We start from the raw sequence: 144,179 nt of genomic DNA on the forward strand, positions 1-144,179 counted from the left end.
AGCTCTTTTGTATGCATTTCGTATTTAACTTGTCTATTTTCTCCTCCTCTTGCTGACTAAGATTCAGAAATGGTGTTGCGTATGCAATCCTACTCACTATGAATGCTTGTACTAATCTCAGGAGACAGTGCTCTCGCAGGCTTTTGTTTTTGAGGGAGATCCGCCTAAAGATACCTATAACTTGGGCGACATAGGTGCTAAGCTTCTTGATAGTGATTGTGCTACGTCCGTTCGTCTGGAGAAAGTATCCTAGGGCTCTTATAGTGTCAACTCTAGGTACTAACCTACCCCCAACGACAACCTCTATCGGGCAGTATAGGTTAGGGAAGTGAGTCTCTTTCTTCATCTGGTCTTTGGTATTAAGCGAGAATATCTCAGATTTTTGAGGGGAGCGGGAAAGCCCTGTCTCCAGAGCATAGTAACTACCTCTGCCGCTGCCTGCAGTCAGTATGAGATGTCAGCGTTCGTTCCCCCTGCTGTCCAAATGGTTATGTCATCGGCATAAATGCTGTGCTTTAGTCCCTCAATTTTATTTAGACTGTGAGACAGTCCTCTCATGGCAAAATTGAAGAGCATTGGAGAGAGGACTGAACCTTGAGGGGTCCCCTTATTGCCGTGCCCAATCTGCTTTGAGGAGAGCCCTACAAAGCTTATAGTGGTCTTTCGATTACATAAGAATATTTTGACATAGTTAAAGCACTTGATGCCTACTCCGGACTCACTGAGGCCTTCAAGAACCACTCTATGCTCAACATTATCGAAGGCTTTCGTAAGATCCAGCCCCAAGATTGCTATGCCGCCTTAGTTCCGTCGGGATCGTCAAGTATATCATGTTTAAGCCTTAACATAACGTCTTGTGCGCTAAGACGCGGTCTATAACCTACCATTTCAAAAGCCCAGAGTCCCTCGCTCTCCATGTAGCGCGAGACTCTTGTCTGCACCACATTTTCCATGAGCCTGCCCAAGCAAGACGTCAGAGAGATGGGTCGCATGTTGCCAGATCAAGACTTTTGCCTAGTTTAGGGATAAGTACTAATTTAAAGATTTTCCATTCCTCCGGTAAGTCTTCCCCGTCCCATATCTTGTTCATTAGCTCAGTTAGAAAAGAGATACAATTATCATCCAAGTTCTTCAGAGTGGTGTTGGTGACCCCGTCAGGACCTGGAGCCTATTTCTTTTTCAGGTCCGGTAACGCTGCCCACACCTCTGCATCCTCTAACGAAGAATCAATGCTTCTATTTTCCCCGCCTTCATATTCCGGTAGTTGAGAGCCTGGGTCCAGACAAACATAGGTTTTGCGAATCTTATATAGCAGGTCCTCATTACTCCCTTTAAAGTTATGCTTGATTTTGGTTTGATTTAGCCTGGTCTCCCTCTTGGGTTTGATTGGATTAATCATATACCTGAGAATGGCCGAGGTTTTGAATTGACACATCTTAGATCGAAGTTAATCACACATCTCCCTCCAGTGCCTTTCGCACCGATCAGCGGCATGTCTTTCTATGTTTTTGGTAGTCTCACAATTTCTCTCCTAATATTGCGATTACATCGTTGGCTTTTCAGTTCCCTTTCCAGATCCACTTTCTTTCTCAGGAGATTGGCTAGTTGACTGTCTAGTCGAGGCACCGCTAGAGTGTCTTGAATAGTATCTGTTTTTACTTCCCTTAGGTCTTTATTAAGTGCCTTCTGCCATGCCTTGAGAGTAGGCCGTTTTAACTTTCACGGATTGCCTAATTTCTCGGAATTGATCCCAGTCAGTCCTTTTTCTGCTGATTTTGGGAGCTCTTCCGTTGAAGACAATTGTAATATCCAGCACATAATGATCACTCCCGAAGTTCTCTCCAGTGTTCCTCCATTCCACATTGTCACGTTTATGTGCTCGAGTAAGATCTGGGGACGTGTCATTATTGGTGTTGTTCCCAGATCTAGTGGGAGCTGTCGGGTCCGGTAAGATAGACATCCCATTGATTAGGATGGCCTCTAGGAGTCTTTTCCTTTCGGTGCAGTGAGTGTTATAGCCCCATTCAGGATGCCTTGCATTAAAATACCCGCATATGAGGAGCTTGCTATTTCCCGCAATTTTAAGTGCCTTTTTGAAGAGGAGGGTGAAGGATGCCTCCCTCTACCTAGGGGAGCTAAAGATGTTAAGTACCAAAAGGTTCTCTCTTTCCTGGTTGCCGGAGTGGATTTCAGTTGGAACCGCCTCTATCTCCACGTCTGTAGGATGTTGCGTGACAACAGAATTATGCTCGACCAGAGTGACAACTCTGGCTTTCGCCCCTTTGGAACTCGGGAAGCATCTGTAGGCTTTGAGACCAGCCTTTTGCGTGTTGGTCTCCTGGAGAGCAATCACTAATGGGGGAGCTGCATGTGAAGTAACGATTTGTTGCAAGACCCCCCTCTTGACCGGGTATCCCCGACAGTTCCACTGCCAGACGACGCCGCCGGCAGCTTTCCCGCTCTTATTTCTGTTCGCCATTGTGCCTACCCCTAGCTGCTCCAATGACACCCTCCTCGTGAAGCGTGAGCACGAGCAAGCCTGGGCTACCCTCAATACTTCGTATTTTAGTTTGCAATTTTTCTTGCCTTTCTCCATTCTTATCTACCGATTCCTTCAGGGCCCTAATGTCTGCCCTGAGCCTGTCCGAGCCCGCTGAGCATATCATATTAGCCCTCCTCTTACTAGGAGGGCCTCGCTCTCTGCTCTCCTCTTCCTCACTTGCCGACGGGAGCGGTCCCCTTGAATTTAGCTCTTCTAAATGTTTAACCCCCAGCCTTAGCTCTGCATTCTCCTTTTCAATGTCTTCCACTTTCATCAGTGGCATATAATTTTCTCTGGTCAATGGATCTAGTTTTCCTCTAGGCTTTGCCCTGCCACCTGGGAGAGCTTAGCGTCATGCTTGGTTGTCTGCGCTGCATTCTTCAGTCCCCAGGGGTCGTTCGGGTCTCTACTCGCTGCACCTTGCCCAACGTTCGTCCTCGAAGGGGTCTTGTGTAGCCTAGGCTTGGGCTCTCAGGCTTTAAAACCTATTACGTAGGGGGATATGTCCTGCTTTGGGTAGGCTATTTTGTTTTCGTAGCTCCTTTCATTGTTTGCATCGCACAAGGTACGGAGTCCTGTAGATTTTTGGACAAGTGTTGTCCCCGAGTTGATGTTGTCCCGGGCACAGTGCGCACCTGTGAGTGCATTTGTGATCGCTCAGAGGATTAACCATGCCACATCCCCTGCATTTTCGTGTGTCCAGGTTGGGGCACACATCTGCCCTATGCCCGAAACATCAGCAGGTTGTGCACACTTCATATTTTTTCTTAAAGAGGCGGCACTTCAGCGGAGTTGACTTGAAGTTTACAGTCCACGGCACTTGCTCCTCCAGAAAATTCAGAATAATTGTTCCATATTCTTCTCCAAGACGCCTGGCTGATGAAATAGTCGGGTTACCTGAGCAATGTAGTATTCTGAGCACCCGTTAGGCCGACGTTATGCCGACACCATGAATTATACCTCGGCCGAAGGTCTCTGGAGTGGCCAGGTACGATACCGCCTTAGCCTCTCCTCCGTGTACTTGAGAACCTGTATGGCCTGATATCTTCTCGCTCTCTCTTCACTTTCGGTGGCTACCATAATGGTATGATTCTTGGAATTGACTGTTATTTGGTCTCCGCGCATTGCTTTGTCTGTCAGAGTAGCGGCGGCTGCTATAACATCCGTGAGCTCGGTGAGCCAAATACCTGAGTGATTTTATCGATGCCGCCTTGAGGGCGGATTACTACTTTGGCCCATCTCTTCGGTGTAGGTTGAGCCTTTTGGGCCGAGGTGCGAGCTTCTTTGAGTGTTTTCTTGACCAGCAGTTCCGCTTCTCGCTCTTCGCTAGCTTTCTTTTGTCTCTCAGTTTCTTGGTCAGAAACATACTTGCGTCTAAATTTTATCTTCCATTATTCTCCCTCCGGAGCGTGCAAGCCTTTCTCGTCGTCCATATTATCTTCACTTAGTTGCATTTCGGTGCTGAGATCCACTCCATTCTTCGGAGCAGACGCCATGTCTGCGCCCGAACGCCGATTCCCTGGAGCAGACGCCCTGTCGACACCCGAACGCAACCACGTGCACAGTGGTTGCGTGTGGGACCGGCGCACAGACGATCACAGACGAATCTTGAAAGTCACTAATAATAAGTCACAAAAATCTTGATGCAGTCCTGTCCGCGTAAACCCTCGGATCCTCACAGCCAAATTTCAGCACATAAAAACCTCTTGGTGCACAGATGGCAGCCGATTTCGCCGGAGCCCCATGCTGAATATTCAAACAACTCCATGATGCATGCAGGCCACAAAATGGCTTATTCAAATTGAATTCTGTTTGGCAGCAGTCTCAAGACCGACGGAGGATGTCAATCCAGCATGACAAACGCGATATGGGCCTTCATTGAAATCCAGGACGATAGCGTGTTCAGATTTCATTCGTGAGAGACTTTTAAGCAAATAGAAACGCACTGAAATTCCGAACGAGGTAAACACTTCTGGTTAGCAGACGATTCGCGCACGCATCCACACTAAGGAGGGGGTCGCCCCAGCGCCGCAAGGTGGCGACTCTGCTCAGCCTCGCGGCTTCGCTTCCAATAGGACGGTCGGGGTAAAACGCGCGTGATCTGAAGCCCAGCTACAGTATTCTAGTTCACTATTGCACTACGGTATACGGTGGGCGCTGCTGGCGAAGGACAAGGTTAATTGTAAGAACATGCGAGAGGTCTTTGCCCTGCAGTGGGCGTAGTCAGGCTGATGATGATGATGATGATACACGACGCCCACAGCACGCTTCCCAAACGGAAGTGCGTGTTTTTTTACATTGTTTTCTTTGTCTTGATGGGGGCCTGTTTTACAGCACAAGGAAGCCAGTTTTTTAAGGGCGGAAAGCAATGACAGGTACTTTGTACTTCGCTGCGACGTACTTCGCTGCAAATTATGCGCTATTGCGCATCATTTGAAGCACATTGCAGCGAAGTACAAGGCACATGCGCTTTTTTTCCTATATGTACAAGGGATCACGTCCGGTCTACTCTTCTGTTTGGTAAATTCGCCTCTAGTGCCTTTTCTTTCTTTTCTTTCTCCAGCTTTTTCAGTAAGACTTTAGCGACTTTGGCAATAATCGAAGTCGGATAACCAGCTTGTTCTAACTTTCGAATCTGTGCCTGAAACATGCAGAAGTCCACCATGTATGCACATGTTGGACTTCTGCATGTTTGGCGGTCATTTAATGTTTCTTTAAAGAACAATCTTTTTATACAGGGTGTCCCAGCCAACTTCAGCCAAAGGTTTAAATATATTACGCTGCACTCTAAGACAACGCACCCAAATGCATGTTGCTGGCTATTGTATGGAACAAGTCACACTACTTTTTTATAGTGCTTAATTGCATAATTAGTCGAGATTAATTAACCAACTTGGCAAGCAAGGAAGATAAGCGAAAAATTTCAATTCCGGAATTGTATAACGGTCCGCAAAAGGCCCGACTGAACCATTTATAACTTTCCATCTGTTGCGTATTAGCTTCTCTCTTACTACAGATGCCCGCGAAATACAGAAAAAAATAAGCACGTGTCATGCCCGCTTGCGAGCCGTGATTGCAGAGCTCTCAACGGTCCTCTTAGAAGTGAACAGATATCTCATTTAGCCCCATGTGTTGCCGCTATAATGGTCACAGGGAAGCCATTCACGCCAGCGGTATGCTTCCTTCGCGTCGGTTCATGGTAGCGATAAGAACGCAGCCCTTATCGCTTGCTCCGGCGTAAATCGCGCAGCCAGCGCCTGTGTCGCAGCCCTGTAGCCTTTCCAGCTGTGCACACCCGGCCGAATGAACTGTTCGTACGCAGGTATTTACTAAGGTAATCGCTAATAGAGTCAGGGCAACGTTAGACTTTAATCAACCAAATGATCAGGCAGGCTTTCGTAAAGGATATTCCACAATAGATCATATTCACACTATCAATCAGGTGATAGAGAAATGCGCAAAATATAACCAACCTCTATATATAGCTTTCATTGATTACGAGAAAGCATTCGACTCAGTGGAAACCTCAGCAGTCATACAGGCATTGCGTAATCAGGGGGTAGAAGAGCCTTATGTCAAAATACTGGAAGATATATATAGCAACTGCACAGCTACTATAGTCCTCCATAATGTCAGCAATAAAATTCCAATAGGGAAGGGCGTCAGGCAAGGAGACACGATCTCGCCAATGCTGTTCACCGCATGTTTGCAGGAGGTATTTCGAGGCCTGAATTGGGAACAGTTGGGAATAAGAATAAATGGAGAATACCTAAATAATCTGAGATTTGCTGATGACATTGCCTTGCTGAGTCACTCAGGAGGTGAACTGCAAATCATGATCAACGAGTTAGACAGGCAAAGCAGATCGATGGGTCTAAAAATTAACATGCAGAAAACCAAGGTAATGTTCAACAGTCTAGCAAGGGAACAACAGTTCACAATTGGCAGCGAGAGCCTAGAAATTGTGCCGGAATACGTCTACTTAGGGCAGGTAGTGACAGCTGATCCGGATCATGAGAGGGAGATAACTAGAAGGATAAGAATGGGGTGGAGCGCATATGGCAAATTCTCGCAGATCATGAGTGGCAGTTTACCAATTTCCCTCAAGAGGAAAGTGTACAACAGCATAATCTTACCGGTACTCACCTACGGGGCAGAAACGTGGAGGCTAACGAAAATAGTTCAGCTTATGTTAAGGACAACGCAGCGAGCCATGGAAAGAAAAATTATAGGTGTAACGTTAAGAGATCGGAAGCGGGCAGAGTGGGTGAGGGAACAAACACGGGTTAATGACATCCTAGTCGAAATCAAGAAAAAGAAATGGGCTTGGCCAGGGCATGTAATGCGAAGGCAAGATAAACGCTGGTCTTTAAGGGTAACGGAGTGGGTTCCAAGAGAAAGTAAGCGTAGCAGGGGGCGGCAGAAGGTTAGATGGGCGGATGAGATTAAGAAGTTTGCAGGCAAAGGGTGGATGCAGCTGGCAAAGGATAGGGTTAATTGGAGAGACATGGGAGAGGCCTTTGCCCTGCAGTGGGTGTAGTAAGGCTGATGACGATGGCGACGACGACGACGATGACGACGCAGGTGAAACGTTTGAGAGCACTGCAATCACGGCGCGAAAGTGGACATGTCGCGTGTTTTTTTTTCTTTTTTTTTTGTAATTCGCGGGCACCTGCAGTGAGTGAAAAAAGCTATTACGTCAAGATGGAAAGTTATAAATTGTTAAAATCGGACGTCTTCCGGACCGTTCTACAACTTTGTCATTGGAATTTTTCGCCTATCTTCGTTGCTTGCGAAGTTGGTGACTTATTCTTAATTAATTATTCTCTTTCATCCTAAAAACAAACCATTAGATCATCGCATCAAACTAGCTTTTAATGACTTGACCATCTAGCAAGTTTATAGTTGCCGCTTTCTAGGTGTGTATTTTCGCAGTGATATGGGGTGGACAGATCATGCAAACTGCATCAGACAAAAGATGGCCAGGTCTATTTGTGTTATCTCTCGCATTAGGCATATACTTCCACTACAGGTTAGAAGACAATTATACTTTGCCCTTGTTCATTCCCATCTTTTATACTGCAATCTGGTGTGGGAACTTGCAACAAAACCGATTCGCATAAATTGCTTTCTCTTCAGAAAAGAGCTCTACGCTCATTATGTTCAAGCCCAGTTGTTGAAAATAATCTTTTCGAAACATTTCATGTTCGCAATTTCTTTCATTCCTACAATTTGAGTTTGGCTGTTCACATTTTTTATAAAGTAAAGCATAATTTCGGGTCTTTCCGAAATGCTTATAATTCAAGAAATGTTACGTATAGTTTACGTGCGGTCGCCTTATCCACTGAAAGACCTAGAACAAACTATGGAAAACAAACTATAGATAATCAAATTGTAACATTGTGTAATACTTATCAGTCTCTAATAAATTTCGCCGTAGAAAGTCATAGAGTATTTGGTTTTAAGAAAAACTGAAGATTCTTTTTCCTGTGTAAATTCAGCTAACTTTGTATATTTTCTCTTTTGCGTTGCTTCCTTTACCGCCGAGTAATGGTGGTGGTAGTGGTTTTATTAAAAATAATAGTAAAAAGGAAGGAAAAGATTTTTGCTAGCCCCGGCATCTGCCATCGATACTGAAGCACCTGAGCTGGGGCAGCGGAAATAAAGGATAGCAGGCAGAATGGAAAAATGAAGTGAAAGTGGTGAGGGGACAGGAAAAGAGGATGGGGGTGCATATCGTGTTTTCTGCCAATTGCTGTTTATTATCTTTGCATCTTTTTTCAGTGTTTGCTATTTCTATCTTATAACTTTTGTTCCTTGTTTTGAAAGTGTCTTTTTTTTTTTGCCACGCGGCCACTGTTCGATGTATTATTCGGGGTGTAGGCCTCGTCAGGAGGTTTGCCTCGTCTTCCTCCTTTTGCCTCACCTCGAGGGCATATTGTATTATATGGCCAAATAAATATACTACTGCTACTACTACTACTACTACTACTACTACTACTATTACTACTACTACTACTACTATTACTACTACTACTACTACTACTACTACTACTACTACTACTACTACTACTACTACTACTACTATTACTACTACTACTACTATTACTACTACTACTACTATTACTACTACTACTTAATTACGCAATTAAGCACAATACAAAAAATAGTGTGACTTGCTTCATACAATAACCAGCAACATGCATTTGGTCCTGTCGTCTTAGAGCGCAGCGGCATACTTTTAAACCCTGGCTAAAGTCTTGTATACCGCAGCATGTAGCTGCAGGTTGAATTTCAAAAATATGCATGCTATGAAAACCATCTTTTTTTTTTTGCTCTGTATCTCCTTGCAAGGTATTCGGGTACGGACTTAGTCAAGCCTTGTCTGGCTTTTTGTTCGAGCTGCAAACGTCATTGAGGTGTGAACAATGACGACACAAAAGTACCGGGCTGTGCCCCGCGCGACATAGAGCATGACGTCTTCACATTTTACGCCATCTATCTCCATTGTTGCTTTGAATCTTCACAGGGCTTTGGCCAAATCCATAGAGCTCCAGGTTGTCTTCTTCGAATCAAAAGCAACAGCGCATGACGTCAGATGCCCTGTTCGTACAGACTTAGCTTGTGGTGTCGGCGAGCCCATCGTAGCTCTTCTGGTTGATCACCGCAGTCTTCACTTTCTGATGTTAGGTTGCTCGCCCCTCCATGTCGCGGACACGTATTGTGATGGCTGTCCAGACCCTGACTTCATGGTTGTGTCATTGCTGCGGTGAACAGACATCAGACAATCGACGTGTCCGTAATTACGGCATCGGTAAAATTTCGGCCTTGCGGCCCTTTCAGCGCTATACCGTGCTCGATCTTCCTCCGTTTCCTTTCAACTTCTGCTGGTGTGGCTGAAACACGCTTGCTGGGTGGCCGGTGACTTCCTTAGGCGCTATGGTAGGCTGCCTCTCCTGCTTCGAAGCTTTTTGCCGCCTCAAGCATCTCCAAGGATGTAGTGACGCTTGCTGCTTTCAGCCGCAATATATCGCAGCGTGGTTTGCATTCTGCAAGCCCGCAGTAATCAAGTTCTTCCACTGCGGTGAATCCTCCTTGATATCGCATTTTGTGCAGAAGTAACTCTTGTCGAACGAATAATCGACTACGGACTCGCGCGGACCTTGAGTACGGCGGATCATCCTTTCGTTGAGGACAAGCGGGTTGCTCTCCATTGTCGTGGGGAAAGGCCTTCTGAAACTCCTCCACCCATTTCTAACCGGTGTACAGCGGCTTCCCCCTTGCTCTGTGCCACTTCAAGGCAGCCCCGCTGAGCTTCGGCGCTCCTGCAGCGAAAATGACGCCGTCCCTCCACCCAGCTTTCCCCACCACCATCTTTATATTAGATACCTCCTGCCTTGCGTTCTCACTCGCTCCAGCCTTACCAACGGTGGTGCCCAAGAAAACCGGAATGGAATCCCAGCATAGTTGCTGCGAGTGCGTTGCCTTGGTTTTAGGCTGCCAACAGCTGTACATGGGCGAGTTGTTTATAAGCGTAGCGAGCGACTTGATTTCTCTATCACGAGACACGGCAATACTTTAGGCGTAGCTGCTAGCTGACCGCTTCGCTTCCAGGAGTTAGGGTCGAAAAGGAGGCGCATCGCTGCCGTCTTGCAGTCGCGTAGTCGGCGTCGCCGCTGTTGCTTCTTCCGTTGCTGCAGGCTTTCGGTGGCGGTTATTCGACTTCTGATCTGTAGACTTTAATGAAGGGGTCTCCCAGCCTATCTCTACTGTTGGGACTGGGGCATCTCAGCCTGCTACCACTGTTGCGCAGAGCTGAGCGATGAATCGGTCACGGCGACGGTGAGTCAACGAAACATTTATGTACCTTATAAACAATGGCTCTACATTATCGGCACCGGGGCCGAGAGTACAACGGCTCACACAGAGGGGCATGGTGATGCGCCGGGAGAGCGTCTCTCTCAGGTCTCCGTCTGCTCGTCTGCGGCTCCCGTCAGGCGCGGCTCGGTTTCTATAGCCTCCGGTAACCGTTGGCGCAGCCAGCCGTTCAAACCCTCCAATCAGGTCAAGGCACTAGTGACCGTGTGATTTTGACGAATGGACGAGAGGAGCTCGGCCGTTCGAAGTTTGCAGCCGGGAAAGGGTTGCCGGCGAAGCGTCCGTTGCGACTCGAGTCGGCGCTTGCGAGGCGGGAGGGGGGAGGATTCCGGAGGGCGAGCCTGGATTAATCATGCTGCAAGCCGCAACATGTCCGAGAGTCCGGGCTTGCTTTGCACAACAGCGGACGCACGACGCTGGCTTCCACGGAGGCCAGCGGAAATCATGCTCGGGCACAACAGCACCCTCGTCACCAGAAATGCGCCACGAAGACGAGCTGCTTCCACGTGGCTCTGATGCGGGGCGCGCTCGTACGCCTGGCGCCTCCAAGTTCTTGTCCGGTCTTCAGCCGCAGGTGGCTCCACGCTCCCTTCCGTGAACAAGTCCCGCTCGTCCGGCCAGGATCACTGCTCCTATGCCTTGTCGCCCAGGTGTCTCGACCCGCCTCGCTTGGTTCTTCTGACGGTCTTGCTTTTCAGCATCGGTATTTGATCGTTCTGCATCTCGCTAAGAACCGGCCGGCAACAGGCAACCCCAACGCGAGCAAGTACCCTCTGTCACCCGCCAGAACACCGGACTTCAAGGTCATGAAAACTCTCCTCGCAGTAATTTTGTCCCCCTTTTTGCTCCCTCTTCCACAAGAGACACATGTCGCACACAAAACTGTTAAAATGAGAACTCAGTGTCAAACGCTTGTAACACACGGAATGAAATGAATACAAATTAAGTTTGGTCTCTTGAAATCACTTGGGTCGAAAAACACTCAGCTGGGGCCGCCGATGAGGACATCAATTTTGCCGCGATCTACGAGCAAACTTGATAACTGTTCGCGAAGTGACAAAATGTAAATCACGAGGAGATCGAAGGTAACCTTGCTCAGAACGCACGGCTTAGTGCGTATGCGGTCGTGTTTAACTCGCTCCCAATGAAAGTTAAGCGACATATGCTACAACGGGAGCTAATGTCTCTATCACCTTCACTGTAGCTGCACTTTTCCCTCTCTCTGTGCTTGTCCATCCAGTTTCTACGGGAGGAACAAGACGAGAACGATTTGTTTTCTCTGACTGACGACTTGTCCCTTTCCTTACGGTTCAGGCGCCAGTCGCGACTTTCCTTTTCGATAGCGTAACTCTTCCGATGGGACCGTCCTTTCTTTTTCTTTGTTAGTGGTGGCAAGTGACACCTTCCACAAGTGTTTAATTACTTGTGCACCCATTTTCAATTTCGCTCGATGTGAGGTTCGCCTCTATCCGGGCTTTTGATTTTGCTCCTCCTGAAAGCATTATCTCGACTTGCACCTTTCTATCGCGATATCTATGCTTGGCCGAGTGCTTAGACGATTTCTTCTTCCCAGCTATCTTATTGCCCCTTTTACTACGGCTCCGCACAATCTCGCGGTTTATGCGCCATGCACGTGTTTTCTCTGCGCGTGCGTTCAGCTTTCGTTTGGACCGCGGTTTCTTTCATGCTCGCGGTGGAAAGTGAGAACCTGGGTGAGAGTAGGTGCCAATGCGAGACATTCTTTCAGTGGACTCGGGACAAGATTTACGCTTGTCATGCTTCTTGATTTTGAGCTTCCAGGACAGCGCTCTCCTCCATCTCGGTTTGTTGCTTTGATGCTCTTTCCCGCGCGAATGCTTGCATGTTTTTTTGTTTTTTTTTGCAGTTAATCTTACTGCCCGGATCGGTCTGCTTCGGCGCGCTTATGTGCTTCACACTTTTTTCCGACAGCGATGCCTCGTACATGTGTTTAGCCTCGAATCTAACGCCAGTGTCGGGACTGACAAAGTGATTGACGTTACTGCTGACATTTTGCAGGTGACGCTGATGCTTCCGATGGTGGCAACTCTTTTTCGTGCACTTGTCCTTCCTCTCTTTTCGGCGGCACCACTCATTCTTATGCTTGCCTTTCATCTTTCGGTGGCAATACTGTTGCGCTAGCTGCTTCTTCTTTGAGACCACATACTGCTTCCCTAGCCTAGGCCGCCAATGTTCCTGCTCTCTGAGAGTATCACTCGTATTGTCAGCCAATTCACCTGTGTGATGTGACTCAGGCCCACCTTTGGTGGCTTTACTAACCTCATCTAGCCTGCATTCTTTCTCCTCAGAGTCTCTGAGTGCACTTTCGTCCCCTATGCCATCTGGAAGGTTCTATACTCCACTGTCGTCCAACACCTTAGCTTCTTCAGGCACTGACAAACCAGTGTTCTCTCCTGATGTGAGTGCTGGTAGGCAGCTTTCGTCGCACTCCTGACGCGTTTCAGCCGATATCGGGTGGCGGTCGGCCTTGCATTCGGTTGCAGCGTTCCCGCTACTGCAGCTACTTTCTGGACTGTGGCCGAGCTTGCAGCGATGCGAAAGCACCAGACTCGTTTTGCATCGCTCGCAATAAACAGTAGCGTACAACTCAGCGTCCGCAAACTCTGTACGCGCCTGCTTCAGTTGACTGAAAATGTCAGGTTTTTGCATTTCTGTTGAATGCGATGTACAAAAGGGTGTGTCGTTCTCTTCGACTTCTCTTGCGTCGGCACCGGCCTTTTCATCGATGTTCAGCCGGTATTCCTCACCGCTACGCTCTGCAACTCCGCCTGCTTCTGACGCGCTAGGATACGATCGACTTTCTGATGGCTCCACTCCGATTTCAAGGGGCGAGACCGCCGTTACAGCATCTTCCGATGCTGTGGCTACGTTATATGAAGGTGTACAGATATTTCCTCAGTTGGTGAATGCGGGACGTCTTCCACCGTTAGAGCAGCAGTTACACCTGCAGAGTGCGAACTACCTTCCTCTGTGCCGCACTGGCAGGGCTGTTCTACACCTATGCACTCTACCTAGTTGTCACGATTGTCCGAACCTTCCGCATTTTCGAGCCATTCTAAAATGTCGGCTCTCAACTGGCACGCAAACTCCAAGTACCACTTGCTATCTTCATTGTACTCGTACTTTTTCAGGAGCTCCAGCGGTGACCGCTAATACTTAGTCTGTAAAATATTTCTGAGCTCACCGTAGCTTTCTACGCCACCGTCTAACGATTCTTTGATCACGCGGGACGTTTCGTTGCAATGATGGGCTAACAGAATCTGTGTCCAGCCATCCCGCGCAACGCGCTTTCTCTCACAAACCCGCTCGAAATCTGCTAGGTACTTCGCCAAATCCTCCGCGATCACGAATGGCCGGAGCCTGTCTCTCGAGCACCGACCTTTAATCTCTTGAAGTACAGATAATGTTTTATTCCTCTCCAAACTCATCCGAAGTGCTTCAGGTTCCAAGTGCATCAGTTTCGTTACTCGAGCGTGCTGTTTTTCTGCTTATCCAGTGTTCTGTGATCTCAGCGAAGTCCTCACTGGCTTTCTCAGCTGTTACACCCTCCTTCCGCATGATCTCAAGAATTGCATGCTTTTATTTTGCGGCACCCAAATCGATGCCCAACTGTCCACAAATTTCAATGAGTTCAATCACTTTAAGGTTCTTCATCGTTCACGACAGCCCCTTGCCGTCTGCCCTTTCTTATAATTCCCTTGCCGCTCACTACTATCCAGCTCCTAGTATGACACGCGCAAGCAGTTCTTTCCAACAACGCCTTGTTTACTCCATCAGCACCAGCTTTGGTTCCAGAACGCTCCTATTAGGCTTGAAAAAGCAAAGCTCTCTCTCCAGTGGTTCACACAGCCCTACTCTAGGCTACAATAACGTGTGCTAGAGCTGTCTCGTGAAGTAAGCATCTTGCTCTTTGTCCTTGTTAGCATTCAAGCCGCGACATGTCCGACAGTTCGGGCTTGCGTTACGCAATGACGGGCGCACCGCGCTGGCTTGCACGGAGGCCAGCGGCATATGGGCTCGGGCATCACAAGACGAACTTTCTGTACGGCGCGAATTAGCGACAGGAGCCCTTTTTTAAGTTTTGAAAACGTGCTTATTAGTAAGGTTAAGTGGCGATTACATGCGTGCGTACTGTACAGCCTCCATCTTGCCTCCGTGTTGCTTCATCTTCTTCCCCAGGGTTGCTGGTTGCCTTGCTCACCAGGCTTATCAGTCGACTGCGCAATTTCCGCTGCTCGCGCTAGCCGGGCATCTGGAGGCTACCGAACACAATAGTCATTGTTCGCTGATCAGATCTGCGCCACAAATTGAAATAAAACAATAGAAACATTCCCCTGTGCTTTCCTCGGTTTCAGTGACTGTTGACTTTCTTTACAATATAAAGAAAAGCCCGGTGTTGAGCGTTCACCAGTGACAGTGTCCATGGGAAATACATGGGAAATTTCAGAAGCTGTAGCGTGTCTAAAAATAGCTCGATTTTCATGAGGTCTGTGGCAGCGTTTTCTTATTTAGTGAATGGAGGGAATGTTGCTGACAGATATTATTTTTTAATTTTCATCTTTTTACAAATCAGAGGTAAATATCCACAAAAATTGCACCTTTAGATATGCCGGTCTTTCATGTCATCTCGTTAAAAAACTAAGCAAGATATCAGAATTTCGTCGGCAACATTTCCTCCCTTTTTGTTTGCTGATTGTCAAGCCGTAATTTTTATCCATATCGAGTCCAGTGTTTGCGTTTTACAGGCTCCGAAAGTTGTGTATGTATTTTCTGCGGGGATTTGAAATTCGCGCCAAATTTGACGCGCGACGTGGCTCCATCTGGTGTCAGAATATTTTTCCGCTACTACACACTACCACCCGCCTCTTTGTTGTCTGTGTTCGTCCGCGCAGGTTTTTACTCAGAACTTGGACGGACCTGAGCTCTTTCTTTCCTTTTTTCTTGCTTGGGCTGTATTCGGAAAGGATTTCTGCGTTTCTTTTTTGCTCGAGCTCTTGGTGCAGAAAGGAAGTGGAATGCAAGGCCACACGCCAAAGCCCCCCCCGCCCTTCCCCTCCCGGCAGCCACACAATAAGGCATTGTTAGTGCCAAAACACAGGAAGGGGGCTCCCTATTCAGGGCAGTGTGGAGAATAGCATTGTTCCTTGCCCAGCGCAGGGGCGCAGTAACCCAGGTGTCGAAGCAAGTCAAGAATGCAGCTGCAAATATTCCTCATAGGAGGTCGTCGGCCCAACAGCGGCGCTTAGATGAACTCAACAGGCCTGGTTGTTGAATTATCGGGCCGAAAACCGGTACTGGGTTCATGTTAACGCGCCGAGTCGGGAGTCGGCGGGTCGGGTCCAGTCAACTCCGCTGCAAGCGGTAGGTAACTCAACTCGACCCTGACTGATGTGCTTGTAAACGCTCTCGAGTCGAGAACTAGGGTTACTGAGAGGGAAGGGGAATAATGCGAACTTGCTTTTCACGTGCGCCGTCGCGCCTCCGATACAGCGATGGCGTGCCTCTATCTTAGAGGCTGCTGCTGCTTGCTCGACGCTAGGTGTCTACAGTTACCGGTCTCGAATCGCTAAAATCGAGTTCATGTAAGCACGCACTGGTTGAGTTGTATTGACCAGGCTCAACCCAACCCCGACTCAGCCTCACGCTATCAGGTTCATGTAAACAGGGCTAATGGCGTAGACTGATTGCTATGACGTAGCGATGAGCCTCCTTTTACTGAGGCACTTGCCAATCACCTGCGATTTCACGCTATACTCACGGGCAACTACTTGTCGCAGTGCAACAGCCTACATCAAGGGGAGAAAGGACCGTCTCCTTCCTTTTCCTACTCAGCCTCTGATGCACTGCAACTGCGACGTCATGAGAACCGGTCGAAGCCAACGTTCGCCTTTGGCTCCAAGTTAGTGAAACCAGATTGAGTCGGATCGGCATCCAAACATCGGTTCTCTAACGAATCTTTGGTCGAGTATCGCTCTTTTTCCTCTAATTCTCCTCCCGACAAGGCATATCTCTGCCAGAATGTTCGCGTTATCAGTGCAGGTGCTGCCCACTGGACGCGGGAAAAGCGCGGGTGCACCCTGTCTGCACAAAAGAGCTCGCGGATTTCCGAGCCCCCTACTCCCGAGTAGACATCTCCGTCGTGTAAATAGCGTGATATCAAACGTTCATTGCCTGGCTGGCAAAATCATCCAGTTTTGCTTCTGAACCGGTTTCGCATGTGTCAAGCGTTCCCCAACCGTCTTTGTTCTCCCGATTAGGTATACGCCTCGGTATGCGCCAAACCTAGTCGTACCTCCTGCACTACGCTTCCAAAAGTCGCACATTTCAATCATAAAAACGCTCGGAAGGGGTGCTATATAAATACATATATAAAATATATAATACATAAAAGTGTATAAAATATAAAATATATAAAAACAAAAAAGTAGGCCGCATAATGAGACTTCCGGAAATCATAGTAGGTGTGGAATTTTCGCTTTCAAACACGTGACGTCATGACAATTCAGGTGCGCTGCCATTTTTGTGTACAGAAAGAGCACACGTGGTTGACGTGGCTGCAGCGCCCATCTTTTCTTCTATTAAATAGCAATTTTTATTATTTTTAAAAATAAACCACTAATAGCAACTTCGCCCAGAACAGTTGGAATTCGCTTGTGCAATGACGAAATTTGCGTTCAATGTCACCACGAATAGCAACAGGGCGATCTTAGTGCTTTAGCAAACCACACATCTCACGCTTTTACCGAAGTTTGATTTGTTCTGTTGTGAAATTATAAGCAGTGATGGAGACATGAGACGAAGTATTTCAGCAGTAATTTAGTTACTGAAGTGACTATCGCCCATAAATAAACTGAAGAATTCGGCGACGCCGATAGCAACAAACGTGCTCGGTGGTCATCGAAGAGGAACCTTCAAGATAAGGCGCTAAAAACAACAAAAACCCCGAATAATGTCGAAATAGTTGCGCCTGGCTGCAATTCTTCCAGATAACGCTGATCGCATCTCGCATAACAAAGTTATAGTACCGCGCGCCAACGGTTCTGAACTCGAACAAACAAGTAGTACAACAGTTTGGCGGCACTCCTTTTGCCAAAGAAGCATTGGCCGGATGCTTAAACGAAAAGTAAGGTCGACAACAGCAAAGACAATGCAAAATAAACACTGGCAGCGCAAACAATGAGAGCGCGAAGAGCTTTTCAGTGATGCCTCGTCGTCGAATCGGCGTCCACACTCGTACCCGGTCACCAGGCTTGTATTGCGTGTGGCGATGGAGGAATACGCGGAATAAGGACTAGCCGGCCGAAGGGCCAAAGTGGAGGTGTTCCCAAGTTGTGTCAAAAGATGACTCATGCTTATTTTTTCTGGCTAGGCGAAACCAACACTGCTTCTAACTACACGCTGTATAGCTCACCCTACCATTGTAAATGTATTTTAGAAGAAAAGACGCGAGGGAGCTTAGGGGGACCCAAACCGAAAAACGTACTTTTCCTTGTGGCAGCTATGTGGTGGGTTACTGGAAAAAGGTCAAGTCTGTTACCACCACCCCTTCAGACTATTTATTCTTTTTTGCTTCCGTCCCCCAGCTTTCGCAGGATATACACAGAAAGTTCTCGGCCCTACTGTTTGTTCGCGGAAGAACTAATAATTTCGTGTCGCGGTCAAGGAGGGTTCGCGGTAGAATTTACACACTTGGAAGGGATATAGAAGTTTCCTCCTTTTTGTAGTACTTAAGTTCTTCCATCTATCGACAAAAAAGTTCAAATCAGGAGCCAGGTGGTCGGCGCCCTCTATAGCCCAGGGCTCCGCTGGCGGCAGTTGACTTGCGGACTAGCTGGATTATCCAGGCTTGCTGGTCCATGTTGTCGCTGGTCAGGGCCTCTTCCCGCTGCTCGTGTCTGGTGTGGCACTATTAATTTTTTATCCGGTTTGCCCTGGCACTTACTAGATGTATGGTAGAGCGTGGGGCTTACTCCGCACCAAGGACAGTAACTTGGGTATTGTGTGGGCCTGATCTTGTGTAAGATGTGAAGACTTGGATATGCTTTGGTTTGCATTCGAGGAGGACAGTTGTTTGTGTGGCGGTGAGAAACGCCTTCTTTCTAGCCTAAGCCGATCTAGCCTGTCTCTATACGGTCCTAAGAGAAGACGGGGATCCACCCGTTTTGTGAGAGCTCGGGATAGACCATTGGCTACCTCGTTTCCAGCTAGGCCTTCGTGACCAGGTGTCCACGTTAATCTCTGTGAGTGCGAGAGTGTACTTAATAGTGTGCTCGACCTTCCGTGAGGTTTTCCAGCAAGGTGGTCCCTGCAGGCTTCTCGGGAGTCCGTCACTACGTGCGTTGACTTCCCCTGTTGACTCGTGTCTTGATGGTGATGGCTATGGCCATTGATTCCACTTCCGCAGGATCCTTGGCATAGATTGAAGCCCTGATGATTGGCCTCTTCTGGTTGTCGACCGCTTCAATCGCGAAGCCGTCTGGCTCGGCATAGGCCCCGAGGTCCACATATACCACTTCCGGTTCATTTGATTGTTTTTCTCAGCGGATCAGTGCACCGGGCTCAATATTGAACCGCGCGCGTTACTGCAAGTTGTACGATTGTTCGCGTATTCGCGTATTTGTAAATGTCTGCCCCGCATTTGTATTGCGTGGACTGCAAGGAAGCCACGTCCGGCCGACACGGTAACCGTTACACAAGTGCCTTTATTCGAAATAAGGTCCGCGAAGTGCGCACGCCTAGCAGCCAAGTCCACACATACACAGCGGCGAGACACGCGCTGGAAGTTATGCGTTGCTCGCCCGCAAGGAGGTGCCGTAGGCATGGAGGAGCTCCTTCTGGATTTGGTGTGCGTCCACATGTATCACCCACATGCAGAGGAGTTATAACATTCATTCCAAGTCGAACTTGGTGTTAAAACCTGCTAAGCACTGAATAATAAGCCACACAGGCTCAGCAGCAAGTCAGCCGATCGAGAAGGCTTTCAGGAATTCCTTTCAGTAGATTTGCACTTTGTTGTAACAAGATATTAATGTTTCAGTGCCCGCATACTAGGGACATTCTGTACATAATGATGTGCCTGCATCCGGCATACTTCTCTTTGGATTACAGTCATGCCTCGTTAATATGGACACTTCGGCTGCCGAGCAAGTGTGTCGATAAAGTGAGTCGTCCGTAATAAGGAATCGTGAAGAAAAATATATAAAAAACAACTTTGTGATTAAGGACTGCTTTTGCGCTTAGAGGCGAGCAGTGAAGTGAAAACTGGCAATCTCAGAGGCACCAGATGCCATTTTCTGGTTGCCATTATCATGAAAAGTGCGTTTGAAACGGTCCATGAGATGTGTGATGGCCCCTCTTGACGTGATGAAGTACCTTCTGCTACGAATGTTCACATCCAAAAAAAAATATTTAGTCACTCCGCTGACAGCTGCTTTATTTGGCCTTCTATACGTAATGCACAAAGAACGTTTTTCCCAGCTACTCAAGCAATTTCGTTTGAAACAGGTCAGCGCTAAAGAAGACAAACACGGCGAGAGAACGACGACACACACTCGCCGTGTTTGTCTTTTTTAGCGCTGACCTGTTTCAAACGAAATGCTTAACCAACTAGCCCAGCACCAAGTTTTGCTATACTCAAGCAATGAGGGATATGGCAAGGCGCGTTGGCCTGGGCATCTTGCGACTACGAAGCATGGGACAGCACACGAAAAAGCCAAAGCTACGGGATTTGCACTTTCGCACAGCCTTTTTCTGGTGTTCTGTACTCAAAATACTAGAGGCGGAACATCTGGCCGAGGCACTCAGGATTTTCCTGTCAATGCTGTCCATATTGACGGGACTAAAATTCGGGGGGGGGGGGGGGGGGGGTACTTTGACGATCTAAACTGCGTGAGGCGAAAGCCTTTCCGTGCCACTTTGCCTGCCTGCTACTGTTGCTGCCGCTGTGAATTATCGTTAATTAATTACTAATTAGGTAAGTATGAATTAATATCATTTGTTAATTACTGATTTCTAAATCCGGCGTTTTTCCGTCTATTCTGTTTTTTTTTCACTGTGCTGTGGCGACATCCGGTGGATGTGACGTCACACCATTTTTCGACGCAATTTTTTTTTTCATTTTTGACTATAATTAATGAACTACTTTCTCTACAGTCATCAAATTTGTTTCCTAAGTTCAATTTGCCCTCCTCTATCTGATGCGACCACTCTTTTCCTCCTCTTTATTAGTTCCCGAGTTATATCACTATGATATGGCGACTTCCGGTGGATGTGACGCCTCACCATTCTCGTGGCTATATCGACATCCGCGCTATTTCGATGCAATTTTGACATTTTTGGCTATAATTAATTAACTGATTACACTGCAGTCATCAAACATTGTTTCTGGCGCCATTTTTTCCACCTTTGTCTGAAGCAACCATTGTTTCTCTCGTATCTTCATTAGTTCAAACTAAACGAAGCACCACGGACGGACAGACACGATCGTGGCCGCGAGCATGAGTTATTAAAGCCTTTCGCCTTAAAAATACACGTCTCCAGGTGCTCCGCATAGTTTCGCCCTGTCCATTGTGCGGCCAGCGAGATTCCATATTAAAGAGGCACAGATACATTGAGAAAGTTTGGTCCATAGAAAAATTGTCCATACTTCGAGTCTTCCATGTTAACCGGGGTCACAGGGCACGACTGTACTTCATTCACTAGTCTCACTTATTTAGTTTACTCTTCCCTAAGCCTTAGTAGACGACAGCAGCACATGCGGCAATGTTCGACTTGTGCAGAATAATAAAATGGTATGATCAAGAAAAAAAGACATAGGAACCGTGCGGCATAACTGACAAGCATGTGTTATGACTTGCCCTGCAGTGAAGCTTACATCATATGCAAAACTTGATCACACACACAGACAAGGCTATTAACGTAGCTACTGGCTGCTGTATACCCACATATTCTTTTCACTGCCACAGGAGCTGCGCTTGATGCATTATGCCTTCCCTTCGAGCTTACGTACACATCAATATTATTTTTGAATTTTCAATTTTTACAGCAGCGTTCTCCTGCCTCAACAACCACGGCATCATTATAATGAGTTTGCACTAAGAAGGAATTTTGTTGTTTTTCCATGAGTAAGCATACTCACGCAGACATTATGCATGGAATATATTTATTATAAACCACAGAAGAATTACACTGAAGTTTTCACTTCCAACAGCTGTGCCAAACACATCATCACCCTCTCCTGGTTTTCAGCACGGAGGGAACCGCACCATTCAGTATCAATGATGTCATTTGCACCAAACATTAGAGGAGGCAAACAAATTCTACTAGTGTTTAAGGTAAGTGCGAAGTTGCTTTTATTGTTGAAAAATGAGACTGCCGTCTTATGGCACCCACCTGCCTCCGGCACTACTTCACAGCAATAACACGGATTCACTTGCAAAACATTATCACCCGTATTAAAGCCCATTGTAGAAAATGCATACCGGTCTCCAAACTGCAGTATCCACGTAACACTGGTGAACATCCCCGCACAGTGAAACCTCAAGTGAATTAATTACAGAACACTAACACAAACATTATTCATGTGAATCCTTGATCATCTACAGAGTACACACAGCAAATAGTTTGAAAGCAATAAGCTGAATATGCAAATTCGATACAAAATGTGGGCGGCAGTAAAGCGATATGGGCTTTCATACAGCCGCAAAAAAGCCTTCTTGACAGCATAAGGCATTCTTAAATTATGAAACCAAAACGAAGCCCACCATATACAATGCGTGGTGGACATGAGGTTCCAGTAATTGTTTAACTGATAAACAGGCATTCAGTCTGGCGTTATTTCACTGTATACTGTACATTTAAATTTACCTTTTACGGGAAATGTAGCCTTAATTTACATTTTATGTACATTAGGGAAAATTTATGTAGTATTTACCGTTGTGGACGCAAACTATGCTATGCTGCAGGATGGTGAGTGACGATTTAATACTTTATGATTTACCTATGTGAAATCCAGTGTCAACTAGGAATGCCTATCACCTTACTTTCTGAAGGAACTGCGACATGACTTTTGCCATGTACATTTCATCAATTTTCCTTCAGTGCTTGAAGAGCAGTAGGCTCATAATGCTCACTAATACAGCAAAAGTAATCATAACTGCAAAATGCGAAGTGGCCTCTCTTATATGGTGTTAAGGCGAGCTGCGTCACCTGCCTGCCGTTCAAGTCATGCTTCATAATTTTTAAAAATGTTGTGTGGTTTCCTTGGGCACATGGTTTCTAAACCATCTGTCTCTCCCTACAGCACTTACATGAGAATGCCATGAGTAGAGCACCCTATTAAAGGGGACTGGTGTGAAGCGATGCCCGTCTTGCACGTCTCAATTCCTTGGCTCTATTTCTTGCCATTTGTGTGTGCAACCAACACACACACTTTCATCTTTTGCGGTTCAAGTAACAATGGATAGGGGGCAGATAGGTTTGTTTTTAGAATTTCAGTAAGGACTGTATAAATGTGTCATGTGAATTTTGCACGAGCAGCATTTTCACAGACTACATATGTATACGCCATACTCGTAGGGAAGGGGCCCTTTTGATATCTGAGCCACTCTAGAGAACGTTGCGTGTCATAGACTTTGTCTTTTATCACTGTTTGTGTGCTATATATTTCCCACACATGCTTCAGGATGCCTTCCAGCCTTCCGGGTGAGCTCTTTAGATTGGTGCCTAGCACCGCCAGCAAAGTACTTGAGCATGGCTGAGAGGCCTTTGCAGCTGTACTGTTGGAAAAAAAAAGAACAATCAAAACTTTAGCTGTAAACGAACAAGATCGATCACAGACAAATTTTGTCGGGCTGCTTCGGCGAAAATGCACTGTGAACGCTCTATCCACGCACAAGGTCGAATCAATTCGAAAGCATATTTATGTTCGTGCGATCGCGTTTTGAACCCACATCCCGACTTATTTTGCTGCACCTTCTCGACACAGATAGAGGCATGTTCTCAACTGAGAACACAACACACTTTCGACTCGATGTGTTCATTGCTGACTGCCACCAACGGCAACAAACGCAGCAGATAAAAAGAGCGACTAGCGGAGTCACCTCCGGCGAGCGCGGCGTTGCCGTGCCGCTAAATTGATGGCAAAGACGTGAAGGTCCTTACCTGGGGTAATGGATGAACCCGGTGCCAACACGTTTCCGTTTTCGCAGGCACCGGCGACACAGGAACACTTCGCCTTCTCCACGGCAGATTCCGCAAAGACGTTCGTCTGCTAGCGCGATTTTGCACGTATCGACAGCCACGCCGCCGCCCCAAATTCGGTCCCATAGTCTCTGGTGCCCTCAGAGAATATCAAAACTAAATGCTTAGCGTCAAACACGCGATTAAACCCGCTCCCTACCAGCCCCCCCCCCCCCCCCCCTCCAAAAAAAAAACAGCTACAACTTCGGCACAACTGAGCTACGCCCATACATTCATAAGCGACGAGCTATGCCTGGACCAACACTCATGCCATGTTGCCAGACTTGGCAGCGCCCCCTATAGTCTCCTTTTGCTCTCATATGGGCGTATTCGTGCTTGTAGTGTGCGGTGAGCTGTCGCGTTCAGTGGGGCCGCTGGTCGCGGCACGAATTGGAAGCGGTGACCGTTTGCGCAATGCGAAAGCGTCATGTACTGATGCACCAAATGGGCAGCCCTTTGGGTGCTCCTGGCGAGCACAATTTTAATTCAGCAATGAATTTAACGTTCCCTTCGTCCGCAGATTTTTGTACGTCCGTCTGTCCTACAGTCCACGCCAGGAGAAAATGGCGGTCTCCAACTGCACCACTACCACTGCCGCGTGCAGAGAGCAGTGAGGTCAAAGAAATGGAAACAGCGATCACTTACCGATTAGTTTCAAGGTTAGGTGCAAATTAACCACCTCCAAACGACAACAGCGCTCCTTCATAAATTACAGTTCCTTTAAAGACATCCTAAGATAAGCTCTTTCAGTCGCTTCATATACAAGTGCTTAGTGCAAGGCTACGTAATTATGTTCAATGTCGGAAAGAGCAAGGCCAAAGTATGATTTTTTGGTCAGGTAAGCAAGGGTGCATTCGCCAATAATTGGTTTAATGTTGAGTGCACGCGCGCATATAGAGGACGGGAAGCAGCCTGGAAGAAACTTCTCATAAATTTATGCCGAAAAAATTGCTTGTATAATAAGTTCGTTGCAGGTACATTACAGCACACTGTCTCCCAGACAAAGGAGGAGGATAAGAAAAGCCATTATATATTTCTTTCACAATGCGGAAATAGACGAGCTTTGTTTAATTTTATGAGGAGCAGAAAAGTGATTCCGCCGGCGGTCAACATTTAATTCCTCGTTCAGTCCCCTGCTGGCATCGCCAAGGTCTTAGGGGGCATTGCGTGTAGCCTAGAGAATACATTTACATCTGCGCTTCCTTCTACAGCTATATTCACATGCACATCAAGCAATTTTTTTGGTCTCTATGCCTGAGCTATCGCAAATTGTTCTGCGTTTACCACCTGCGGCTCCCGGCACTGATAAGGTTACTTCTATGATTAATATTTTGTATAACAAATCTCCTGGAGACCTATTGGCTCTAGTTAATCATTCTATTAAAGGTCCTTGGGTACTCATAAGTGGCTTCTTGCGAAAATAGCTACTGCCTTAAAACCAAGGGGAGAGTTTTACTTCAGAAAATATACACCGTATTTCATTAACATCGAGCCTAGTTAAATTGGTGGAAAGGGTCTTGCAAAGCCGTGTCATGTGTTCCATCTTTGCGAGTGATGTATAATTGAGTCTGTGTCAGACGGTTTCAGGCTGGGCTGCTCTGTTTGGTGTGCAGATACTGACCTCGAGAGTCGCATTAAGTTAGCTCGCAGCTGTAAACAGTTTGCCACGCTTGTCGCTCTGGATGTCAGTAAAGCCTAACTACAGTGTGGAGCACTCGACGCTGTCACACAGATTGCAAGACCTTAATTTACAAAACTATCTTGTAGCCTAAACTGCTGCTTTCTTTGAAGACAGAGAATTTTCTTGTTGCCAAAACGCAGTTACTTCTAGGAGATAAAGACAGACGACAGGCGTACCGCAAAGGTGCGTTTTATATCCCCTGTACTCTTATAACATCTTTCTTAGCTCCATTCCATGTATGAATATGTGAGCACTTAAGTGTACGCCGATGACGTCGCAATTTTTTCCTCGACGAGTGATATACACTCTGTATCAGACTTTACAGAAATACCTCAATCATCTTGACAGCTGGTTGAGAGGCATTGATCTGTCCCTCAATCTGAAAAAATGCGCATTGTTAATTTCCCCGGTTACTCACTCTGCAAATATCTGCGCGGGCTACAGAAATCATATAATTCATCGAATTAGAACTATAAAGTATCTCGGAGTAATATACGACACAACTCTATCATGGCGGGCCCACATTGAGCAGCTTCTGCATAAGGAGCTCGGGCCGTTGGCGCGGTTCGTAGCTTGGCAGCGCTAGGTGAGACATAAGGAGGCATACACCACTGTTGATTTATAAAATATGCCTAATATTATCATGCAAAAAACCAAACTAATGTTCAGCTGTCTAGCAAGGAAACAGCAGTTCACAATTCTTAGCGAGGTGCTGGAAGTTGAAAGGGAATACGTCGTTTTAGGGCAGGTAGTGACCGCTGATCCGGGTCATGAGAGGGAAATAACTAGAAGAAATGAAATGAGAAGGAGCGCATATGGCAGGTTCGCTCATGTCATGAACAGGAGTTTACCAACATCCCTCAAGGGAAAAGTGTACAAGAGCTGTATTTACCAGTACTCACCTACGGGGCAGAAATGTGGAGGCTAACGAAAAGGATTCAGCTTAAGTTAAGGACAGCGCAGGGAGCTGGGGAAAGAAAAGTGATAGGTGTAACGTTAAGAGGCCGGAAGCGGTCAGAGTGGGTGCAGGGACAAACGCGGGTTGATGACATCCTAGTCGATATCAAGAGGAAGAAATGGGCTTGGCCAGGGCATGTAATGCGAAGGCAAGATAACCGCTGCTTCTTAAGGGTAACGAAGGGGATTCCAACAGCAGGCGAGATTAAGAAGTTTGCGGGGAAAGGATGGCCGCAGATGGCAGAACAGAGGGTTAATTGGTTAACTGGAGACACATGAGAGACGCGTTTGCCCAGCAGTGGGCGTAGTCGGGTTGATGATGACGATGATGACGTCCGCCAAATTTTAGAGTTCGACTATGCTTTATTCTCTGGAGCTCCTTTCTGTAAACTCCAACTTGGGCTCTTGGAGCGTGAGGCGTTGCGCATCTGTCTGGGGCTTCCAAAATATATCGTTAATAACAACGCTGAAATGCACCTTGAGGCACGAATGTCACCGCTATCAGCTCGGTTTCGCCTCTTAACAGTTCAAACATATAAAGACACATTGCGACTCCTCTTCACACCTCGAGTATAATATTTTTGTCAGCCTGCAGCCTCTTCTAATGCCGTGCGGTGTCGTCTGCATACTCCAAAGGCGTTTTTAGCGCAGTCTCTCCTTGATCCCTTAAAGATTCGTTTTACACATGTTTTCCAAACGTATAACTCTCCTAACTGTCGGTCTTCTACTCTCCGCGGTTTGTTGCAGGACCACCCAAGGTCCTTTCCCTCTCATATTCTTATTGCAACCGATGCCTTGCAGTGTCATGAAAAAGCAAGTGTGGGCATTATTTCCCTTTCATTGGATTTATCCTTTCCCCTACGTCTTCTCGACTTCACTCCAATTTATCTGGCCAGATTATTAACAGCAATCTTAGCCTTACGTAAATTATAAAATGCCGTTTTCGAAAACACAGTTATGAAGGACTCCCTGTCAATTGTTCTTCGTATCTACACCAACAGAGTCTCGGGCATTACGCCTATTTAAGTCCCTGATTCTGCTCCACCTAAATTCTGCACCGTTGATTTGCGTACTGGAGCACAAGGCCTTCCCTTAACTGAGATTGCAAATTCCTTAGCAAAGGCCTCTCTCTGCGGCCCAATTATTGCTCTGCTGCCAACCTGCACATTACAGCTTCGGTGAGGTTTCGCAGCTACACAATACTTGAGGTATTTGCTGCCTCTGCACTTACATCATCCTTACAGCATCCTTGGTGTAACAAAAACGGACGCTCGCGCAGGCTTGAGGTCTCTTCCACGCGTTTGCGGTGCCGGGTTCTGCTGCTTAACTTCTACCTTCACAAATCTGGTGTGGTGCATGGTCTTCCCATTGCGCCCATTTTGTGCCAAACCTGAGAGTGTAGGTCACTACCTGCTGTCCCGCCGCCGCTTCTCTTCTTTGAGGAGCCGCCTATTACAAATTCCTTCTCACCAGTTGGGTCTGCCTGTGTCCCCTGCGGTTGTTCTTTCCGTTGGCGCTTCTTTGCCTGGACGAAGGAACAGGAGTGTGCGGTCTGCTGTGCAAAATTTCCTTCTGGAAACGCAGCGACTCGCATTCGGAGCTTTTTCTTTTTGTATTACAGCCCAGAGAATGCGAACTCGAAACATTACACTCCGAATTTGCACATAAAGCCATTGTTTCCTATTAAATCTCCAAGTTAACAGTAACAGGTCCCTATAGTTACGCCGTCCAATCTGTCAGGCAATTACCTATTATTACCTTTTTTTGCCCCAAAACGCTTCTGTCTCCTGTAATTCATCGCCTGTGTATTGGCCACTCCCCCGTAGTGGGTATGAGCCATGTTTATTTGAGACCGAAAGGAGCAACAAAAAGATGCGAAAGCTGATACTGAATGAGTTGCATCGTAGCAACCACCTCCGCTTAAGCGATCGCAGCAAAGACAGGTGGCCCCAATGCTCTGCTGTAAACTGCCATGCAGGTAATAGAAGATGATGCCAAGGGCACTAGCTCATATAATAGTTAGCTCGTAATAAGTGCGGCAATAACAACAACAGCGTTGCTAAAATCTGGCTCTAACTTCGCGCCCAGCGAATCACCGGTAGGAAAGCAAATACTTCTCTAAGAGATACCTTACGAGACATGTACGTTATCCGCTGATGAATCCGCCATACCCTCAAGAGGTGACCAAACAAAAACTGCTTTAAAACGTCGCAGAGCGTCTTCCTATGTCACGCGTTGTCGGTTTCGTTCCTAGCCTCCCATGGAAACGTTCTTGTCCGCGCTCGCACTTGCATGTAGTGTCCGTATTTGTTCTCTTCGAGCGTGATACTTTTTGCGCGTCTGGTCGGGTCGTCGCTCGCATAATATTGTTATAAATATGCTGAAACAGACAACAGCACGTATGCCTTCCTGCAGAGGGGTAATACAGGCGTACCACTCATTAGTCCACTAATTTTATAACAGACACGACGAACTGCGCGCCACTCGCCAACCCCTTCCAAAGGTGTCATAGCAACATCGCTTTCAAGCTCCATAGTCTCATCGACGAGGAGCCCGATGGACACTCGTCTTTTAAGTCCGGGCAACAAAAATGATTTATGCAAAAGCACTGCCATTTATATGTATAACTAGTGAGTTGCACCTTCCTTTCTTAATATCTCACAGGTGGAACAACACTCTTGCTGATTACGCTTCATTTCTGCACCATTTCCAATGCGCGCAACACGTCCCGACACGCCCCGACAGGCACGACCCGAGACGAGCACCGATCGAGCGTCGTCTGCTAGCCGTCTGCTGTGCACGGAGCCTCGCGCATGAAAAAGGGAACGGAAAGTGGCTTCTCATCTCGCCGATTCGCGCTGCGCTCCCGTCCCGCGAGATGTCGCGAGACTGCACCGCCGCGCGTGCGCGGAAGCAAGCGGCGCTGCTTCATTCACCGAGCCGTGCCGGGAGCCCGCACCGCGGCGTGGAGCCAGCCCCAGCTGATGGCCCGCGGGGGGAAACACTGGCTGCTGACCGTCGCGCCGTCAGCGTAAGTCCCTTCCTTCTCTTCCCGTTTCGCGCAAGCAGCAACACTCAGGGGCTCGTAGTTGCCGGGAGGAACACCGCTTCCCCCCGTTCCATGGTCGCGTGCGGGCGAAGCCGACCGCGCGCCCAGCTTGACAGCGGCGGCTTACATGCAGCTGAACCGACGCTGGTACCCTGTTCTGCTGCTGCAACCCCCAGCAACCGCGTGCCATGACACATCCTGCCCTCTGAGCGCCTGGCAACAGTTCGTCTACTGTTCCGGCCGCAGTCCAGAGCGTGCGAGGACTAACCCAAGCGCCCGTGTTCGTACAAACCGAGGCTCGAGCTGCGCTCTGCTGTGCCCGCTTCCCGTTTCGCAGACTGCACGGTTCCGCAGGCCAAGACGGTACTATCGACAGTGGCAGTGATCAATAGCGCCAGGCCGGCCGGGTTACCTGATCAGCTCGGTGCAATGCGACTCCTCCGCGAATAGCGCCGGTTGATTGCAATTTAACGACGCCTGCACTGCATTTGCGCCCGTGCAGAGTGGCGAGCGCGTGTGTTGCGCAATCGGCCGCAGCGGCGGCCCTGCCGGCGAAAGGAAAGACGGAGGTTTCGTAAGACAGCTCTTTCGTCGGGTACAGGGCAGCACCTGCGCTTCGGCACGAGGCTAGAATGCGGCTTTGCTGGTCCAGCGCCTTTAATGTCTAGTCATTTCATCGTCTGCGCTGAGTCTGCGAAATTGCCGCGCGTAATTACATACGCACCTCTAAATGTCCTTTATCCCGTGAGCTAGACTTCGCGCTATTCGTGCGGGATAGCTCAAAAGCTTGGAATATTCGTCACCAAGACTCTCACGTACTTCGGCGAGCTCCGCGTCATTGAAGATTGCAGTAGAGGTATGAGGGCGATTATTGCTTCATCGAGGTTAGTTGTGTGCGGATAGCAATTTTTGTCCAATACGAACCAAGCACGAATAGTTAACCTGGAACACCGAATAAATATTGAGTCGCTGGCGCATTAAACAACAATATCATTTTTGGTTTGCAGGAATATTAACCCCTTAATGCCTGAACAGGTCTCTAGGCGTCAGTTGGCCGCATGTTGAAACAATTGGTTGAGCAATATATATTTTTTCTTCAGACAAAACAGCGATGCATATGTTGCGATACAAAAGGCATTGTATGCCAGATTTGTATGCCAGACAAGCAGAGTACTTGGGACTAAAAGTGTTATTCCAGGAGCTATAGCGTTCCTTTATGTAGAAAAATGTAAAAAACGCGCTTAACGAACTAAACAAAAAAAAACGGGTCTGCTCAGCGAAGCAGATTTTGCAGCTCTTCCCTGCACGCATAACTCAAGAAAATGACCAGTTTTATTTCTTTCGAGTAACTACATGACGGTTTGGGAGAATTAATTTCTTTTCCGGTAGTGTACCGTCACTTTTGGGGCAACTTGTAACGAGGTTTTTTCGCCGCATGAGGCTTTCAGAAACCGCTGCTGGAATGGTGTTTAATGATGTGATAGCACAGTACTACAAATATTTGGCGCAAACACTTTGCATTCGTCTAAGTCAGCTGTTCATACTTGTTTATGCCTCATTGCAAGAGTGCACTCTAAACACAGTGCTCTAGGAGAACTTTCCAAAAAACAGGACCTGACCCCGATCCCTGACCGATTCTGCCGCGTGCTGTCGCCTCAGCGGCAGCAACTACGAACACCTGGCAGCATGCTCCTCACAAATTTCTGTGGTCCACCACTACAAAAACTTCTTTAGACAGTCTATAGACTGCGTATAGAATTTTGTCTGTAGAGTCTGTGAACTTTCTATAGATAAATCCTATATGCTAGACTATAGGCAATACAAACCATATAGACACTGTATACACGAACGATAGATCCACGGCTATGCACTTTTAGTGCACTTGTGTTTGCATACACTCTATGGACTATGAATAGAATAAAGGAAATATCCACAGGAAGGCAACAGAGTCTATAAGAAATCTGTAGAAAGTCTATACACCATATATAAAGGGACATTCACACACGCGGCGTCGCTTTTTACAGCTACAGCTATTGATGGAAAACTGAGGAAAAATCGACATTGGCCTGTGTCGATAGGCTACGGCACTTCAAGAAAAGACACGCGTAGTAGTGTCCGGCACAAAGTTAGGTGGGCGGATGAGATTAAGAAGTGTGCAGGCATAGGGTGGCCGCAGCTGGCAGGTTTAATTGGAGAGACACCGGAGAGGCCTTTGCCCTGCAGTGCCCTGCAGTGGCAGCGAGAGCCTAGAAATTGTGCCGGAATACGTCTACTTAGGGCAGGTAGTGACAGCTGATCCGGATCATGAGAGGGAGATAACTAGAAGGATAAGAATGGGGTGGAGCGCATATGGCAAATTCTCGCAGATCATGAGTGGCAGTTTACCAATTTCCCTCAAGAGGAAAGTGTACAACAGCATAATCTTACCGGTACTCACCTACGGGGCAGAAACGTGGAGGCTAACGAAAAGAGTTCAGCTTAAGTTAAGGACAACGCAGCGAGCCATGGAAAGAAAAATGATAGGTGTAACGTTAAGAGATCGGAAGCGGGCAGAGTGGGTGAGGGAACAAACACGGGTTAAAGACATCCTAGTCGAAATCAAGAGAAAGAAATGGGCTTGGGCAGGGCATGTGATGCGAAGGCAAGATAACCGCTGGTCTTTAAGGGTAACGGAGTGGGTTCCAAGAGAAAGTAAGCGTAGCAGGGGGCGGCAGAAGGTTAGATGGGCGGATGAGATTAAGAAGTTTGCAGGCAAAGGGTGGATGCAGCTGGCAAAGGATAGGGTTAATTGGAGAGACATGGGAGAGGCCTTTGCCCTGCAGTGGGTGTAGTAAGGCTGATGATGATGATGATGATGATGGTCGTAGTAAGGCCGATGATATTGATGATGTTGACTCTAACCACAAGCAGACGACCCTCACAGAAAACAGAGTTTTCGTAACCTGATCATCGTCATCATCAACCCGATTACGACAACAGCAGGGCAAAGAGCTCTCCCATGTCGCTCCAATTAACCTTGTCCTTTGCCAGCTGCGCCCACCCTATGCCTGCAAACTTCTTAATCTCATCCGCCCACCTAACCTTCTGCCGCCCCCTGCTACGCTTACTTTCTCTTGGAATCCACTCCGTTACCATTAAGGACCAGCGATTGTCTTGCCATTGCATCACATACCCTGCCCCAGCCCATTTCTTCCTCTTGATTTCGACTAGGATGTCATTATTCCGCTTTTCTTCCCTCACCCACTGTGCCCGCTTCCGGACTCTTAACATTACACCTATCACTTTCCATGGCTCGCTGCGTTGTCCTTAACTTGAGCTGAACCCTTCTCGTTAGCCTCCACGTTTCTGCCCCGTAGGTGAGTACTGGTAATATAAAGCTGTTGTACACTTTCAGAAGGTACAAAGAAAAACGAAACAAAGGGGTCGCCATCACCGGCCCATTTCACAAGTGGACGATTTGCGTCGGGACCCAGAGGCTGTAGCTTCCGTTCACTTCCTGTCCTTTTTGGTGGAGACGCCACGAGTGTGAATCTAGAAGCGAAAAATTTTTCAAGTCAGATTTGCTCCTGCATAAATGCATCGTTCGCTGCCACATTTACGAGGTTCCCGCGTCAACATCGATCCACTGGAATGTAATTTCAAGCCACAAGTGCCGAGAAATTTTTGAACTGCAAGAAATGAACCTGTAATGGAGAGAAATGGCGTTCTTTCGCGAGTTTACCCGCTCAAGGCGTTCACGACAGAGGCACGCACGAGAGCGCGTTTCGGCGGCGCAGCGTTTTTAATATCGAATAACTGCCGTGGGTTGTTGAACCGCCGTGTTCCGCAAATAGCTCCGTATATGTCAGTCGGTGAGTGTTTTTTTCTATGTATGTCATGAGCAGCTCCTGACAAAAAAAGATAAAGAAGGCAGTACACACGGCTTGACCAAAAGGAAACGGAAAGTAAGGCACGAGTCAGCTTCATCCCACACTCTTCTGTATAATCTCTGTGCAATTTCTAAATAAAGGAAAAAGTCGCCTGGTCACATCGAAGGGATTTCTTTTTTTTTTACAATAGCAGATTACACATTATTATTTCATTATTTTAGTAGATTAGTAGTATTGTAGCTTTTTACAGATTACACTGCAAAATCAACTGAGGTGGCTGATTTGTTTCAGGAGTTGTTTTTCAGTTGCGGAAAATTCCGCGTATTTTGTTTCGGGGAAACTTCTGACACTGCTCTGTGCATACCTTTCTGGTTAACGGCCCAAAACGAAAGCGTGCCTGCCCTGTACAGGAATGCCTCAGCCCCGGTTAGGCAAGCTTTGTTCCTTTCACGAACGCCCTCCAAGACTCTCTGCTTCCTCGTTCACGACTTCTCGATAAGCTGGTTCCAGGCCGTTCTTCCCCCGCAAGGACTTATGAAATGCCTCTTTGTGCCGGTACCTTCGGTCTCGATTCAATGCGGGCAAAGTTACCTGCGCGCCTTCATCCTCCTCGCTTGCATGACGACGGTGATGGAGACAAATTTCTTTCAAGTGGAGCCAAGATTCCTTTTGCGACGTCACGGCTGTTGCAAGCTGAGTATTCGATGCAAGCGCCCCATTGTTCATGTCCGACGACTGCTTGAAGCGAGCATGGCAACATTTGCTACACAAACGAGGAGACGCGACATCGGTGCGTTTCTAAAACTAATGCACATTTAAAAAAACTGGTCGGCCTGTGGGTTTTATAGACTAGCTGGGTGAAGTCCATGCGAATTTAGCACCAGCGCTGACGGAGTTTCAGATTTTTTTTTTGTCAAGAAATTTTATCGTATCCGACCATTTGGACACACGTTTGAGGTCGCCACCGGTACGCGTCGTGGAGAGTATTCGCAGCATCCGTATGGAGGGGGTCGCTATCCGTTCTGGAAAGCGCGCAAGATGGCTGATACTGCAGATATCTGGAGAGAACGGATGCACAAAGCCCTGCGAGGGAAAGGGAAGACAATGCGCCAGGTCAGCTCGTGTACTCCAGTGTCGCTTTCTGTAATTTACCGGAGGCCGCAGATAAGGCCGCGTATCCGTCATCGCTTGAAGAAGGCGCAGAGTCGTAATACGGAGGCTTTCAAGCCACTCCACTTTATCAGTATACCCTTACGCAAAAGAAAAACGCAACAAGAGCTGATCGAGCGAGTTGGTTACGCAAATAAGACGATAACGAGAAGAGACAGGACTGGCGCCAGTCGCCCCGTCTCTTCTTGAGATCGCGTTGCTCGGGCGACCGTTCTCATTCAATTGGGCGCGCAGCAGCCCTCTGCTTTTGCTTCTGCTTCAAAGGCATGGGAGCTTGGACACGGAAGGATGACAGTGCGCCGCGTTTCCTAATTATACGCAAAGCAGTGATTTCTGTTTGTGTGTGTACTACGTGTTTAACTTTGTATTCCACATTTACTGTGATTTTTTTCTGCCGTTGTTTTTTTTTTCTCGAATTTATAAATGCGTGTTTTTGTGGCTTAGCTTCTGCAACTATTCGGAATATTTCTTGGCGTTATGTTACATATTTCATGCGCCCGTTTTATTCACTGTCGTTTATGTTTTAACAAATGGGCCTAAACTAGCTTTGGCGATTTGTCCCGCAATTACCCGCAAGCATTTGTACATCTCTGATGAAATTAAATAATAGTTAGGACACATTTTAACTATCTGCCCCTCTTTCCCACTGGATGTTCCCGCCGCGTTGATAGCCCGGTGGCACGCCTGGTGCCAAATGAGCTAAACAATTTCGATCACCTGGGAATCTTCAAGTGTCCTTTTACCTGCACCCGTTTAGTACACTGGCGTTTTCGTACCCATTCTCAAACCTGGATATCAGCAAGGAGAATGTGGAACCCGACCTGACACATCATGGGGCCGATTTGCGCAGTAGCCGATGCAGTATGGCAATCATCATCATCATCATCATCAGCCTGACTACACCCACTGCAGGGCAAACGCCTCTCCCATGTCTCTGCAAGAAACCCTGTCCTTTGCCAGCTGCATCCACCCTATGCCTGCAAACTTCTTAATCTCATCCGCCCACCTAACCTTCTGCCGCCCCCTGCTACGCTTGGCTTCTCTTGGAGTCCACTCCGTTACCCTTAAGGACCAGCGGTTGCCTTGCCTTCGCATTACATGGCCTGGCGACGCCCATCTGATTAACCCGCGTTTCTTCGCTGACCCACTCCGTCCTTTTCGTTGCTAAAATTATCTCTGGAAAAGTGAGATGAAAGACACATCGGATTCGAATGTCACGCTGAGCGGGTGAAGTGGGTAGGCACTTTCTCGGCAGGAAGTGAGAATGGTTACTTGCGTAAATAAGTGGATTGCTGTCGGATGGAATGGTTTGTCGACGACTTCCCAGCAGATGCGTAATGGACGTAGAAGGAATGAAGGCTTAGGAGCGTCTCTAAATCCGCCTCTCTCAGGTTTCGCGATCCCTACAGCAGATCATGATCCGATTATTTTGGACGCCGTAGCCTCAAAGCATCTCATCTAACGCGGATCAATCTGAAGCTGTCTGCCCGGAGGCGCCGACCTCGGAGGTAACGCCAGCATGCGACTAAATGACGCGCTGGTCCGACTGCAAGAACTGGGAGACGAAGAACAGTAAGAGGCCGGGGAGGGGGGAGGTCTCCCCAAATGCCGCACGGTCCACGTGAGCGGTTAAGCCGGTGCTTGTCTTCCCGGGTATTGGACACTAAACTCTTTCTAGCTTTTGGAGGCGCGGTAATGCCATTCAACAGGTTTTGCTCGCATTAGCGATGACGACTTTGTCTTCCTTCCACTTATTCGCAATACGCATCATTTCTTTATCGTTCCTCCGCTATTTCCCTCTGCTCTGCAGCGCCACGATCGCCGAGCAAAGTGCACTCATTCTGTGGGCCGTACGCGTCTAAACCGAGGTCAGGTGGCTGTACATGCACCCGAGTGATTTCTTCTCTCGCTTGTGCTGTGAACACATATTCAAACATGCCACGCTTGGTCTTACGCAGCCAAGCCGGCACTGGAGACGCGTCTAAACAAACTGCGTGGGTGTGCCCTCCTGGTATGCCAGTCAGTCGGCGACACCACTCACTGTCTCAGATCACTAATGCTCACTTCAACGGCCATGTCATCCCACCGTTCTCTGACCAGGCACAAACCACGGACTCCGTGACAAAGGACTGTGCAGTAACGCAGCCGTGCTTGGGCCCCGCATCGTCGACGCAAAAATTCCGCCCCCAGTGCAGCCAGTCTGGGCATGAACCCTCTTGGCACTAGAAGCGCGCGGGAGTTTGGCAGTGGACGTGGCCCTCGAGCAAGGTGCACAGAAGGCTATACACTGCTGCCGACACCGTCTCGCAGTCGCTGTAGCCATACTGAAAGACGCGTATGACATTTCTTTTCTTTTCTTTTTTTTTTTGCAGCAAGTACAGGAATGCGAAAACAAATAATTTGCGAATTATCCCTATCGTCTACCATATATATTGCAGGTTAGGACAGGATTAATTGGAGAGATATAGGAGAGGCCATTGTCCTGCAGTGGGGGTAGTCAGGCTGCTGCTGCTGCTGCTGATGATGATGATGATGATGATGAAGGCTACGGTTGACCCACACTAGTAGCAGGTAAGACCGGCTGTGCAGATTGTTGCTAGACGTAAACTGACCTGAATATCGATGCGGTGTTTTCCTTAAAATACGCAAACGTAGCAATGCTCTGAAATTGCTGGATAGACTGGAAAAAACAATTTTATGCACCCGACGTGCCAGCCAGAACAATGAAAAGAGAATACATACCGTACTGTTTATGGAAAGCAAATGTTAAAATTTAGGCTGCCAACTTTGATAAATGATTTCGCGCAGGACAATAATAGGGATATAGAATTTACTTTATTGAAGATGCTACGTAATATATTTGTGTAAGACTGGAATTTCACCATGCTAATCTTATTGTTTGGAACTATTTTGCGCATTTCCTTTGTGCTTTTTTGGTCATTCTCGATGTATTTCATTCACATTGCGTGTAAGGGTTGGCTTGCGCACACCTCTACTTGCTAAAGTAATAACTTCATTACTGAGTGTTTTACTTAATTATGCGTGCAAATGCTTGAATTGTGTGTGTTTCACTCCGTTTAGTGCTTTTACGGATATTTTCATATGAACTACAGCATGTATTTCAAAAGATATTCATGCTGCAATCGCTTTTTTTTTCATTACTGTATGCGCTTTCTTTACCTCATATATCAAGGTACGGAGCTAGTCAAGCCTTTTTCAGGATTTTTGTCCGTGACCGAAACATGATGGAGATGTTGAGCAAATATTGTATCGTATACACTTAGAAGGCAACTGCACCACTTTTTGGGAATTCTGCGGGATTCAAGGACTAAAATCTATATAGGCTGCAGATGAAGTATGCCAAGTTATTTTGCACTAGCATTTAAGACCATGACGTAATCGACGATTAAGTTCTAGGCTTCTCCTGACCGCACCGGGAAAGTGCGTAGAAGCTCGGTGTGGATCACTGACGCTAACAATTTCATATGTCCGCTGCCGTCGACTACACCCTGTCGTGCGTCGTTGGATGCTGCCAAACAACGCCAGGCGGTCTTCGCCTTCGGCGGCGTTCATTTTCTTCCTTCAAGGCAAGCGTACATGAGTCGGAAATGTATCGTTGTGACGTCATCATGCGCGCCCCATCTTGGCGCTTGAAGCTTGAAAGTCGTCGCGATCTTAATCGGCGATTACGTCTACATTTCAAGTACTAGCCCAAAAGTACATCGCCTTCTTTACCTCTTAGTTTAACACAATCAACCGCTTTATACTCGTCGAATTCTAAAACCTCTGCTGTTGTCCTTTAACTTGAGAACTATATTTTAACCACTCTGCCGGCGCAGTTCTTTTCATTAAAAAAATCATAATAGCGACAGATTTTCAAGAGTTTTAGTATTTTGAGACGACTTCCTATTTTGCGGCCTTTCTACTCCCGGAAGAAATTTACTAGCATTTCATCAACGGCCGTCTGTCAGCAGGAAAGAATTCAGAGCTCTCTTTTTGAATATCTTGAATAGACTCATGCGGGCAGGCGTCGCTAGCTGTAGGTATTCCCTGGGGGACCGGGTTCCCTTCTTCAAAGGTTGGGGACGTTGCGCAAACGGCGTAGCTTCCGGCCGTGTAGCCTTTGAAAGTCGAAAAACAGAATAGAAAATTTTCTGTACTCTTTTTGCCCTTGAACTTGTAGTGACTACATAATTTTCTGTAGTTTCTGCAGAAAGGTACCACATACTACACAAGAGTGCTGTACGACAGACTACAGAACAGTAGTACAGAAAAAAGCTATGGTACTACGGAAAAATACTACGAAACAACTGAACACACGTCGGCGACTGAACGACAAAACATTTTGTCGTATTTTTGACATGGCTCTATCATTTTTTCTGGTGGGTTAACTTATAACTTGGTGCATGGCTTATTGTTCTGCCGAAAAAGCTCCTATACAGTAACTGCCACCCAATAGGGCGAATTTGTATATTTAGATGCCTGCAACCTTGCAGGAGCCATGCCGGAGATTTGTACTTTCAGGGTAACGCACTGTCGAAGCCTGAGCTCCTCTGGCGGGGTCACCTGAATCAAGTTCTCGTCAATTCGGCTGATTCTTTCAACGAAGAGCAACAATGCACCAATACTCCTTTAACGCGGGAATTCCTCAAACATTTGGGACTGTGCTCCAATGTCTTTTCCAATTCCGCCCCAGATCCCTGGCGGCTGAGGAGTACTCACCTAAATTAAACGATAATTTCTTGCGCTCGTGGAACGCAAGTTCAAAGGACTTCGAAGTGTGATAAATTAATATTATTGCGTACGTTGAGCGTGAAAAGGAACAAAAAATGGTCCCACTGTGACCTCCTCAACCTACTGACAAATTATTTTGAAATGTTACGCATTCTAGACGCGTGGCTGTTCCCACCTACCCAGTGTAGTGGCTGCTGAAGGCACCTTCCACTTGGCTGTACAACCTGGCCGCCAGACGAGGTCAGCTAGCCTTTGATTGGCGCAAAGCGCTCGTTCAGCGCACTCAGAGCAGCACTGGCCTCGATGCCAATAGGGTTGACACTGAACAATATTGGCTTTCTAAGCGCCAAATATAAGCTGTGCGCGTGCGAATCACTTTATAAGTAGGGAAGTTCTATCAAGAACTCTTGAACGTGCATTGAATTTGCAGTGGACGGGGATTTTCGCATTCTCAGTGGGAGAACGCCATATATCCAATAAACCACAGCGCCGCGCCGTGTCACTGACCCACGCTGCTCTGTGATAGAACGCTGTCCATCGACGCTGTTGAGCAGTATAGGTCCGCGCCGCTCGGACTGCAGCTCGGCGCCCACAATCGCTGCAAAAAAAAAAAAAAAACTCCCGAAGAAATCCTCCATGCACGCCAAGGCACTGTTGATTCTTCTGGCGCAGGCGAGAGTGCATGTAGGCAGCAGCGGTGTCAGAAAGGATTGGACGCTTATAGCGAAACGCTTAGAGCATGCAAAAAATGCTATTCGCGAAACTACGCTTGCAACGTCGTCGTCGTTTTACGATATCCTGTTTATGGGATGAGTGACCCAGACGGCAGCTCAGCGTGGACTGTTCATTGCTAGCCAGGGGGTGGGGATTCATAATCGCCAATTGAAGGTGAAGGTGGTAGCAAGCAGCACCACATCTGCCAATGTTGCGGCGTAGCAGATGTAGTGCTTGCAGATAAGCTTTGCGATTTGTTAGCATGCATTCCATTTTTTTTCCCAGCTGTCAGTGAGGGTCTACAATTTGAGCCATTTTTCAGAGTAAAGGAACAAGGATAGAAAGGCATGGATGTGAAAAGCGTTTGCCTCGTTGAAGCCCAACGTTTGTGTCGTCTCTGTGGTCCCATCCTTGTCTATTTACCGCTGGAGAATTCCTGCAATCATAAACTTTAACCAACTAGCCCAACTTTCAGCCGTCAGTGAGTTCGAAACTTCAGCAAGTTGCTGCCTCTTTGGCTTGCGCCGAAAGACTTCTCAATCATCAGCATTTGCCACACTTCCTGGAGATTCAGCTGCAAGTGCATCTACAGAATGGCCAATCACATACACTAGAGAAGTATTTGTGAGGGCACCTGTTTTGCTCTGGCGCTGCCTTCAGTGCCTGTTACCTCGTCCTCGTCTTCCGTGCCACAGTATCCCTGGCACCGAGCAACGACCGCGATCGAATACGCTTTCGGGCCGTCTCTTCTGCCTCTGTGAGATGCATCGATCCTTTTCGGCTGCACGGGGGCTACCACTGCGCACGCACCAGCACATGCCTGTGGAGTTCCTTTGCATGACGTGTTCTAATACAGGTAACGGCAGTGATGTGATTTTATTTGATGGCGTGCCTACAGCGGCAGCGGCGTCCCCACCCAAGAGTTCGGGGCTCATGCACCTCCCGATGAAAGGAAGCCAGCCTTTAGGTAACGTCCTGTATCTTTCTATAATAAGTGTATTGATATTCCAGGAGCCCGCTAACTTGTGGGCAAGGGACTATAGATGTGCACGGTGCAAAACCGATACGGAACAGGTGACGGCTCAGTTGTCCCGCGTCGTTATTCTTTCACCAAGTCGGCAGCCCTCTGTCCGCATATTAGAGCACTCCTGCGAAATCAGTATGCAAAGCCAACTAGACCCTATTTCATTCATTCCTGGAAATAAGCGAACCTTTGACTTCCGTTATAACGAATTTGTGTTCAGGCTTCGTGAAACAAGTCTCTACTTACTTCTCATAACCTTGTCCTAAATCCCAGTCCCACTCTGTAAACCTATTGCCAGTGGCACACCAGTCGAAATAAAAAGAAAATATCCGTATGGCGCCAACTTTCCACGTCGTGGTCTTATGCTTCACCACCCCGAAAGTGTTTTCTATTTTTGTTTTTGCGCTATTCCTCTGCTGTCTGTTCTTCACCATCTTGTAGCTGCGATTCCGGGCCCACTTTAATAGCACTGTATTCCTTAGCGGTTACGCCACATGTCTGAAAGAACCCCGAAAGTGTTTTCTATTTTTGTTTTTGCGCTATTACTCTGCTGTTTGTTCTTCACCATCTTGTAGCTGCGATTCCGGGCCCACTTTAATAGCACTGTATTCCTTAGCGGTTACGCCACATGTCTGAAAGAACCCCGAAAGTGTTTTCTATTTTTGTTTTTGCGCTATTCCTCTGCTGTTTCTTCTTCACCATCTTGTAGCTGCGATTCCGGGCCCACTTTAATAGCACTGTATTCCTTAGCGGTTACGCCACATGTCTGAAAGAACCCCGAAAGTGTTCTCTATTTTTGTTTTTGCGCTATTCCTCTGCTGTCTGTTCTTCACCATCTTGTAGCTGCGATTCCGGGCACACTTTAATAGCACGGTATTCCTTAGCGGTTACGCCACATATCTGAAAGAATTTCCTTCATGAATGCTGTGCGTTTGAACATTCCACCTTTCATATCCCTATAGAAGCGAAGCCTGTCTTTGGCGCACATTCATTCCGCCCAGAACTTTTACTTCTCTTAGTTCATTGCCTTCCTCGTGCTGGTTCAAGTGAATGATATCCTACAGTGCACTACCTATTACAAATACATACCAAGATTAAAAAGTGAATTTCCCCAAGAAACGTGCGTGGTCCGGTTGATTCAGTATTGCTTCAGGGTGCGCCACGGCAACGTCCCGGACATTGCTTGTTACCAACTTTTGTTAATGCGAGAGCATTACATGGCTCATCGACAAAAAAATCGAGTGTCGCCCAAAAAGTGGTGGCGTTACAAAACTCGCGACGATTGGTTGAAACTGTGCGTCGTCATCAACGGCGGGGAAAATGCGAAATGTAAGCCAGTAATAGTAGTACTGGTACCCACAGCTCCACCAACTACAGAGGGATGGAATAGAAATACAACAGAATTGGAATAGAATTGCAATGCTTTCGCTCTGTTACTCGAACGTAAGCTCTTTCAGTGACCCCGTTAATTTTTTTCACCAAGGGTATAAGCCTAACGGCGCAGAACCTGAACCGCAGCAGCGAGACTGCGTCAGCGTGCCCACACCGTGTGGGTGGCTGAGCCCCTGGACACTGCGCGCGGAGCAGCTTATCGACGATCTTCGGGTGCAGGCACAGAGCGGCGCTTCAAGGAAAGGCGTAGCCTCTTCCCATTCGCCGTGTAGAGAAGCGCGGATCACGATAAAGTAATTTCGAGAGTCCATTGTGTGCAGCTTCTAGCGCATTCTTCGCACGGAGGGACTCTCGACATCTCGCCGAGCTTATCAAATCCGCTGAGCGAAGACTGCACGTGCGCTGCACAATCATTACGCCGGAAGGCCGCCAGCAGCGCCCGTGGGACGCCGCTACTCTAGGTGAGCTCACTGCACCCCTTTCGCAACGCACGCTAGCTTGCCATGGCTGTCTGCGTGCCGCCTCAGTTTTGGCTCCCTGAAGACCCATCCTTGATTAACCGCGAGCTCTGGCGAGAGTGGTCCCAATTATGGCAAATCAGGGCATGCTGGACGCACGTGCTCCCATGGAGCAAGTGATGTAGCCCCTCTCAGCAAGACTGCATGGGACAGAAGCCTGCAGTTCAGCAGGCTCTTCCTTGTCCTGTTTCTACGCGCTGTTCTCTCCCCATCTTCCAGAGACTGAGCGCGAGAGGTACAGTTCTCTCCTGCCAGTAATTGCGGTGGTACAAGGGTGGTTTCCTTTCTGGGTCGGAGCAGAAAGCTCGTGTATCCTGGTGGGAGGTCACCGCCGTGCGTGACTGATGCCAAATGTGGAGCCGCGTCCAACTTCCGCTCACTGGTCCTGCGGTTTGCTAGCTCGAGACTTCCGCGAGCGTCTTGTTGCCGTTTTGCACGCCTACGCCATTGTTTGAGCGCAGCGAGTTGCACGCCTCTCGGAAGGAGGCAACAAGCTGTGCTTGAGCGAGACACGTCGGAGACAGGCGTGAACTTGAAATGTGCCGTGATAGGGCTATTGCAACAACATACTCAAGTCACACACGCCGCGGCTGCATCAAGTGCGCTTCGGGCTGTCGGCGAACATAACATGTTTCACGCACAGCTGTCTCCAACAAGGCAGCCTGAGTGCACGGGCACATTGGGCAGTGATTACTTTTTAACGCGGTAGCGTTAGGGCTCTTCCGTTCTGCAGTAAGTCCGGCGTCGTCTTCGGCGTCGAAAAGAGGCAACCTACCTGAGCCGCCTATAGGTCACGTGACCTTGTAGCGTAATCACAACCTATCCACTGGATTCTGAGCAGCCTAAGCACCGAGCCAGGTGGCAGTGAAATTAATGATTGATCGCGAGAGATTGCTCGGGAAGAGCTACTTGGGTCGCACAATCCCCGCCGGTGGCATCACCTGCCATCGCAGGGCAGTGGCGCGTTCCTTAATCGCGGCACCGTTGCGCAGGGAGTGGTATAGGACTCCCAGCGATCAGTGAATGTTAGGTAAAGAATGGCCAATTCCGCATATATGGGCATTAATCCATTAAAGCTATCGCGCCATGCCCTTAAGGCGGAGATAAACTGTCCCCTCTAATTTTTCGCTGACTCAGTCGAGCGCCGTCCCGAAACTACGGCAAAGTCGGCGCGTAAAAGAGCCAACGTCCTCCAACGCCGAAACTTCGCCATGAGTGGTACCGAGCAGGAAAGTAAAAGACTCCCATCCATGCGCTGTAAGCGGGATTCTCGGCAACGCCGGCGCCAAGAGAGCAGCTTCGTTTCCGAGCCACTGGCGCTCGTGTTGTAATTGACGAGCAGCGCTTGGGCGCAACGAAATTGACCTTCGTGGCGCCGCTTCGACTGCGCTTGCGGTTGCTTCGGGCAAATGCAGGCGGTGCGCCCCACCATATTTCGTCGTATAGTCATCCTCCGTTCGTTCTTTCTCCGGCGGCAGTATACCGTTGCTCAACGGGCCAATGCAGCCGGATGAGCAAAGGTATAGGAAGGCTCAACAATGCCGGCAACGGCAGCTTTGTTGGGCCACGCAGCAAGGTGAGAAGGGTGTCAATCAGCCGATCACGTCGTGAATGTGGGAAAGCGCAGCAGAACTATGCAGAACAAAAAAAAACAGCGAGGGTCGCTGTGCGCCGCCGTCAAGATGCGAGTGGAGAAGCGGCTCAAGCCGTCAGGAACATCCAGCTCAAAGAACAAAGTGGGTAGAAGGAGGTGAACAAGCCTAAACATCTGGCCAATACCCATTTCTAAGCGCAACTAGCACGCCTGTATGATCCGTCCCACAAAGTGCTACGCCTTCCTGCAATGCACTGCGTGTTGACGCTTACTCTTGGCTATGATGTGGGCTGACAGTTTTTGCCTTTGCACCAGCGCTGCCGCCGCGACCGGGATTCGATCCCTCTGTATACCGTGCTCAACAGAAAAGCACCTTTGCAGCTGAGGCACCGCAGAGGGTAGGCGTTCATCAGATCGCCCGCAGCTGTGTTTTTCATGGCGCATCGTAGTAACGCTTTGCGCCAGCGTGCCTTTGTTATCATCACGCGTAGCGCATTATCGCTCACGGTACGGTGCGGACGCCTACAGTGCCGCATGCGTCGCCGGCGGAGGAGGCAGAGGACGCGTCGCACGACCGGATTCTCGGCCATGGTGTTATGCACTGTAGCGTTTAATGCACCGCGAATATCGACTTACCTTTCCCCATCCAGCCACGACTGGGGGATCAAAGCGACACGCTCTACGAGAAATTGCGCGCTGGCCCCTTTGCATGGGCGTCGCGAGGCGGAAAGTCGATGCGATTACAAGGCGACGCGCTATACTTGTTAGGCTCGTATGAACATCGAAGATTCGGCGTTGCGCTCGGCGCTAGCGTCGTTGGTGGAAACTCTGCATGCGACTTCTTGATTCTGAAGTGCAATGTTTTAGGAAGGAATCTGTTTCACGGAACCAATCTGTTTGTGTACTGATCGCTTCGTGTGATATGAAGGCAACCGTATACACGCGCCTTTTCCTGTGGTGACCAATTATCTCCATAATCTTCCGTCCTATAATAGCTCTCAGGAGCCCTGCATCACCGACTGAAGTCATAGGGATGCTCCTAAGATCATCAGCGCTAAGAGACGGGAAGAGGGCAGGGTGGGGAACGAGAGTACATGGCATCCTATATTCGGAATCAAAAGAATAAATGTGCATGGGTATATATGTAATGCGAATGCAAGATAACCGATGATCGTTAAGGGTAACGGAGTGGATTCCGAGAGATAGAAAGCGTGGAGAATCAGATGGGCAGAGGAGATTAGGAAGTTTGCGTGGATAAGGTGGCCTCGGCTTGCACAGGACCTCGTTAATTGGGGGGAATGGGCGAGGAATTTGTCCTGCAACTGGCGTAGTCAGGCAGAAGTTGGCGATATTCATCACCATGCATACGCGGAGGAGGAAGAAGCACGCGCCTACCCACGACAAATTCTTATAAGGCGGTTGTCGTGGCGAAGTGGTACGCCACTACATCGTGGCCCAGCAACCACGCGGGTTAGGCAGCAGGTGACCTTAGGACCACGCGGACTGCCACGTGCTTGGCAACATGTAAGGGCCGCAAGCACGCCGGGGTCGATGCGGCGGGCCCGTGGAAGCGCTGACGTTGTTTTGCTGAGGCAGGAAAGGCGCCCAGGGCCTCGCCGGCTGGGCAGCGGGTGGCAGTTTCTGGGTCAAGGATGGGGGAGGCTCATCGATCTCCCGGCGGGGCTTTCCCCGCAGCACTCGCTGCGCCCCACGGAGGCCGGAACATGGCGCGTTTGCGGTGTCAGAGCGCTGCCGCGGATATCTTTGCTGTAAATGCCGGCATGCACTGGACTGGGTGATCTTGAAGCGGATGTCGTACACCTTCGCGGAACGAGTGGGACGGACATGTCACGCGCACGGTTGGACGACGATCGGATCGGAAAACGTTCGTTTTTCCATCTCGGGATATAACTAACTGTCTAGCGTAGGGATACTTCATCACGAGGTGGAGGCGCAGCTTTGCTAATTATAGATCGTACCTTCCAATCGATATAGGCGCCGATCTGTTAGTCATCACTTAGGGGATCGCATCTCTTTATAATAAGGTGTTTTCGATGATTATTCAGTCGGGGTATTTTACTGACCACCGAACTCTAGTGTACCTCTCTTTCTCGGCGAAAGGGAATGTATATTAACGTCCCTTGGCAGCAACAACAGTAGCTCGCCGATTATAATAACTGGCGACTTCAACAATGATGTCAGTTGCCAAATGGACATTGAATATCTACACCTACTGGATTCCTTTAACTTTATAGAACACAATACTGAAGCCGACCAGGCTAACATCCATATCTACGACAAGAGAAGGTCATATTTTGTGTAATAGAGACAATGTTACTTCAGGTGCACAATATTCAACCATTACGTACCACTCTCCGGTTTTTGCACTATATTACAAAGTACGTCAGCGTATTAAAAAGGAAAGTACAAGGACCTGTGGAATTAATTACGCTATGTTAAAAGGAACAGTAACTCGAATAAACCCAGAAGTAATATTTGATAATGACAGAAGCTCTGAATGTGCCAATACTAATCAAATGCACGACTTATGCGTGCATAAAATACGACAAACCATTTAATCATTGGATGACAGCAGCGATACTTAGAACAATAAAAGAAAAAGATAGTTGGTACCGTAAGTGGAAGGCTCAGAAAGAGAATATTTACTTCCAAGAATTTCTGAGTACTAGGAATTAAGCTGCACTGTTGATAACTGACAGGAAGAAAAAATATAACACAGCAACTATAATGGCAACACGAAAAGAATACGGAATGCGCTAGTTAATGTAATTTGCAAGCCTGTTACGAAGCGTGTTTATCATATGTAATTGATGGTGGCACAGAATGAAGGTTCGATAAATACTTTAGTTACGTACAACCGCAGCTGACTTAAATTGTTCTACTATTCCAGCGGAAATGCATTGGATACATATAAAAAATAATTTTGCAATTTTGCACTAACCAGAATCAAAACTGACGTAATCGGAAGATCCATTTGAGACCTGAGGAGCAATAGAGCCACAGGGCCTTACAGACGATGGTAAAAGGCAACGTGGAAATGTTACATCAACTTATCCAAGTTTTTCATCACACAGAAGAAAAGAGCATTTATTCCGACTCACTAAAGGTAGCTTAAATAATCTCTGTGTAAAAAACTGATTATATAAATGATCCTAATAGTTATCACTTGGTAACTGTACTTGGTGAATAGATACTATTTTTAGCACTTCAACAGCGCCAATATTTGGAAGAAGATAATACAGCATCTCAATCGAAACACACTTCCCAATCAACTAGGTGCACATCCACTGCTGTTCTCGAATTGGCACAAACTATATACACATCTGCACACAGTAATCAGTTTCCAATACTATTGTTCCTTGATTTAAAGAAATCTTTCGATACAGTTAGTCATTCTATTCTGTTAAAAAAATAGGAAAAAAGGGTCCTCGAATGTTGTCCCACTTATTTGACAAACTAAAAACAAATAGCTTACTGTGATGTTTTTTATTCCTCCTATCTAGTGGTTAAAACAAGCGTACCTCCAGACTCAGTTCTAAGCCCTAAATTATTCTCCTCACACAGCCGCCGCGGTGGCTCAGTGCTTATGGCGCTCGGCTGCTGACCCGAAAGACGCGGGTTCGATCCCGCCGCGGCGGTCGAATTTCGATGGGGGCGAAATTGCAGAGGCCCATGTGCTGCGCGATGTCAGTGCACGTTAAAGAACCCCAGGAGGGCGAAATTTCCAGAGCCCTCCACTACGGCGTCCCTCATAGCCTCAGTCGCTTTGGGGAGTTAAACCCCCATAAAGCAAACCTATTCTCCTCATACGTCAATGATATTCCCAGATGTGTAGCCTAATCTAAAGCTGCAGCCGTATACTTTTTAGGCAAATCGATTATAGAATTGGAAGATACCATTAATTCTGAGGCAGGGTGAATAAATTATTGCTTCAATGGCATTAAGCACGCTTAATGTAGAGGGAAAAATTTTTTTCGCGCAAGAAATAAGTCTATATGAGTTCCTATAGCTTGAAACTCTTAGTGAATGGCAAAGTTTTGTAGGAAGTATAATAGAGAAAATACCCCGGTTTAATAACCGATAACCGGATAAATTATAAGCAGCACATTACAAACATATGCTCCAAGATTTTTCAGCATCCTATGTACAGTCTTCTTCAAAAGTAAGCAGCACAAGGGGCCTGCTCCTGAGACCTGCAGCTCAGTTCCTCTCGCATAGCCAGGGGCCCTAATCTCACGAAGGCGGGAGGAACCCAAGTCATCAGCCCTCCCCAGCTTAGGACTTTCAAATATGTTTAAGAGCCCCCCTACATGGCTTTGAAGCTAATCCATTGGGCTATATATTTTTGAGAAAGGCTGTACATTTACCAACGCCTGCATGTTTTGATATTCCCGGTCTATTTTCCCATATTTTGCTCCAATTTAATTTACTGTACTTCAGCGAGTCATGGCCATTCGCTTTTAAAACTTCCTTAGGTTCGTGTGGAAAAGCGATCTGTACGCATATTTACCTCCTCACACTAATGCACGGCATTTCTTAACCCTCATTGCCTAATTAACGATTTCTGTCTTTCGTATTTCATATCTTTTTTGTTATTATAGTCACACGTATGCCGGAGAACCACGACGTGCACCGTCTGCTGGTCAGATTCAGTGCGCGGGGTCGGGTTTGATCATGAGCTCCATCGCTATGCGGTTTTTTGCACCTTTTTCTTCGAGATAAATAAAATTTTGATTAGTGGGTTACACAAGTGAATATGGTATACATCTGAAGCGCCGAGTCAAGAAGCAAACTTGGGCTCGCTCACTGAGTGGTGCAACGCCTTGTTTCGTCACATACCCAGAAAGTGTGGATAAGCGCAATTTTTTTGCCGTTTTCTTTTTCATGGCCAGTTGTGTTCACAATTTGTGCTCTTGTTAATGTTTCACGTGCCGCTCGTACTGTGTCTGCCCTTGCCCTTACGTGTCGGGAGATGCGAGCTTGTCAAGCTGCCCACAAGGCAGGTTTTCTCTCTCGCCCCCTCATTTGCATCAGTGCGTGGAATAACGGAGGTGAAAAGTTGTTTATGAACGCAATTCTTTTTGCATATCATAAGATTGCACCATGTGTCAATCATACATCCGCAGACCGCACTCGGGACGCTTGTAGTTTTCTGCTATTTATTATCAAAGACGCGCCCCATAGATTTTCGACGACAGTCTAAACTACGCGATGCGAGCGCAAGACAAACTTTAAAAGCGAGGTTTTGCTACGCATCGGAAAGCTAGATCATTCCCACCAATATGTTCACAACGGTATCTTACAATATTCCACAGTTGCTTCACAATTGCCATGAACGCAGCCAATTGGTTTTCGGCGGCAGTCTTAACTGCTCATTGCAAGCCTTAGAAAGGAAGATTTTGCTAAGCATCGGAAGGTTAGACCCATCCCATCAATAAGTTCATAACACTATCTTACGAGATTCCACAGTTGCCTCACAGTTAAAAGTGATGTGCAAGAAAGCAGGGCTCGGTATGAAGCAAAACATTTTTTTTTCATACTCCGTCACATTCTCGTAGCATTATTTTTGTCAGTTGTCTTTAAAATACCACCACTGTGCACTGCTGAGAATGTGTCATCTGTGATCAGCTTGGATTCAGTCATGACGGAGGGCGCGGCACGTCTGTCGTTGTCTCTTGGCGAGGGCGCTTGGGAGCATTTCTTCAAATCTACAGCAGCATAAATTCCTTCCTTCTGACTGTAAAGGGCGTCGGCGCAGTGTGTGCAGGGAACGAAGCATCCGTTTTTTTTCCCCCGCTGGGCAAAGAGGCTGACAGTCCGAGTGGCAAGGAATATGCGGTGGGGGAAGGGGGCGCCACCAGTGACGGGCATTTCTCGACATTACCTGGTTACGCCTCATAAGGGATGAATCTACGAGGACAACGAACACCGAGTACAAGGGTAGCACACCGCTCTTTTCTACCGGTAGCGCACCCCCCCTTCCCCCCACCCCCATTAGCGCACCACCCTTTTGAGCACGGACGGCACGTTCTCGAGACCGATAGCTCAGCGGTGCCCATTTCTATCGCTGAGAGGACAAGCCTGGACGGCTTTTGCTGCGTTTCCCTCCGGGGAAGACGCTCCCCGTGCACGATTCGTCCAAAAGCGGAAAAGCATTTTGAAGAAGCTTCGTTTTGGGGGTCATATGACAGAAGTAGCTTTGCCCTAATGCCCTCCAGTCCTGCTCTGAATGTTTTGGGTGGCAGAGAGGGTTCACTCTCAGCTGCAAAGACTATGGACTAGTACCATGTGACGACACTGTCGCATTCTAAGCGGCCGACTGGTGAACACAGCTGTTTGCCATTCTAATCCGTGAGGCACTGATCACGTCCTCCGCTGTGGTTAGATCTCATAGATTTATGGGGCGACAGAGATCTCAAACAAGCTATCATACAAGTACTACATAGGCTTGCTTCTGCTGCTGCTGCAGGTATCTCCGTCTATATGTCCCGATTTCTTGGGCATTCCACTGGGCGAAGGAGAGGCTACGCGGTAGCCCAGCTTACCTTCGTTGCGGCGGCATCATTGCGCCCTCTCCCGGTGCCTCGTGGAATGGGGCTGCGGGGGCATTTATTGAAGAGTGGCCCCTGCTCCGTCCCTCAGGCCTACCTCGAGAACGCTGCCTTTTCCCACCTGGTCGCCGGGAGAGTCTGAGAATGCGACACGCGCAGGTGACACCGTCGATGGACGCTGTTAATCCTGCAGAAAGTCTGCTCTAGATAACCTTGGGCGGACACCAATGAGTAATTACTCGCTTATTACAAATATACTCCACCTTGGGGGATTCCCCTAAACATTCGACCAACCTAGAAAAGTGGCTGGAGGTAACCCGAATCTCGGTGGTAGCTGCGGTAGCTACGGACAGGGGTGTGGGCAGAGGGTGCCTAAATTCTATGGGGTGGGGTTCAGGGTAGAGGTGGAGTGGTAGTAATTTTTTTTATTGATGTCGTTGATGTGTCGAATGGGGCTAGCAACCTTTATGACTGCAACACTCAGGACGAAACTTTCAAAAATTCCCCCTTGTGTTTAAAAAAAAAGTCCCTATGAATTGATGGAGTGTCTTCAGAAAAACATAGGGGGGGGGGGGGGGGGGGGGTAAGAACAATCACTGGCGTCGCGCACAGTCACTTATCCTAAGGCAGGCGTCCGGCATGACGAGCGCTGCGAGGGAAACGGGCGAGAACGAGTCATATTCGACTGCTGTACCTGTTGTCTCTCTCTCCCTGTGACTTCACCAGTGATTACAGTGTTCCGACCAATGAGCGTTCTTAGCCGCGTGTGCGTGTCCTTTGCATCTCGCTCCCCTTCGTGTTACGACGCCGGCAACCACGAAGCCGTGCAAGGGAAACGTGGCCTTAAGGCTGTCGTTGGGACAGAAAAAAAAAATCCTCAGCAGACTCGATTCCTGCTGCACCAGCATAGGCGGTCTGGCATCTAGTCTCAACGGCTTGGACCGTTGTGCTAGCCATAAGCCAATGTGCCGCTTCTGGCGTCATTTGACGGCGGCGAGTTGAGCAGACTCGCTTGCCACAAGCTCGGAAACTCCTGCCGCAAGCATGCGCCGCTTAGGCGCTCAATGCCGGCAGCGCGCACTAGTCGGACCCGCACGGCGTGCCCGGTCATGCCGCGCCGACCAATCCCCTGGCTCGGTCGGTTAATCCTGCTCCGCGTCGACCTCGTGCCACGTGACCTGAGGCACTTGGGATAATCCGGCCTGCCCTGCGCGGGTTAATCCTCGGGGCGTGTGGCCGAGGCATTTAATCTCCGGGGAACTTGTAAGCCCTTACGCAAACATCGGGTGCTTGCTGGACAGAGAAACGTGGCGGCTGCTCGCGACGCCGGCAAAGCCAGCAGAAAAAAAAAAATAGGTGAAAGGAAAACAGTTCACAGTCAACTAAACTTTACATAGCCATCCGGGCATGCGGTCCCACGCTGCTTTTCCAGCCGTATGGCGGCCGCGCTATTCCCTTTTTATTCTTTCTGTGCTCGCCCGCCGCGGTCTGCAGCGATTCCTTTGGAGCGATTCCTTCGCCTCTTCCGAGGCTGTTGGTTGGCGGCGCTTCGTCTCCCCGTCCGTCAGAGCGATTTCGTGACCGCCAAGCAGCGCTGTCTCGCTGCACGGCTGGAATCACACGTGCAGCACGTGGTGCTGCACGTGCGCCGCCGGTCTCAGTTTGATCCTGCGCGCCGCTGACGGGGCTCCTACGGCGCACTGCGTTCACAATAAATGTGACGCAGTCACCGATGTGGCTGCGCGGTTTTCGTTGGCTGCGTTCACGTGCAACGCATACCCACGCGCGGTTGCTGCCCATTGCGCGCGCCTGCCGCTTCCGCTGGCAGGTATACCACGTGAGTAGAGGATGCGTGCACGTTATTCACGTGATCCGCTGGAGTTGAGAGTGGGCGCATACAAGGAGGCGTGGTCTCGGGGTATCTGTTCTAAATATGCTGTTCGTGGTTCATCTAAACGAGGTTTTAGATATGTTTCTTTTTTTTTTGTTTATATAATCTAGGCCATGCTCTGTATCAGTAGCAAGCTTTATATTTTGCGTTGAAATGCCGCTTAGAACCCATTTGTCAGAATGAAATGAAACTTTCCCTATTTGAAAAAGTAGTGCCGAGAAGCTTCTCTTGCGAGGGCGGCATAGCGTCAACGCGTCTGTTAATTGCTCAGGCATTCACCCTCAGTCCTCTCTGGTACGTCGTCGTCGTTGTCGTCGTCGTCGTCGTCGTCGTCGTTGTTGTTGTTGTTGTTGTTGTTGTTGTTGTTGTTGTTGTTGTTGTTGTTGTTGTTGTTGTTGTTGTTGTTGTTGTTGTTGTTGTTGTTGTTGTTGTTGTTGTTGTTTTACTGCTACTTGCAACCATGGCACACACCGACGACGGCGATCGAGCGTGCAGTGAAGAATTCAAATCTTGACGTTAATGAGTAATGCGTGAAAAAATTATAGTGCACAAATTCGAGCATAAATTAGCGACAGGAAACCAGGGAAAAACACAAGAATCTGCGTCGACGGTTTGGAACTGTGCGAATATTTTTTTTCTTCGTGCCCCCGTTTTCGCCAAAACTTTCTCTGGCCCGCCTGAATCTGTTATGTCGCGAAGGCGCATCGCCATTTCGTGAGTGAAGAAGAAGACGTCCCCTGTGCCTTCATAAACAACGCCTGGGCGTGCCTGGTTCCTCAGGCTGCAGCCACGAAGCAAACCATACGGGTTCCCGCGTGCTCCGTCGCCGCACCCGGGCATCGGGGGGTCTCCGGCGGAGCAAGATCAGCTCGAGGTACGGTGGCTTCGTGCGGTGCCCACTGCCTCCCCGATGAGGGTTCAGTGTCATCTATCCCGTGCCGCGGCAGCTATGCAAAATGCGTGGCTTGCGACCGGAAGTGGAACATCGAGATCTCACAAGCGTCACCCTGGCGCCACTCCCAAGTCTCCAGCGAAAAGCTGGAGGCATGGCAAGAAGACTATCAGATCTCTGTTGTGCTTATTCTAGAGGGATGTCTTTGGTCAACTGCTGTTCTCAAGCCTCTTTTAATGTCTGTTATTCATGACGCAGCTTAATTTAAGAATAAGTTCGAGAAGTAACGTTTAGAGGCAAAAGGTTAAGACATCGGTACTGAAAAGATGTATTGTTGGCATCGTTGTATTAGGCGCTATCCGCGCAAACTGCTCGATCTTCTTGTGCTTCTAAAGTGGCTGCTGAATGCATGTTTCCACTATGCACTGCTGCTCAGGAGATTGATAATGTACGCGACGAAGGAAAAAATCTGCTTCGTAAGAAGTTTTTCAGTGCAACCTGCTGGTGTCAATGTCGTTTACGAAATAATATGCCAAAATGAGGGCATTGTGTTTTCAGGTGCGAACAGAAATGAGCGCTTATAGTAATCGTCTTCTGCTGCAAATAATGACCCAAAAAAATACTAATTATTGATTTTTTACTGAACAGCTTGATTTCTGTCCAAATGCTGGCTCATAAATTTCGCCCGACTTACCGCCCCCCCCCCCACCCTTAATTTCGAAAAAAACATAACCCGAAAACGAAGGGCTCAAATCTGTACGGTCGCCGCAATATCTTAAAACACTTGGTGGGATACAGGCAACGCTTCAGTTCGCGCAATATCAATGCGGATATTTACATTTCTGCCGCTTAAAACGCAGGACAACGCACATTCGAGCACAAGCTAGAGAACAATGAGGCAAGTGTGGCAAGCATGAGCAATGCGAGGCTCCCACCTTCTAGTGTGCTGCTCGTCGCATTGGTATCCTCTCCCCTTCTCCACTTGTTGTACACCCCGCCTCTCAGCATGTTAACAACGGACGCGCCGTGGTGCTGCTGCAGTTAAGGCATATTTCAATACTTATCATTAGACACCGGCTCTTCAAATAGGCCATCGAGGAATCGCATTTTTGTGCCTAAACCACTGTCCAGTCTCGTAAATTATGCATAATGTAGTTATCCCCACCCTCATGTGATGCCCTGCATGAGACCCTTGAGGAATAAAAATAAACATTTTATACATACTCATATGTTGCAAAATACACCTACGGAATAAAATATAATAATAAAAACGCTCGATTTTAAGCCTCATCCAAAAAGTTTGCTGTTCTGGGATTTCTTGAAGTTAGCCCAACATTTCCTTGTCCGCAAAAGATATATGGATGCATTTTATAACCTTTAATCGATGAGTTTGCGCAGAACGCAGACCATATTTTCAGTCATTCTTGCTTGATGCCTTGCGAGACTTGTTCTGCGTTTATTGCTGTTACTTGATTTACTCCGTGTGTTCGCATCCAAGTTATTCGAGCACGTATATTGTGAGCGCATTGTTCAGCTGACGCTGTCATTCCACGTCGCACTGGCCGCCATGGGCTTCGATTGACCTGTTTTACTGCGTTGAATTCTCCGGGCAGACAGTATTGCTATAATTATGAGTTGTATTCATACTAATATTGTATTTCCGTGCCCAAATGAATCGAGAGGAAGTTATATTTACGATCCATTGCTATTTTGTGTAGGACGATATAGACGTTTTCTTTTTCAATTCCTGCCTCACTTTTACGCCTAATGTTCAGAGGCAGTGTTTGATTTCACTGATGAAGTAACCCCAGGTTTAAGCACGAGAGGGGAAGCGCGAGCAACTTCCGTCCCTGCTAAATGGAAAATCCTCCGCTCAAGCCTTCCATTATGTAGCGTGTATACTAAAGAGAGAGGTTTAACAGCGAGATGTTTCTGAAAGGAGAAAAGATTTCTCTCTCACTATATATAAAGTACAGCATTCCGACAAACGCGACTGTTCGTTTTAAAAGTTTATTGGGCCAACAGTTTCGGGAATGGTATTCCCTTCTTCAGGGCAGGCTTACAGATTGTAAGCCTAATATATATATATATATATATATATATATATATATATATATATATATATATATATATATATATATATATATATATATATATATATATATATATATATGCAACCTTTCCCTTGGTCGGGTGCTCGACTTCTTTAGGGTGGAATGTTGTTTGGGAAATGGCTCTTTGACCCCGTCTTGAGAAGACGAAAAATATCTTGTGCCATGGCGCTCTTTCGCCCCAGATGCCCCTGCGCCATAAAAATTCACCATCACCATCATCATCGTCGCCTTTTGAATTTCTGACCCGCGCGGCCGTTTCGTGTTTCTCGAACTCCTCGTCGGTTGCGTTATCCCTGGCCTGCTTTGCGGCGCTGGTCACAGACACTTTGGCGTCGTGTTCGTTCATGCGTTGGTGCTGCGGCAGCTACGCTGGTGTCCGCTTTTGGGGTCGTAACCTTCGCAAGAGTGCAGCGAGACCCGCACGAGCACGAGGGGAACTTCTGCGTGCGCTCGCTTTCTCGGGGAGCCACCGCTCATTTAGGCGCCGTGGATCATGAACAATGATTTGGCCACTTCTGTGGACGAAGCAGTCATCGGGTTTGGTCCGCAGAAGAGTCGGCGCATCGTGGGAACCGGTTATGCAGCTGCTGTATGTTAACTGGATTTTATTGGCTTCGCATATGTTGGCATGGACAGTGAAGACCATTGCGTTGCAGCGGTTCTCTTTCACATGTTTCCGTCACCACAAAACATTATTTTTTTCAGTTATCTACAATTTTAAGGTACACCGAGCATGCATTAAAATACATTCACTCAGTGTGCACAGAATGATCCTTCCGTATTACGTGAACTGTATATGCAAGGAATTATCGCGCATGTATTGCGTGAAAGATGCACAAAATGATGTACAGTAATGTCAGCCGCGCCGTTTGAGAGACAATTAACACCTCTGGTGCGTTGACACACAATATCTGCATCGTACGGAATGCTGTACATAGACATATAGTGCAGCTTGAGAAATATCTCTTTTAGCCTGAAAGTAACGGGAAGGATATATCTGGCAACAAAACTATGCAAAATATGCTCTCTGTTCTCCGGCTCAGCGCTACGCTTACTATCGGTGGCCAGCAGCGCAACCTATTTTAACCTGCCACAATAGTAAAGAAATGGTGTACGAAGACAAAGTAAAGAGCACCGTTCTGGCGCGGGCATAGCAGCACACAACGACATATCTGCCTACCTCCCCTAGCGGGCCCGATTTTGTACCAGTCAGGGTGTGAACCAGATGTCATGCGAACATCCCCCACGCCCGTTTTCATGGATATTAGTGTGCGTCGTTATTCGTCAGCCAACCATTGTGAACGTAACTGAAGGAGGAATTGGCTCTAGCGTCTGTAATTCATGGCCGCTGGGAGGTACAGGAAGCTTAACCCCACCCACCCTGGTTTAGGCCTGAATTTCTCTTCTCGCGCGTTCGCCTTTCCCTGTTTCAGCATCAGAGAGACGTTTATGTGTCGGGGGCATTGAGACTTTGAAGTACCGTGCTCTGAAGCGGACCATGTTGATGTCATATACGCGGCTCGTATTCGTCAGTGCAGCATATACTGCTTTGCAGTGTATTCTGTTTATGCGTATAAGTATTCAGCGCCTCCTCTATACAGGAGGCGCTGGTGTATATGTGTATAGGCTCCGTGCGCTGCAGTTTGGCGCGCGCGAGTGGCGCCACCTGAGTAACAGCGGTGGCGAAAGGCGGACACAGCCAACGCACCTCTTGTTCAGTTTGCAGTGAGCGAGGCGAGCGGTGAGATTTTTCCTCCTAAGGCGAAAAAAACTTGAATAATTATGGGTGCTCGACTGTGTTAAGCAATGTCATAACATCTATAAAAACACTGCAGTGAAGGTACCGGATTAATTTTAACGCTTTCCTCGGACATCGTGCATACTCGCTCATGCTCGAGGGTCTGGTGGAAATGAGTGCACTGTGGAATTAAATTAATGAGTGTGAGCTGGGAAAGGGTTTACACTGACTGGGGCGTTTTGAACGTGCCATCAATGGTAGAAGTTGCTTTATGTCTTTATGTAGAGGGAAGGAATGCGCTCAGTCAGTCACAGGAAATGATCTACGGTGAAGTTCTTGGAGCTAGCATCTGAAGTTTGTCTTCGTTTCTTATGCTCCTCTGTGGTTCAGCGTGTCAATTTTGTTTCTAGTTTTTTTTTTTTCGTGCGTGTGTGTATACAGTGGGAGCGACGTCGTACTTCTTAGAGTGCTTATGTCGTTTTTCACATTGTTTCACCTAAGCTTTTGTGTATGTATTTGCATCATTTCATTTCCTACAGTGCCGCCGCGGTGGCTCAGTGGTTATGGCGCTCGGCTGCTGGCCCGAAAGACGCGGATTTGATACCGGCCGCGGCGGTCGAATTTCGATGGAGGCGAAATTCTAGAGGCCCTTGTACTGTGCGATGTCAGTGCACGTTAAAGAGCCCCAGGTGGTCGAAATTATTCCGGAGGCCTTCACTACGGCGTCCCTCATAGCCCGAGTCGCTTTGGGACGTTAAACCCCCTAAAACCAATCATTTCCTACAGTGGTTTAAAATTTTGTATCTTTATGTGTTGCATTTCTGAGATCTCAAATCCTGTTCTGCACAAATAAAAAGAAAAATAGAGAGTGGTTCAAATTTCCCTATATATTTATCTTGGATTCCACAACATCACTAAACCCTTAATTTCTGGAATTAATCTTTTGATTTTAATGGGGTTTTATCGTCCCAATGCAACTCAGACTATAAGGGGCGCCATAGTAGGAGGTTCCAGATAATTTCAACCACTTGGGGTTCTTTAACGTGCACTGAGATCGTGCAGTACGCGTGCCTCTAGAATTTTGCCTTCATCGAAATGCGACCGCCGCAACCAGGATCGAACCAGAGTCATTTGGGTCAGCAGCTGAGCACCATAACCACTGAGCCACCGCGGCGGCCTTTCTAGAGTTAAGTATTTACCAAAAGAAGAATACGACCAAAATAATTCATGTAATTGGTGCCTTCATGAAATTCCTGACATGAAACTCTTCTAACTGTGGAAGATACTTAGCAAGAAACCCATCGTCTTTTTGTATGCTTAGTGCTATTCTTCTCTGAGGGAAATGCATAAAGTAAAACAGTGTCAATCCTGCAGGATGCAGAGCATTATCAAGTGATATGTGTAGTAAGTTAGCGTATTTCGCAATTCTAGCCGACCATTCACGTAGTGGATGTCACAGTGGATGTAAATTGCATAGCTGATTTCATTATCTGAGTCAATCAGAGATTTGTTGCTCAAACTGTAAAGGTACTTAATTAATCTCAATAAGCTCAACTACGCTGCCGGGTATTGCAGTGCCGTCGGGACTGCAAATGTCCAAAAAGTGGGCCACGGTTGCTTGAAATCGGTGATCTGCCCAACCTGAAAGCAACTGAAACTAAACGTAGCAGCGGTGGCGGCAAGGCTTTTAATGCGTTGAAATCAGCAGAGAAGCAGGCGCGTTGACTTAGAATGGCATCGCGGTTAGTGCACGTCTGCTATGCGGCCGGGCTGACGCGAACGCATCGGACATGGGGAAAGGCTCAAGGACACCATGGAGGGGGGCGCGCGCTCTCCCCTCGAGAGACCGGCAGTGACTGAGCGTCCGGTTAACGCGGCGAGTGCCACGAGGCGGCGCTGGCGATGTGGTCGCTGCAGGTATGGTGCAGGCGCCACCGTACCAGCGCATGGAGGCCATACACATATACTGTGTGTTCTGCGCAGTTTTCGTCAGACAGAACGGTTTTAATATCAAGTTGTTGCTCTGTCAAGAACGTGCAGTTTAATGTTTATTCTGTCACTTTCGAAAAAAAAAGAGTTCAAATACCGATAGCAATTACAACAGATGGCGCCACCGCCCTCACACATCGTTGTGACCGGCGAAACAGGCCGCGAAGCTGATGGTACTCACTCGACAAGCAGGCCCAGTCACTGCGATAATAACCTGCTCGCTGTAAAACGTGTTCACTGGCCAAGATAAAGCGGAATGAAGGAGCACCCACTTGAAACGCTGCTTCGAAGCTGGTTTCTGCACGGATGAATAGCCGCGTTCCCTCATAGTATATATATTTTTTTCATTTGGAGAGGATCCAAGTTCTGAGCTATGCATGGCGGACCTTTGAGCAACTCCACGCGTGGATGGACCGGTGCCGCCATCTCGTTAGCGTAAATGGAAATGTCCTTTTTTTCTCGCATGATTCGATCCGGCCTGGACAGGAAGCCGGGAGGAATCGCGCTCCGAATGTGTCCGCGATATGAAGCCTGCCATACTTTTCACCCATTTCTTGAGCCATCCCAGTAGAAAATGACAAAATGTTTTGTCATTTGACCGTATCGACACATTTTCCTATTGTTTTTAGCATATTTCTGCTGTTCTCTGATTTTTTTTTGTAATACTTCTCTGTGGTCTGCAATTCTCTATTGCTTTTCTATAGCAAAATTCTGCTGTTATTACAAGATAATAGGCTTCTGTAGTGCTTTTAATGACGTAGCAAACAGTCACTGAGTGCGGCACCTCCTCCTGTATAAAATTTTCCATTTTATAATGTCTTCTGTATACCAATAAAGTGATTCTGTTTCTGCAGAAAACATTACAGCAAATGTGTTGTACGGACAGAAAATTTTCTGTTGGGTATCGCAGAAATTACCGGCAGAAATGGCGCGCTGCAGCGGTGGCTGCGATCACGAAATCGCGGCACACCGATCGCGGCACACTAACGTGCATTGGAGCCTGACAATGTAGGCGCGGCGTTCAATCGTTCGTTTCAGGCGCTTCGTGTGCACATCACTGAAAACACCTGGTCACACCCTCAGCATTTTTCTCATGGGACACCACTCCAAACCAGTCGTCCTTCTCTGGCCGCGTCATGTCCCGTAAAGCTGGGGAATGAGTCGCCACGTGCAATCTATGTCACTGTCTTTAACTCCGTCGTTGACCATAGGCAAATGACAGAGTTCGGTGGCTAATCTCTCCGTCAGAGTGAGTTTTTTTTTCTGTAGTTGCAGTGATTCTCCAATGCATGTAGTTCTATCCGCGAATGGAATCCGCTATTGGTGATGAGGAAGGAATGGGCAGTAATCGACTCCCTCCTAGTGGACACCTCAACCGCACCATGAGTGAAGGGGTCAAAAGAAAGAAGCACCGTAGTCGAAGGCTCCGGATTAAGTTCCGCCCACTGAGGCTGCTTCGGTGTGTGTGTGTGTGTGTGTGTGTGTGTGTGTGTGTGTGTGTGTGTGTGTGTGTGTGTGTGTGTGTGTGTGTGTGTGTGTGTGTGTGTGTGTGTGTGTGTGTGTGTGTGTGTGTGTGTGTGTGTGTGTGTGTGTGTGTGTGTGTGTGTGTGTGTGTGTGTGTGTGTGTCCTTTCTTGCATGCAGCTAGCGCTTTCAAAACGTAATAATGCTTACGAGCACTGACATCGCACGGTACATTGGCGTCATTATAGAGATTTAGCAAAGTTTAAGCGTACTAGCGTAGACTATATCGGTTTACCGGACGCCTCTTCTGCACGCGCAGTACCATGTGCGCAAGAGGCGTCCGATAAACTGGTATACTCGTATGTCTACGCTAATATGTTCCCGGTTTGCTAAATCTCTCTATTGGCATTTGGCCTCCATGGAAACGCGGCCGTGATCTGATCCTACGTCCTCGTGCACATCGCCGAACGCCGTAGCCACTGCGGCCGGTAGCGCTGTCCATTCTACAGGACCGAGCTGCGTAGTTCCGCGTCCTCGGCGTCCACCTCAGTCGCGTGGCTAGCGCGTGATGAACCGGAAGCGCGGTCGCCTCGGGTCTTGTGCGCTGCGCAGACGGCCCACGTGACCTTCTTGCGTCACTTTGACGTCACGCCGGCATGGCGGTGCGCCTGGGGCCGTGGCCAGGGGGAAGGGCGCGAGCTCGAAGAATTTGCGACCAAGCAGCGTCGCCACGGCTCGTTCGCCGCTGAGGCGGCTTTCACGCGTGGTACGACTGCCGCAGGCACTGCGCTTGTCCGCAAGTCTGCTGCGTCGCGAGGCGTATGTAGCAAGGAAGCGGTTACTTCACCGCTATACCGGCGCTGTTTCAAGGCACGTTGCGCAGTGCTGCGGAGGACAAAGAAGGATCTTTCTACTCCAATCCCCAAGGCTCGGTGTAAGGTTAGAGCGGTTCTCCTTTGCTGATGCCACAGATGAGGTACCAGCCGTGCTGGATGCGTTGCGCTTGTAGTGCAGCCGGTTAAGCGTAACTCATTCGTCCACACCCTCATTACGGCGTCCTTCATAGCCTGAGTCGCTTTGAGACGTTAAACACCCCAAACCAAACCATCAGATTCGTATCATACTGCAGGCTCATAGAATTTATGGATTCCTTAGCCACTACACTGAAACACTTATAAGACTCTTCTAGAAGCAACAAATAACTTTGTTGTTCCCACAAAGAACTGACTCTTCGGCACTTGTTGTCAACATTTCAGTAATTTAAGCTATTATCTGAAAGAGCCAATAACACTGCTTACAATAACAGTGCATGAATAACCCTGGCTTTAGGTAATTACCACTGTTATAAGATTGCTGTCTATCGCATCGTCGAGAGAAGGTGCTAGCAAGCATTACAGGAAAGATGTAGATAGTATGAGTTGTATGCAATGGTACCCACGTTTTTTCTCTGGGTATTAGCCTGGTAACTCAGCTGCTGCATAAGCCGCAGCCTTTGCCCGCTACTCTTTCGAGCCGGGCAGGAGGCTCGGTATCCCTTAGCTGTCTTCGCGACTAGATAAGCCGCCACCATCAGCCGTTTCTCGTGAAGCTTTAAAGCGCGCCCGGTGTTCCTCGCTGCTTTCGATTATTTACGTGCTGCGGCGCCCATCAGCTTCTGCTTTTCGCGATGGGCAGTGTGGTCAGCGTCCCTCATTGATTTCGCTCTTTAACGCGCCGTAACGCTTGCCGGCACTTTTTAGGCCTTGCCGACAAGTTCGGCAGCCTTCTCACCTTTACGTGCGGCTACATGAAACTGCCTTTGGAGACATCGACTAGCATTCTTGTCTTTGACCCATCCCGCTCCTTTGCACGGCAATGGCTGCAGCATGAAGAAGCACAAAGCAAACTACCCAAGGATATTGAGGGTGATGATTATGATTATCATCCTCCATACACTTCCGCTTTATGTCAGTGAGGTGGCGAGTTGTACTTTCAAGAAAGCAGGAACCACTAGGTTCCCTACACACATCGGAGCAAGTGCAAGCGCACTGCAAGACTTGTTACACGCACGCCGATGTGCCATTGGCAAGTGTTTTGTACCAATTATAGCACACCGTGAAACGTTGCGGATATGCCTTAGCGATCTAAGGCTTTGGGTTGAGGAGTTTCTTTTTTTTTTTTTACGGCGGCGTTGGTTGGAATTGAGCTGGGCGGCGCTGGTGTGGAGAAGATTTTTTAATGCCTTAGCACTAAGGACCCCCATTTCGGCAAAAAAGCGTCCGTCGGTCTCTGAAGCCTCGAAGCGGACGCGCAGCTGGCGGAGGAGGCTTGGTGTCCGGTTCGAAAGACTCTCTTGAATGCATTCAGGCTAGGTTTTTTGCTTACATAGAATGGTCTTCTGGTGGCGAAATGGATTGCTGGCAGTGTAAAACTGAGTTGCTGTCAAGTGAGGGAGTGGTTTTCCATTAATCCTAGTTTATTTTTGTGGCAGTTGTTTGGTAACAATGAAACTCGATGCTTACAGTGCAAACATTTGCTGGATGGTGCCGCCAGGTCTGTCAGGAGCCTCTTCGTGCGATTCACAAGTGACGTATCTTTTATGTCTTTCGTCGTCTGCTTCAACTTTTCCTCCTTAGGACAGCAGTGCTCTCGATGTTCTGTAAAGGTTGCGTTGCCAGTAGAATTCTTGTGACAAGACTTGAAGAGAAGTGTACGAATTAAGACTGCACTGGCTAACGGATTGGTCCATCTCCGGTTTGTGAATGAATACCCAACGCGAAGATGCAGCGAGTGGCACTTACCAATACGCGTGGTATATTATCTAAAACGGCACTCATAAATTCTGTGAGCCAGCCTGTAGGACATGCTACAGCGTTGCATTGACTTTAGCGTTCGGCCGCTGGGCACAAGGCCGCGTGATGAAATCCAGACCGCTGAGGCCGCATTTTGATGGAAGGAAAGTTCATAAGTGCCAGATACATGTTCTGTGTGGAGTAAATGCACGCTAAGGAAGCCCAAGTGGTCGACATTAATCGGAAGCCTCTCACAACGGGCCCCCTTGTGTGAGACGTGAAACCGCACTTGCCTAGAGCACTATAACGGCTGTGTTGTGCGTCTGTGGCATTCCTCGCCGCCTGCCGAGCTCTTTAGTGTCTTTTGAGATAGTAAGAGGGAAACCACGGTCCACGGGAATGTGCATGCACAATGCGGTAATGTTTAGAGCCTTATCCATTCGTCAGTGCACTCCCAAGTGCGCCGTTCGAGCGCTCTAGACAACTCTGCGGTTGTCTGAACGTGAAACCGCGCTTACCGTAACCAGTCTTTATAGGAATTTTCGCACCACACGCGGTCGCATACAGTGCACGTGGCGCCCAACGAATCGTCGAGGTATGTGCCGGGGATCGCATCGGCTGCTTGTTGTGTAGTTCCGCTGCCAACGCTTGTGAGGCTGAATGACGTCCCGCTTGCACCGGACGCCTGGCTCCCGCTGTTCGCAAAGCCTGCGTGCAAGCGGAACTTACGCCCTTCGGCAGTCTTATCGATCGCTGTGGCCGCAACGCCTCGGCAAGTCTGTGCTCGATATGTTCACTCATTTGCCAACCGTCTCCGCTTTCGCGGGAAGTTGACGCCGTCGTTATGTAAACCTTCTTGGTTTCGTTGCGAGCAGCAGCGGACGGGTGATGGGGTCGTGTCCACTCATCGTCCAGCCAGTTTCCATATAATGGTTCCTCGTGCCGCGGCGTCAAGAAAAAATGTGCTATTTATTGTGCTGATGTGCTACTGCTAACAACGAGGTGCCGGTCTCTATTACAATGAAGCGCCTAACTACCCAGTCGTCGAAAAAGACAGCAGAAAAATTTGTCTTCAGAGCAGATTTTCTTAATTGTTGTTGACTTAAACTTGTAGTAACAACAAAAGTTACCGTAATGACATCAGAATTTTATGTCGTTACTGCAAAAAGCGCTACAGGACTACAGTACTGCAAAACATGCTACAAAAATAAAATTCTTTCGTTACGACAAAACTACAAAATATTTTGTATTTTTGACACGGTTCTGTAGTTTTTTTTTCGACTGGAAACGCTAAGAAAAGTTTAGGTTTTAGTTAAACAGTTTCATAATTAAACTTTCTTACCTTTCTTCTGATTTCCGCCACCATTAGCATTACATTGCCCAGGAAACGGTCATTGTAAATAAATGTCCTCATCGGTGAAGCAGCCTGTATATGTGCGCATCAAATGGGTTATCAAGTGTGCACAACGTATGAATAACTCTATGGATGCAAAATATAAAAGCAAGAATAACGTGGGGTCAATAACAGGTCGCACACTATCGGCTGCAAGAATTATTCTGAAGTTTTATTGGGGCAGTCTGTGTCGGTCTTCTGCAGAGTGCTCGAGCTATGCGCACGAGACAATACGAACTAAAATTAAGACAGTAGCATGTGGTTTTTGAGTGAATTGCTCGTGCCCACCTGACTTGTAGGTCTGTGCTTCTGGAATGGGCCATCTGAAAAATACGCTTTTTTTTTATGCTGGTCAGTGCCCCTCTCAAGTCGTGTTCACATGGGTGACGCAGACTTTACGATAGCATATGATGTATTTTAAATTGCATTCCATGTAATTTAGGTTAATTAAGCTTTCAATGTGTACAGATTTATGTGCGTTAATATTTCGACATCATATACTCGAAGCAGTTAAATACCTGGCCTCATGTTGGCGCTTTCTTTAATGTAAAAATGCTTACATACGGATGACTTTTTTTTATTATTCGAAAAGTGTGCCATGAGGCATAAGTTGAAAAAGGGGGAAGGAATGCGGGAGATTAAAAGTTAAAAGAAGGAGTGAAGACCCGTTGCGCTGAGGTAGTCGCAGAGGTTGCTGATGAAATGATTGTCCATAGTCCACTTCACGTAGTCACTTTCGCGGTTCCACCGCAGGCCCACCTCCCTGAGGAGCCGTTTTCTGATAGCAGCCGTCGCTGGGCACGTCCACAACAAGTGCCGCACATCACAAATGTCCGGTGCAGCGCTACAGTGAGGGCACCTGTCAGGTACTGGCAGATCTTTGGCACGCCACGACAGATGGCGTCATTATGGTGTCAGATGCCCCTGCCCGAATCCGGCGCACGGATACCTCCTCCTGTCGAGTGGGACTACGGGGGAGAGGGTGCGAACACGGAGGAATTAGAGCGCGTGTTCGGTGGCGCAGAACTTCGGAATCGGAAACATGGAACAGGAAGGAATCTGGGGGAAGAGGGGAAGGAGGCGGGTCGTCTGATGTGTGAAGATGAGTCATAGCATCTGCTTGAATGTTATGTGGATCCTGGGCATGGCCGCGAATCCAGTGTATGCGCACAGGACATGGATACTTTGCAAAGAGCACGTGAATAGATTATGAAATCTGGAATGTGCGTCGAACAGCCTTAAGTTGTTTAAGGGCGGCGCGGGAGTCTGCGTAAATATGAACTGTATTGAATGTTGGAACGAGCGGAAGGGAAGCAATGACATTATAAATGGCTTGAAGTTCCAATGCGAGGGGAGTGCACGTATCCGCGGTATACGTCGCGCGATCGAGGGTTGAGATGCGGATGAGATGGACTATACACAGCAGTAACTCCCCTCTCTGCAGAATGTGATGCATCCGTGTACAATATGCACCCTTCAGGCAGATACGCTGCTGATACCGACAGGGAAACAGTGGGGCGATTGTCTGTGAGCTGGCAATATGACCACGGAGGAAGTGTCTTTAAACGACGAAGTTTGAGAGACTGTTTTCGAGCTCTGTTTGCCACCCGTTGGTCGATGATTTCACTGAGTGTATTAAGTTGTGCGAACTCCTGTAGCATAGGTATGGGTGTTAAACGAGGCAGATATGTTATGACGCGCATAGCCTCACGATTGATTGCTTCAAGGGAGTCCCACTGTCTGCGGGTGAGACGTTGAAATTGTGCCTGATATACTATCCGTGGCTGAAGGATAGAGCGCGCAAGCTAGCGGGCCGTATGAGCACGTGCGCCACCAGAGCGCATAGCTATGCGACGAATCAGACATAGAGTAGCGTGAGCCGATTTACGGGTGGCTGTCAGCCACGGGGTGACTGTCAGTCCCAGATGTATGAAGGAGAAGACCAAGAATACGAACAGTTTCTACCTGAGGAATCGGATAATTATGTACCGTAATATTTAAAGGGGGAGCTTTCCGTAAGCCGGCTTTATTTCCAATGCGAATGAAACATGATTTAGTAGGAGAGAGTGTTAGACCCAGAGGTGGGAGGCGAGATGTCAATACATCCAGCGCGTGCTGAAGGACCGACTGAGTTGATGGAAGACGCTTCGTGCGCGACTCTCACCACAGAAGATGTAGACACACGGGGCGAATTATGTCTGTCGGAGGAGTGTGGAAGAGTCTCCCTATGCGCACTGTGCTGTCGTGCGTTGTCCTGCAGGAAGAGGGCTCCCTTGGGGGTGAACTCCGGCCGCTTTTTCTTCAGCGCATTATGCACATCTCTGAGGACCTGGCAGTAGTGGCCACTGTTGATTGTCGCACCAGTCGGCAGAAAATGAGCATGAACGTTTCTACTTTAATTTTTGTCACGACTGTACGACTTACTTCCTCAAGGGTAGCTCTTAATACGACCATATCTATTTTAATTATTTCTGCATGAACTGCTCATTCGAATAAAAAAATGCAAGATAAACTCTACAATATTTCTTACAGTACAGGGACATCCATACTTCACTGAAACGAGCCGAAAAATCTTGCTTAGAAAATTACATTCGCCGATTAAAACGGAAATCCCATTATAAAATAAACGCCGAAAAAGTCCGCGGAATTTTTAAGAATATTGGAACGGAAAAGTGCGCCATTTGCGTGTAACATAACCTTGATAGTGTTCACCAGCGCCACCTTCGACAATAGAGGCGCAAGTAAGAACGCCCTGCTATACCGCAAGTGCGACGTATACCGTGATGGGAGGTGAGGGTTTGCGAGAGCGGCGTGCGAGAACCCTCTTATGCTTCCAATGGTATCAAGACTGCCACAACCCTGACCATTTGTAATCAATTATATTTCAGGTAACAAATGGTTGAACTACTAATTTCTCATTGATCAACAATACAATTTAAACACAAAAAAAACATTCCCCTACGCTTTCCTTGGTTTCAGCGACTGTGGACTACAGAAGGACGCAAAACGGGGGGAGCTATAGGAGTTGTTGCATGTTGAAAAACAGCGCAAAAATGACGATGACGAAAGAAAGGGGACACGCAAGCACGTGACACGAGCGCAGCACCCCCCTTCTCTGTTCATCGGGTTTTTCGCTCTGTGCGTTCTTTCGAATCTGAACCGGGACTGACCAGACCAATAGCAATCCCACTTTAACTACAGGTAACGCGGGAGGAGGGGGGGGGACGGTGCGTATGATGGGATTTTCGAAAATACGGTTCAGTTCTGTGTAGGTAAGATTTTATTTTTATGAAGACTACAAGGAATTGTTTCCAGAGCGGGAAACCCATCATTCACATGGACTAGAGATATGGCTTTGAAAGACTCATCTTGGTCTACTGCTAATGAAGCAACTCACCCAGAAAGTGCAGCACACTAAAACTGGGCGTAGCCCCATCAGCATAGTTTGGAACAATTTGGCCGGCACGTGTAGAAAGACAGAGAGCAGTAACTGCTATGGCGTTTGGGTTGGGCTAAGGGTGGTTTAAGGTTTCAGGCATATTAACTAACACAAATGGATGCTAACGTATGTCATGTCCGCCTTCCTCCGGTCCGTGTCGTTTTTTTTCGGCTATTACTATGCCCGAAGAAGATTGAAAGCATGCCCTTTCCGATTGAGAATTGAGTGAATAGAAAGATATTATATTTCTGTTTTTAGAATCGCAATTTTTTACTTCCCTATATTTGCGAACAGTCTATATTGGAACTCAGTATCAAACTTTCTGCACAATAGCAACCAGTATTTATCATCATAATAAGCAACAATTCATTCCTACAGTAGATTCACTGAAGAGCTGCTGTCTGCACTGAGGGAAGATGTCGTGGAGAACATGAGTTTTTATTTTTTAAAAATGAGGTACCAAATTCAAGAATCCTTTTCCCGACAACTGAATACCGTAAGTACTTCACACGCAAGCCTTCTGCGTAGATCACAGCGTGACACCGTCGAGGCATGGAGTCCAGAAATCTGTCCATAAACGTGTAGTCTGTTTGCCCACTCTTGCAGCAGCTGGTGGAATTTCTCCTCGGCGAAGCTGCCATATTTGTCCCTGGAACGATGCGCGACGTCAAACCAAATGTGTTTAATTAAATTAATGTCAGCAGAAATGCGTAAGGTCCAGCCTCTTCTTCTTTAACCGATTTCTCACAAGCGTAGGGAAATGTTTCGAGTCATCGTACTGTTGAAACACTTATTCAAAGCCACAACTTTTGAGCGCTTTGCTCGTGGTACCTTAAATTCGGTGAAGCAGACCAACTCCACGAGTCTTTTATCAGCCCTATGCCAGTATGTTCCCGGCTCTCTGGTTTAACGTATACGAAGTTGGTGACGAGGTCCATACCGAGTGATTTTGGGGCGATGCACATAAAGGATTCTATCACTCCTAGACGACAGGAACGTCGGTTTGCCTAACTTAATCACTCTTTTCCATAGGTGTACCCTATCTACACCAGGTTTTTTTTGTTGGCCTATCTGATCCTGGAGCGCAATTCTTTTCACTGATGCGCGGAATTTGAGCTTGGCTTCTGGCGTCTGGCTCAGTGCATTGCAAATTACGTCTCAAAGTCCATGGAGCCATTGCAGACCGTGATACCAGGACCAGATCTTTGGAAATGTAGATGAAAGATAGTTGAGAGTTTATTTCGGCTTGCGCGAAGAATGTCCTTGCTGACAATTTGGTTGGTCGCGATTCGCGCTGTTCCGGTGAAGATCAAAAAAGCAAGCCTCCTTTAAATCTCCTCTAAAAGTTGCGAAGCCGCTGTCTCCGCGACTGTAGTGTTTCATCGCAGATCTGTGGCCGCGAATGATTGCCTTTGAATAGGGTTGGTCACGTTACGTGTGTCTCGCATTCCTCCCGTTGCTGGTAAAAATATGCAATAATACATGTAACTGTAGAATACGTCACTTGGTGATGACAGCGCGTTAATAATAATTCAGGAGAGACGAAAAATCAGCGCAATAGGAAGCGGTCATGAAAGGACGAAAACTAAAAAAAGTTAATTAGAGGGAAACAGTTGCGCGCCCTTCAACTGCTGGTTGAAGTAGCGGGCATGATTGCATCAAAATATATTCAGAAAAAGCAAGTAGGTCATTTATTTCCGTGTATATTGTATTTATTCGAAAAAATCGAAAATATATCTTTTTGTCCACTCCTGCATAATCACAGGAACCTTGGCCGACGAAAGACGTAGGCCGTGAGAATACTATGGTGAGCTGTGGCTTGGATTAAGGCATCTAAAGTGTCCAAAACTGATGCAGAAATTCCAACTACCTCATTGAAAGAGCGATTTTATTGGCCGGAGAAAAGGAAATGGGCTTGAGCAATAGGCCGTGTCAAACATTCGCTTCTTTTTATAAGACTGAATGTGATCTTTTGTCCGCCCCTTTTTTTAGGACAAGTTAGGATTTCTTATCATATCCAAGAAATTTTGGATTCCTCAAGACAAAATATTTTTCTGCGCAACATCAAGCCATTTTGTGATTGTCACAAGATCCCGTAAACATGGCTCTGGTGTCTGAACTTGTAGTTTTACAACTCAACGCCATGCCTTCAGCATTGTGGTCGCCCAATCTGTAACAATTTTCTGTGTTAACGATGCTAACTGTTTTTATACGATTAATGTTGAGAAATTTGATATTCTAACGCCTACTCGTAGTATTCATCAATCTTAGGAGACATTCACAGGCTACAAATAAGCAGGTAGACTGTCAGCAGCAAAAGTAAATTGACCGCGGAGGTTGAATTAAAACATCGTTTCTTGAAGCCTCGCATTCCAGTAACCGTTCACTTTGTCACTGTATCAGAAACATTGCAGGCCGATGATTTTTTGACTCGAGTAGAAATATGTTGGGGAAACTCGCGTTAAAATGAATTTCTTGGTAAATTTACTTTTTCGGCAGGTAGTAAAAAATTATATACCGGATGCTCGAGACATTGACAAATCTAACATGGGCATATTACATAACGAAACTATGTGCCAGTGCTTCCAGGTCGCTTGGATTCATCAGGAGATCAGCTGCCGTGCCCAGGGCCGGATTAAGAAAAATGGCGGCCCTGTGCAAATGTAAAAATATGCCATGTTTCATTTTAATTCCACCCAAATAAAATAAATGAAGTGCGATCAACGGGATTATTCTTATTGTTATTATTATAATGAAAACAACAAAACTTGCTTGAAACGCATGCTGTTATAAACACCAACACTTACGTTCACTTTGTGATTAATCTGCATTCTGTTTTCAGCAAAAGCTAGGCTTTAAGGAAAAGTTTAGTGCACTCAAGACGAACAAGAACGTAGAAAAGACAACACAGCTCAGATGTCGATCCTTCTGAAGCTAGGCTTTGTTTTCATCACTAAGTTTAATCCCGTGAGGAGACGCACGGTTGTATCCAAAACATTCTTTATTAAAATTCAAGCATCAGACTGCAGTAAACATTATACACGTTACTCTATAAATATGTAATAGATATATACAATACTTAAGGCAATACCAACGCCATAAAAATGCACTAGAATTCAAATGAAAAGTACCAACTCTAATTACAAACCATTATTTGAAAATACTTTCGTTAAAGGTAAGACAAGCAAGGACGACACCAAATAATCGTGGCACTATCAAAAACAATAAAAATACAGTTCTTTATAAGCATGCTAAATATCACAAGAAGAACGAACAAGAGACGAACAACGAAGATTTGCATATCTTGAATTACACTGCTCAGCGTTTCATTGGCAACGTGGAGGCTGGGAGGCGACACAACGAACTTATTGGAACTATTCATGTATAGCGCAAACAGTCCTCCTTTAAAATGGCATCTTTAGCGCCTTCGCTTTGGCGAAATCAGATATAGTCTGTTCGAAGGATAGATCGCGGAGGAGGTCTCTTTCAATGGACATGATAGCAAGCGAGTTCACCTTGTCGTCAAGGAGGCTCGAACGAAGGCGATTTTTTATCAGCGACAACTTGGACAACGATCGTTCGGTCTCACAGTTTGCCACGTGTATGCTGAAGTACATCAGCAAAGCAACAGAAAGGTTCGGAAACACATCAATAAGCTTTATTTCGTGCAGCAACTTCATTATTCCCAGGGGACTCGTGTCCTGGCACACAGAGTTGTGGAGAAAGTTCGAAAACTGAACGATTTCAGCGGAAAATGCTGGCTCCAAATCATTTTTGTAGGTTTTCACCAACTTCTCTGCCTGCTGTGCCAGACAGGACTCGCTCCCAACTTCTGTCAGCAATTTTAAGAATCCGAGCTTTTCGCGCAGTTCAGTGTAGGCAGCCTTTCGCACTCGCAAAGTAGAGCTATAGACTCTCAAGTACAACACTGTAGGTCTCTACGATAAACTTTTTTCTGCCTTCTAGCGCACTATCGCTTTTTCCGTCCTGATTCTTACTCAAAACGATGCGTTTGCCCTCATCCTGATAACATTGATTGGTACTTAGCGTGCGTGCTCTCTCTTCGAAGGTATCAAAGAGAGGTCGCAAAGAATTAACAAAACCTTCTAGAGAGCTCAGCAGGTCTACAGCAGTTGAAATGTCTAGGCCTGGTTTCTGAAGTGCTACGTACTTTTTGTCAAATCGCTCCAAGACTTCACTCCAGAAAATCGCCATGAATGCAGTCTCTAGTTTTGTCATTTTCGTGAAGAGAGAGTGCGCTTCGTTCCTAGTGTCACCGTTTTCTTCCCCGTTCTTTGATATAGCTTCAAGGCAACACAAGACGGCAATGAAATTTTTCAGAATGGCCTTACATGATTCAGCGTGTCTTGACCACCTGGCCCAGAGAGACTTTTCAAAACAAGCTGCTGGCCAGTTCCGCTCATGCTGTCCAAAAGATACCTCCATCGCATAGGTGAGGCAGCAAAGAACACATACAGTCTCTGAATTACAGTGAAAATTTTGACTGCCTCAAGGCAACTGTCAACGCTACACGCGCCAACTAAGTTCAGTGAACGACCAGCACACGGAACGTAGACTGCCAATTCGCTCAGGTCTTTGATTTGAGCTTGCAGTCCTTTGTATTTTCCTGACATATTACTCGCATTGTCATAAGCTTGGCCTCTACAATCATCAATTGAGATGCCATTGGTCGTCAAGAGGGACATCACGGTATCGAAAAGATACAATCCGGTATGCGATTCGGTTGGAACAAATCCAAGAAAGCGTTCGTACACTTTCCCTTTTAAATGGTATCGTAAAACATCTGACAGCCGATCAACGTGAGTAACGTCTGGAGTGTAATAAACAATTAAAGAGAAGTATTTTGCGCGTTTCACCTCGTCAACGAGACTTTCCTTGACAACCTTTGCCATATGCTCGATGAATTCATCACAAATGCTTTTTGACAGATACGATGGGTGACCTTTTCCTTTGTTCCCGTTGGGTTTGATGTGCTCCTCTAGAAAGGCATCAAACTTGGCAATGGCCTCAAGCACTGCCATATAATTGCCATTTCTCGGTGAACCAAAAATCTCCTCACTGCCCTTAAACACTAGGTTACCCTCAGCTAGAAGCTTAACTACAATGACTACGCGCTTCAACACCTCTGTCCAGTAAGCGGTCTCAGTGACAAGATGTTTAACCAGCTCCTTGTCAATTGTGCTGCTCGAGTTAGAGCGGGCGAGCCATGCTGCCACGCAGTTCCGGTGCTCGACGCTAGTTTCATGTGCGCAAACCTTTTCTTCTGCTCTTTTCCACTCAGAAAAGTCGTGGGTGGTGAAAGCACTGGAGTAGGCTGCACATGAAACAGTAAACGGAACCTTCGGACTCCGAGTGCATTAGCCAGTGTCGCTCGTACGCCTCTCCATTTACAGCCTTTCGCACGAAAAGCTGAGGTGACATATAGCGTTTCTGAGTTTTGTATTGCCTTTCGGAAGGCGGGAAGATTTCTGCCTGATTTTGAAAATACAATCGCCCTTTCTCAAAGCATACACTCCGAAAGCTGTCAGTAATAACGTCCGGCCACTTAGCAGGGTCACTTCGGAGAATCTCGCAACGTACCTCTTGCTGCGGGGGTGTCTGTACTTCTCTGTTGCCGCAACGAGAAGCCGTCTCATTCGTCCTCTCGAGCCACACTTTGTGGGTGGGTACATGATTATTTGAAGCCAAAATAACAGTAAACAAGTGAGTCGAATATTGGAGCGTTGTTTCCTGGCGCTCGTCAGTAGAAGGAAGCTCATCGGGGAGGTTTGGCACCTGTTTATCAGCAGTAGTAGGAATCAGGCGTGGCGGACCGGACACCTGGAGATCTGTGGCAGGGGCCCGACCGAGTAGCATTGACGCTGCTGACTCAGGAACAGGACAGGCCTCGGTTAGCGTCGATTGCTCAAAAATATGGACGACCAAGGTTGACACCGTTTTCACAGGATCCAGACAACCTAGATGAGTCAAACCTTGCTTCTTGCCAGGAAGCCGGGGTGATAGAGTTGGCAAGTCCTCCACAGAAGCACAGTCCATACTATTGGGAGTTTGACACGGACTCTGGGTAGAGCGATCATACTGCTCCGCGGAAGCTGCATTCAGTAGGTACTTTGGCATCTTTGGTAGCTTCTTTTCACGCTCTTCTCTTTCTAACTTCACCTTTCGTTTAGAGGCACCACTCTGATGCTTCCGACCGAGCATTTTCGCATGAATGGATGCTAATTGTTCACCGCACCGGGCACTTCGTCAGTCCGACGCGACCGCAGGTGTCCAACAGTGGCCGTCCCGATGACTGGCGTACACTGCCTGGTTGGTCCGTGGCTGGCCGAGAGTGGTGCGTCCCCTGGGAGCTCCTCAGCGGGAGGGCTTATACAAGCTTAACCGGCGGCTCGGGGCTGAATCGCAGCCCGCGATCAACTTTTTTTTCCTAGACGCGCGCCGCGTCTGTTTGTTACTAGCGCCAAAGCAGGCGTTCACATACGCATAGAGTTCCTTGTATAAATTCCCTCCCTCCCCGTACAAACTCACTCCTTCTCCCGTTCCGGTCTCGTCTTCCTATTGGCTAGGAGCAATCGTCTGTTCTGGGAGGTTCTCGATTTTTCTTTCGCCCCGTCGACGCCGAGCACGAGAACGAAGGGGAGAGGGTGACTCCTAGCGCGGGCGAAGTTACGCGTCTTCCGTCGTCTCTGAGTTCTTTTTCTACGTCTTTCTGGGAAGTTCGGCTGCCAGTCTTACCTACTCCTTCCGTCGAGCATGCGTCAGGGTGCGCAGCCACTAGGCAGGAATGGGCCCTGGAGACAGGCCTTTGTGTCCAGCTCTCCAACTTCCCCCTGCACTCTTCCACAACCCTAGCCCGAACAGTGAACATTCCATGCCCCACGAACGCGTACAAAATCACGTGTGACGTCTTCTTTCCTTTCCTGCCTAGACTCTGCCATCAGACTCATCATCATCTGCTATCGGACTCATCCTCCCCCGCCCAAATTACCATGACGGTAAAGAAAAGTCGAATGGGAGGCACTGTTGGGTACTGCAGCACATCCTTTCTATGAGAAGGACAGCGGCGGATTTGAGAGGTGGAGGGTGGCGTGGTGGTGACGAGTGGCAAGGGACATTTAGGTCCTCATCCCACATTACATGTTTTAGGTGTTTCCCCCTTGCCCCTCCTCTCCAGACAGCACTGGTCAGACGGACTGACAGGAAACCACGAAAACTCTTCCAAGCAAACGCACCTCGCTTCGTAAGAAAGAGGGCCCCGCTGGGGTGGCGGGGGATTCCTGTTTTTGCAGCTCGACAAGCTCTCCCCAAATGATCAGGCTAAACGCATGCTCTTACATTAGGCGGGGGGCCCCGTCTGCTCGTTCTGGTTTTCTCGCCTCATACTTGTCGCTCGAAGTTCCGTTGCCCATGGTTCCACATACTAAGCAGATTAGAATAAATGGGCCCCCTTCTCCTACTGCCCGAGGTTAGGCCCTGGGCTGCAGCCCCCTTAGCCCCCCCCCTTAATCCAGCGCTGGCCGTGCCCCCCCCCCCTAGCCATGAGACAACTAGCATATGAAACATATATTCGCTGTAAAACTACCATACGCCTCAGTAATATGGAACCCTCGTCAGGCCTACTTAATTCACTCACTCGAAGCCATCCAGAACCGGTCAGCACGTTCCATTACCTGACAGTGTAAATCTTGGCTTAGTGTCGCTATCATGAAATCATCTATCGGGCTCAAATCACAAACAGTACTTTAACTTTCCAGCACTTCGGGAAAACTTTCTACGCACTCTGGTATGATCATCCCGCCGCTTATTTAATTCCTCCAGCATACAGCGATTGCACGGTTCCACTAATGCATTCAACATATCGTTCCTTCCTAGAGCAATAGAAGGCTGGGATAACGTACCTGAACACATTTTAGGCTAATCCTTTCAGATTTTGGCAGCTTACTCATCGATTATTGCAACGAACAACAAAACTCTTCCTGCACCCTGTATAACCTACCATATACTGCAATCCGAAAAACATGTTTTACTCTACTCGTTGTGTCGCTGTATGTTTTTTCTATCACATTATGTCCTTACTTGACTGTTTAAATTTTTTACACTTTCTTTAGTTTTGTTAGTTCTCTTATTACTTTCCCTTTCGTATGTATGTATGACCGCCGGACACTCTTGTGCCCCCTCACCTCATATGTAATGTCCCTATGAGACCCCTGAGGTTTAATAAATGATGACGGTGATTACATTTTTTAACGTTTACAGGTTTTTATTTTAAAAACTGTCAGAGATACGCTCGAGCAGTTTGTGCATACGGGTTTTGCATCAAGGCGGACATTATATATATGATAGAGATCGATAATTAAAATATTCAACTACAGTTCACCAGTCAACTTTTTATTAAGATTTTAAAGGGCAAGACTATAGTGCGCGAACTGAAGGTCGTCAACACAGGAAGTGAGTCCGGAATTTTAGGGTTCTTAATCGGCAATATCGAACTATCGAAATATCGATATGACGTTCGAAATATCGAACGATTTGAGAGATCGTAGAGTTGGCTTTCCCGCGTTGCACATTCATAAAATGGCGTCGCTGCGCCTGATATCATCGCTGAAATCAAGGCAACAAGGCAACATCATCAAGTATACACAAACGTCGTCCGTATCTGATTTATAAAAAATGTTAACGACGCCATTATATAATTGTGCAATGCGGGAAAGCTAACTCAACGACTTTTCAAATGCGTATTTTTGACGTTCGATATTTCTAATCGGATTTCTCATTAAGAGAAGCTAAAGCCAGGTCTAACCTGTGATGTTGACGGACTTTCTCGTTGAAATCAACAACAAACATTTGATTGGTTAATGCTGCCTAATTAATCGCCTAATTACAGACATCACGTACATAACTTCCGCCTAGCCGTACAATCCAGCTGCAGGTACCCGACCGACGTATCTTTCGCAGTTTTTAAAATAAAATTCTGTAAGTGTAAAAAAAAAATCACCTTGTATGTGACCCGCTTAACTGGTACAAGTAATTTCACCCATTTTATATTTCCGTTCAAATGAACAGTAATGAACATCATGTTGAAAATATGGGTCAGTTATGTAAAAATAGAATCCGGTGCAACATTTGAGGGCTGCAACGCTGCCATATCACTGACTATTGCACTGATGCTATGTAGTTACCGTATTCCACGTCTTGGATGCAGTGCACGTTGAAACACTGATCCACCTTGCTTAAGGACTAAATACTCTCAAGCGTTTTCATAAATGCCATATGCAGATTTGCCGGAAGAAGATAAAAATTTGCATTCAATTTATCAGCTGAAAAAAATCAGTCATATTTTTCGCGCGCGCATGAATTTTGAGCGGCATGCTTGTTTTAAAGCATAAAATGTTTTTAGCTCTCATTCTTTGCATCCAGCAGAAAAAGAAATTGGCTGTCGTTCAACCCAGCTGAACCTGGTAAGACGAGAGCGAATAGCTCGGATACGCCCAGTTAAGCAAGGTTAAGCGCGGTTTTGCTTTGGTTTTGCCTCGGCCTCGGCTAAGCGCTTTCTCTCCTTAAGTTCGCGCACCTTTCGACGACTTTTCTCCAGCCTCTGTGCTCGTTCTTCACCCGTCTTTGTATCGTACGCCTCACGTTTTCGCTGTAAGGCAGCTCGTCTCCGAGCTACATCGGCCGGATGATCCGACTCTGCTTGCCTCCGATTGGAAATCGTTTGCCACGATGACGCTGTTCAGCCGCGATGTCGTCTGGCGAGGCTACGCCACATAGCCACTTTTATTTTTGTCCCTCTCCACTCCGTGATACGGTGAGCGGCGGCGCAGGTGTTACTGCTTCCCATTGGCTGCAGTTGGCGCGAGGCTTCTCCGAACTAACCTGTAGTGTGTACCCAGTGACTCAGGTAAGCTCAAGTTAGTTCGGAGCGCGGGACAAGACAAGATATTCTTGCTCGGGGTTCGTACTTCTGGAGTGGTGCTTTCGCTCTGAAAAAAATCCGCAACTCGAACCGGAGCCTGTGCAAACGTAGCCGCTTCGTTTCCCGATGCGTTAAACCACTCGGCAGTCGCCACGGCCTCCCGCGCTCAGTGGTCTTATTGGCAGCTTGATACGCATTCTAATATTCATTATATCCGTCGTCTTTCATCCGTTTGTTTTGCGCTTACAAGTACTCAGCGCCAGTAGCACTGCTGAAATGGCGGCTTCAAGTGGCCCCACACAAAAGTGCGAAGGCAGCCGAAAGCGTCGCTAAGGCCTATAAGCAGCGAACGATTGCTATAGCGTGTCAAACAGCGAAACCAGCCAGGGACACTGGGAACAAAAATGAGGAGCTGCTGACCGCTGCTGCACCTAAAGCACCAAAAGCGCCGAGAGAAGCCGAGCGCGTTGTCCAGCTATACGAAACGCAGCCTGAGGGCGGAAGCTTCTCGACCTGCGAAAGCAGCCGCGAGACCATGCGCGTTGCCTCAAGCTGCAAGTACAAAAGCGGGCCAAGGTGGTGGCGCGTCCGGCGGCCGAAGAACCTGGCCTAACCCGTGGGCGGGTATACCGCTATCCACGGGCATTTCGCGTGGTAGGCGTTACTCTGAAATGAAGCTATTACCCCAGGTATCCTCGTTATGGCGGCTTCGAAGCACTCAGCGCTACAGTAAATCTGATCCCGAGCACACGCATCCCTTAAAATTTCGCGCCTTACTGCACATGCACCGGTCTCTCTCCTTCTTCACATGAGCGAGAATGTCGTTCCGTCGAGTTCTTTTCTTTTATCCCCGGTACTCTAAGTGTGACAGCCGGTATGTAGCAAACGTATTCGCTACTCGTTGCGAGCAGAGCACTGGGAGAAGTGCGTGGATTTTACAGAGGCCTTCGCAGCCGTGCATGAACACGACTTCTGCAAAAGAACAAATAACGCGTTCACTATGCCTTGTTCTACTTCGTGCCACGTCTGCAAAGCGAGACACCTTCTCATGGGACTTCCACAGATGGTGGCTTGGAGGAATCAGTGGCCTCGCCACGGCGGCGCTCGGCTACTGAGCCGGAATTCCCGGGTTGGCCGCGTTTGAATAGAGGCGAAAGAGAGAGAGATAAAACGTTTATTGCAATTCGGGAAGGTTGCTCGAGCAACTTGGGTGGCACCCCTAGTCCAAGGCGCCACTGGCTTTCGCTGACTGACGGACTTGCTGAACCAACTTTAGTTGCTGATCCAGGGCCTCGCTGGTCAGGGCCACCTCCCATTGCTCATATGTCGGGTTGGGCACTGTTAAGTGTTTTGGTTTCGCTGTGCATTCCCACGACATGTGGTAGAGCGTAGGGAAATTAAGCTCTACACCAAGGGCATGTATTCTGATATCGAGTGGGGCTAATCTTGTGTAGGATGAACAGGTTAGGGAAATTGTTGTTCTGAATTTTCCTCCAGTCTATGACTTCGGAGGAGTCGAGTTTTTTTTAGGGGGAGGGTATTTTCTGAGCTCCAGCCTAATAAGTTCTAATCTGTCACCATAGGTGCTAGGCATGGGCGTGGGGTAGGGATGAGGATCCGCCCGATTGGGTAAATCTCGGGCTAGATCGTTCACTACCTCATTGTCAGCTAGTCCTTCGTGACCAGGTGTCCATGTTAGTTTGTGTGTTTGACTTAGATTGCCAAGTAGCTCTGTTGCTCTTGAGGGAAGCCTGCCATTAAGAAAGTCTCGGCAGGCTTGTTGGGAGTCTGTTATGACGTGAGAGGACTCTCCTTTTTGGTCTTTGTGTTTGATGGTGATAGCTATTGCCAGAGCCTCTGCAGAGGAAGGGCTTGCTGCATAGATAGACGCTTGGATAGACGGTTTTAGTTGGTGGTCAATCGCAGCGACTGAGAACTTTCCCGGCGTGGGGTAGGTCCCAATGTCTACGTAGACGGCTTCACGGTCTTTTTCTAGTTGTTTCTGAAGTGCCTTTGCACTCGCTTGTCGCCTGCCTTGCTGATGGGCATGATGCATGTGACGCGGGATTGGGCCAACGGGGATCTTCTGTCTGGTTTGGATTAGAAGAGAGGTTTTACTGCCTCTTGTCTCCAGCCCCGGACATTTCCCTAATTTAGAGAGGATCGTCCTTCCCGCATTTGTTGTTATAAGCCGTTCTTTTTGACTTTTCAAGAGGGCTTCTTGGAGATCGGTAAAAGTGTTGTGCAGACCAAGCTCAAGGAGTCGTTCTGTAGAAGTGGCTTTTGGAAGATTGAGGGCAGTTTTATAAGCTCCTCTTATGATTGTATCGATAGCTCTGTTTTCCACAGTGCCCAGTTTTCGGTAAGGGAGGCCGTATGTTATCCTGCTCATAACTAGGGCCTGGACGAGTCTAAGGGTACGTGTCCTCTTCTCTCATACCCTTGCGGTGCCAGGTAATACTGCGGATCATTAGTGAGATTAGATTAACGGTTGTTTTGATGGTTCTGATCATATGGTCGGATCTGAGGTTACTTTGAAGCCAGAGCCCCAGTATCCGGATCTTGTCCACTTCATTAATGATGCGTCCTCCCAGGAAAAGCTCAACTTCTCCTGGGGACGTGTAAGGTAGTTTGTGGAGTCTAGTTCACCAATGCCTATGGTGGCGGTTCTGTTGGAGAGGAAAGCATTGATGTAGTCAAAGATCCTCTCTCCACAGTTTAGACCACTCAGCTCCTCTAGGATAGCCTGATGGGAGATGGGCGGCTAAATGTAAAGGCGCCCGTGTGCTGTGCGATGTCAGCGCACGTTAAAGATGTCCAGGTGGTCGAAATTATTACGGAGTCCTTCTCCACTACGGCACCTCTTTCTTCCTTTCTTCTTTCACTGCCACCTTCCAACTTTCCCTTACGGAGCGGTTGGGGTGTACACCGACATATGTGAGACAGATACTGCGCCATTTCGTTTCCTCAGAAACAAATTTTGAAAACCAATTTTTAATCAGTGGCTCCCGCCTTTCAACATGCGCCACAGAACGCAGCTGTTCAGACTGTACCCGAACATGCAGTTGCGTTGTTAAGAAAGTAGATCAGTGTATATGTGGTCCTTTGATTATCTCACATCGTACCGAGAGCACGCCCTTGGAAACAGCGCTCGAAGACGCGGACGGACGGAAAGGAGACACGGCGCTGAGGAATGGTCTCTTCTTGACGCGTCCGTGTCTTTTAGCGCTGCTTGCAAAATTATTCAGAACCAACTCGCCCAGTGAGGTGCTCAGCTCAGGGTTTAGATTTGTGGACGAGTCAAGTGTCCTTCTTCATGGCTGACGCCATAAACGTGTCGGCGTTTTCCGCATAAAACTCAACTGCGCTAGCCCTGTCTTTGTCTGTGTGCACAGTGTTTGCGTGGAATGCTAAACCGACCTGCAGCCCCCCATGGTCGTACGCCAGCTTTGTCACAGCTGCGTGATTTTTGTCGCTCGCAGCGCAAGTGGAAACGGAAAGTGTAGCGTCCACCCCTACGCGGCTGCAGCGAGGCAGCAACAGAGGCTGGGACATCCGAGGCCTGCGGCTGCTGCCAAGCAGAAAAGCGACCGGCCCAGCAGCAAGGGGTAAGCAGAAGCGGGAGAAAGCCGAGCTTTGCCACGGATCTGTGCACCTACTGTCGTACCTCGGCCTGCACAGCCGTGCAACTGCCGCCTTTCCTCTCTTGCCGAGCACGTTCCTGCGGGTCGTTTTTCGTGCAACAGAACGTAAGCGTACCCTTTCCCGCCGCTCTTGCCAAGAGCTACAGGTGCACATACGCGCCCGATGTGCAGCTGCAGGTACGGAGGTGAGCAGGCGCTCCAGTACACCGGTCTGTTTCCGTCGAAAGCTCTGCGCTCGGCGGCGGCCACTATGCAGCCCTAAGAGCTGTGCCTCGCCCTTTTAGGAGACTGTGAGTGACGCGCTGCTGCCTCTTATGAAGATAGTGATGTTTGAACCCGTGTAAAAATGGTCTATAGACTTCTTATACACTCTGCTGCCTTCTTATAGATATTTTCTTTTGTCTATTCGTAGCCTATATACAAAGATTTATTAAAAGTGCATGACCATAATCTATAGATTGTCTATAGACTGCCTGTGGGATTCGTATTGTCTGTAGTATAGTCGATATGATTTGTCTATAGAAAGCCTACAGATTTTATTGACAAAATTATGTGGACAGTCCCTGGTTTCTCTAAACAAATTTTTCTAAGGGAAGGAAACTGCCACAGAGGGCGCTTCTCACACATATCGCTAGGTGGCTTCAGCCACCGCCCGATTTAAAGGGCCAGCCGTATCCATCCACCCACCCACCCACCCACCCATCCACCCATCCATCCATCCACCCATCCATCCATCCATCCATCCATCCATCCATCCATCCATCCATCCACCCGCCCATCCATCCATCCATCCATCCATCCATCCATCCATCCATCCAATCCAATCCAATCCCATCCCATTCATCCATCCATCCACCCACCCACCCACCCACCCACCCACCCACCTACCCATCCATCCATCCATCCATCCATCCATCCATCCATCCATCCATCCATCCATCCATCCATCCATCCATCCATCCATCCACCCACCCACCCGTCCGTCCGTCCGTCCGTCCGTCCATCCATCCATCCATCCATCCATCTTCGCTGTGACTGCGCAAGGTGCTGTCTCGGTGTCCGCCTTCTGGAAGCCCCCAGGGGCGGTCAGCTTCTGCCCATCGGCTGTGACCGCAACGACGCCTTCTGGTGCGGAAAATCGACTCTGCGCAAGCCCAAAAAGAAGCCGAGGGAAGGAAGAGGGCATCAGACTGCCCCCTTGAGGGAAGTGAATCCGAGTCTGTTTAGAAGTGAGCGATTCTGGCAGATCGTCCCGCTGTAGGCCTATAGACTTGCAAAGAAAATAAAGCTAGACGCAATCATGGCCCTTTGGAAGATATATGTCGAAAAACAAAGAAACGCTGCAAATTAAATAGGTCGCATTCGCCACAACTCAACCAGGCTGTTATAATTAACCAACTTGCACGTAGACGCGCTTGGCAACATAAAACGAAAAGCGGATGGCATAGAGCTTTCAATAAAGCACTTGTCGAATTACCATGATGACGTGCTGATGTAAAATGCTGGAGGCGATTACCGGTTCAGCGTTCGTCATTTTTAATGATGCTGAAGGCATTCGTTAGCAGAAATCTTCACGTGGATTTCGTCTGTGCCCGATAAATAATTTATGAGTAACTTTCTTCTCCCGTGTGGTTCGTTTCGTTGTCACCTTCAACATACGAATGCCGGATATGATGTGTTATGAGGATACGTGATGAAAAACTACCATATTAAAGATGCTGGTTCATTCGCTCTCATTACGTATCTTGGTGCTGCGTAATCGTAATAGTTGGAGTAAAACAAACAGGCCAGAAAGAGCAAAAACAACCTGCAATGTGATATTACTTGCTGCGCCACTTGTTGAAAGTTTCGTTTCTGGGCGATGTCGACAGTTCATGCGTCACCATGACGGGGAAAAAAAAAAACTTCATACCCTTCTTTTCTACAGCGCATATAAAGACAAAACTTTCAGTATGGGTTCCTTATTAGCTGAAAAACTTGGTGAGACAAAAATTCAAAAATGCGTTTTTATTTACTAGAATCGCATTTTTTTATCGCCCAATTAGCTTAATTCAAAACTGCATTGACAACAAAGAATACTATCGAAGCATCCAAAACGGGTGCCCGCGACGGAATCGCTGCCTGACGCCCGCTTTTACCGCGGTCCGCACCGGTTCCAGCGCCTACGACATTCGGTTACCTTTTCCTGTCCTCTATGTAGTACAGCATTACTCCTCCAAGGGAGCCTTGGATAAGGCCGATGTGGCCCAATATGCCAGCCTCGCTTAACCTCACTTCCTTCGTCCGCAGTCCGCAATGGCTTCGGCGTCAATAAAACGGCTCTTGGAAGAATAATGTCACTGATGGCAAGAAGACATCTGTTCCGAGTATTTAGGCCTGTTTCTTGACTGTGAAGCGAAAGCCAGCGCGTGGGATAGATCAACGCACTACCTCGATTAAATCTAAGGTTTGACGAAATCTCGTCCGGTCGGGTAGTAGATTTCACATATTGCCTCGATTCCGTTGTCTTCGTTGGCTTCCTCGCACGGCCCACGACTACATCGGTCGCAGCAGCGTCTTTACATGCCTTCACCGCATTACAAGGGTGTCCTGTGGTGGAGAATGGGCACGCGAGGCAGAAGACTCGCCGCTGCTTTGATCATTGGTGAACAGAACTCGTCCGGCGCTTCTCTCGGGACTGGGCCCCTTATCGCAATAACCAGCGCTAATTTTCTTTTGTGTGATGTTTTTGTTTCTTTGTGCCTGACGTACGCTTTCTCCCTTTCGTGCCTCTGCGCACGACGTTAAACGATCGAGTGCAGACGCTAAATGCTGGCTCCGTGCTTTCTTGCTTTTGCAAAGACGGGTACATGACTCTGCATGGATGATCACGTGGTGTTCGCCTGCGACCGGGGAACAATTTGATTCAGTTTATGCTGTCATCATCTCTCGGTATCGCTTTCAACAGCCAAACAATCGCTATGACATCAATAGGTGACGTGACGAATGAAAAAAGTTGGTGGTGGTTTAGCTCTGGTTAAACCTGGAGTGACGCGATAGCCACAGCTGGCCGAGTGGAACTTGCTCAGTTGAATTGCAAAGTCAGTCTTTCGCCGCTCCGTTTCTTCTTCTTCTTCTCCTCAAGTAATATGGCTCCGTTTCCCTGGGCGTTCTTCATCTTCGTCCCACTTGACACGGCGCATGCGCACAGCTGTGGCAGCTCGCTTTCGCCGGCCCGCCGCGCCGCCGCCAGCAGCAGCTGCTCCGCTCCACGTGGCTGATCACCTGACCGACCACGTGATCAGCCACGGCGCCGCGCCGCCGGCAGCTGCTCCGCACAACGTGATCAACAACGTGACAGCGTGGCGGTGCCGCCGCCGCCACGCTGAAGGCTCGAAATGCTACCGTAATGTAGCTATCGCTACAAAACTTCGATATAGTGGCTGCTTCGACGTTTTAATTCTCTACAGAAACCAGCCTGCCACTAGACCCGAATTGACAACGAAAGACTTCTTTGGAACGACCCTGGGGGCTTCGTTAGAACGCCGCCGAGGCGACTCCAATCCAACTGCACTTAGGGAGGAAAGGGTAGCACTGCATTAAACCGTGCTACCGTAGAAATGACCGTAAAATGTGATTGCAGTGTGGGGACCCCAAAATGTCGCCCGTATAGGATCGTGCATATGTCACAGTCGCTGTAAAGCCCGTCGCCCGCACCACACGCCGAAATCTGTAGTTCGCGAGGTCGCTTTCCGTCCTTGAAGTGCTCCCTTTTCTGCCTCTTCGGCTACTTTGGCGAGTGGGCCTGCACTCTGTCGGCAGCCTGGCTCAGTTCGTCTTCCATCACTGTGCATGCAGCACCATAGACTTGTGCACAGAAACGCGCCCTCTGTCTTGCAGAGCATACTGTGCACGTTTTAGCGCGAGAGCTCGATTACTACATGTCTCCCAAGGTCAATCTTGTTGCCCGTTTGACTTTTAGGCCAAAGAGCGCAGGCAAACCACGTAACTCGCCAAGCAGAGGCGCACCTGCGCGCGCTTGCCGGCTCCGCAGCTCTGATACCACGTGATTAGGAGTTTCTACGCAGGTCGTCTCTCCTTCAGATTCGCCACGGTTGAGGCGCGCGCCGGCCCGAGTGTGCCGCGTCCGATCATCCAAGAAGGTGTGCTGCAGAGGACGCGAGCTGGACGGGCCGCTGCAACCGAGGAGCAACGAGAAGCTAGACTTGCGAAGAAACGGAACTGAGCTTTCGCTCCGTAAAACTAGTTTCAGAAGAGTTAAACCTCACCAAATTTTTCTTAGCAACAATGGGCGTATTGAATTCTGCCTTTTGCTGTGCAGTGGCCTGAATTGTGCTTGAAAGCATAATTTCCGCTCCTGTTTCAGCACTCTAAGTTGTCATTACCTGCGGATCTCTTCAAATGAATGCCGGAAGTCGCTTCGAAGAGGTCCGTTTATTGGTTTTGGCAATGGTACGCTGAGTTTTCGTGTGGCTTGTGCTGCTATATATAGATGGAGAAATAATTCCACGCTGGGGAAAAATAACTTTGCCAGCTTGACACGACTGAATTCCTAAGAAGAAATTGCGCAGGAGAGCTGCGTTTGAAAGTCACCCACAAATGTGTGTGTGCAGATTTGGGCCCCGCCGTCGAAGCCCCGTGGCCGATGCGAGAACATAGGCAAGACGCAGTAATGCGTGTAGGCGGGAAGTGTCCGAGGCGAACACGAAAGGCCGTGGCCCCCTCGCTTTCTCCGCCGCCGGGGCTGTGTTGTAACGCAAGCATAACGCCGTGCAAACGCCACAGCTAGGCTTTCGGGTAGGAAGGAATAACACGAGAAACTCCGGAAAAGCGGCAACCGAAGCCATAAAACACACCCCGCACTCTTGGAGAAGGGACGCCGTCGAAAGCCGCTACTCTCTTAATGACCACCGACTCAGCAGAGAGCCGCAAGGATCGACAGCGAGTGCCATGCTTCCGAAGTGGCCGTCGCCATACAGCTGCGAGTGAGAGACAGGCCGACGGCGTAGCACCACCCGCCAAAGTGTAACAGTACACGCGACAGGAGAGGGGGGGGGGGGGGGGGGGGCGGAGAGGAGACGCTTGGAACATCTCCGAAACATATCAGCTCCTAGAATTCGGTTGCGCCACAAACGGAAAACTAGGGGGAAGCCCGGAGAGAGCACGTCTGTCAGATCATCAGGCCGTGATCACCACCGCTGGTAATGAATGAGTAACACCGACAATGAATAAATGGGAGTGAAACGTGAGTGTGTCTCCATAGCTAGCGCTCATTATCCTCGTTATCACGCGTGTAATAGCCATAATTTTTTTCACTTATGCGTCTTCTGCGCGGATCACAGCAGGTTCTGCACTGCCGGCGATCAGTGTGGCCGGTCAACCGCCGAGCACCGCTGCGAGGCTACTATTGCAGCCTGCAAGTTTCGACAGCACGTGCGTCCGCGCAGACTGCAATCGCCGTGGGTCGCGTGTCATGCCAGGAGCCGCGTCCCTTTTCCAGCCTGTTTCTCTTTCTCTGCTTGCTGGGTTGGTGGCCGCTGGCAACTTTTATGTGTCATTAAAGGGGCTGGCGCTCCACCAAAGTTAGTCGCTTTTTTTCTTTTCACAACCTCCGCCGTGTCTCACCACTGCGCCACACCCTTGGTTCTGACGCCAGGGAGGGCGCAGCAACCTTTGCGTAACGCCTGATGACGTCTGCTCTCTTTCGCACACAGCGTTCTCCTCTGCCGAAGCTGATATCCCCCCGCAGCGGTTACCGCTCACTAGATACGCACGTCAAGGTTTGGCGTGTGGGATGGCGTCATGCTTGTCGCAGAAGGTAGTCGGTTACTTCGAAACGCCTGACGTTTGCACGAGCGACCGCATGATGGCCATGAATTCTAAATTGCGAATTGTGGTATCTAACTTCCCAAAGCGACTCTGGCTATGAGGCACGCTGTAGTGGGGCGCTTACGATAATTTAGACCTCCTGGCATTCGTTAACGTGCACTACATAACACAGTACACTGGCCTCTAGCATCTCGCCTCCATCGAATTGCGATCGCCGCGGCCGGGTTCGAACCCGCGTCTTTCGGAAAATAGCCGGGCACCATAACCACTGAGCCACCGCGGCGGCCCAAGCACCTGGGGTTTTTCAACGTTCTGTGATATCTCACGGTGCACAGGCGTCTTTGTATTGAGCTCCCATGGAAATACGGCCGCCGCTGCCGGGGTCGAACCCGTGACCTTGGAATAAGCAACCCAAAGCCATTGAACCACCGCGGCGGGTCGCTTGGGAGCTGTGGGACGCTCATCACTGGACAGTGCCACGGTGGGTATAAGTGATGTCGCAACACGTGGCCTTCTGATGATTTCCCCGGACATGTGAAGTACTTAGGCAAATGTCGAATGGGCGAGCATCCCTTGAACAGTGGCGTTGTAAAAACGGCAGCCCCGTCAAGGCGCATGCCGATGAGGCGCCAACAGACGAATCGGCCGACCACGTGTACGCGTGGCAGGCGGCTTGCATGAGCACGATGACACCGTCGCACTTGGTGCATCAGTGTCGGGCTCCGTAGCAGTCGCATCGGTCGTACGTGCTGTAGTTGTCGCAGTGTTGGCGCTGTAAGCTGCACACGCGAATCCCCGTACGCCAAGCGAACCCTTCCGACGGCGCTGAGCGACAGTCCATCACTGCCAGCCCTGAGCGTGCTCCGGCAGTGCTTTCGAAGGAGGAGTCTGCCCTGCAGCCCTGCCTCCTTGCGGTCACGGGACAAACCGTTCTCGTGAAGGGCGCCTGTTGCCACCGGCAACGTTTGCAAGAGCCGCCGGCACGTTCCGCGAAGACGCTTGGCCGCCCGGGGCAGAGAGCGAGGAGGAATGCAGTTGCGCGCTCCCAGACGAGGCCGGCGGAGAGCGCGGAAGAGGCTGCTGCTGGCTGGCCGCGGTCCAAACAGCTGTTTACCCGGAGAGATGCACAGCTGAGTCTTGCGTCAGGCGCGTTTCTCTTTCTGAGTCTTTTTCTGGTTGTTTTTGACCCGGCCCTGTGGCAACTAAGTGGAGGGCAGTGATGCAGCACCCATCGCGCACCGCCGCCGAAGCAGCAGTGCAGCCGAGGCACACTCGAGCCGCGGCTCATGTCGCGCGAGCCAGTGCACTCCGAGCGCGTGGTCGCGTGCAGCGGGACACCAGCGCGCCGGCGTTTGAGCGGAGCTCCGGCCGCCTCTTGTCAAGGTAGGCCAGTCAACCCTTTCTCGCTCTTCCGGTGTGCCTTTGAGGACAGCGCGGATGCCTGGCTGACCGCGCCAGAGTGGACCTATCACGGCCCCCCGTGTGCCCAGCCTGTCGCTGCAGAGTGTTGCGTCGCTGTAGCTCCTTTGTCAAGCGGCTCAGTCATTGCTCCTCCGGGGTTCACTTGGACCTGGTCGCGCGGAAGAAAAGCTGCATCAGTGGGCTTTGCGGCAGCCTTGTTCTCTGTCCTCCAGTGATTAACCAGCCCGATTGCATTTGTAGTTGCAGGAACATGACTGAGCCACACGAGCCGACAGCGGGGGCGTTTGTTGAGCATGTGTGTCCCCCGGAACTTCGGGCTCTAGGCGCTGCCGCGGCGCTTTTATGAATGTCGGAGCTAGGCCCAAGACACGTGTGCACAACTGGACGCGGCGTTGTCGGCGGGCTTGACTGTTGGGAAACGCTTCAGCCGGCACTGCACCTCCATTCCTGTCTGTCAATGAAAGATGACTTTGTTGTTCATTCGCAAACGGGTAAGGAAAAGGAAAGCAAGTATTGTGGCCTTTCCATCTTCGTGAGACTCAGTTGCGCTTCGCCTTTTCCTGTACCAGCTCCCGCGGAAGCGAGTGAGTCGTGTTCGCCTCCAAAGCGCGCTCGTGGCGCGTGTTTCGTCATCCTCTCCGCTGCCATTCCGACCGCGCGTGCTTTGTGCATGTGGCCGCCTGCTGAGACGAGTGGAGCTCTCCTCTGCGCTCGTGGTGGGGCACGCCTCACTTCAAGTTCCACGGCATGCTCTGCAACATGCGCCGCCTTTCTACTGTACTACGCTTAAAGCTCGATGGTCTAAAGGAAATATAGTTAGTGCTTGCGAGCAAATGCACGGCTGCATGTGTGCGCGTGCGGGCATCAACATTATGCGAATGCATGCCTTACGCGCATTTATAAGTGCACGTGGCGCGCACGGAGGTGCATGCATGTTCGGTTAGGTGCTACCATCGGCCCTGCACGGCGTACCAGCTGCTACGACGTTCTGCATTACCGTGCAGAAGGCAGCGGCGTTGGCCCGGGCGTTGGGGAAAGACTTCGGGCGGTCGCGGTGGCGTACGTCAGTGGTGACTGATGCGTACAACGGTTGGCGCAAAATATTCCAACGAGTTCCTAGGTTAACAAAAACGAACACGAGACAAACAAAGGCGCAGCAGAGGAGATGGCGTGTGTCCAGTGCTATTCTGCGTCTCGTGTGCACATTTTGGCTGCTTTGCATGCTCCGTTATGGTCGCAGTGAACCCGGAGCCCTGAATATTGGCACGACATTTATGTAAAGAAGCATTGGTTAGGTTTCCGGACACTCACAGGAGGAGGTAAGCTAGCCGTCTTTTTTTTTTTGGCTTTTTGTAACAAATACATGAAAAATAAGGAAATGCTCGCTAATCTGACATGAAAGAGTGCCACGTGCTGCAGCTTTATTTGTGTTAGTGATAAAGACTTCGGTTAGAGTGTGTTAGTGATAAAGACTTCGGTTAGAGTTTGCTAAGATGGACATATTGTCTTTTCACTGATGGTATTCGCAAAGTCACGCTCATCGATTACAGACAACAGGTAAGTTTTAGAGCTGGAACCGAGAGGCGTTTGCATCCCATCTAAGAAGTAAAGGATACTTTTTTGAGTACAAAAAATCCAAAAGCTGTTCAAGAAAGCGCAGAAAAGTGGCGATTTTAGTGTGCTGGTCGGTGATTTACAAAGGTGGAAAGTCTAGAGGTATCGCGAACTGTCGATACCTCATCATTATTTGAACCATAAAAACTCTTGAACGCTAAAACAATGCTTTATTAGCACCAACAAACCGCCACCCCATTTTCGCGGACTCCTATGAGCAAAAGCTTTATAATTCGAACGACCGAAGGAACAAGAAGCTTCAGTGTGTATCAGGTTTCAGACACCGTAACAGCATCGATATTAATGTCGACACACTCCGTTAACAGTAGTAAAAGCCATCGTGCTTATTTTCTAGGGAACGGAAGGTTAGATGGAGAATAGGTGAAGTGCCCTCAGGTTTCAGGCTTTTAAAAGCAGCTGTATTTCATTGGAATAAGAACACGCTTGCATATGCAGCGTGACTCACTGGTCAGACAGAAGCAGGTACAACACCGCTTGTGATTCGAATTATAGGCGAGCGTTCCTTTTTGCGCACGTAACTACTTTGACAATCTTACTTCAGGGGTGTTTCCATCTAGCTTTATTGTTCCTGGCGATGGTAGCACCGAGTCGCTGTTTATTATTGTGGATCGTGACATGCTTATTTATGAGCAGCGTGCTTTCACCTGAGTGCAGCTGTCGTGGCTCGATTTGTCTTTCCTTTGCGGCCGTGGTCTTCTTTCATGCCGGCGCAAGCAACGCGCTGCGGTTTGGCTTAGACATCGCTTCTCTGTGACGGATGTAGATGTCAGGAAACCGGTTCAACGATCGCCTCTGCCGCCTTGAATGCCCAGTGTCGCGAAGTTGCGACATATCGTTTGCATACCCATACCCAACAATTCTCAGGACAAAATCATTGAGCGGTAAACCGTTTATTCACGCAATTTTTTCATGTAATGCATGATTTCACTATAACAATCAATATATCCGCAGATCACCCGACGGCGGTCGTGCATTTATTTTCTGTTAACGTTTTTGCTATCGTCAAAAGCGTTCCCCATTACTTTTCTATGGCATGTTAACTGTTCGATGCGATCGATGGAAACACTTCAAAAATATTTTGCTACGTACCAGAACAATGGATCATTACCTTCAATACTTTCGTAAGAGTATCTTACAATTTTTTAATTTTCAAAATTTTTGTCCGAGAATGTTGCACATGGTGTACTCGTTACTGGACATACGAAGTTGACGTCACAATGCTCCCAGCAGACGGCGTTTTCGGGTAAAATGTTCGGTGCTACTGTGAGCAAGCTGTGTGGAGAAAAAGGGGGGTGCGTGTGACTTCCAGCCAGCTTCCATCATTTCCTTCTCTCTAATTTCCCGAGGACTTAAGCAGAGCTAGGACGACATTCGTAGATTACTAAGGTATTCTTCATTAATCCTTATCCCCAATTGTTCCCACTCCAGGCCTCGGCGCATTTATCTATCACCTGATTGATAGTGTGAATATGTTCTATTGCCGAGTACCTTTTAGGAAAGCCCGCCTGGTCATTTGGCTGACTGAATTCCATGCATTTTTCGAAACTTAGCGCAAAAATTCGTTTCCCAACTGGCCCAGTTCAGCACATTTGGGAATTCCAAAGTTGTGCTGACTCTATAGCGATTACCTTAGTAAATACCGTGTGGACAACAGATCGGTCTGTAATTTTTTGTCTTCGACATCCCCTTTCTTATGGGTTATGACAATGTTAGCGTCCATCCAAGACTGGTGCACATTGTGCGTCATAAGGCGCTGCGTGCACAGGGTGGCCACTTTTTCTGGCGCAGTCTCCCCACCGTCCTTCAACAGATCCTGACCCTCACCGGCTGCTCTTTCTCTTTGCATTGCTCCTGAAGGTTTCTCCATTCCTCTTTGCCCGTATCCTGTCTAACCTTATCTTGCCGCCTACTTCTGTTCGCATTTTCATTTTTTTTTATTGAATCTCTGGCGCGGTAAAAAGCGCCTGTTGGGCTACTGATCCGGAGGACCCGGGCTCGAACCCGACCGCGGCGGCTGCGTTTTTATGGAGGCAAAACGCTAAGGCGCTCGTGTGCTGTGCGATGTCAGTGGACGTTAAAGATCCCCAGGTGGTCGAAATTATTCCGGAGCCCTCCACTACGGCATCTCTTTCATCCTTTCTTCTTTCCCTCCCTCCTTTATCCCTTCCCTTACGGCGCGGTTCAGGTGTCCAATGATATATGAGACAGATACTGCGTCATTTCCTTTCCCCCAAAACCAATTATTATTATTATAATTAATATTCTTGTCGCGAAGAAAACGGAGCCTGTTTGAGTTGATTGCTCGGGTAAATTTTCGGGCTCTTGAGTACTTCCTTCGTGACCGTTTCATCCCAGTTTGGGTAAAGCCCCCGTTTCGTGCGCTTCGTGCCTTACTTCGTTCTGGAACCAAGCTATCGCGGCTTAGTGCTGCGACAGAGCGTACCGTCGCTGCGGTGGCTGCTGTTTCTGTTGGCTGCCCCGCTCCAATGTCGGTCCGCGCCAGGATTATTGCTCGTTCAGTGTTGTGCGTTGACGTTTCCGAAGCCTGCAGCTCATTCGAAAGCGTTCTTTCTAACCTTACAAATACTTATTCCGGAAGCGGAACTAACGAGAATAGCGGCGGACCTCCGACTCTCGACCGCGCGCCTCAGCCCGCGGTTATGAGACGGGAAAAACCGGATGACCTCAGCGCTCTGCAAGATCCCAGAGCTGTTGCATGGCTGCTTGATGGGTTATATTGTTTTATGGCGCTTAACGTACGTCCCAGAGCTGTGCCAGAAACGCCCTTGTGGGGGGCTCCAGGTAATTTAGATCTCATGGGGTTATTCAACGCGCACTGACATCGCACTTCACACGGCCCTCTAACATTTCGCCTCCATCGAAATGCAACCGCCGAGCGGCCGGGATCGAACTCACGTCTTTCGGGTCAGCAGCCGAGCTCCATAAGCACTGAGCCACCGCGATGGCGGTTTATCTCTGCTTTAGTAACGGTACCTTTACTGCCGGAACATTTGTAGACCCCTTTCTAACACTGTGAAGGGAACGAAGGCTCTTAATTTTTCTCGCCGCTTCACCTGATAGGCATTCAAACTTCCAAGCATGTCCAAATTATGCCAACAATTTGCTCGAAATGCTTAGAGAATGTCACGTCTTTACCGTCAAATTTCGTTTGGAAGCTTCAAGATTTGTGTCGTGGCTGTTGCTCCTGTTTCATGGACTCTGCGTTCGGCTGGCTGGTTCCTCGAGGCCCTTTTGTCCCCTGTTGAATTTCCGCGATCCATGCAACAATCATCTCGGTGCGCACGATTGTTCAAATACTGCCCTGTTCATCGTGTCCCCCTGGCACAAGCGGCTCAGCGGCACCGTCTGCTTCATTCAGACAGACCTGCAGGGCTCTAATTCTAAACAGCACTCACCGCCGTGTTCCACCATTATCCAAGCGTACCGGCATTGCCCCACCGTGTGACATATACCGGGAGTTCAAAATTAGGCTTTCGCGTTTATTTTTTTCTTTTTTAGCGCAGCTATGAGCAGTACACGAAATGCGTTTTTTTTTTCGCGCATGTGCAGAGTCGGATGCAAAATTGACGATAAATTACCGGCGTCACTCTCCTGATCAACCGAACTGCATTAACAATATGCTTAATCACTGAAGACAGCGGCCATGTTTTTATTGGAAAATTAGAGCCGCTCGTACTCCCAGTGTATTTTATTTGGTAAAAAGCACGCGCGCGTTTTTGTATGTCCGCCTCCAAATTTCCAGCTCAGTTTCTCTGATTATGCGTGCAAGACAGTGGCGACTGGAACAAACTTCCACCCCAGCTGAGGCAGTTGTTACGCAAACGGCCTATTGCCTGGTAGCGGCGCGGAGGCGAAACTCATCACTATTCCCTTCTCATTCTCCTCTAGAGAAATTGAAGAAAATGCGAATAGCATATATGACTAACCTCTATATGAACGGTTACTTCCGTACGAATATTTATCCGAGTACGCATGCACTGACAGACTGCTCGCATTTTGATGTTAATTGCAGCGAACGCTCTACCAGCTTGCATGGCTACTTATATTGCCAAAAAAAATCACAAGTCAAAGCCCTAAAATATAAATGAATATACGAACTTCTAAGCCAAATTACAGCCCTTGTGTTGCCTTTTTTCCTTTTTTTATACTGCCGCATACCGTATAATAAATTAAAATGGACAATGAACAAGAGCGGGTTTGCCACCCATGCGTCCTCCCCGAAATCGGCCGCTAGCTCCACTCTCGGAAGAGAAACGTTCGGCAGCCCTGAGGGTCGGGGCGATCCCTCGGCGAATGTTATGCGCACAGGGGTTCCTTTTCTCTGCACGGGTGTCGCTATCACAGCCATATCATTCGTGGCGTCACTTCGAGTTAGGCAGAGCTTTATTTGCTGGCAAAGAAGCTTATTATTTTTGCCTGAATTAACCCTTCATCTATACCAGCGACTGCATCCAATTCGTCCGGCAAAGTTTGCCTCTAAAGGGATGGTGAGAATTTTTATGGTAAGAGCGCAAGAAAATGTTTTTAGCAGCGACGCACGTTGTCTCGCTCCTTCCCTTTCTGCTGCAACGCGAAGCTGCCATTGCGCAACTTTTTTCCTTTTTCTCTCCCTGCATTTCCAGGCAGCGACCGAACAGTCTGAACTAAGTGGGGGCAGAGGGCCATTTTGCCGCCGCGGTACCACCGGAAGCCGAGGCTCCCCCCGTGGTCGGCGGTTTGCCCCCGCCACGAGAACTGCAGCGGCGAGAAGGCTACAGCAGACAGGCGCCGTCCTCCGCTGGAGACTCGGAGGGCAGCCATGGGCGAGCAGAGGAGCTCGGCGGAAGCGCGGCGGCCGTCCGCCAACGGCCTGCTCAAGTCTGGCCACCAGCTGACGTCGTCAGCGCTCGCCCAGCCGCCCGACGGCGGATGGGGCTGGGTGGTGGTGTTCTCGTCCTTCATGATCCACGTGATCGCCGACGGCGTCACCTACACGTTCGGCATCTTCTACCTCGAGTTCCTCAAGCACTTCCAGGAGTCCAAGGGCAAGACGGCCTGGATCGCTTCCATCATGGTCGGCACTACCTTCTGCGTCGGTGAGTGGCCACGTCCTGGGGCTGCCGCCCGAAGGGGTCAGTCAGTGCTCACGAAAACACGCCATAACGGCAGCCGCTAAGCGTGCGGAATAGAAAAGATGCTGAAACTCGCGAATATGAATAGAAAATAGGTTACTGGGAGAAATATTGACAAGACTGTCGTGGCGCCTCGATACGGTCAGTAAATGGCTGCATCGTTTGATGCGCTGTCTGTGATGCCCTGCCCTTTGAAGAGGTTCGTCAACAATATGTATGGCGACTCCGCGTGTGTACACACACACACACACACACACACACACACACACACACACACACACACACACACACACACACACACACACACACACACACACACACACACACACACACTCACATATATATATATATATATATATATATATATATATATATATATATATATATATATATATATATATATATATATATATATATATATATATATAACGTCATCGTTCAGTTGTGAAGAAACGCTCTTTGGCTACACGGTTCCTGTAGATGGGTTGAAAAGTGAGAACTACCCACGTAACTGCGGCCTCGGCTCACCTTTTTCCCGTGCATGCACTACAGGGGGCTGTTTTTGTTAATAGAGGTTAGCCTGCGCTATTGCAAGAACCATATCCTGACATTCTGAACAGGCGCATTTTTTTTGACAGGAAGTTTTTTGTGAACTTTATTTTTCGGATTTCCTAAGATTGCGCCATAATCAATATATCCGCAGATGCCTAATCGGAAGGCTTGTAGTTTTCTGCTATTTATTGTCAAAAATGAACCTCATTAGTATTCGTTGACATTCCAAACTACTCGACGCAGGCGCAGGAGAAACTGTTAAGCAAGATTTCGCTGCGCATCGGAAGATTAGACCATTCCCTTTAGTATGTGTTCATAACAGCATACTCCACAGTTAGCTCACAATTAAAAGTGATGCCCACGAAAGCTGGGCTTGTGTCAGATGCACATTGGGATTCACTTGAAGGGGAGGGAGCATTATTGCCCGGGGTGCGTTGCTGGACGCGCGGAATTGAACATGCGAAGAAGCGATGCATTCCAGTTGAAATTTTAACTTGACACAATTGTGCGAAAATTACCAAAAAGTGGCCGCTGTCTGTCCGGCTTATCTTTGTGAACTGCGCTCGTAGGCAGATTTCTGCAGACCTGAATACGTGCGGTAAAGCGTGAGCGTCGTCCGAATGCAAGCATGCACGTCAAAGAGAAACCTTGCTTGTAATGGCGGTGACGGATACTAAGAAAAGAATATTCTGTAAATTTTTCCAGGCTTCAGCCCATTTCTTTTTGCGCGGAGGATGGCGCGACATGTCATGCATTCGTCTCTGGTTCAAGTACTATTAGGATTGCACAGCGAATATTTGTAATCGCCTAAGTGAAGGGAGTTTATTTCTCTCACCACATGCATCAGGGGATGCCGTGGAAAAATTAGTGGCATGCAGTTTTAAGGCCTCATTGCGCCCACAGTTGCAAGCAGTAAGCCGCACAGTTTCATCAACAGGAAGAAACAAAAGCAGTACATATAATTAGTATGGTACAGTTTATGTGACTGGCCGATAACACGAAGCCACTGATAGATGGTTTGATTTGTCTGCACATAAACTAGGGGCAAGTATCTGCGTTTGAACATACAGTTTTCGAATCAGGAAAAATACCGGCGTAACCGAAACAGTCGGGACGAACTGAAATTCTTAAATGCTCACGCGCAAATGTGACTTCAAAGCCATTTCATTGCGGAAAGGACTTTATTTCGCGGGATCGATAAAAAATGGAAGGAAGGAAGTACGGATAGAGGGAGGAAAGGAGTTAGGCACAGGAGGCACCTGTCTGCTTCCGTCATTGTGACATACGGGGATGTACAGTCTGCGTCCCCCTTGTCCCTCGAGCAGTGCGTGCCTGGTAACAAAAAATGAAATTTCCTAATTTCGGGGCAAAGTGCTCGTGACTACTTTGTTTGCGGGTCTATTTGGCACTGCTTCCGGCCCTTGGAACCTAGAGGCTGCGACAGTATCTGGATTTGTTTCCACGGAAGTGCACCGCCCGAGAGCTCTACACAAGGGTGATGCAGACTGTACGCACGTGCTTCCTTGTAGCAGCGTGTGCCTTCACTGGCAACAGTAACACCTCCGGGGAGTTCCAGTAACGTACTCTGCTCCTCTAATGAGTTGGCAGCCAAGACGCCCAGGTGGAGCTGCTACGACCACCAATTTGAAGAAACTGCCGACGCAGCGCCACCGCGTGCGCGGTGTGGTCGGAGTGCAACGCTCGGCGCGCAGTGTTGCCGCCCTCGAAACACTGAAATGCTTTCCGGCCACCGACATGGCGTTCCGAGAAAGCAGGCTTTCCGGACAACGCCCTCCTTTGGCGGCGGGCCCAGCGAAACAAACTGTGTATACACTGCAGCCCGCACTGAAAAGCGTGGGCATCGCGCAGAGCGAACAGCGTGCCCGCGACAGAAGAGGAATCGTCGGGTGAACGTTGGTCACAAACACAAGCGCGCTCAAGTCCCGGGGAACCGTCTCGTTCTGTTGTTGCTATCTCCCGAGGAAGACTACGACAATAGAACGCCCCTTATTGCGAAGCGGGTTCGAAGCCCCGATTGGCCCCCTGTAGCAACATTCTGCGGCGGCGTGCGTGTTTGTATATATGCTGCCCACACAGCACGTGGAATCCGTCATTGCGTGTTCTCAGTGCAGGGCGGGCCTCGTGTGCTGTTCGCTTTGAGACTCGATGCAGTGACGAAAGCTCGCTTCTTAAGGGACTGAAGGGACATTGCTGGTATACGCATACTATATGTACTATATACAGGTCGGCTTGACAGCTCAGCAGTGGTGTCTAAAAAAGTGGCTCTAGTGATGGTGACTGTAGACGTCAGAAGGAATGTAACTAGCCTGCATGGGCCTGGTGTAAGTATTTCAGTTGCGCAGAATTAACGGAGGGGTGGCTGGTAGGTCATCATGAAACACGGCGCACGGCAAAACTGGGCAGAAAAAACAGAAACACTATAGGAACACGAGTGCATGCTATCACGTCTTGTCGCGCCGTGTATCGTTACTGGTGCAATTAGTTCCTCGGCAAGTAACCTGTGTGGGAGGGGTTGGTCGAGGTGGCGAGGGTGAACTAGTTCTTTGAGCCTCTGTCTTCTTCGCGGCGCATGCGCCGCTGCATGCTCGGGTCACGACGCCCCAGCAGCGCGCGCCCCTAAGCTGCTGATGCTGCCTGACTTCCTCTGCCGTGCTGGCCCTTTGCCAGTTGTGTGGCTTGCCTCATCGCCATATGAATCTCTGATGCAACCGCGACTACTTATGTGAGTCAACAGGGTTCTGGCTAGGAACACGCAAACAGAGCGGCAGCCATCAGCAGCTTCTCAAGAAGCGCCGCTCCAGCGTTGACGTGTTCGCTGGTGTATCCCCACACGGCGGTGAAGATCAAACGGAAGCCCCCGTGGCAAAGAAAAGGGCAGGCAAGACAATAGCAGTTTAACCACGAACTGCACAAGCTCAAGGTAGGTAAAAACGGCAATTCGAAAGCATTCACTTCTCCGCGACCGCAAACAGCCTCGGACCACTGTCAAAAGACCCCGATCGACTTGAATACGACCGTGCGGTAGCCAGCAAGTTCACGATTCCTGCGAGTTTATCCTCCACGACGGCATCGGTGTTCGACTGCTGAGCTTGTCGGTTCCTTCACGTTGCGTCTCACACGCGACGGCCGCGTTACAACCAAGGCGAAATGAAAACGCGCGCGTGCACGTTCAAAAACCCAAGGCCGTGGGAAATAATCCGGGGCCCTCTACCCGGTGTTCCGCAATGGCCAGTGTGCTTCAGTGGCGCGCAGAGGTCTATTAACCACTCCGCGAGGTGCTGAAAACTTGAGCTCGGCCATTTGACCACTGAAAGAGGTTAAGACAGCGTGGTCGCCGTGTGCGAGAAGTTCCTCGGGAAATGAGCCTTACTCAGCGGTGTCGCGTCGCGTGGAAGACGGAGCGCAGAGGGCGAGCGCCGATATCCGAAGAGGCAAGCAGTGCGGGAAGAGGACTCGCGTGGGGGCGCCCACACAGCTTCAGGCAACAAACACGGCATCGTGGCGATTAAAACAGACAGATTGAAGTTTCCCAAAGACGGAGGTTAAATTACAGCGCCGCCTCAATGGCAAGGAGAGAAGAGACACCATGGAGACCACTTGTCGCGCGACACTGTGTGTACTGCAAAAGACGGCGGTGGAAGGACACTAAAAATACACTTTCGACGAAAGGAAGAAACGGACAAGACCAAGCAGTCGCCATCCCGGCTGAAGACTTGCCTCGGAATTAAGTCACAAGCGAAAGCGAGAAGCGCTTGCTTTGCTTCAGCCACTTTCTGCCCTCTGTAAAAATGTACATTCCTTCATTCCTTACAATGCCTCTAAGGCGCGAGCAATGGCACTGCAACAAAGAACAAATGCAATGCATCTAAGGTGCGAGCAATGGCACTGCAACTAAGAACAAATGCAATGCCTCTAAGGTGCGAGCAATGGCACTGCAACTAAGAACAAATGTAACGCCTCTAAGGTGCGAGCAGTGGAAATGCAACTAAGAAGAAATGTAACGCCTGTCTTCTCTTCTTTATTCCTCTCGTTTTCATTTTGTTTGTTCGCACTGCGATCGCTTGATACAATTGTTGCTTCTGTATTAATGGGAGTACGGCAAGCGATTCGGAGAGTGAAGTATGCGACTAGCGTTTTATTCCTCAACACGATTTGCTGTATGCTTATTGGTGTGTACTTCAGTTCACTTCACTTTATTCCCTTAAAGGCATCCAGCATTGGGGGTATTACTTTAGGAATGGGTGACATAAAGGGAACACATTAAGCGCATAACGAAAATGCTTTAAGTATACGTATGTTAGCTGTTGAGTATGAATTCTAAACAATTCAAAACTGCGGATGTACAGGTCATTGCGGCGGTGTCGTGTGGAAGGCCATTTCAGTCCGATGCTGAGCGCTCAAGTGCGAGCAAGATTTCTTTCGTTGTTACAACCAAAAGTACGGCTGTAATTGAGACGCTCATGAGGCCGCTATCTTGCCTGGCCATGTCGCAAAGCGCGCGCTTGGCGAATACCTCAAGAGAGAGCATTTCATGGTTGTGCGAGGGTCCCTCGAGCGCAGCTAATACTGCCGGTTGGTTCGTACGGGTTCTGCCATTGGTCGCTGCCAGCAATGCGCCTCGGCTGCGGTGCCAAAGCAGTTCTCTTTGCAGGTCCCGTGGCGAGCGGCCTGACGACCAAGTACGGCTGCCGGGCGGTGACCATCGCCGGCTCGCTTATGGCCACCGCGGGGCTCGCGGTCAGCGTGGTGGCGCCCAACGTCACCTACCTCTTCTTCACCATCGGCCTATTCACGGGTGCGTACACGGGCGGACTGAAGTTGTTACACAACGCACCAAGTCATAGGCTCGCAGAATAGAGGGGAGAACAGCAGAGCGGCATGCATCGGTCTCCCCTTTGTTTTGCAAGTCTCAGCTTCGGTGCGCTGCAGGCACTTGTAACGCAAACCAACTACAGCTCAGGAATCACGATTCTCTACCCTTTTCTTGTGTCTCCGGACAACACGTGCTTGCACCAAATCGGCTGTCAAGCAGCGATCACGGAGGGCTGCATAGCGGCTCAAGAGCTTTGTACAAGGCCCCTGCCCGGAATAACGGTGCCCTGCTGGCATAAAACTAAGTCATTCAGCCATACCTTCCCGTACGGCACCAAGTGAAACCTCCAGCATTACAGGGCACAGGGTATGCAGTCGCATTTTGGAAAGAAGCAGCACAGCAAGGCAGCACTGCCAAACTGCACCCGTTTGCAGTTCAGAAGGAGAGTGTGCGGGAGGGGCTGGACTCGTAAGTGGGGGATGCATTTTTACCGTTGCGCACAAGGGAGGTACCTTCCGGTCCTGGAGGACTGTGCGGACGACGCCAGAGGAGGCGGCGCAAATTGAGGAAATGGCTTACGTTCTAAGAGATGGCTTTACTTGTCATCGATCGAAGATCGAGCTTTGACTATACCCTAACGACCCCACCCACTGACGATCACAGGCGCGGGCTTCGGGCTCATGTACCTCCCTGCCATCGTGTCGGTGACCATGTACTTCGAGAAGCGGCGCGCCTTCGCCACGGGCATCGCGGTGTGCGGCTCGGGGTTCGGCACCTTCGCCTTGGCGCCCTTCATCGAGTGGCTGGTGCACGTGTACGGCTGGCAGGGGGCGCTGCTCTGCACCGCCGGCATGGTGCTCAACTGCTGCGTGTTCGGTGCCCTGCTGCGGCCGCTGCCCGCCGTCGTCCGCCACGAGAGGGCGCCGCCCAGGGAGATCAACGGAAACGCGTACCACGCCACGTGAGTGTATACGTGACCTACTGCCGCCATACTCTTCTGGAGAGCAGCACCCTTGTAAACGAACGAGCGCATTCCGCTGCACACTTACCCGCGTTTTGCTGGGTTCCTCTTCGTGCAGTTCGCCATACATCAATCTCTGTGAAATGCATGGCGTGAGTTTAATTACTGCTTTTCTCTAGATAATTGGTTTGCATAAACTTAAAGAAAGGACCGCAGAAAACACATCTATGTGAAAAAAAGGTAAGATGGTTTTAATCACTTGGTGAATACCACCTCAAGATCAACCGGGCAGCATTTGTACTAAGTGTAGTTAAGAAAATGTCGGCAGAGGGGCCTCAGTTTAAAAATGCATGTTCAAATCTTGCTCGAACTACTAATTAAACTAAAAAGCTAAAAGTAAGATGTGGTAAGGTAGGGTTTAACGCCCCAAAGTCCCACATGAGCTGCGGGGGATGCCGTAGTGGAGGGCTCCGGGTTAATTCACACCATCTGGTGTTCTTTAACGTGCGCTGACATCGCGCAGTACACGGGCGCTCATGTGATCAAAATCCGGCTGCGGCGGCTGGGATTCGGCCATGCGACCTTGGGCTCGGCAGCCGAACGCCTTGCTTCTTAGCGACCACGGCAGATTATGTTTTAAGATAAGAAGTCTAATGCATGACCAATGATTCCGCCCGCCGCTCTGGCTTGGTGGCTTTTGCGTTCGGCTGCTGAACTCAAGGTTGCGGGATCGAATCCCGGCGGCAAAGGCGGCAGCCGTGTTGCAAAAGGCGCCCGTGTGGTGCGCAAAGACAATGCACGTTAAAAAAACACCAGATGGCCGAAGGTAATCCGAAGCCCTCCTAGCAGACTAGTAGCGATAGGGCAAGTACTCGTATATTTCAACTAAAAATAATTATTTGCATTCCCATAGGAGTTCAGTCTATTTAATACCCTAGATGATTCTGTACAACCCATCGAAAGCTTTCGGAAAAGACAAACATGCTTTTAGTTTGTGTGAGTTATGACTGTGAATGCCTGTGATTAGTTGAGAGAGTAGAGTTTTACCGGGGGCGGCGTTCATTAGTTAAGATGATAGTAACAATAGCGAGAGAGTTCATGATGAGTGCGTGAGCATGTTTCCTTACAAAGGAGCACTGTTGCACAATAGGTAGGCCCTTCTATAGTTGCTCAACAGCTGGATTTTTTCCCATAATTTAGAAATTAGTAGTATGTGTGCAAATTTCTTGTCACAGGAGATGTTGGCTCTTCAAACTTTGGAATTCACCAGTTAATCTCGTTTCCTTGATTACTTCAACATCGTTGGTTCTTTGCTGCATTGCAGTCATACTGGGCGTCCGCGCGAGCGTACGGCGCAACAAACGATCATTAAGAGCAGCCTGTGAGTTGTCATAACGAGGGGCGTAAAACGCAACCAGACAAGGCACGAATGGCGAAGGAGAGCAACAGGCAGCAGCACCACTGCCGGTAGCCGCGGCGTCCCCCCTCGGCCTTCTTGCACTCCCTGGTTGCGTTTCATGCCTCTCATTATTACTTGGAACCCCCGACTGCCTGTCGGTTTCGTATCCGCGCAGTATGTTTTCTTCGGGGGGGCCGAAATGAAATGCCTGTCCTTCCCTCCGTATAAGGCCCGGCCGACTGAGCTCGTGCTCGGCGTCCCGCGAGCTGTCCCTGTCCACGGGCACCATCGAGCGGTCGGAGCCCCGGCGCAGCGCCCGCTGGTCGGCGCTGCTGCCCACGGAGGAGGAGGCCATGTCGTGCCTGCACATCGCCGGCTCGACGCCCCCGAGCCCGCACGCCCGCAGCCTGCTGGTGCGCAAGGACATCTTCTACAGCGGAAGCCTGATGAACCTGCCGCCCGAGTACCGGGGCTCCTCCTCCGTCCTGTCGCGAGAGCTGAGCGTCACCTCGCTGCGAACCATCAAGTCCGTCACGGTGCCCCTGTCGGACGAGCGCAGCCGCATACAGAGGTATCGGCCCCGCCGCCGCTGTGTCCTCCTTCGGTGTGGCCTCCCCGGGCGAGACCAAACTGATTAGTCAGCTCTTCATGGAGCATTGAAAGCAAGCAGGAAGGGCTCATTTCCGGTCATCTGACAAAGCGCGGCGAGGAGTTGAATATGTATGCTCGCGACGGTAGCATACGCGGCTTCTGAGCATCTCCTGTGGTGATTCAGATTGCGTGCCTATAGTTCGCACAGCCTACGACACTGTATGCCAGCGCGAGAGTCCCTTTCAGCAATGTTCTGGCAAAAATTAACCATAACGCGGCGGCCTTTCAGTTGTGCCGTCTGTCGTTTCATGCAGTGCTCAACAAACTTCACTTGTCCAACTGTTGGAATTTCAATTATTCAGTGAGATTAGCAGTTCTGAGAAGACAAGACATAGAATGAGCACGCGCACTCCCTCGGCGTCAGCCATGAACCAATTGTTGCTGCAATTCATCTGGCCTGTGCTAGCATTGCAGCGTCGCTCGTATACTGATCACATTCTGGGAGCGGGATGGCGCGCTGACGCAGTCTCTGGCCCCACCGCAGGTTCCTCTGCTCGAGTGAGGTGGAGGCCGCGCTGCGCGAGATGGTCAACTTCGGGCTGCTCCGTTCGCCCGTGTTCCTGCTGTTCGCCGCGTCCAACCTGTTCACCAGCGTTGGCTTCAACGTGCCCTACGTGTACACCAAGGACCGCGCCGTCGAAGACCTGCAGGTGCCCGAGGAGACCGCCAGCCTGCTGCTCTCCTGCATCGGCCTCTCCAACACGCTGGGCCGCGTGCTGCTGGGCTACCTGAGCGACAAGTCGTGCGTGAACCGGCTGTGGCTGTACAACGCCAACCTGACGGTGTGCGGCCTCGCCACGGCCTTCAGCTATGCCGCGCGCAACGGCGTCTCCATGGCCGTCTACTGCGTCATCTTCGGAGCCACCTCGGGTGCGTCCACTTCGTCCCGCCTCCCGCAATTCCATGTAATTGGGAAAAATGTATGCAAATTCGTGTGCTTTCCCTACCTTTTCCGCCCATGGCTTCCATATACTTCCGGCATTTCCGATCAACGGGCTTCACGCCATACGGAGTCCGTATGAATTTTTACTGCACCCAGTGCGTCGTCCTTGTCAGTCCGTGTGGACTCCGTACTTCCCTCAACGACGAGCCGTACGCAAACACCTGGACGTATATGAATCGTCGCATGGAACGTATCACCAGGTGCATGCCTTCGCATTTAGCCTGTTCAGCGTCGGTGCCCTTGGGAACCTCGTGTAGCGCCAATGCCCTCGTCATTGAGACGAATGCAAGTGCGTATCGAAGACGCTAAATTTAAATCACACTGATACTTCGAGCCTTACTTCAGTCATCTTTTTTTTTAAATCTCACCATGGCGGGGAAAAAGACGCCCCACACTGCTTCCCATCAAAGAAGGCGCTGCGCGCTACACTCTGTCGTTCATGCAATTATGACGGTTGAACTTTTTGATGGTAATACTTCCCGTCAAACTGATGTGCTGTTGAGTTATTAGACCTCGCGTTTTGAGCATGATTGCCTTATGTGCCTATGTGCCATAAAACCGTACGCAACACAATGCTGTTGGGTTGAGCCGCGTCGTTAACGTGCGTAGGCGCCTTCGTGAGCCTGACTTCGGTGATCCTGGTGGACATCCTGGGCCTGGAGCGGCTTACCAACGCGTTCGGGCTGCTCCTGCTCTTCGAGGGTGTGGCCTGCCTTGTGGGGCCGCCAGTGACCGGTGAGTGGAGGCAGGGATCTTCTAATGCGATAGCATTGGAGGTGTCGGCGCGCCAAAACCCCGCCGATTTCCCAGATTTCCGGTGTCACAGTATACCCCGATTGTTCGAGAGAGGTCACGGGATTTTGTGACGTCAACACAACATGCCCTCATGGGCCGCCCTGGTTGGTCGAGAGAGCTCAAATGGCCTTGCGACGTCATCGCAATCTTCCCACCGTGGAAGGTGGAAATTAAGTTAACGATTGGTCAAGAGAAGCACGTAACACGGACCCACCAGGTTGTGACCACAGCAAAGCGGATATCTGCTGCTGAAGCTATCAGTACGGATGTGGCGGTTGATCGACCGACAGTTGCAAAGAAACTGACACGCACGCACGCACACACGCGCACACGTATGCGCACACACTCCAGGGTACGCGGACAGTCAGCAAAGAGGGACGCATTCCATCTGCTGTGGAGAGAAATCGCGTGAGTGATTGGCAAAGCAAGCTGCCTCCTTTCCCGTGCATGTGCAGACACGCGTCAATTGTCGGGGTCGCAAGCAATGCAACAAGAAGAAAGTAAGGGTGATGTTCAGTGTATTGAAAAGGACTGAAGGTGCTTAATATTTGAAAGTGCAAATGAAGCAGTAATTTTGCGAAATCTGCTTTATTAAGGCGAAAGCCTTTAATGGCTCATGCTCGCGTCCGTCCGTCCGTTCGTTACGCTCTTCAGCATCTCGATAGGAAAAAATCATTTATCACGATGGGATTCGAACCACCATTTTTCCGTTCCGCAACCGAGCGTGCTAACGACTACGCTACTTCCTGTCAGCGCATATGTAGTTCTCGTCGTCTAGCGTAAGGACGCTGGAGAGTGTTTGTGGAAGGGCATCGAAGCAGACGGATGCCTCCAAATGCCCTTCAGAGTCTCCAGCATTTAAGATTCACAAAAAAATTGTGTACTTCATCAACATCTTCACCACACATCAGTGGCACAAGCAGCAACACCGCGCTAAAGGTTTTCCCCTCACCGCACTTTAGGTCAACAAAGTGCCCCCCTGATTTTTTTTGCATATGTACAGGCACGGACATAAGTAAACGGAGCACGCGATTTCGTTGTAAGTGCTAATACGTCCTCCCTATAAGGACTGAAGAAACATTGTTCGTCCATGAGAAAGCGCACTGGCACCCACTACCAGAACGCACACACCATTGCTGGCAGTTTCAATTAGGCAAAGAGTGAAAAATGTTGGAAGCCAAAAGCGTGCTCCGTTTACTTTTGTCCTCGCCTGTGAGTACTTCGGGGCATGGCTTTAGGCGGCGAAGACCGCATTTACGCAGACAGCGCTTCGCGCTTTCAGAGCCTCTCTACCTCGCCGTCAGCAAAGGCTCTAAACACAAATAAACCTATGTGGGAATAAAAATGGACTAAGCTGTCCTCTAGAGCACTCCCTCTTGTGGGCAGTGGATGCCTCCCAAGTACCGGCCTAGATTTCGTTCACTAAATATATACAGAATGCTTACTCTTGTCAATGTAGCAATATTCCCAACATAGTAACTTTATGCAGTTAACAATGGAAGCAGGTTTTAAGCGCGGCACAGACTGTCCTCAGTTTAGCAAATAGAGGATGCTGAAACTTCGGATCAAATCTTTGTAACTGCTAGGAATTCGCATCTTTGAAGGAGGAATTTGTTTCCGTTGGCAGCCGAATGCATTCCGTATGTTTGCTGCTTCCGCCCTTAAAAGGAGTGCGCTAGAGGACAGCCTCATCATTCCGTTCGTGTTTAGAGCGAAGGGGCTGCGACATGAATGAACACGGCTAGCGCCGGTGTCACCTTCTAGTTCGCCGCTTACCGGAATCGCACACATTTTATTTTAACCGTGATCAGCACTTCCCTGGTTCCTCCAGTTGCGGAGTGAAACTGAGGTGGTCGATTGCTACTTGCGAAATACTGGCAAGCGTCGGCATGAGCAGTTCCCCTAAGAGTTCGGCAGTTTCGATGCAGCCTAGTGAGAATAACGCGTGTCACCGTATTTTCACGAAGCCTGCAGCACTGTCAGCGCACGCACTCAGTTTGCATCGAAATGCATTCCTGTGCAACCTTCGTCACCCTTGCGCACAGCGCTCGAATGGCGCACTGCCTCGCAAGCAGAGGGACACCCCGTTTTACAGGCGACGCTTGCAGGGAAGTATACGCACACAGACCTGCAAACCACATGGAGCTGAACACTTTACCTAGAATCCGTGGGCGGCTGGCAAATGCCAGTTCTTATTATCTGACGTGCACTCCTCAAGCGCTGTGCACAAGGGTGACAAAGACTGTACTAACGTGCCCCGCCCCCCCCCCCCCCCCCCTCCTCGTGCAAGTTCCGACCCGTGCCACTCTGCGTGGGGGCGCCACCTTACAAAGCACATTTGGTTTCGAGACGGACCATCTGCACTGGCGCCAGACGTGCTTTGTCAGGAGGCGCCTCCACGCAGAGTGGCACGGGTCGCAACTTGGACGGGGATCTCTTACTTTTGCCCATGACGGTACGTCGCGTTAGTTGAGTAGGAGGCTGCGTCGGAGCCGCACGCACCATTGGTAAAAGAGCGCAACGTTTAGAAGCAACGCAAGCGCATCGAACGAAAGCGCTGTGCAGCCGCGCAGCAGCAGCTGTGTACTGCTGATCCGAGCACGCAGTATTGGCCATGGTCCTCGGCAGGCCACGAAGCTATAGCGAGGCCCTGCCTTGCTCCGCTGGTCCGGGCGTGCATTTTTCGAGAAGGGAGGCGGGGGGGAGGGGGGGGGGGAGCTGCCACCCACTTAAACAGCGTAGTTGAGACCGCTTCTCGCTGCATTGGCTTGTGCACCTAGACATCGCGTTGCCGCTCAATTTTCTGGTGACAGCCTAATAAAAGACTTCAAACGAAGCAGAGCAGCCGGTCGTCGACCTTGAACCAAGAACGCCACGTGAACAAGTGCGGCGCGCAGGGAGCGGAAAACCGCAGCAGATGACCGTATGCCACGTTGACTTCGGCTGCGTTGTACGGCCATTGGAGAACGCATACAAACCTGCGAACACATTGCACTGGATGTGGTCGCAAAGAGCTGCGCTGTACGCCATTTAGACAGGGCGTACCTCAACCGTCTTCGTATGCGCCATCAAAGGCCGCTAGCGATGTTTAAAAGTAAGTTATTTTAAGTATAAAAATGGCTTTTAGGTCACGATAATTTCAGTGCTGACGGTCGTCAGAAAATATCCAAATTATATTTACCTAGTTTACTTTCACTTATTAAGTTCTTAACAAATACAGTCAGGCGTCTATTTGTAACCAGCTTTGTGGCTGGCCGTGGGCAACAGCCATATCAGTTTTCAGAATTTCGAAACCGCGATTCTTCCCGGTGCTGCAGGGGAACGAATTCTGGCTACTTGGATTCAAAATATCTACCGCTTATTGGGACACACGGAGCGAAGAACGAAAGCACGCGGCACAGACGCTAATAATCAACTCACGTTAATTTCAGAAAAACCAAGGCATATACGCCAGTCTGGAGCCGTGGAAGCGTAGTCGTGCACACAGTCAAACCCACGCAGTAGCCACGCCTCATGTTATATATACTGCAGCTCTTTAATTCCTTAATAGCGATACTGAGATGCTATTGCGCAATTACCTCCTTTCTGCCCTGTGCGGAAGCACTCGAAATTCTTGCTGACACTCGTGTCGTTTGGAAAGCACCTTTGTAAACTTTGCCGGAGCAGCGCTTTCAGTGAACAGCTGCTCAACCAAAGGCCGACACGGATTGATTTTGCTGCCGCGCGACGCATTCTCAGCCAATCATTCAGGCATCAGCCTGATTAGCCGATGATACATGACTTGCCACATATGTGAGCGGGGTTTTACACACGACACCAACTTTGCAGGCAATGAACTACGTTTCATGGTTCTTATAGTGCAATCCAGCCTCTTAGCTGTGCTGTTGACGAGACGACACAAACGCACCATCTTCTTCGGTGCTCTTCGCAGAAGGCCTACGCCGCATTTCTTTGCCGTTTTCTTCACATGGTGCGAAACGCCGTGCGTTACTCACAATGTGAGTGCGAACTTTATGAGTGCATCGCGCCGTGTGTAGTTTCTTTACCAGGCTAATGCTATTGCCCCGCTCACACTTGTCGAGGGGACTATATTCGCTTCGTTATGCGATACTGCCTAGCTTAGCGCACTGGCAAATGACATCATGTGATTTGAAGCATGCTTTCTTATCCGTTCTTTCATCGCTTTTTCTTATGTTTAGAAACAGAAAAAATGTTTCGGCAATTCCAGCTCAGGTGCTTCAGTATCGATGGCAGATGCCGGGGCTAGCAAAAATCTTTTCCTTCCTTTTTACTATTATATTAATAAAAAAACCACCACCACCACCACCATTTCGATACTGTTACGTGACGCCAAGCCAATGAATGAGATCAGATGACAGATGGTTAAAGGATGATTTTAATGGCGGTCTCCCTGGCGCGAACACCCCTGCCCGCGCGCTGCACAATTCGTCGTCTCCTAGGCCGTCACAATACATATAGCCTACCTTTTTCGCAGAAACAGCGCGTAAAAGCGGTACACAACTAAAGAATAATAGTCGTACGTATTGTATCTGTTGTTGTCTTGTCTCTGTCGGGTTTGCACGTGCTGTTTTTACCAAACGTCATGAATCAGCTGGCCCGCCTTATTTTTGATCTGCCCACATCTTCTGTATAGCACTGTATGTAGTTACAACTGTTCGCTACTCGAACACAACGAACCTTGATGTTAGTTAATGTGCACCTGTAATACGTTCTGCAAGGGCGCCATAAAACATTGTTTTCAATGCTCAATAAACGACACGTGAGCACAACCCACAGATCCTGCCCCAGGGTGTCATCTTTTATCTTTTACCCACACCGCCATTTGGCATTACAAGGGGGGGGGTATACATATAACGTGGCACATGAATGCAGGTAAATAAAAGAAAGAGAAACAGTAGCACCGTCATTCCTAAAGTAACGAAAGAATAACAGCTATGACGCAGTACGCATGTATGTACAGAATTTATGGTACAAGAACGTCAACTGTGTAGTTCACCCAATAAACCTGTATTTTAAAACAAAGCACCAACGCAGCACACATGCATATGCAAAAGTGCAGATCATAAAAATACTTCAAATGTGTATGTCTGTCACCACTTCGCGCACTTCAGCGTGCGCTCCCAGACACTCTTAGAGCGTGTGGAGGTAGCGGCCTCGGTCACAGAGGAGGTGCCCTCGACTCAGCGTGGCAAGCTCAGCTGGAGACCAGCTACCAAGTGACAAGGGGGTTGGTCGTTTGGTGCCCAGCTTTCGCCGGTCGCAAGCCAGAGAATGGGTCGGAGCCAAAGGTTCACAAAACAAAACAAAGTTTATACAGCAGAGAGACGATACAGAGTATTTCACAATCACTCGTACGAGCACATTTTTAGAGTCTACTGCCAATGCAAAACACGCAGAAGCGAGTCTGGCGATAGCCGGGAAGCTTGTCTTCCGCAGCAGCGTCAACGCTGAGAGCGGTTCCCTCTCCCTTTTGTGCGCAGGATGGCTGTACGACTACACGGGCTCCTACGATCCCGGCTTCTTCCTGTCCGGGGCCATGATAGCCTTCGGCGGCGTCATGCTGTTCCTGATACCGTGCGCTCAGCGCTGCGAGGAGCAGTCCACTGCTACGTCCACCAGCAAGTCCGGCTCCTCCCGAGAAGAGACCGCCACGACCGACATGAGCAACGGCACCTCCTCGCTGAACGGTCCGCACAACGTGTGACGCCTTTCGCCCGTTGCCCCAAGGGCGCGAAACCGACGCGAGGAGAGAGCTGCTGCTGCTGCCCAGCTGCGTCGCCGCAGCTCGGAGGACGGACCAGGAGCCTCGTCCGGGATGACGCTCTCGCTCCGCGGAAAGGTGGCGTGTCCGCGACAGCCACGGGAGTGCCACCATGGACTGGGCTGCTCCGGTTGACGCCGCTGCCTGCAGCGCGTACCCCAAGGGTCCCGTTCATGGTTATCTGACAATATTGTGGCGCTGAAGCTGCGCTAAAACACAAGGGGCGCTCTTTTCCGCAGCCAGAAAAGGTGTTCAGCCGTGCCTTGCATCCGTGCTGGTGCCGTCTTCGAGGGCGGGCAACAAAGCTACGTTTTCTGGGCACTCGTTGCGCTTCCTCGGCGCTTGGAACGCCCGTGTGCAATGCCTTTTACGTGGGGAGAACGCCGCGCTGCGTACGCAATCCTTTGTCGCGACCAGCGTGGTGACCCGTGCTTCACGTTTCCACTGTCCAAAGACTCCTGTGCAACGATCCCTGAGAGCCCTTCGCAGAGAGGGCCCAGTGATACAACAGCGTTTATTTTTCCGGATACCAGTGATGTGCGTGACAAGCTTCCTGGAATACAGACGCCTGGATGTGGCGCCACTCATGGGACGAATTTTTCTCTTTCATCTTTCGAAGATGTGCTTAGGGGCGCCCTATGAGTCCTGACAAAGCTCTGGCGAACCTAATTTGCCAAAGCTTTCCATTTTGTCCGCTAAGTGGACGTCTTTCGCCAAACCACGACGTAGGTTCCTCTGTAAACTTTTCTCGGCGAACAAGCGACCGCCTGCCGCCTGCTAAGCATGGGAGTGCGAAGGTGATACGTTCCGATTACAGCTCAGCTCTACTCGCAGGCACTTGGCACACGACAGCGTCGCCATTTCGTGCCGGTGTATTCTTCACTGTGCGCGCGGTTTATTGCGTAATATACAATAGATGAAGAATTAAGCGGAGGACCACGTTTCCATACTTACCATGTCCACATAGACATCCTATTCATCCTACTGTGGCGCCGGTACGAGTGGAATATGTGGAGCGCGTATGCACCCATGGGGGAGGTTGGACGATTCTTGCCAGGTTTACTTCTATGCTCAGCTCCTTCAGCTGCGACTCTTCCCAATTTTGTATGGCCCGCCTTGAGGTCGGCCAATGAATCGCCGCCGAATGTGCAGTCATCGCTGCAGCCTGCGTGCCGGACGCCCAAAGCCTGAAGTGACCTTACCGCGCCGGTCGCCCAGTGAGTCCTGGCACTTTTGCGACCAGGTGCGCGCTGCGTGCAAGCCAGTGTTGTGGACCAACGCGGCGCCTTGCGCTCTCATCCGCCGGTCCTTCCACTGCGTCGGACTGCCGGGCGAAGAAGGAGTGAGAGCGGCGTGGTATAATGGACTGCCTACATCTCTTCTTGAACTCCTTAGCTATATGGGCGGTCTCCGCCTTTATTCCCAGTTTTATGGCTTTTTCGCCTTCCTTCTCGCCAATGAGGCGAAACGTGATCCAAGCGACTGTGTTATGTAAAAAGAAAGGAAGTGTTGTTAGCCAGGTGCTGGCTGCCTTGTAAACGCCTTGTCAAGTCATCTCTGTGCAGTTACTCTTATCTTTTTGTGTGTTTGCTCTCGCATACCTGTGTGTACCAGCACAGGGCTCACATGCATCATTAAAGACCAGACCGGGGCTAGAGTTCACCGGGAGCCCTTTATCTCTGTTTGCTTTTGTGCAGCGCTTACTGCAGCACCACTGCGTGCTATGCGTGAACCTCGCATGTTCAATACACCTTCCAGAACAGTTGCTCAGAGGCGACAGTTTGAGGCTCCATACTTATATGTCGATCACCAAGACTGCTATCAAACTTTTACATCAACAACCTAAGATGTAATGACTTGTGAGCTCGGAGTTGTGCCTTCCGTTTACATCTTTCTGGTTCCATGTTTAGTGCTATTTTACTTGCTTTATTCAAAAACCAACTGTTCCAATAATTTCCTTACTGCAGTTTAAACATACATTTGAATCGCTTCGTAACTCAAGGCGTTAGCAGGAACTGCTCAGGGCCTCTTGATGCTTGCAATGTTGTATCAATAACGGATGACCAGGATATCAAGCAAAGCCTTCGTACGCTTATACATAACGTTCTACAACCATTGGATATACCATTTTTTTATTTTCAATGAAATTTTGATGCTATGGCCAAATGTGTCAAAGCAAAGGAAGTCAGTAAAAGGGGCCAATTGTTTTAGGAGAAATTACAGCATACCACTTTTGCATGTGCGGAAGGTTGCAGATTTGTAGCCCTACCAAAAAAAAACAATTTCCTGAATATTCGGTAATTTGTCTGTTATAATCATCAAGGACAAAAATTTTTCTAGCTGTGATTTTGCAGAAAACGCTAAACATTCAAAAAAAGTCATTTTTCAGTACAATTATCAGAAAATTCAACAAGAAATTAATGCTGAAAAAATTTTCCTCTTATGTTCGGTCCTTTTTACTACCAAAGTATACAGTAGAGCCGGTTGGTCAGAAATTCTTAATAAAAACGTAGCGTTAGACACATTTTTTAGTGCCATCTTTAAATGTTCCAGAAAGGCAAGGAAGGCAAAGCTGCATACATCGGCGAATCAGGCGATTTCATTAGGCGCTTAAAAGAACATCAAAATGACGTCGCTAAAGGCCGCACGAAAGAAAATGCCTTGGCTGAACACTATCAGGCTGTCTCACATGACATCGATTGGAACAACGCCTCAGTCATCGCTACGGAGAAGTATTTATCGTCCCGCTTACTTATAGAATCACTTATAGAATCCAAACGACATCACATGTCTTGAGCCGAACGTTGGGTAATCTTCCTGAGATTTACGCATGCTCAGTACGCCACATGCTCCGTACATAAGTCACCACCTTAGTCCATCCGCTGCCATTGTGAACAAGGGACCCGCACGGGCCCCGAAACGTCAATTGTTTTTCCTTTTTTTTTTCTTTTTGGCGAATGCTCCTTTTTTCTGTTTGTGCCCTCCTCGCCAGACGGGATTCCGTCAAACACTCGACTACATTGCATTTACCTCTAACTGTTTTTTTTTCGCAATGATCGCAGTTCGTCCCGCATATATTTTTGCAGCGGAAAACCACACATTGAACTTAAATTAACGAGATTTTTTTTACCCTGCTGAACCTGATACGAGGCGTGTTGGAAACAATGGACAGGTTGGTGTGCTGAACTGAGCATGCATAATGCTGTATTTTTCTAGCAACATCATTGAAGCACGGGATGCACATGCGGATTTCGGAAGGATGAGCCTCCTGCAGACGTATATTTATTAATTCCAAGTATAATTGCAAATTAAAAAAATACTGCAAGAGAAGAGCTTCATGGCTACAAAATACAATATACAAGTGTACACAGTGCAATATACATACTTATGTGCTGCGGCTCAACTTCAAATATCTTGAAGTTTCCTGACTCTTATTCTTGGACCGGTTAGGGACTTTACAAAGAAGTGCAACCTTGTGGTATCATAACTACAACCTGCGCTGTCAGTGATTTTGCATGGCTGCCACACCCTATTCTGTCTTGCTGATTTCCCTTAATAAGAGCAAGAACGTCCACCACGCTCTCATGATATGCAGCTCTTGAGTGCTGAATGTGGTGGTGAAAAGGTTTTCCAACCTTCGAATAAACCTGAAAAGCCATCCGGTTGGGTACAGCAGGCCACCATTGTCACGCATCCTGGTGTATAGAGCTGCATCAAGACGACCGACATCCTCCTTCTGAGTAAGAAGCAATTCGTGGCATTCATCACACTCTAACTTCGGCAGAAACTTTCTGGCCACATAACCACAAATGTGGAAAATGAGCCGACTGTCGCTTCTTGCAGACGCACATCAAGTATGGTCTAGTACAGGGATCTGCTCTTGATGTGTGCTGGGAATGTCATGATCATTGAGAATACTCTCGATCATACCAGTCTTGTCTGTCTTCGAGCCTTCAATCATGTCTGGTGCACGGAGGGCTGTGAGAACACTAGGCTCAGCATTTCCATTACTAACTGATCTGGCAAGTCCGTAAAAACTTACACAGGATACAGTAATTACAAACCGCCAGTCATTGCCTTTAAGTACTCCAAAAAGCAACAATGTGCGCCCATCTGCTTCTCGAAAACCGGGATACCCGCTCTTGCATCCGGGCGAATAGCAATGCGTATCAACTTTTTTCCTCTCCTTTTCCATGATCCAAAATAGAAGAGAGAAATGGTCACACTGGACGCTTTCGATAACTTCACGTGTGTAAATCTGCAAAGCACAACACGCTGACTCGTAGCACGAACCGCGAAGTACAATGCGACAAGGCACGGTCGGCTACGCAGCAACATCAGGGGCGCGCACGGTCTCCTCGGGCATGTCCTCGGGAAGGGCGCGCCAGCGCCTCTAGCGGCAGTCTGCGCTCGCGGATTCACGCGGCCGCTTTTTATACTACCTAATGCTTCTAGTTCACTGTAGTAGCCACAGGGTGGCGGCGCCGCCACGCTGAAGGCTCGAAATGCTACCGTTATGTAGCTATTGCTGCAAAACTAACCTATCTCTTGTAAGGTGTCATTGAAGGGAAGCCAGAAAACGTATTTTCCCTAAGTGCGTATTATCCAGATGAGCAAGATATGTACAAAAAGGCCGCAGCTGTGAGAAAGGGTCATAGTTTTGCATTTTCGGTCGGTCTAGAAATCGGACAGTTGTTTCCAAACGCAGCACACGCTTACTATTGGAAAAAAAGGACGTCGTCGTTTTCATACATACTACCGCGCCCAGGAACTCGACGCGGAGTTGAACCATCATTCCTGACCTGTCTCACGAGCCAGCACATGCGTACTTGGCTCTGTCCAAAATGAACGGACACCTCAAAGGCAACGCGTACGTCTGTACCGAAGCAATTTGTGTTAGTGATGGTGCTACCACTGTCTCTAAGAGTAAATATATATTTCAGGACATCAACTGCAATGGATGGCAAGCGATAAGACTGGTGTTTTCGGTCACATGGGAGAGCAATACTGCGTGTGATGGTGGTCTAGTGAAGAAGCGCTATATATAGTCCCATACAACTTAAGAACGCTGCAGCGACTTTTCCCCTTCAAAGGGCCCCCTTCCAGCCAATGACGTCGGCCCATTTACACGAGCCTGCTGGTGGGACAAAGCAGGGAGAGGTAGATGAAAGGAGATAATTCCTTCTCTCTATGGTCCGGGATAGACCCCTCTCTCGGTTGTGGCGCCGCTCCCTGCATTGTCACGATAGCAGGGTCATGAGAATCGGCCGACGTCATTGGCTGGAAGGGCGTCCTTTGACGGGGACTATAGAATATTTGCTCTCATCTGGAAATGAGGACGGCTTAGCAGCCAGTGACCTCCTAAGCGCATTAAAAGGACCGTGGTGCTCGGGGCCAACCGCAGTTTACTCCGTCGTGCAGAGCAGGCGGCTCTGAAAGCCGAGAGAAATTTCGCATTTAATAGCCGAATTCAATCTTCAATTCTGATAAGGAATTTTATTGTCACGAGTGCAGCTTTGGTTCAAGAGCGGCAAGCACAAAATGTTTCGCTTTACACAAGTCGAGGTGAAAGACTCATTTTCCAAGCATTTCGCCCCAGAGAAGCCGAACACCAGGCCAGGGGACAGTTGTAACCGGAGGAGGAGGAGGAGGAGGAGGAGGAGGAGGAGGAGGAGGAGGAGGAGGAGGAGGAACAACTTCCATCTAACTAATGGTAGACTGGTAGTTGGTCGCCATTCTCTTCGGACGGTGACCTTAGCCCAGGACTCCGTTGGCTGTCGTGCACTGTATCACCCGTGGGATGGATGGTTGGATGGATGGATGGATGGATGGATGGATGGACGGACGGACGGACGGACGGACGGACGGACGGACGGACGGACGGACGGACGGATGGATGGATGGATGGATGGATGGATGGATGGATGGATGGATGGATGGATGGATGGACGGACGGACGGACGGACGGACGGACGGACGGACGGACGGACGGACGGACGGACGGACGGACGGACGGACGGATGGATGGATGGACGGATAGATGGATGGATGGATGGATGGATGGATGGATGGATGGATGGATGGATGGATGGATGGATGGATGGATGGATGGATGGATGGATGGATGGATGGAAAACCAAATGGTTGGCTGTTAGAAGAGGAATAGTCAGCGTTTCATAAAAAATGTGCCACCAGTGTCGTCTAAGAGGTTCCCTTGTCCTGCGAAAATCTTACATTGGCTAAACGGGGCGTTGCGTGAACGACCGACTTAGGGAATATGCGAAAAATTTCGAAAATAATGAGGGCGAACGATTGGTGAAATACGGCAGGGCTTAGAACGCTTATATACCACGGTTCCGCGATTCGAAGATTTTGGGCAAGGGCAGACAATAAACAGATCGTGTAACTTTTGAAGCGTTTTACATAAAAAAATGCGGTCTTAAACTGTGTCAGTGGCGCATCTGGTTTTCTGTGAAGCTGAGAAGAAATTCCTTTCACGGCTGCTATGATAAAAGCTTTTGCTTGCCTTGCTTTTGCTTTTGCTTGCCTTTTCTTCTTGCCTTGAAGTACGCATTCGCATGCACGAGGGTTTTGGAAGGGTATATACGTACTATGTTGGTCGCTTTCACCTCATTAAGCAGTTGTGAGTAAGATCCCGTGTGGCCGTCTTTCTTGATTGTAGTACGTCTTAGCGCTAAAACTCTTTTATAATGGCGGTTTAATTGCCTGTAGAAAACCTGCAGGTCTCGTTGGCGGCGTTCTGCGACGCTGGCACTCATGACAACTTTTGACGTAGTGTGCGACGTCAGCAGAAAGACAGGGCCAGTAATATCTGTCTTTAATTCGGCGAAGCGTGCCAGTAAAGCGGATGTGCCCAGCTGTCCGTTAGTCGCGTGAAGCAGCAGTATTTCTCCTCAAAGGCTGTTAGGAACGGCGAAAATGTGAGCGGCCTTGTTGGTCGCGAAGTTCTTCACTACGATCCCGTTTTGCAGACAGAAGGAGGATTACGCAGGCTTGAACGCTGCAAGAGGCAAAGAAGTCCTGCCTTCCAGGTATTCGAAGAGGTGGTGAAGGTCGGGGTCCGATCATTGTGTTGCGTGAAAGTGCTACTGCTGCTGATAGGTCCAAGGAAGACGTCGTCATCGTCGCGTTTTGGAGGTGCATCGACAGGGACTCGTGACGAGCAGTCGGCGTCTGAGTGCTTGGGCCCAAACTTGTAGACCACACCATCATCATCATCAGCCCGAATACGCCCACTGCTGGACAAAGGCCTCTCCAATTAGCCCTATCCTGCGCCCGCTGCGGCCACGCTATCTCAGCAACACCTTTATTCCGTCTGCCCACGTAACTTTATGCCGCACCCTGCTACGCTTCCCTTCCCGTTTGGAATCTAGTTTGTTACCCGTAAGGACCATCGGTTATCTTGCCTTCACATTACACGCCCTCAAATTCTTGAAGCTGTAAGCTCCTTTGACCGAAGCGGCCGGAAGGGTCTTTCAAATTGGCAAGAGTATAACGCGTGAGAGTCAGTCACAACTCTTAAAGGTACAAGTACGGCCGGAATCCATACGTGGCCCAGACTATTGCAGGGCACTCCTCTGTCATTTAACAGTTGGCCTGTGCCATCGACAAACAGCGGCTGCCATACGCCGTAACTGTCGCGGCCTTCTATCTTCTGCGCAAGAACGGAGCCCAAGCCGACGCTGATTGCGTCCGTATGAATCTCCGTTTAGGAGTTTTCGTCGAAGTGTCCAAGTACACGCGGTTCCTGTAAACAATGTTAAAGTTATTTGAATGCTTCATGATGCGCAGCTTCCCATTTGAATAGCACATCTGACTTCTTCAAGAGCCTCAAGGGTTCGGCAATGCGCGAAAAATCCTTTATAAATTTTCAGCAATACGCTCACAATCCCAAGAATCTGCGCACTGCTTTCTTGTCTGCCTGCAGCAGAAAGTGAGCACTAGCAGCAGTTTTCTGCGGGTCAGGCCGTACCCAATTTTTTCTGACGATGTGGCAAAAAACAGCAGCTCCTGGTAAGCGAAGTGGTATTTTTCTGGCTTCATAGTTAGCCCTGACGACTCGACTGCCTCTAGTACGATTCGAAGCCTTTTCAGGTGATGCTCAAAGTTTGAAGCGAAGACGATGGCATCATCTGAGCATACGTGACAGATTTACCATTTGAGACCTGCCAGGATACTGCGTCCATTACGCGCTGGAACGTTGCTGGGGCAGAACAAAGGCCAAACGACATAACCTCGAACTCGAACAGGCCACCCGGCGTGATGAAAACGGTCTTCTCTCGATACTTTTCATCAAAAATTAGATTTCAAAATACCATTGCTTAAAGTCTGGCTCTATCGAAGGGGGGCCTCTAGTGATCAGAGCAGAGGTGGAGAGGAAAATAAAGCCGGAGAAGAAGAAAGCGGCTGGCGGCATGTTTTACGAATCGTTTTATGCAAAGGTATTAAATGATTTTTAATGGTCGTTGTTTGTCCAGTTTATGTCACAGACATGAAACAAATCATCTCCGAGCTCTTCCAGCGGACTCGTTGTTTTGTAGCCTTGAGCTGAGCGGCCAGCTCTGGACTGATTCGTGGAGTGGCGGCAGGAGTTTTCCTTTTTCTTCCACCCTTTGTGTACTGCTGCCAACTTCGTATTTTTCTCCGTCTCGTGTTTTAGAAAACATATTGATTCTTACTTAAAATCACAATGAACTTTTCACACACGACGCACGCACGCGCGCGCCCACACGCACACACACCCCGCAAGGGGGCGTCTGCAGCTTGCAGGCGTTGGTGAGTGGCGACATCACGGGTTCCCGAGCAACTGCAGGGATATCCCCGCAGGGCGATGATGGTGAACAGTGCATCACCACGGACCCGAGTACCCGCGCCTAGCCGTGCGTGGCATCGCCGTGTCCGGGGAAAAAGGGATCCTGGTGGTTGAGCCGTTGCCGAGCATTTGGACCTTTAAGGCCCCTCGGCGGAGGCAACACACCACTTTGGCCCCAGCTTCCTGTAGACGGCACCTCCGGCCTGACCCGACCGGGGGGAATCGGCAGTCGCTTTTTCCTATCCTTCCCTTAATCTTTCACTTTCCTGCCTTCTTTCTCAAAACTCTTTTATCTCCTACTCACTTCTTGTTTCTTTCCTTTTTTCCTGGCGGCGAGGGTTAACCTTGTGTGACCAACTACCCTGAGTTGCGTCATATTTGGTTATAGTTGAGGTGTACAGATTGCGTTGGCAGGACATGCTTTCAAGTTCCTGTCCCGTCCCCTTGTTGGACTCCGTGGTCGGTGGCTGGCACCATGGCCGAAAAATATAATTTTTTATGGCTTCCCTACTTTCTTTCTTTCTTTCTTTTTATTTTGACAGAACTGGTTACAATACAAGACCGAATAACACACATTGGTATAAAGCACTGCCAAGGTAGACGAGGCAAAAGGCGTTTAATGCACGCCTGACGAGGCCTCGTCTCCGGAATATTGCATCAGGACAGACGAGTGGCCGGTCGCGCCAACAACAAGAAAGAATAAGGAGGCAGCAAAACTGTGCAGTTACAAAACAATCAGAAAGATTCGGTACAAGACGCCATTATTAGAAACATCAATCACTAAGCAGGTAGAATACAATGCAAAGGCAATACTCAACTCAAGATACAATGGAATACCGTACATAAAAAAACACTTAAGAAAAAATCAAACAAATTAAAACAGCATACATCAAAACAGCGCAGTTATGCTTTATCTAGTAAAAAAGTTTTAACTTGTCTCTTAAAACTATTTACTGAGTTGGAGTTACAGACTATTTGAACAATTTCCTGAAACATGTTTAAAAGTGCAGGGATTTGAAAGTCAACCGACTGCTTCCCATAGGATGTTCTGATCAGGTTTGAAGTAAACAATACATTTCTCAACTCGTAGCCACAGTGAGCACGTTCATATGTTGCGAAAAAGCTTGGTTGATCACGTTTAATTTCGTTGTATATTCTGAGTGCTAGTACTTGGCGAAATACGTTAGTAAATGTAAGAATCTTGTTTTCATAGAAAAAACCTTGAGTATGTTCACGTGCTGATAAGTTTTCAATAAATCGAATCGCTTTCTTCTGCATGATATGAAGCCGTTCAAGATTGCCCTTTGAAGTCGTGCCCCATACCAGTACGCAGCAGTGTAGTCGTGAGTAGATCATTGCATAGTACAACTGTCGCTTGAACCACGTGGGTAAAATGTACCTGAATTTGTTTAGGATACCTAAGGTTTTCGATATATTGGTGCAGATGCTATCGATGTGTGGTGTCCAGTTAAGGTTTTCGTGAAAGATCACGCCTAGAAATTTCTGTTTGCTTACTTGCGTTATCACTTTTTTCTGAAATTCTAGCTTTAGATAACAATCTGCTGCCTTATTTTTGGGTCGAAATATCATGTAGTTTGTTTTTTCTGTGTTCAGGACTAGCTGATTATGATATAACCAGATAGACAATTGTTCAAGCCATGCATTTGCTTCTGTTAATATGCTGGTTAAGTCGGTTCCTTGAAAAAAGATATTTGCGTCATCAGCGTATAAGATAATATCAGGAGTTCGAGGAATACATACAATGTCATTAATATAGAGAAGAAATAAAAGGGGACCTAAGATAGATCCCTGCGGGACACCATACTGTATCAGTTTAGACGTTGATGTGAAGCTATTGATTTTTACAAACTGGTAACGGTTATGTAAGTAACTTTTAATTAAGTCGAGCGTGATTCCACGAATGCCATAGTTACAAAGTTTATTATATAATATATCATGTTTAATCGAGTCAAAAGCTTTCCTAAAATCTAAAAATATGCCTACGGTATACATCTTATTCTCAATATTAGTTATTATTTTTTCTTTGATGTTCAGCAAGGCAGATTGAACTGTTTTTCCTTTCTGAAAACCATACTGTTGTTTTACTATTATGTCTTTCTTTGATAAGAATTTGTAAAGTCTATTATTTATAACATACTCAGGTATCTTTGAAAAAAAAGGTAATACAGATATAGGTCTGTAGTTCGCGAGAACATCCTTAGGTCCACCCTTATGTATTGCACAGACGCGGGCAATTTTCATACTGTCTGGGAATATACCATGCCGCATTATGTTGTTGCAAATATGGGAGAGGGGGACGCAAAGAATATCAGATACCGCTTTCACTGGTCGGACAGCAATGTCATCATAACCACAAGCAGAAGAATCTTTCATATTTTTTATCACTCCTTCAATTTCATCTGGTGTGGTTGGCGTCAAAAAAATTGAATCTATTTCAGTATTACTTAGATTTAGGTATGAACTGACCGAGCTGCTGCGAGATGCACCAGCCGTAAGAAAATGATTGTTAAATAGGTTTGCTAGTGACTCACCGGCGTGGCTTGTGCCATCTACGACTAACTCATGGGGTATAGTGTCACTTCTCTGCGAAAGAATTGAATTAAACAAGGTCCATGCCTTTTGAGGGCAGTTGTACACTGCCGTAAACTTGTTCATGTAATACGCTGTGCGGGCTTTCTTTAGTTCACCACTTAACTTATTTCGCAGTTTTTTATATTCTGACAGTTTATTTATATCTTTAGTCTTAATAAACGTGTTGAACAAGTCATTTCGGGCATTTATCTTGTTTAATAAATCGTTTGTGATCCAAGGCTTTCTTGCACGCTTAGGTTTTTTCAGAATTCTTGCAGGGAAAGCATCATAATATTGTTGAGTTACCGCAGTTAGAAAGCAGTTGTATGCATCATTAGGATGTGCAACATTTAAAACATTTTCCCAAGTTAAACTGCTTAAAAGATCACGAAAACGTGTTATTCCAGCTGTACTGACATGTCTACGAGGCGGAGCTTTTTGGTGTGACTGAGGTTGTGATGTTACCGGCAGGAAGCAAAATATTGGCATGTGGTCACTGATGCCTGTTGTCAGAACTCCAGAGCGCACACCATTGTCATGACAACTTGTCAAACACAAATCAATTAATGTCTGGCTATCTGCAGTCACACGAGTAGGTATGCTAATAACATTTATTAGACCGGTCGAGTGTATTAAATCCTGAAACTTACTGGAACACAAATCAGAGGAAAGCAAATTAATATTAAAATCTCCCAAAATGACTACTGGGCACTTAAAGGATAACAAATGCTCACTAAGGTCTTCGAAAAAATCTAAGAATGCAACCAAGGATCCTGAAGGTGGCCGGTATACAACCGTCACAGCAAACGCTTGACACTTGACTGCAAGGGATTCATAGTTGTCCGTAATAGCAGAGTACTCTTGGATGATACTGTACATATGGCGTTTACTGATGTAGAGCGCCACGCCTCCACCGCGTCGGTTACATCGACCAAGCGATTCATAATTATAGTTATCAAGCTTCACTGCATGCTTTTGATCACTGAACCAAGTTTCCGAAAATGCAAGTACGGTAAATTCATGATTTAACGTTGCCAGGTACGCACAAACGTCAGGATACTTGTCTCGCAAGCTTCTCGCGTTAAGGTGAAAAAACGATGCTGTTTTTTTCAGTGCTTGTGTTTCCTTGACTATGTTGGCGAAAGTGATAGCGCTATGATAACCGCAGTTTGGGGTGTAAGCAGCCATAAAAAAGAAAAAACAGAATCAGAGCGCACGCGCTCTGCTACACCATTTTCGCCAGGTCATCTTCAGTTCTGATCTGGATAGCGCTGTCGCCTTCTTTCTTGCGCACAAGGATTCTGCCATTCTTTTGCCAGACAAACTTATAGGAACGCTCGAGTGCCTTCGATTTTGTCACCCACAGCAATTTCTTGTTCAGAGGAGTTAGATTGTCAAGGAAACGAACGCCGGGAACCTTAGTTACCAGATGTGTCTTTTGCTCGGTCCACTGCTCCTTGGTTGTACGCGAAGAAAAGCGTACCATGATTGCGGGAGTGTTTTCCTCCCTTGCAGGCAGCCTATGTATTGCTTCTACATCTTTCGCGGTTAGCTCTGGGATGTTGAGTTTGCGTGCGACGTTATTTAGTTTCACGAGCAAGTTTTCGCCCTCACTTTTTTCAATACCGTGAACCTCCAAGTTTTGGCGGCGGCTGTATTGGTCAAGGTCATTAAGTTCCCTCCTCAGTTTCTTAACTTCTTCGATCGATGTTTCCGTTTCTACTTTCTGCATTCTCTCTTTCAACTCGGAGATTTCCTGTCCCTGGGTAGTCACCAGTGTAAGTAGGGTATCATACTTAGAGGACAAAAACTCTACTGTTTTTTCAATGTTTTTCACAGTTTCTTTCACAGACAACAGGTCCTCTATTTTGTCAATAAGTGGTAGGAGCAAGGCAATCCGTGTGTTCATAATAGTCAGCTTAGCTCCCACATCAGCACCTTGCTCAGGCTTCGTTTTCCCGGAGCTCTGACTCCGGAGTTTAGAGGCTTTACAAGTAGGACACAGCCATGTTTTGTCAATCTCTGGTTTGGATTTTACCGCTGCCTCTCCCACTCCCGAGCAATTTCCAGCATGATAGGAGAATCCACACTCCGAACAAGTCAGGACAAGGGAGTCATCCGTGATTGCTTCCTGGCATGCTAAGCAAATATCTTTCTCCATTTGAATAGTAAGGCAAAAGCACAAACAGCAGCAGCGGTAGCAGCAGTATGAAATATCTCAAGCACACAAAAAGAAATTTTTCGATACTAACCTGCAAAGCAGGGGATGAGAAGTTAGCTGTGCGTCGACCAGCCACTGCCTACCGCTGCTGCTGCGTGCAATAATGCCAGGCTTGACGGGGTGTCTCTTCTTATAGCGGCAGTGTGGTGACGTAGTCGCTGATTGTCCGGTAGACTGATGTGCTATTGGGCACGGCGAGGGTTCTTCCACGTGATGATTGATTCGGGCTGTTGATCAGATTCAGATCTGCAAAGCAGGGGATGAGAAGTTAGCTGTGCGTCGACCAGCCACTGCCTACCGCTGCTGCTGCGTGCAATAATGCCAGGCTTGACGGGGTGTCTCTTCTTATAGCGGCAGTGTGGTGACGTAGTCGCTGATTGTCCGGTAGACTGATGTGCTATTGGGCACGGCGAGGGTTCTTCCACGTGATGCTTGATTCGGGCTGTTGATCAGATTCAGATCTGCAAAGCAGGGGATGAGAAGTTAGCTGTGCGTCGACCAGCCACTGCCTACCGCTGCTGCTGCGTGCGCTCTCTCAAAAGAGGGCGGAACAAGGCAGACGACTTCTTTCAAAAAAGAAAAGTAACTTTTCCCAAATATCACGTGATGCACAGTGAAGAACAAGATAAGCAGGCAAGAATAATATCCCCCTTCCTTGTGTCAAAATGCTTGACATAAACCTTAGGCATTGGCTATAAGCTCTCAAAAAGGCCAGCGGGGATTTATTGCTCAAACTGTGCGAAAATGTCCAACTTTCTAAGCTCTCCAATCTAACGTCCATAGATGATATCACTGTCTCCGTGACTTCTCATCGATCACTTAACACTGTCCGAGGCGTAATATCCGAAAATTATTTTGTTCACATCACCGAAAAAGAAATGCTCGAAGGGCTCACCGACCAAGACGTCATAGGTTTCCACCGAATCAAAATCCGGAAGGACAATAAGGAAATAGACACAAAACACTTGATCCTTACGTTCAACACCAGCACACTGCCCGACACAATCGACGTGGGATATTTGAAAGTCATTGTAAGGCCATGCATACCCAACCCTCGCAGATGTTTCAATGATCAAAGCTTCGGCCACGGCTCACAGAGCTGCCGCGGTCGCAAAACTTGCGCAAAATGTGCTTCGAATGATCACCAGTCTGATGGATGTGACGCAGCCCCGCGCTGTACAAACTGTGAAGGAGACCATGCTGCATTCTCGAGGGCGTGTCCGTCCTGGAAGAAAGAAAAAGAGATAATCACCATAAAGACAAAGGAAAACATTTCATTTAAGGAAGCGAGAAGGCGTTTTGCGCTTACAAACAGATTCTCCTTCACAGCAAAACAAAACTTCGCTGATGTGGTGCGCAGGGGCGCAGCACCACACACCACTCCGGCACCTGCCAAGGCCGCTTTCACAGAGCCTATGGCAGGGCCATCCATGCCCCAGGCAGGGTCAGAGAAAGCTGCCCTGTCTTTGCCAAAGCAGAGAGCACCGGTCCACGGGTCGGCATCCCGTAGGAACATCCCCTGTCGGTCGGAAGAGGCCTGAAACTAACACAACCGCGGCTGCACGGTCCTCCAGCACCTCTGGCGAGGTGATGGATATAATGCCCAGTCCGCCCGCTTTACAGCAGCGGAACAGCTCTCCTGAACGAAAAAAAGACAGGCCCCTCATAACGGGCCCATCACATAAGTAAATCCCCTTTCATTTCCTCTCAAAAACATAAACATGGCTTTTTTTAATTCAGTGGAATTGCAGAGGACTTATGGGGAATTACAGTGACATAACACATATTTTAGAGTAAATGTTATCCATAGTTTTATGTCTTCAGGAGACCAATCTTGGTCCGCATCATGTGCATATCCTAAAACCTTAAAAAACTTTTAGACGCGATCGAGAGCAGGCAAATCGACTCTCGGGAGGCGTCGCAATTGTCGTTCAAAGCGGCGTCCCTGCTCAAGAAATGAAGCTCAAAACAAAACTTGAGGCGGTAGCAGTCAGCATCGTCAGCTACAAAACACTAACAATCTGTTCCGTATACATTCCTCCACACTTTACATTAACAGTCCATGACCTACAAGAATTGATAGATGAACTTCCAGAGCCATCTCTGGCAGTTGGGGATTTTAACGCTCACTCCCCTTTTTGGGGAAGTGAGCGCTGCGACTCTAGGGGGCAAACAATCGAAGATTTTATTCTCACAAACAATATGTCTTTTAAACACGGAAAAGGCCACATACTGCTCTCCAACCTCAGGCAATATGAGCTGTTTAGATTTGTTTTTTAGTTCACCATCTGTTTTTAACGATTTTAAATGGCATATTATCGACAACCCATATGGCAGTGATCACATTCCTGTGTTAATAACTTTGACATCCGCACCAGAAATCACCCCAACTAAACCGCGACGTTGGAAGATACATTTAGAAGACTGGGAATTTTTTTTAGAACAAGCCAATTTAGAAGATATAGTTTTAGGAAACCTCAGCGTCGATTAGATAAACGAAATGTTCACGAATTGTATGATTACTGATGCGCACTTAGCTATTCCTCAGTCTTCAGGAGTGGTGCGAAAAAAACACAAAGTGTGGTGGACAAAGGAATGCAGGGAAGCAAAAAAACAACAAAATAAAGCTTGGGGAAAATTTCGCAGGTGCCCTACACATGAGAACCTCGCACGTTTTAAAAAGGCAAGAGCAAAAGCTCGGTACGTCCGTCGCTGTGCCGAGAAGGCTCATGGAAAATTTACATTTCATCTATAAGCTGTCAAATAACATTAAAAAATCTGGGAACAGGTTCGGAAATTAAATGACAACTTCTCACCGTTCACGATTCCTCTTTTGACAACGCCTGGCATACAAACAAGCATAAGGGAACAGGCAGACATTTTGGGGGAAAACTTCGGTGCAGTTTCTAGTTGATCTCACTATACGCAGTCATTCCTGAATTACAAAAGTATTGTCGAAAAACACAGGATTCCAACAAGTGGAGGTGCAAACCAACAATACAACAATTTAATCACTCTCCAAGAAATCAATACTGTACGGTCTGCCGGCTCCAGGCAGACTCCAGGCAGAAAAACTGCTCCAGGACCCGACCAGATACTCTATCAAATGCTTGCCCATCTTTCTCAGCCTGCCATAAAGGCACTCTTGAATTTCTTTAACAAAATACTCACAGACGGAAAAATACCTTAGGAGCGGAAGAAAGCCATCATAGTGCCATTCCTGAAACATTGATAACCACCGACTTCCCCAAGTAGCTATAGGCCTGTAGCCCTCACAAGCTGTCGCGCGAAATTTTTGAAAGTCTCCTGAATATAAGATTAACATTTGTCCTTGAATCCCGCGAACTTCTTGATGCCCTTCAATGCGGTTATAAAAAGGTATGCTCAACAACAGACCATTTAGTTCGCCTCGAAAACACAATAAGAGAAGCTTTTACACAGAAACAGTATTGTCTTGCCGTTCTCTTCGATATGGAGAAAGCGTATCGTACAACCTGGAGGTTTGGGATCCTCCGCGACCTGGGTGGCCTAGGTATCCGCGGTAGGATGTTGGAGGAGTTGGAGATGGCGTGGAGCCGGGCTTTCTTTTTAGGCCACACGGCAGCATAGGCTGTCGCGTGGCGAGCCTCTTGCTCCTTAAATCGCTCGTCAATTTGGCGAGCAAATTCGTCTAGACGTGTAGTGAGGTTGGCTAATTGATTTGTGAAGGCCTGGATGGAGTGGTGCCGGGGTAGGGGTTTGGACCTGCTGGTGGGCATGTAGCTGTGCCTGGAGGCGGAGGTTGGTGGTTTTGAGGGAGGCGAGCTGCGCGAGGACACGCAGCAGCTCTTCATACAGGGCGTTGGCGGAGTCTTGGGAAACTACACCTGCCCAGCTCACCTCATTGGCGCAGCGGCCGGGTGCCTGGGCAGGTGGTCTCGGTGGGGCTGGAAGTGGTGATGGCCTGGTTTCAGTCCAGGGGCGAGACAGGGCCTTGGGCTTGTTAGGGGTGCAGCACCGGAAAGGACTTCGATGTGAGCTGTAGGGCCTGGGGCTTGCGGGTCGTGGAGCGGCTGCGGTGTTGGGGTGGAGCCTGACTGGTAGGAGCCAGGCTGGAGCTTGCCTCGGCGGCTCGCTTGGCATCCCAGTACCTCTTTTTGACGAGGTATGGGGTGGGAAGCGCGCCTTGCACGTTCTGTCCGCCGTCAGGTGTGCTTTACCGCAGACCTTGCATTGCGGCGTGCAGGTGTGGTTTTTAGGGGGTTCGACTTGGTTGCAGCTGGGACAGCGGCGTTGCTTGGGAGCCGGGCACACATCCGCATGGTGGCCGAGTGCGCCGCAGTTACGGCAGTGCTCGATCTTCTTTTTGAAGAGGTAGCACCTATAGACTACAGAGGAGTAGTAGATGTGCTTAGGCACCCAGTCTTGTTCGAAAAGGATGATGATGGACTCTGCCTAGCCCATGTGTCTAAATACGAGGATGGGAGGGTTCCGCTAGAGACTGAGACGGTCCTTTATGTCTTCGTATGAGTGGTCGAGAGGGACCTCGTTGACCACGCCGCGGGCGCAGTCCTCCGGTGCCGCTTGGTAGTCGTAGGCGGTGCCTTTGGTCAGTATGGACTTGATGTCGAGGTAGCGGAGTATGCGCTGTGGGTCGGGAGTGTTGATGAGGATGAGATGTTTGAGGGTGTTGATGACTGTGTCGGGCTTGGCCTCTTGAGGTCCGAGGCGGGCTGCTTGCAGAATGGCATCGCGAAGCACAACGCCGTTCACGGTCGGAAGGTTTAGGCCACCACGGGGTCAGAGGATGATCTTATGGTCGTCGATGGGGAGCTTGGGGTGACGTAGGGAAGACAGTAATTGGGGCGTCCGGGGCCGGCGCCCGGCCGGGGCTTGAGGCCGATTCGGAGTGAGATATCTCTTCTCCCTCTACTGCAATGGGTTCCATGCCGCCGTCGAGGCGCCGACGCGCCGCTGGTCCGAGTGCGAAGCTGCCTCTCTACCGGCGCTCATGGTACCGGCGGCTGCTGCACCGCGAGGCTTAGCCTCAGCGCAGCGGGGTTATGAAAAGATATGGACTTGCCTCTTCATGTGGTGGTCGAAATCGGGAAAGGTTGGTATCGGCAGGTTCCTGACGAGAAGCGGAGGCTGATGACACTAGTTTCAGACGGCTGGGATGAGTAAATCCGGTCGTAAAGGACACAGTTTGCGGAGCGCATGTGAAGCGCGTCCGCTCACCCGGCTTCCGAACGCCGTTTTTCGACCGCCGTGGTGGCTCAGTGGCTATAGGGCGATCGGCTACTGATCCGGAGTGCCCGGGCTCAAACCCGACCGCGGCGGCCGCGTTTCGATGGAGGCGAGACGCAAAAGCCGATCAACCATTGACTGCCACCTGCCAGGGTTGGCGCACTGCATATCCGAAGCGCGGAACGCAATCAAATAAATTGAAGAAATTGGATTTTTGGGGAAATAAAATGGCGCAGTATCTGTCTCCCATATCGGCGGACACCTGAACCGCGCCGTAAGGGAAGAGATAAAGGAGGGAGAGGTAATAAACACTTCTCAGCAATACAAAACATGCCTTTGTTCGAAATGTGCTTTCCTCCGGCTGGCTTTATGCCGCATCCACCACAAAGATTTGTCAAGGAAACCACCTTGATCATGAATTCGGCCTCTTTGCAAGCTATTGTGATGGTACGTTTTGACTTCTCTGTTCTCCTCAGATACACCACGGCTACCGCTGACTGCCCATCAAGCAATGTTGTTATCTCCAGCTTCACAATAGGCGTAATCTAATTAATCCGCTGGAACAAATGGCATGTCTATCCATGTCATGGCAGTAGAGACGTTGTGAATAGCCCTCGCTTGTGGACGGCAGATGTTCACAATCATTTTGCGATTCATCAATTAACCAGCGCTTCCTTCTTTAGAACCACAGCGTGTGTTGCACTATTCAGTTGTAAACTAGAGATCGAGTTCTCGGCCCCAGATCGTGCACCAGGCTCACCGATTCGGCACTCTCAATGGCTGAGCACAACTCGGAGGCTTCCGACGCAGGTCGCCTGTGACGCTTGCTGGAGGCTTTGCTCGCACATATATCTAGTTTCCCTCTTTGCTGATATTTTAAGCACAATGTGTTTTAGATCATGCGTGAATTTCGTAGGCATAGAATATCGTGACAGGAATATCGTCAATATCGTATACGCATGCTGCCGGGTTTCAGACACGGTTTATCGCGAGGAAGCTCGTTCGTTACTATAGTACGGTGGTACTCAACATGCACTCGATAAAACTGCTCTCAAAATATTTCTCCCAAGCCACAGCAGCTGGTGTCAGCCTTCCGCCTTCTCTTTTGAAGTTTCGTTCCCGTTCTGCAAGGAGCATCAAGTGGTGCAGCAAAACATGTAAACGCGCTCCTTGTTCGAGCAGTATACCGTTTTTACTCTGTTGCACAAAGCAAGTCTTCTCTTTGCATTGTCGCTTTGGCTTTGACATCTTTTTGTGCAGTCACATGTAGCTCGTTTAGTGATGGGCACGGGAAAAGAAATCGAGAGCTCAGTCCATGATTTGACTACACGGTGAAAGCACGCAGAACGGATACACGCACGCACAGAACGCGCGCACAAAACCGACGAAATCACCACAGAACTACTCAGAGGAGAGGACGCGATGACTTGCATGGGCAAGCAGCCACACAGGACAACAAGCACTACACCTCGCTCAACAAAAAATAAGCGCACAAGCAGGTTAATCACGCACGCACAAGACCACGCTGCTGCCTTTCGAACCTAGAAAACCGCGTCGTCTGCTGCGGAAGCGCCCTCCTAGGGTTCCTAAAGGGTGCCTCGATGCGCGCGCCCCTTCGCCACTCCGTGGAGGGTGGGGACAACCGCATCGTCTCCTACGGCGTCCGATATATTTGTGCCCACTCCTTTCATCGCGCTTCGAGAGCGCGCACTGGGGCCGAACGCGCTTCCTTGAAAGTGAGCTGCTTTGGTCACGCAGCGACACGTATCAATATAAATAGAAGGCGTATGATTCAAATGGTAAAATGTTATACTTGTGACGCAGTCAAGGGCGTCTGCAGGTGCTGAGCTGCACAGATGTCGAGTGTGCATGGGCAACAAAAAAAAAGGACGCGCAAGAGAAGTACGCACCAAGGCTGCTGTGGAAATTTTGCCACACAAAACTGCCCACTCCTGCACGTCTGCTTCCCAACAACGATCGGGTGAGCATGGCTGCATTACTTTGCAGCAGTGCACCGAACTCTGCATTGGCATTCCACAGGTAAATGCTACATGCATATTGCTTATGTTTTGGTGTTAGTGGGTTCAGAAGGCTGCCTTTTAGGAAACGTGAATGCCTTATTTCTTCATGATGGTTTTGAAATTATTTGTGTATGGAGTTTCTGGTTAATTTCTTTTATCTCCTTTAAAGCGGTAACCGCATGAGGCGAAAATTCGCGGCGACACGCCGCGCGATGCCATCGCGCGGTGGGCCGAGGGCCGCCGAAGCGCTGTCGCTCATCGCGTCGCCAAGGTTCTGGGTTTGTAGAAAATTTCGCCCATCGCCCGGAAGTGCTGTGCGAGACTAGCCAATGACGGTAGGCCTTGCGGGTGCGTAACTTCCGATCCGATTTGCGCGCGAAAGTGTTTTTTTTTTCTTCCGGCGGGCTTTCAGCGGAGCAGCAGCCGACGCATCCCTCACCATGGCAGCTATGCAAGAGTTCAATGAAAGGCTTATTGAACAAGTCCAGGAGGAAAGGGTGCTGTGGGATATGTCCTACACGCACTATAAATCGCAGCAGCGCAGGAATGTCGCCTGGCGCCGCATCGCAGCGACCCTTGGGTCCACTGGTGAGTCGCAAACCTTCCGCTGTCATTGTCGCTTCTTGCACGTGCGCTTTGCGCACAGGCTTTTTTTTTGATGCCGCGTAATTACGTGTCTATATTTATATTCATAACTGGAACGTTGTCAGTGTGTTTGGCTCATGATGCTCAGTGGAATGCGAAGATATGGAATATTTCGGCTGCTGGCATTTCGTTTAAATGTGAATGGTATGCGAGTGCTTTTTCAGCGAGTCGCGTGCTTATCGCCCGCGGTCACGGCATTGAACTTGACGGCCTGGAGTTTAGTTTGTGGATCGTGAACATGACTGAGAACAGCGCGTGGACGCCGGACAAGCGCGTTAATTACGGCACCGAACCACATGAAACGTCTGACTTGTACTGTAATCATCGCTTAACTAATTAATGCTTGAAGCATTCTCTGTTTAGCGCACACTTGCGTGGTTATAAGTATAATCTACTTTCGCAGTTCCTGACGTGAAGGCCCGCTGGAAGAACCTACGGGATACGTTTCGGAGGTTGTATAAGGCCCGCAACCCCACACCCAGGAGTGGTGCTCCTGCAGAAGACGAAGACGAAGACTGCTTTGATGGCGACGACTCTGCTACGAAATGGTTTTTTTATGACCGACTGCTGTTTCTAAGAGACACAGTCACTGGCCGTCCGTAAGTACGCTGAGTTTTATTTTTCAAAGTACAAGATGCTGGGCAGTGATGTAAACATTTTGTCATCATTAATCTGTAAGCTGCTTTTATCACTCACAGCCTTTATGTGCATTTTCCTACCTGTTCCTTTTTCACTGCAGTCGTCAAGAAGTGGCATCTATATTGCATGATACAGCTATAGCTATAGATCTGGGACAGTTATCACTCTACTGTGATCAAGAAGCTGTTCGGTTGGTCATCACAAAATCATACTGTCAGGAAGCATAAGGCATGCACACTGTTTACTTTAGTGTTGAGCACCTTTGCTTCCTCGTATCTCTTCAGGACTTCAGGTAACCTGGAGCCGCTGGCAGCTGACGACTGTGCCAATGGCAGTGTAACACCAGAGCAGATTTTTGCAAGCATGTATGCAGACGATACATGCACGGACACTGGTGCTGGAGACAGCGATGCAGGCTCCACAACAGTGGTGCAGACTCCACAGCCATTAGTTACGAAATTGGAACGTGCTGCTGGCCCTAGCGGCATCACACAAAAAAAAGCGAAAACAGGTGTATGATGATGAAATAATGCTCTTTCAAAAATAATAGGTAAGGAAGCTGATGAGGCTGAGCATTTTGGAATGCTAATTGCTTCCTATGTCAGGCAGTGCCCAAAAAGGCTGCGTGTACAAATGCATGCCGATGTGCTTGCGACAGCAGCGAAGTATGTGCAGCTCTCAGACTGACTTTTTTTTAACACTCTCTCCGTGTAGATGCAAACATAACTGCTGGTGGAATTTTTACTGATGAAGTCGACTTCAAATTTTCAGCAAACACGCTGCAGTTTTGTGTGATGACTGCAAATATACCATTTGATTTCTTGTAAAAGAGGATTTTGTTCACTGTGCAATATATTATGTAAATATTTGTCAACAGCATTTAAAGATATATTCAAGGAATGGTTTGGTTTATGTCGGTTTAACGTCCCAAAGCAACTCTGGCCATGAGGGACGCCGTAGTGAAGGGCTCCGGAAATTTCGACCGCCTGGGGTTCTTTAACGTGCATTGACATCGCACAGTACACGGGTGTCTAGAATTTGCCTCCATCGAAATTCGACCGCCGCGGTTGGGATCGAACCCGCATCTTTCAGGCCAGCAGCCGAGCACCATAACCACTTAGCCACTGCGGCGGCTGTGTTAAAGAATGCAATAAAGGTAAAATTTTCATCCTGCCTACCAAAGAACTAGAGTTATAGAGCTTTGAAGTTGTCACTTCAGAAACGTGAAGTATATTTTTTATTCCCATTTCGGAAATAGCAAATTAAAAACCTTGTCAATCAGGTTTTATGATAGGTAGGGTGGTAATATAACCCTTATATTGCATTCCTTGATGTTCCAAAAACTAATGGCATGAATATTGGAAAGTTATCTGTAGCAAAATTTCTTATAAGCTGTTCACAAAAAATTTACATACCATGCCTCATAAGTGCGCAAGGACTTGTTACATGTGAAATCAAATGGCATATTTGGAATCGGCACACAAAAATACATGTTCCCTGAAGGTTTCATCATTGTTACTTTACAAGACCGTCTTCCATCCCTACACATACGTTTCATCTCATCTGTCCATATCTTGTATACTTTCTCCTGAGACCTGGCTATGGAAATTTTGTCCTTAATGAAGTGGAACAAAAGGCTGTGGCTGATTTTGTTTACTGCTGTGGTTGGTTAGCAGAGCAGTACAGCACTGTGGACCGTGGGCTGTTGTTGACAACTGCTGCTTATTTTTAAACTCATGCTTTTAGTCAGGTAGACTGACATCGTGGCGAGTTTTCGAGTGCGCTGTGCAATATAGGAATGTGAAATGAGTGGAACTAACTGATGTCCATGACAGTACTATACTTTTTGTCACGAATTCTACAGGCAGAACAATGTTTTCTATGTAAGTATTACATGCTTGTACTAATTTCCGGAGGCCTCCACTACGGCGTCTCTCATAGCCTGAGTCGATTTAGGACGTTAAACCCTCACAAACCAAATAAAATCTATATTGTATACTCTTTCATAGCAATGATGAGCACTGTCAAAATGGTCCTAATTATAAGCCACTCAGTGCTGAACATGTTTGTATAGCTGCAGCTTATTTCCTATTTATAATTCATGATTATGCTTTATGATACATCGTTCTGGCGCACGAAAAAACACGGACGAAGGAAGAACAGACACACAATCGCCGGACATCAACTGAAGTTTCAAAAACTTCAGTTGATGTCCGGCGATTGTGTGTCTGTTCTTCCTTCGTCCGTGTTTTTTCGTGCGCCAGAACGATGTATCATAATGCGACTGTGAACCAACTAGCCCAGCTGTCTACGCTTAATGATTATGCTGTACTGTACAACAAAAACAGCGGGCTTCAAGTACCTACATGTACAAATATGCAAGCAGAAAGCTTTTCATGACTTGTGTAAATGTTTTTAGTCAAGTTGAACCAAAGTTATATGTGCATTTTTACTTCTTCGTGTGATATTTACTCGACTTTCTGCATTGTGGTTTTTAATGTAATACATATGTGATGTTAACTCAAGAAAACCTTGCAAGTTTTGTATTTTTCATTTCTGTTATGTGATGTTAAGGTAATTTGTACCTTTTAGTTTCTCTCACATGTGATTTGCTCAGGACAGGCATAAGTTACTTCTGCATTAAATTTGCCCTGTAAGAGGCAGGAAGAGTTGTTTTTATTTTTTTATTTCTGTACTCAAAGCAGCAGGTTATTTGTTCCTGGAAAGGGACTTTTTCCCACCGTACTGCATCTTCATGCTCTGTGATATTAAAATGAAAGTGATTTTTTTTTCCACCATGCTGTATCTTCATGTTCTGTGATAGATGAAAATGAAAGTGATTTTTTTTTTCCACCATGCTCTATCTTCATGTTCTGTGATATATCAAAATGAAATTGATTTTATTTTCCACCATGCTGTATCATCATGTTCTGTGATATTAAAATGATACAAATGGCAATGGTCCAAATGTTTTCATCTTTAAACAATAACTGCTCTGGCGTTTTCAACGCTGCTTTCCTGAAACGAGGCATTTTGTTATCGAGCCCGCAGGCTGCATTTTGATGGAGGTAGGATGTAACAATGCCACCACAACAGAAATCAGCTGGATGTTCAGAGAGCATAACTGTAATGACATGACTGATATCAATCAATCAACCACTTTATTTTGAACTAAGAAAAACCAGTTTACAAGTTCAGGCCTGCCAAAGCCTCATTGGGCTTTTACAGCAGCGCCTGGCAGACAGCGAAAAGTCATGGGCAGTGCTTTATAGAAATGAGGGATATATAAGTACAAAAGCAAACATAACGGTAGGTCAGAAAGACCGAAATTACATGGGACCGAACACTACATGGGATAAAAGGACAGGAAATTGTGACCACGAAAGGGCCATAGAGGAGAGAGGCGAGGAATTGCTGTATAGCAGAAATCTCTAACATGCAATTGAAAGGTAATGGGAAAGCAGATGAACGCAATAGCTTCTTTAGTTTATAATTGGCATTCATAGACGAAGCATTTGACAACAATGGCCTGAGGCATCTACTCGGAATATACTGAACTTTACACAGACTTGATCAAAAATGCTTCAGCACAACTGTTTCAAATAGGAGAAAGAGAAAATTTGGAAGCCTTAAAAAAACAAAAAACATCACATTCCTTTGAAATTTGAAAATCATAAGCACTGTTTTTTAACATTGAGCACAAGATGGAGTTGAGTCTTTTTTTTTTTGCCACCGAAGCCTATCCTTCAGCACTCATGGCAGCTGCTGCCGCACTGGCCTCTGCACTCCAGGCAGGTTCCATTGCCATGGCAGCTGGCCCTCATTAGAAAAAAAATGAATGAAATTCCTGCGGACACTGGCTGCAGCTTGCGAGCTTTTGCGCGCCCTTGTGCCTTGCAGCTCAAACATCCCTGTTCGGCCTGGATCCTCACTTCTCCACGCTCCCTCCAAAACATTGCCAAATACATCCTCAGCGTCTGCATAGCCGACAGGGCAGTATTCTGACTCTGAAGCACTCATTCCGCTTAAAAAGTTGTGTAATATACATGTTGCTTTTACTACGCTATCAGCATTGCTTGGCTGCAGGTGGATGGTACGGCCATAAATCTTCCACCGTGAAGCCAGAATGCCAAATGCATTCTCTGCACACCTCCTGGAAAACAAAAAGTCAGTTTCCTTGTTTAAAAATACAGCACTGTTTCAGCAGGAAAGGCATGCAGGTACACTCACTCTGTACTGCAGTAAAACTTCTTCTCTGGCAGTAACAAACTGCGCAAACAATTGGATAGACATTTAACTTGTGTCATTACAGAAGACAAACTGCACACCATAGATGCAAACAAAGGCAATCAACATCCCAAAATGACAGGAATTACACCAATACCTCTTTGTTAATTTTCATTTCTGTTTTCTATACGTTGCAGACAGAAAACTTTTCATGATGTAAAAAATAGTGCGAAGAAAATGTAAAGGGCGGACAGGATGACTCAGAGAAGCATTAATTAGAGAAAACTCGAGAGAGCCTGCAATTCTGGAGGGCAAAATCAGTAGCGAAGATGCCAGGAAAACATCCCAGCCTTACAAGCACAGGGAAGAGTGCCGTAATGACTGCAGCATCATTAAAGTTGAGGTTGTTAAATGGAAAAGAGCCCACTGAACTAGAAATCAGATTAAGTAAAGTTGAAAGTTAGGCGAATTGGTGAACGTTCACCAACTCGCCCAAACTTTTGGCTCTACTTAAGAGCACTTTTCTGCTGTCGTTTAAAAAAAATTCATATAGAAAGGCTCGAAGCAGCAAATTTGTGCCATGCTGTATATACCTTGCACGGCTCAGGCGGTAATTGAAGATCACCTCTTCATTGCTCGTCCGGCTCCCAGGTAGCGGCCGCATAAAATCTGGACGAAGCTGAAATGCCTCGTCGCCGATGAACACGTGAGGCAAAGTTGCAGCTGATCCTGGCAGTTGAGCTGCCCTCGGCAAGTTCAGCTTTCCCTTTTCAAGTCGTTTCCCAATAGGGGAATCCTTGAATATTCCTCCGTCGCTCAGGCGTCCAGGTGCACCGACATCAATGAGCCTGAACTGGTACCTGCTGTCAACCACTGCCATCAATACAATGGAGTAGGTGCCCTGTAAAGGCATATACAACTGCGGGTAATGCATGCATTACATTGCACATGATATCACAGAGATGTTAGATCCTTCAGTACTGTAACAACTTAAATAAAGCCAACACTGCCATACCTTGTAGTTGAAGTAGAGACTTCCAGACTTTTTCGGCCCCTTTATATTCACATGCTTGCCATCAACTGCACCTAAGCAGTTCGGAAATTGCCACTGGTGCCAAAAACCTGCAGCTATGTCACGCCATTTACTCTCTGTTGGAGGCTGTAATAAGATAAGACACGTGTTTTGTATTGCTACAGTACATAATAGAGTGCATCATGATTGATGACATTCATCATACAACTTCTGTTAGGTGCATTTACTGCAGTATGTGATGTGGACCTTTGGTTCATAGTGTGCCTGCCAAGTGATGTTGGAGCAATGCTAACCATATCCATGCACAGTATAACAGGAACCTGCAAGGCATCAGCAATAATAACAATAATAATAATTGGTTTTGGGGGGAAAGGAAATGGCGCAGTATCTGTCTTATATATCGTTAGACACCTGAACTGCGCCGTAAGGGAAGGGATAAAGGAGGGAGTGAAGGAAGAAGAGAAGAGGAGATGCCGTAGTGGAGGGATCCGGAATAATTTCGACCACCTGGGGATCTTTAACGTGCACTGACATCGCACAGCACACGGGCGCCTTGGCGTTTTTCCTCCATAAAAACGCAGCCGCCGCGGTCGGGTTCGAACCCGGGAACTCCGGATCAGTAGTCGAGCGGCCTAACCACTGAGCCACCGCGGCGGGGCGCATCAGCAAACAAGGAAAAAGTATTCGTGGCGTAGTAAAGATATTCAAGAAAGTTAATTAGCCTATATTTTAGTAAGTGATCTATCACATGTGCAGTAAAACAGGAGAATACAGCCTAACGCATTTTTATGTCATGCTAAATAATGTATTACACATATTTCCTACCTTCATGTACAGAGGTGAAAGCACGTCCCACAGCACCTGGCAAGTGAGGTGTATAGCCTCCCTTGCCGTCTCAATTCCAATCCGGAACGCCATGGCGACGTCCGGTATGGGCATGCCTGACGAGGTACCTGCAAATGCGCATGTAAACATATACTCATATGCATTCAGATGACATATATAATTTACGACATACAGTGCATAGCCGCACGCAAGCACATATACTAGAAAGCTGCTCAACTGTGATGCCATCGCCGAATTGCAATCAAAGGAGCCTGCACATAGCGTGATATAACATGCAGTGGGTAATTACAATGTTTAAATTACTCACCGCAGCGTCAAGGCAAGCCGTTCACCCGATGAGATAGGGTCTCTGCATAGCCACTGTTTCGATAACTTCTCGTCAACCATGCTGTGCAGCATGTCGAATATCTCCGGAGACATTCGGTAATATTTGTGAAACAGGCTTTCGTCCCCATTCTTCATGAGCTGCATCTGAAAACGTTTCAAGGAAAAATGGAACCAGTGCGCTAACACTACAGCATGTCCTGACTTACCGCTGTGAAGTACTCGCTCTCCTCCGCGCGGTTTTGCCACACAGGACGCACCCAGTGCCTGCGAACTCCAGTCTGCAATTGTTTCAGAACCAGCAAAGTTCTAAACATTGCCATTTTCCGGCGGCGTTCCATGGCAGACGACGATGGCGGAGGCGCGAACAGCAGAAAGAAAAAAAGCGCGCGCTTTTCTGCATCACGTGATTTTGTGTAGTAGACTAAAAATAAAATCAGCACCTAAATATTTTTTTCAGTGTTTTTAATGTGTTTTATCTCGTATGAAGCCTTAAGAGCGTTGTTCAATGCGTTAATTGACGCAAAATGACTGAACGCTGAAGCTGCCGCAATCGAGCAACACTGAAAACGCGCCGCTCCAACGCCGAGTCCCGTCGCTTCGTGCGGTTTGCGCCAGCGACAGCGATGGGCGACGGCGGTGTCATCGCGCGACGTATCGCGAAGGAATATCGCCTCGTGCGGTTACCGATTAAGTGTGGCTCCTTCTGTGCATTCTGCATTTCTCTGCTGAGTCTCTACCGAGGTTTCAATGTCTGTTTCATTTGCTTTTGCAGCTTTGCACAACAGTTGCGGTTTTTGATAAGCCAACATTTCTTATATAAATTGAGTGTAAGTCAACAGCAGTAATCAACTGCCATAATATGATGATGCTTGACAGTGAAATAAATGATTTGGGCAGCCCATAAGGCAGAGTAGGTTTGCTTCCTCTGAGACAAATGTCATCATCCGTCGGCTGCAGCTGCCAAGTTTCGAGAAAGTTGCAGAGCCTTCCTTTGCAGTTGTACTGCTTTGGTTAGGTAAATGCTAACATTCCACTCAATGTAAAATGCACCACTGAGGTTCTGCACAGATGTTACTGTAAACAATAAAAGAAATGTACAGGCAGCGTGGTTTAGCATGCTTACAGAGAACAGAATGTGATGACCACAGACAAGTGAGGACACAGATGGCCCTGGGTGTTGCAACTGCTTAGCACTGTATGTTGTAATGCTTATGCATCATGATTAAACATATGGAGTGACCTTGGCGTCGTATTCAAGAAAATTATGTGAAGTGACTAAAAAAGCCGAAAGATATATCTGATTCTACACTCGTTTTGTTCATAGTGAGGTGCACTTCATTATTGCCAAGTGTTCAACAATATTGTATTCTTTTGCAGAAAACCAAAGCAGCCAGGACAGCTGAACTCATCAATGCCTGTTCAAGGAATAAGCAGTGAGTACTGGCAAGATGTAATAAGAAATTCTGGGATAAATATGTAATAAGCTGCCCACATAAAAAGTGTAGTAGCAGGAACTTTCATTTCGTGTAATGGTGAGCACATGGTTACAGCCAGCCTCGTATCATGTATTTTTTTACATGCCATAACTGGACTGGAACTTGTTCAGTAGTCTGTGTAGCATAGCTTCTGTTTTCATAACGGAACACATAAGAGCACTACCACGCTATAACTGTCATCATGAGGCCATTTTGGCCTGCTGATTTCAGAACAAACGTGGCTGAATGTAAAACAAATTTCTGTTCTTGCAGTGAGGCAAAAGTGCTGCAATAGTCTGCATAATTATATACGCATGTTCAAGAACAGCTGTTTTAATGTTGCTATGTGCTTATTTGTGCAGAAAAAAAAGACCCACTGCCATTCCTGCCCTCCGCCACTTCTGGTGCTGCTCAAAGAAGAGGCAAAGGACCCTAGGAGCAAGACTCCATAAGGCGTGTTGGAGTACATATGTGACGTGTATGGCCCAGAGACTGTCCGGAAAGAGATTGAGCGTTTCAAGGCGCGCTCACATTAACGGGAAAACGCGCAACGCAGGACGTTTTCCGCGTGCCGCTTCCCGCGCAAGCCGGTTTTTCTCCCGCGGACAGCCTGCTCTGCCGTCCCGCGGAGCGATGGGTTCGTTACCTATTTTTCCCGTGCCGCTGACGAGAACAGCCAATGGGCGCCGACCGTGAACCGTGACGTCGGTCCCAGTTCAGTGACCCCGTCGGCGGAGGCGGAGGCTGCGCGCGTCCGGCCGGGCACTCGGCGGCTGCTTTGCCAGGGCGACGGGAGGAGAGCTAGCACACGATCAAGACGACGACGCGAGAAAAGGGTGCGCTTTCCAGTCTTCTCTAGTGTCACGTGACTATCCCCTTCTCTTTCTGCTCGTTCGGGTCCTCCCTCAGTGCCTCCTCTCTCCACATTACAAGACAACCGCAGCGAGAAAACGCGCGCAGTGTGAGCGTCATTCTGAGGAGCTGCGAGGCAGCGTCGACGTTGACGCTGTGCCGGTGCGGGAAGCTTCCCGCTAGTGTGAGCGCGCCTTAACACGCGGTCAACGGTCTGCACCAGTATGGCACAAATACAGGAAGGGCCTTGTAACTGCAAGCATTGCACACGCTTGCATGACCCGTGCCAAAACATATCTTCGCGCAAAGGCCGCACCAAATATTGCTCCATTTCTGAGCCTCATTCTCAGAACATCTCATGTAAGCACCCCTGCCATGCGAGCTGGTAGTGCCAAGGAAGATGCTGCACGCAACACATATGTGCAGTGGCAGGAAGCCCAGAGCCATAAAGTCGAGTTGCAGCAGACTGGCCTGATTTTGCACTGTGATCTGCCATTTATTGGCAGCTCGCCCGATGGCAGGGTAACCTTTGTCTGCCAGTGCTGCGAGGGCAAGGAGGTCCTTGTGGAGATTAAGTGCCCTGTAAAGCTGCAATATTCTTTTAGCAGTAGTGAAATGCTGAGGCCAAAGTTAGAATATATTGTTACGACGAAGTGGCAGTGGAAGACGAAGTGGCCTCCCGCGTGAGAAGACGAACGAAGAAGAAGGAGAAGAAGAATTTAAACACATATCTTTCAAATCCTCGTCATCGGAAAGCCCTGTATAGATTCATGGAACGTAACAAGAGTTCTGTCGTCCCTCTTCTCACTAGTTCAACAGTGTTATCACCACAAAAGGCTCAGGAGAGCCTGGAGTGTATTGCTCAGGGATTGGCGTTACGCTTCCAGGCGCAGAGCAACGTCCCTTTGTGCACAATTTCACCCTCTTCAGATTATACCGAGGTTGACGCATCAGAGCTCCTCTCAGTCCTGGCAATGTTGCATCCTGCAGCTCCTGGACCAGATGGTGTCACTGTTGGTATAATTAAAATTTTAGCCCAGGAGTTTACAAGCGCCCTCTTAGAT

The 144,179-nt window shown here is 48.4% G+C and overlaps 1 protein-coding gene across 4 annotated transcripts; it reads left to right on the forward strand.

Moving 5' to 3' along the window:
- The first annotated feature begins 29,243 nt into the window (after positions 1 to 29,243).
- Positions 29,244 to 113,852, forward strand: LOC144124630 (monocarboxylate transporter 12-B-like). 4 transcript variants are annotated; one of them, XM_077657430.1, is made up of 9 exons: positions 29,244 to 29,367; positions 82,082 to 82,207; positions 95,773 to 96,225; positions 101,486 to 101,629; positions 102,311 to 102,608; positions 104,237 to 104,578; positions 105,143 to 105,528; positions 106,211 to 106,336; positions 111,898 to 113,852. In XM_077657430.1, the coding sequence occupies exons 3-9, from the start codon at positions 95,949 to 95,951 to the stop codon at positions 112,119 to 112,121; spliced, it is 1,797 nt and encodes a 598-aa protein (XP_077513556.1). In that variant the 5' UTR covers positions 29,244 to 29,367; positions 82,082 to 82,207; positions 95,773 to 95,948; the 3' UTR covers positions 112,122 to 113,852. The 4 variants fall into 4 exon arrangements, with proteins under 4 accessions (XP_077513556.1, XP_077513555.1, XP_077513557.1 ...); XM_077657429.1 differs by lacking the exon at positions 29,244 to 29,367 and adding an exon at positions 42,607 to 42,749; XM_077657431.1 differs by lacking the exon at positions 29,244 to 29,367 and adding an exon at positions 50,960 to 51,131.
- Positions 113,853 to 144,179: the final 30,327 nt, after the last annotated feature.

The sequence above is a fragment of the Amblyomma americanum genome, chromosome 3 (genome assembly GCF_052857255.1).
Source record: "Amblyomma americanum isolate KBUSLIRL-KWMA chromosome 3, ASM5285725v1, whole genome shotgun sequence".
Lineage (NCBI taxonomy): Eukaryota > Metazoa > Arthropoda > Arachnida > Ixodida > Ixodidae > Amblyomma > Amblyomma americanum.

Coding starts and splice junctions, on each gene's coding strand:
- LOC144124630 (XM_077657430.1), top strand. CDS start 95,949: ATGGGCGAGCAGAGGAGCTCGGCGGAAGCGCGGCGGCCGTCCGCCAAC. Junction 101,630..102,310: donor CACCATCGGCCTATTCACGG/GTGCGTACACGG, acceptor TGACGATCACAG/GCGCGGGCTTCGGGCTCATG. Junction 102,609..104,236: donor GGAAACGCGTACCACGCCAC/GTGAGTGTATAC, acceptor CCTCCGTATAAG/GCCCGGCCGACTGAGCTCGT.